We start from the raw sequence: 102,383 nt of genomic DNA on the forward strand, positions 1-102,383 counted from the left end.
GGGTTCAGATGATGCCAAGCATTGCTTGTTCGGCATTGCAAGCCCAGAAAGATGAGTTAATTTTTGAAGGGAATAACATTGAACTTGTATTAAATTCAGCTGCTTTGATTCAGCAAGCCATGATAGTTAAATACAAGGATATCAGGAAATTTTTGGATGGTATCTATGGTTCTGAGAAAAGAACAGTTCAGCAGGCTGATGGATAAGATGTAACTTTTTGAGCTACAGAAACAGCAAGATACTGGTGACTGCTCAGAACTATTTGTGATAAATCTTTAAGACAATAAAAGGCCTCCCTGGTGGTGCCAGGGGCTAAGCACTGCACTATGAAGCAATCCACAGCCTCTGCAGCATGAGTTCGATCCCCGGCCGGCCAGGGAGCAACCCACATGGCGAGGCAGACCTCTGCTGTCTCACCCGCTGCTCCCCTCAGCAGTGTATTTCCGTCTGTCTGCCTGTTCTGTTCCCCACTCTGTCTCTGGTGAATCCTCTCACCCCCCACATCTCTGGCCTGTACCCCAGCTCTTATATGCATAAATAAATAAATCTTAAAAAAAAGTCATTATTGATTTGGGACTTAAAAAAATTGATTATCCTTTCCAACTTTTCAGACAATAAGCAGTTAAAAAGTTAAAAAACAAAAAAAAAAAAAAGGGCCTCCCCTGGTGGCACAGCGGTTGAGCGCTGGACTGTGAAGCTGCCCGCAGCCTCTGCAGCACCAGTTCGATCCCCGGCCACCGGCGAGGGTCCTACATGGCGCGCAGACCTCTCCTACGCCTGCTGCTCCCCTCAGCAGTGTGTTTCGTCAGTCTGCCTGCTCTGTTCCCCCTTCTGGCTCTGGTGAATTCTCTCACCCTCCCGTGCTTCTGACTGTACCCAGTACTTGTATAAATAAATAAATAAATCTTAAAAAAAAAAAAAAGTTAAAAAAAAAACCAACAAAACACTTACTAGGGTTGTTGGCAGAATGTAATTCCTGCCTCTGTAGAGCTGAGGTCCCCTTGCCTTGCTAACTGTGAGTTGGGGGCTGTTGACTGTTCTTAGAAGTTGCCTGGACTCCTTCTCAAGCCTCTCCTGCTTGCTTTATCTATTTATTTATTTTTAAGATTTATTTATTTATACAAGAACTGGGTACAGGCCAGAGGTACAGGAGGGTGAGAGGATTCATCAGAGACAGAGTGGGGAACAGAACAGGCAGATGGACCTAAGACACTGCTGAGGGGAGCAGCAGGCGAGACAGGAGAGGTCTGCTATGTCATGTGGGTAGCTCCCAGGTCGGCTGGGATTGAACCTGCATTGCAGAGGCTGCGGACAGCTTCACAGGGTAGTGCTCAACTGCCTGCGCCACTGGGGAAGCCTCTTCTGCTTTAAAGCTGCATCTTGACAGTGAGTCCTCACACTTCGCATCTCTCTGACTTCTGCCCACCAGCTGGAAGTCTGCTTTTAAAGGGCCCACCTGGACAGTCTTCCTGTGCCAGGGACCATCATTATGGGAACCAGGCCATATCCACATTCAAAGGGAAGGGATTACACAAGGGCAAGGGTCATTGAGGACGCACTGTACCATGTGACCAAATTCTAGTAAAAAGGAAGTGAACGGCAGCTCAGTTCTTCCAGCTGCTCAGGCCGAAACTGTGGGTGTCATCATTGACTTTTTGCTTTTCTTCACACCTCAGAAAATTCTGCCAGCTCAACTTTCCAACCACTTCTATCACCTCGCAGTGGGCCAGCCATCTTCTGCCTTGCAGATGACTGAAGTAACCTCTTGCTTGGTTTGCCCTTGGCAGTCTGTTCTCAACACAGCAGCCAGAGTGATCCAGGCACAGAACATGCCAGACTTTTGCAGGGCTGGGAGAGGGGCACCCCAGAGCTCCCAAATCTGCCCATTCTAAATAGGTTCTGCCATCCGCTGCATCAAGACAAAACATGCTCCAGTGCACAAGACCATTAATGGAATGGAAATTGAATACAGTAGGCGTGCAATACAGAGAAGGGGAAGAATATAGTTTCCCACTCAAGCACCCGACATTACCCATCCCATAGGTGGGTAAATGTCCAGCCAAACAGGGTTGACCCAAAGCAAGACTCAAAAACTTGCCACAAGTCTAAGTCACCTTCTTGTGAGAACCTTAGGAAGGGGAAGACGGGGCCTGGCATGTCTGGAAGGAAAAGAGAAAAATCAAAGTAAAAGCTGCCATTGTTACCTCCCCACAAGTCTCTCTGACATGTTTCAAACAGGCCAGGACCAAGAAGCCAGTGCAGCTCCTTCACTTGTCTCTCTGCCTCATGTGCCTCCTCCAGGCCTCTTTCTGGCTCCATTCTGCTGCCTTCCTACCCAGCTTCTCCTCCTCCCAGCTCAGCTCCACCCTTCGTTGGTGGGGCAGGGAACCTGGCACCTCCCCTTTGCCTGGGGACTACCCTTTTACAAGACCCTGTCATTTCTCTGTTCAGCACCCTTTGACAGGTGCCTGTCTTGGATAAAAGTCAATATCTTAACATGGACTGTAGTCCCTGTTGGTCACTTGGTTTTCCCACTTGGTGCAGGTTCTATTTCGGTCTCCTTAGTAGCCCTGAGACCTCAAATTCTATCATTCTTCCCCTCTTTCACCTCATTATAGCCTCACGGGACTCCCTGCATTTCTCTGATGGGTCAAAAAGTTCTTTTATGACTTTTGTGCTTGCTACTGTCTTTGCCTGGAATGCTATTCCCCAAGATAGCTGATGCCCCCCCCCCCACACACAAGATCTTTATATTCTCCTGCCTTTCTTTATTTCCTGTTCCCCCACTAAAATGTAAGTCTGTTTGAACAGGGATCTCTACCTCTATCTTTTGTTCAGTGCTGTATCAACCTGGCCATGGTAAGTGAGTGAGTGAGTGGTATTGTTGAGTGAATAACATGACAGGAGTTAAGGCACACTGAGGTCCCTCTATTGTTTAGAAGGGAGGTAGTAATAGTTTAACAGGGGTCCTGCAGTGCAGACTGCAGGGCAAGACAAGCATGTTTCCTATAGCTGCTTAAGCAGCAGAACTGTTAGAATAAATGTGGCCTCTGGGCAGCCTCTCCCTTGGGTGCCAGCTGGGTTGAATGGTCCAACCAGGAGGTATCAATCAGGGTGGGGGCCTCTGAAAGAGAACATAAGGCAGTGCAGGTGCTAGCTTGGGATCCCTGCTGAGATGTGCCACATACTCTAAAGACACCCAGACGCTGACTCCCAGACTCCTGCTACTCAGTACCTGGCCTTTGAAGAAGTAGCAGCATCCCTTAGTAGCTGACATCCAAAGACAGAGAAGCCCAAGAGTTTTTGCAGCAGCTAGGAGCCTGCACCCGCCTCAGGCCTTGTCACTGCCATCGCCTGGCAGGAGTACTGAAGGCCCCAGGCTTGGTGTCTCAAACAGCTATTTATCTAGTGCTGTTGCCTCTATGGTTGTCCTGTCCAGCCTCTGGTACTGTTCATCCTGACCTTCAGACTGCGGCTGTGGGCTGCTGCAGCGTCACTGCAATGGCCCAACCTACGAGCGCCTCCAGGTGCTGCCATGAGTTGGGGCCTGGCGGCGTGACACATGCTCTAGGCCTTCATTGGTGGGACAGCACCATCGTGGATGAGGGGCCTTTTGTTTGGGACTTTTGGACACAGTGGACACCATGCAGGGTGAGGGAGCTGGCCACTTGTAGCCTTACTCTTTGCTTCCCGTTTGTTAAATAAACTGTATTATTTTCACTTGAGGCTGAGTGGTTTTGCAATTGTGTGCATGGGTAAGATCCCACAGTCAGTGACTCGCCCATTGGGCACCGTCTTGGGATGGATATAGCACCCGTATCCCCCTGTTTCAATATTAACTTTAGGCCCTGCAATGCTAAAGGTGCATGCTACACTCTTCAGTGTTAATACTAAGAGAACAGAAATAGAACCTCGACTTCACTATCCATGGAAGGGAAGGGCAAAAGAGAAAATTGGATTAAGCCAATGGAAGTCAGGCCCAAAGAAAAAGCAGCAAAGAAAAGTAGATATGATCAAAAGACTGCACAAAGCTTCCTGCTTCCTGAAGAATAATGGCAGATGCTGAAATCCCTTCGTAATCCTCCAAAACCACACAGATCAACAAGAGAGCAGGCAGCACAAACAGCATCCTCAGAGACAGAGAATACCTCCAACTTCAATTTACATGTAAATGGGGAGATAAACATCTGAAACCCCAGAGCCAGCTTCAGAATTCAGTTCTGAAAAGAGGGACTAAGGCAGAAAAGGTGGAAGGGAGGCAAAGAGGCAGAGGGAATGTGTAAGAGGCTAAAGATCAACAGCAGCTAAAATTATGCCCAGAAAGGGAGGCTCCTGACCTGAGAAGGGGTAACTGAGGATAGGTCAGACCTAGTGGGTCAGAACACTGGCTGCAAAGTCATCAAAAGGGGCATTCATGAAAACTGATGCTATTTCGCTGTGGAGCTGTCCGCAGCCTCTGCAGAGCGGGTTTGATTCCCCAGCCTGCCAAGGAGCAAGCCACATGGCACAACAGACCTCTCGTGCCTCGCCTGCTGCTCCCCTCAGCAGTGCTTTCACTGTCTGCCTGTTCTGCTCCCAGCTCTGTCTCTGGTGACTCCTCTCGCCCTCCTGTGCCTCTGGCCTGTACCCCAGTTCTTGTATAAAAATAAGTAAATCTAAAAAAAAAAAAAAAAAAAAACTGATGATATTTTACCTTGCAAAAGAAAATCTCAAGTTCTAAAAAAAATAGCAATAGTATAAGCAATGCTCTCTCATCACAATAAAATTATAAATAAAAAACAAAAGCAAAAAGAACTATCCTGAAATTTTAAAACTCTCTGCTAAGCAACTCTTGGGTCAATAAGGTTACTACAAGCCAAAATTGCATAAATTCTTGAAATAGCAATAATAAAGCTTATCTGAATCTATGAGATATTGTAAAGCAGTTGTTCGAAGAAAATGTGTTACATTGAACACCTGCATCGGTTAAACCAAACGTCAAGTGGAAGTTTTAAAAAGTGAAGTAAGCCAAAAGAAAGCAGAATGAGGAAACTGAGAAATACATACACAGAAGTTAGTGAGTTAGAAAATGGGAAGATCTAAAAAGAATAAGCAAATCCAACTGCTAATTCTGGGGGTAGGAGGAAGCATTCAAATAGAAAAACCACTAGCTAACATTACTAAGCAGGAACAAAAAGGAAAAGACATAAATATTAAGTGCATTTTTTAAATGATAAGGCGGAAATAACTATTGAAACAGAAGAAAATTTAAAAGTCTTAAGAAACTGGGCCTCCCCTGGTGGCGCAGCGGTTGAGCACTGGGCCTCTGCAGCACTGGTTCGATCCCCGGCCGCCGGCGAGGGGCCCACCAAAAAAAAAAAAAAAAAAAAAGTTAAGAAACTACTCTTTATAAATCTAGACAAACACATTTGAAAACCTAGATTAAATAGATAATTGCCTAGGAAAATATTATTTACCAAAATTGACCCTAGTAAACATGAAAAATGCTTGCAAAGGATTACCCATCAAAAAGGTGCAAGGCCTGTTGAGTAAATAGTGACTCTCAAATGAACTCCTCCCACCTCCGTGTCAAAGAGGTCCCAGGTGCTGAGGATTATAACTCTCATCATGCCATGAATCTTTCATGACTCTTGACTTCTTGAAGGGGAAGCAGACCCCGCCTGTGTCGATCAATGTATTTCAGTAGATCTGCCTGTTCTGCTTCCCACCCTGTCTCTGGTGAATCCTCCCACCCCCACCACCAACCCCTCTACACCCCAGCTCTTGTATGCATAAATAAATAAATAAATCTTTAAAAAAAAAATAAAACCGAGCACAGGTGAGCCTGTGCTTTCTTGGTATTGCCTGCCGTCAGTGCGCACCCAGGGTCCCGGCTCAGAGAGCATTCCCAGTAGGACGGATTGACCAATTAATCTCTCTCAGAGAGCATTCCCAGTAGGACGGATTGACCAATTAATCTCTCTCTTCATGTTTCCTTCTCATTTCCCTTGTAAATAAACCTTTTATTAACCTTTCCCTGTGTGCCTGCCTTTGAGTCTTGTCCTGAGTTTTTAAGCATGCGTGCATGAGGACTCACACCCAGGTCATCCCTTTTCTCTTTGGGGTGGCCCAGATGGATCCCCCAGAGAATTTACCAAACCTTTAAAGCTACTTAAAATGTTCCAGAACATAGAAAAGGGAAACACCCACATTATTTTTAAAAGAGCTGCATGCAGTTTAAAAAACCAATAGGAAAGAATAGCCTGCACTTGTTCATATATTGATAGTTGCATGCTTCATTCTTTCCTGAAGTTTTAAGTTCCCAGTTGGTTCCAGGCAGGAAAAGAAGACATCAGTGAAAAGGAGAGAAGAGTAACATCTATAATTAGAAAGCAAAGCTTTTCTAGATATCCTTGGCAGAATTGTGCTGTGTCTCACTGATCAGAACACGGTGGTGTCATTTTTCAGTGGGACACACTGCTTCCCAAAACTTCAGGGTTCTGCTGGTAAAGATGGAGAACGGTTATTGGGTAGAGAACAAGCAGTGACCGCTATAGTTCACCCTTTTGGCACCCTGTCCCATAAGCAGAATATATTCCTTCTCCGATGGAGACAGCTCCAAAGTCTTCCCAGCTCCTGCATCCACAAGCCAGAATTCTGCCCATAGGCAGTTTTCTCTACATAGCCCTGAAGTGAAGCCCCATAGTCCAGGATCCTACCAGCTAGAAGGCAAGTTATCTGCCTCCAACATAGCCCCACATACAATCGCAGAGAAGGGATATAATAAAATTCCTACATGAAAAAGGGGACCATGAGAGACATACCAAAGCTGTTGACAATATCAGATAGAGAGCAGATTCAGCTAGACCCAAGGGTGGCAGGACTGGGGAGATGGGGGGACAGCCTCCCTGACAGTGATCTTTCTCAGCCAACCAGCTCTGGGAGGAATTTCTTTTTTGATTGTGCTCCACGGTTCCATCTTACCCATGAGAATATGATAAGCATCTGTGTGCCAGGTTCCTAATTTTCGTTTCTGATACTCTTATATCTTCAAAGATGTTGTAGTTTTTCTGTCTGTTTGTCTCCTTTTTTATCCTATGTGTGAGTAACCACAACCAATGTTCCACAAAACCTTAATCTTTAAACCTCCTCTACTACCTGTTGGTCTCTGTGCCTTACTGAACCCTCTGGCTTTCTACTTAAAGCTTCCTGACTTGAGGCAATTAGAAAAAAAGTCTGTTGCGGGGAGAGAACACTTTGAAGACCCCACTTCTTCCTCTGTTGAGGGGTGATTCTTAAAGTTTCTTAGGAAAGGCCCTGGATATCAGTATTGCCTTCTTCTAAGCAATTGTGTGGCAGTCGCCACTTCCATTTGGAGAGCAGAAAGAGTGATCTTTTTCAATTCTGCAAATCTCTGAACGATGAACTGTTCAAAGGACATTAGCAGTGTTTTCCTTAGTGAAGTGGTATTTATCCCCGCCTTCCCCTTTTTTTTTTTCAACCTGGCTAACTATAATTCATTGGTCTCTTTCAGGTCGTTGTTTCAGGTCATTGTTGAAAGTGGAATTAAATTGCCAGCATGTGCGAATATTCTGAATGATTCCAGTCATTTCCCCTAACACTCACACTCACACTCACAACTGTGCTTGTCTCCCACAGACCAGTAAATTAATCAAATATTTCATGAGTCCTTGACATTCTAGTCTGCAATGTCTGGACCCTCATGGCCCAAATCCCATTTCTTCCACTCAAAAAGCGCATCTTTTAGCAGATAAGAGACTCTTGGTTGACAGGTGTTTGGTTTTTTTCCAGCATTTTTATTGTATCAGCCCCACTTCCTCCTGGCCTCCAATATTTCTGATAAGAAATCTATTGATAATCTTAGTGAGGATCTCTTCTATGTGATCAGTTACTTCTCTTTTACTGCTTTGAAGATTCCTTTTTATTTGACTTTTGAGAGATTTATTATCAGTCATCCTGGTGGGAATTTCTGAGATAATCTTACTTGGAGTTTGTTGAACTGTGTCGATAGTTATATTTATATATTTAATCAAATTTCAATCTTTGCCGCTATTATATCTTCAACTATTCGCTCTGATCCTGTCTCTTCTCTGGGCCTTCCACAATACATGTGTTGGTCTTTTTCATAGAGTTCACAGGTCCTTTAGGCTCTGTTCACTTTGTTTAAAAAAAAAGATTTATTTATGCATACGAGAACTGGGGTGTAAGCCAGAGGTGCAGGGGGTGAGAGGATTCACCAGAGAGAGTGGGGAGTAGAACAGGCAGATCCACCGAAACACACACTGAGGGGAGCAGAGGGCGAGTCAGGAGAGGTCTGCTACGCCATGTGGGTTGCTCCCTGGCCGGCTGGGGATCTAACTTGTGCTGCAGAGGCTGGCGACAGCTTGATAGCGCTGTCTCCAACCCCTGCTCCCCCAGGGAGGCCCCTCTGTTCACTTTTCTTCAATATTTTTTCTTTCTTTTGCTCAGACTTGATAATTTCCACTGTCCAATCTTCAAGTTTGCTGATTATTTTGCCCTCTCAAATCAACCTTTGACTTCCTCTAGTGAATTTTTGTTATTGTACTTTTTGAGCTCCAGAATTTGTTTTTTGGTTTTACATCTTGTTATTTTTTTATGGTCATAGGTTTTTAAAATTTCTCTACATACTCCTTTAGTCCTTTGAGACTCTTTAGGGCAGTTGTTTTAAAGTCTTTGTCTAGTAGGTCTACCATCAAGATTTTCAGGGATTGTTTGTTGATTTTTTTTCTCCTTTGAAAGGGTCACACTTTGTTGATTCTTTGCATGGTGTATGATTTTTTGGTTGAAAACTGACATTTGAGTTTAATAATGTGTTGTTTTTTCCAATCAAATTCTCTTGCCCAGCATTTACTGCTTTTTGTTATTAATTTTATTCTTGTAGCCTAGCTTTTTGTTGATGAGTAACCTGAGGTATAAAATTAAGGTCTTCTCAGGTCTTTCTGGAGTCTGCTCCTTTCCCTGAACGTATGTAGTCTCCTCATTTTTTTTTAAATTTTTTTTTTAATAGAGGCATGTTATTTATTTATTTATTTATTTATTTGTTTGTTTTGTTTATGCATGCACTGGGCACAGTCAGAAGCGCAGGAGGGTGAGAGAATTCACCAGAGCCAGAGCGGGGAGCAGAGCAGGCAGAAGGAGCGAAGTACACTGCTGAGGGGAGCAGCGGGCGGCAGGAGGGGTCTGCGCGCCATGTGGGACCCACCTCCGGTGGCCGGGGAGCAGCCGGGGATCGAACCAGCGCCGCGGAGGCCGCGGGCAGCTTCACAACCCAGCGCTCAACCGCTGCGCCACCAGGGAGGCCCTGTAGTCTCCTCATTTTCCACATGTATGCAGTCGTGCTTACTGTTGTAGTATCGGGGTCTCGTTCCCAAAAGGAAAAAGAGAGAGAAATTAGGAGGGAGGTAAGAGTTCTGACTTTTAAAATTCTCTGTAAGTCGCTTCAGCCAGAGGTAGAGAGGCTTGCAACAATGAGGTTGGTCTAAGAGTGATGCTGTCCTCTTTTCTGCATCTATGTGAGCAGAAGCAATAACCAGAACACAGATTCCCTTTTCTTTCCTCTGGCTTTTGCAAGTTGTGTTCATAGCTGCTTCCCAAGGGACTGGAGATGGGGGATGGGTATTCCATATGTGTTAAGATCTGAAATTCACTATGAACTACAATTCATTGTCCAAGACTCCCCCTTGAACTTGCAAGCCTTTAATAGATTCACTTCAAAATAGTTACAATGGGCTGATTATGCCAATGCAACTGTCTAGGTGGGAAGATAAGATTCCTGGACCTTCCTGCTCCTCCATCTTCTTGTGATCTGCCATGCATTTTTCAAATTTTATTGATATACCATTTGTTTACATAACTAGTCAGGAATACAGCTTCACACGTTGACATGTGTATTCTTCACTCACCCATCACCAAAGCTTCCACACCAGTACACCATTGCATAATACCGTCCTTTTTTTCTCATCTCTTACCCTCTGGTAATTCCCATATTTTTCACAGAGTCTGTAAGCTGTGATTTATTTTTGCCAACCTGATTTCTTGGTAAGAGCTCAGAAACAGTAAGTTCATGAGAACATGAACAACAGAAAAGAAACAGTGTCAAATCTCTATATGACTGTTCTGTGAAAAGAGAAAATAGGGGCAGAGCTACACTCCTATAGACCACAAAAACATGGCAATAAGACATAAACAAAAACTAAACAGAAACTATCATTGTCTATTTCAAATGAATGGAAAATCTTTAGAAAATGGTATGTCATGAAAACACAACACCAATTAGGACTAGGAAGACTCAGAAACAATGTGACAGACTCAGGAAATAAAATTTTAAATAGCAGGAAAAAAATTAATAAAAAATGAAGTCTAAACCAAAAAGAACAAAAGAAGGAATAAACACATAGCTAATCCTGTAGAAGAAAAAGGAGGACCATCTTAAAAATAAATTAAAGATACAAAAGATGTAGGAAAAAATGACAAATATTGGGGCATCCCTGGTGGCGCAAGGGGTTAAGACGCAACCTATGAAGCTATTCTCAGCCACTGCAGCAGGAGTTCGTGTCTCTCCACTGCTCCCCTCAGCAGTGTACTTTGGTCAGTCTGCCTGTTCTGCTCCCCACTCTGTCTCTGTCTCTCATCGCCCCCTCCTGCCACATCTCTGGCCTGTACCCCAGCTCTTGTATGCATAAATAAATAAATCTTTAAAAAAAAATGACAAATATTAGGGAGACAACAAAGATCCTGCCTATGAATTAGTCCCTTTAAGAAGCAAACCAAACCCCAAAACAGAACTATTATAAAATTTATAAATCAAAAAATATGTTTGCAACTACATTTTGAAAGAGTTTACCCCAAGTCTGAGACTACTGACCTAGGAAACCCATATGAAGATACAGTCTGTTGAAATTATTGGACCTTCTAGAAAAAGGAAAAAACATTTGGGTAACTAGGCAAAAAAAGAGCAAGTAACTTATAAGGGAAGGAAAATCAGGTTTTCCTCCTCAAAAGAAAATGAAATACTTTAAGAAAGTACAAACAGGGCCTCCTCGGTGGCGCAGCGGTTGAGCGCTGGGTTGCGAAGCTGCCCGCAGCCTCTACAGCGCCAGTTCGATCCCCGGCTGCTCCCTGGCCACAGGAGGAGGGTCCCACATGGCGCGCAGACCTCTCCTGCCGCCCGCTGCTCCCCTCAGCAGTGTACTTCGGTCCTTCTGCCTGTTCTGCTCCCGGCTCTGGCTCTGGTGAATCCTCTCACCTTCCCGCACTTCTGACTGTACCCAGTGCTTGTATGTATGTATGTATAAATCAATCAATCAATCAATCAATCTTTTAAAAAAAAGAAAGTACAAACATAGGATTTTATATTTGGAAAAATGAAGTTTCAGGTGTAAAAGTGACCCTGTTATTACGAAAAAGCCGTAGGAATACTGTGGCCTTATCCGAGAAATTGAGCAAAGAATAGGTTTCAATAGTAAATAACTTCATAGAAGTAAGAGAAAGAAGGTAAAAAAATTAATGAGTTTAGATCCACGCAACATGTAATACATCTGTTGATGAAATTTGAATTATCTCTGTGAAAGAAATGGTAGTCCTGTAGTACTATTTCTTGATTCTGATGGATTGAACAGTGATTATGTAGAAAAGTGTGTCCTTGTTTACAGGAATTAGCTGAGGGTGATGGAGTGTCATCTCTGCAACTTGCTTCCAAGTGACGTGGGGGTGTGGTTGGGAGAATAAATATGCATATAGAGAAGATGAGGAAGAATAAGGTAAATGTTATAAAATGTTAACTATGGGGAACTTTGGGTGAGGATTATGAGGGAGTTATTTTGTACTTTTTTTGTAACTTTAAAGTCAACTTGAAATTATTTTAAAACAAAAAGTAAAAATATCACACTCTCAAAGACAATTTGACCATTTGGGAATTTTTTCAAGTTAAGCACGATATGCAGATTACTAAACATATGTGCAGTATCATCTAAATTTTGTTGAATACTTTCATTTAATTCAATAAAATTATACGTTTTAAAACAAAAAAAAAGTTAAGTGCCATCTATTGGTCTTTGGCACAAGGATAGAAAAATATATCATTGGGACAGAACAGTCAGAAATTGGCCCATACGTTAAATGGAAGGAACTTGACGTGATTATTTCTAAGTGAAGTAAGTCAGCAAGTGAAACAAGTTTCTTGAATGGTTTCACTCTTCTGTGTAGTATAAATAACCAAAGAAAACAAAGTAGCAAAGCAAAGCAAAAAAGATGTTTAGACCCTATGGGTTACCGAAGTGGATGGAGGGAGTGGAAAAGGGTTAGGGCATTGGAGCTGGAGATTTCCTGAGGGTCAAGAAAGTGTGTGCAGGGCCTCCCCGGTGGCGCAGCGGTTGAGCGCTGGTTTGCGAAGCTGCCCGCAGCCTCTGCAGCGCCGGTTCGATCCCCGGCCTACCAGGCGAGGGTCCCACATGGCGCGCAGACCCCTCCTGCCGCCCGCTGCTCCCCTCAGCAGTGTACTTCGGTCCTTCTGCCTACTCACCTCTCCCCTCTGGCTCTGGTGAATTCTCTCACCTTCCTGTGCTTCTGACTGTACCCAGTGCTTGCATAAATAAATAAATCTTTAAAAAAAAAAAGTGTGTGCACCTATGGAGTGTGAAGTTTTACCCCAAATCTCATTGCTTATGTAAACAGGTGGAAAAGTCAATAGAATAGGAGAAAAATAAATATATAGTACATATAAAAAAAGAAACTGATCCATACAAAAGTTAGCGCTGACATTCAGTGGGGATGGAATTAAAAAAACAATACTGCTGGAAAATAAATACTTCGATTCCCCACTCACTATAGACATAAAAATTAATTTGAACAAAGGAAAAAGATTAATTTGAACAAAGGAAAGAAATTAATTTGAACAAAAGACAAAGATTTCTTAAGTAGGACACAAAAAGCCATATCCATCAACATAAAATTTTATAAACTGGGTTATTAGGAAATTCTCAAAAAATATCATTAAGAGAATAAAAAAGCAAGTGACCAACTAGGAAAAGATATTCCCAATGTAAAATTTGGGCAAAGATCTGCATCTGTTGAATTCTTTTTTTTTTTTTTAAAGATTTATTTATTTATTTATACAAGCACTGGGTACAGTCAGAAGCGCGGGAGGGCGAGAGAATTCACCAGAGCCAGAGCGGGGAGCAGAGCAGGCAGAAGGACCGAAGTACACTGCTGAGGGGAGCAGCGGGCGGCAGGAGGGGTCTGCGCGCCATGTGGGACCCTCGCCGGTGGCCGGGAAGTGAACCGGCACTGCAGAGGCTGCGGGCAGCTTTGCAAGCCATCGCTTAACTGCTGCGCCACCGGGGAGGCCCTGCATCTGTTGAATTCTTAATTTCAGTCACAATTCTGTTAAGTTCTTGTTCTGTTTTTGTCAAAATATGCTTGTCCTGTTTTCATCATGTCTTAATCTTTCTTAAAGACTTGATACCTTCTTTAATAAATTTTGTCATGCTTACTTTATTTCCTTTTTTAAATTGACCTCCTAATATTTCACATTTTTTTGTGTTGTCACTCATTTCTTCTTCTTCTCTCTTACAATGGTTCATTTCCATAAACGTTTGCTAATTCTGTGTGAAATCTTCAGTTTGGCTCGCTTCTTTCCTGTAGAATGGTTTTACTATTGTTGCTCCAAAGAGAATTTACATTTGCTTTACCAAGTTTAAAACTGTACATTTTATTGTACATTATTTTTTTTAAAGATTTATTTATTTATGCATACAAGAACTGGGGTACAGGTCAGAGGTGTGGTGGGTGAGAGGATTCACCAGAGACAGAATGGAGAGCAAAACAGGCAGATTGACTGAAATACACTGCTGAGGGGAGCAGCGGGTGAGTCAGGAGAGGTCTGCCACGCCATGTGGGTAGCTCCCTGGCCGGGGATTGAACTGGTGCTGCAGTGGCTGCGGATAGCTTCATAGTGCTGTGTCTGAACCCCTTGTGCCACCAGGGAGGCCCCTGTATGTGAATTCTAAATAAAAATGACTCCCCAAAGTTGTATAGACATGTAAATGACTGACAATAAAAGAGGTAACACTTAATCAAGACAAGAATATTTTCTATCATTTTATTTTCATTCTTTAGTGTTTATATCTTCTATTCATACAGATCTGGGTCTCAATGCTTTCTGCAAAGGAATGAACTGATCAAAAAAGTTGAAACCTGTAGACATTCAAATGACATACATGTTATTTTATTTTGCCACTAAATCATGTTCACTCACAAACTCTGCCCAACAAAATCTCCTGCCACTAAATCTTTGATCTCGTAAGGTCTCAATTTTGCCATCTTTTCATTCAACATTATAGATTACTGCTACTGTATGTAATAGTTAACAGGATCAATTCTGGATGTTCTGGAAAGTGTGACTATAAACTTGAACAAAGTGTAGACCTGGGGTTTCAAATTCTCAGGGAAGTCACTCCCTCACCCATCAACTCCCCTCTCACTGCACTGCACTCAGGAAGAACTCATCTTGCTTAACCTTGGGGAGGCATGGATTTGTTGGTTTCTGTTTGTAGCCTGTTCTCTCACTTCAGGAGCAAATCCTATTAGGCTTCAACTTTATACAGTGTTTGGTGTCAAAACAATCTCAAAGTAAGCTTTCCAGAACCACTGATCTCTCTGGAGAGGAACCATTAACTTTCAAACTCACTTCTTAGTTCACTCAGTTCTCTTTTCCTGTGACCACAGTTACCTGATTTTCAATAACTGTATTATTTTACAATTTGCTTGTAGTAATATTTACAGATGATTTTCATTTGCTATCTTGCCAGATCCAGAGATCTTCATATTAATTTTATAAACTATTTAAAAGGTTATTTTAAATGTGCATTCTTTTTATTTATTTATTCATTTTAACATTTACCACTTTTTACATTTTTTAGACATTATTTGCTTCCCCCATCCCCTCAGGTGTAGTCCCCATAGAATTTCCTTCCCCAAGGCACCTGTGCACCATCACCTCAGTCCCCTGTGCTCCTCCCTCCCTCCCTCTGATCCCTCTCCCTCCTCCTCCCCTGCAGGATGTCTGTGGTTTATAATTGTCTGTTTTTGCTTTGTTGTGTTTTGTACTGTCATAATTTTTTTTTACACTGATGTCTTATTGGGTTCCCGTATATTCCTGTTATAAGTGAAACCATCCGATATTTTTCTTTTTCTTTCTGTCTTATTTCACTGACCATAATTCCTCCCAGCTCCATCCAAGTTGCTGCGAATGGCATGAGTTTATCTGTTTTGATTGCTGAATGATATTCCATTGTGTATATATGCCACATCTTCTTGATCTAGTCATCTATTTTGGGGCATTTGGGTTGTTTCAGGTTTTGCCTATTGGAAATAGTGCTGCAATAAACATAGAGGTACAGGCGCTCTTTTGAATCACTGTTTTTGTGTCCTTTGGGTAGATCCTTAGGAATGGAATTGCTGGGTCATATGGTAGCTCCATTTTTAGTAGATTGAGAAACCTCCATACAGCTTTCCACAATGGTTGGACCAGTTTGCACTCCCACCAGCAATGTAGGAAAGTTCCTTTTTCACCACATCCTCTCCAGCATTTGTTGTTGCTTGTTTTTTTGATATGTGCCATTCTTACTGGTGTAAGGTGGTATCTCAGTGTAGTTTTGATATGCATTTCCCTGATGATAAGGGATGTTGAACATTTTTTCATATGCCTGTTGGCATTTCCTCTTTGGAAAATGTCTTTTGAGTTCTTCTGCCCATTTCTTGACTGGATTGTTTATTTTGTTTTTGTTGAGCCGTGTGAGTCTTTGTATATCATTGTGATCAGTCCCTTATTAGTTGGATGGAGTGAAATGTGCATTCTTACAGTCTTCAAATAGTTACTGATTGAGCAGAATAATCTCTTGAAGGTTTAATGAATCACTGTTGATCACTTTCTTGGTGCTGATAAGGGTATCATTATCTTCAAATGTTAATGGGCTGGACACTTTCCTTCATAATGCACACCTGGTAATCAAACTTTGTTTTGTGTCCAGGTTTCTAAATTTTCTTTTCTTTTTTTTAAGATTTATTTATTTATTTATTTTTACAAGCACTGGGTACAGTCAGAAGGGCCGGAGGGTGAGAGAATTCACCAGAGCCAGAGCAGGGAACAGAACAGGCAGACTGACGAAATACACTGCTGAAGGGAGCAGCGGGCGGCAGGAGAGGTCTGCACGCCATGTGGGACCCTCACCTGGTGGCCGGGGATTGAACTGGAGCTTCAGAGGCTGCAGGCAGCTTTGCAACCCAGCGCTCAACCGCTGCGCCACTGGGGAGACCCAAGGTTTCTAAATTTTCTAGAATCTTACCCCGAATTCAAGGCACAGCACCTACTTCATAACTTGGGTCTCTGAGAACCTATTTGGTTATGGATTATGCCATCATTCATTTGCTCATTTACTAATGCATCATTACAATAAACAGAGAGGCTTACTTCCTCTCCTGGGAGCAACAAGTTACAGCAAAAGAGCCACATGTGGTGGATTGCTTTGGCCTATTCAATGAATGAATGAATTATTCATTCAATACTTATTTATTGCTCATTTACTATGTAAATTCGCTCTGGTTCAAATGCTGAAGATAAAATGGAGTACAAGATAGTCATTGGCTATTCCTCTATGGAGATCATAATGAAGATTCATAAACACTTATATATTCAGTTCACTTTGAGGAAAATAAAATGAAAACAGGGCCCCTGGTTTTTTCTGCAGGCAATTAGGGCACGATATTATGCAAAGTCTAACAAAACACTAACTTATGTGGTTTAGGTTCAAGTATCTTAGTAGATAGGGAAGGAACGAGCCTAAAGAGGGTTATATAGTTAAAGATTTCTGAAAGGGTGTATCTGAAAGTGCGTAGGATGAGGGAGAAGGGATGTGAGGAATCTGGACTTCAGCCTGATGTCAGAGTGACAAGTCGTGAAAAATCTCCCAATCTCCCACATAATTCAACTGAAGAGCAGAGGTGTTCATTGGCCTTACACTGTCAAGAGGGGTCGCAATTTGCTCTCTTCCAGCCTAGTTGCTGCCCTAGTGCCTGGACAGACACCAGGATGTTCCCGTTATGCTTTTACATTTTTGCACACGGGATCCACACTTAGCTAGGAGTTCCAATTCCTGCGCTTCGCCCCACTCCTTATAAATAGCTGCTCCAAGGGAGAGGGGAGGGGTGGCTCCAACTCATATTAAATTTTTTTTTTTTTTTATAGAGGCATGCTTTATTTATTTATTTGTTTGTTTGTTTTTTGTTTATACATGCACTGGGTACAGTCAGAAGCGCGGGAGGGTGAGAGAATTCACCAGAGCCAGAGCGGGGAGCAGAGCAGGCAGAAGGACCGAAGTACACTGCTGAGGGGAGCAGCGGGTGGCAGGAGAGGTCTGCGCGCCATGTGGGACCCTCCTGTGGTGGCCGGGGAGCAGCCGGGGATCGAACCGGTGCTGCAGAGGCCGCGGGCAGCTTCGCAACCCAGCGCTCAACCGCTGCGCCACCGGGGAGGCCCCATATTAAATTTTTTTTAAAAGATTTATTTATTTATGCATACAAGAGCTGGGGTGTAAGCCAGAGATGGGGTGGGGGACGGGAATGAGAGGATTCATCAGAGACAGAGTGGGGAGCAGAACAGGTAGATCTACTGAAATACACTGCTGAGGGGAGCAGCCAGGGAGTCAGGAGAGGTCTGCTGCGCCATGTGGGTAGCTCCCAGGCTGCTGGGGTATCAAACTCACGCTGCAGAGTTTTGATAGCGCTGTCCTTAACCCCTGCGCCACCAGGGAAGCCCTCATTTGTGTGTTTTGTTTGCTTTCCTTGAATTGGTTCAAGCCGAGTTCAATTAAGGGGAGACCCACTTTAATGCTAATCCTAAATTTTGCAAAATAAATAAATAAATCCAATTCTAAGCAGGTAGTTAAAACTTGCATTTTCCCTCCTACAGTTCAGAGAAATGCAATTTAGGGAACTCTCCCCTCTCCCTCCAGCCCCGAAGCGATGCTAGGAATGGCTTCAAGTAACCAACTTGGGGCGCACCAGGACCCTTAGTCGCTCCCCTCACTGAACCCAGGTGCAGGGAGCCCTCCTGTAGGTCCCGGGGTGCCCCGTGGGAGGCTCGGGCGAGAGGCCGTGTGAAGCGCGCAGAGGAGGCACGAAGCTGCCTTCACCCCAGGGACCCATCTCCGTGGGATCCGCGAGGGGCCCGGGGCGCGGCGGAGACGCCGCCGGGGCGGGCCCACGGGGAGGAGTCCGTCGCCTAGGGCCGAGGGCGGGCGGCCACCGTCCCCATCTGGGCGCTGCCCGCGGGGCTCCGCCGGCTCCCCAGGCAGCGCGAGGGACCCCCGCGCCGCAACTTATACCCGCCCGACGGCGCCCACACGCCCGCGCGCAAGGCGTTTTAAAGGCCCGGAAGCCACGCCCTCCCCGGAACCGGAAACGTTGCCACAGTGCGCTCCGCGGGCCGGCTATTTATAGGGGGCGGGGCCGTCGCGGGAACTACAACTCCCAGAATGCAGCGCGGAGCTTCCGGCTTCCGGCGAGAAGCCCGGAGTGAGTGTTTACACCGGCGGCTCTGCGGCCGGGTTCCTTCCGCGGGACGGGTGAGGGCGCCGGGCTCCTGTCTCGCGGGCCCCACGACCCCCCGCGCGGCCTCCGCGGGGTCGACTCGTTAGCGGGGCCCAGGGGAGCAGTGGGGTCGCGCCAGAGCGCGTCATTGTGTCGCGCCTCGCTCTCTGTGATCTTGGGCCGGGGACTGCAGCTTTCTGGTCTCAGCCCCGGTGTCCAGTTTGTGGGCGTCGGGGGCGCGCGGGGGGTTAAGTGAGATGTGATGTGTGCAAGGGCGCTCCCTCCCCTGGCGTGAACTGAGGTGGGAGTTCCCTTGAGGATGCCTTAGGGCTCAGTCTGGTGTTTCTCCTCTACCCGAGGCCTTTCGGGAGGACATTCTCTGACCCTCAGAAGTTCCGATGCACTCTCTGGGCCCCCTGTGTGCCACACGTGGGGGCGCTGAAGGCGGACACGTCTGGCCTTTGTTTTCATGGGCCTGTTTCAGAAGGGGATGGGGAGGTTGAAAGTCAATAGGTCTATGTAACCCTTGGCTCAGCAGCAGAGGAGAGGGAGGGGGTGGAATAGGGACAGCAGGGAAAGGGCAGAGGGGATTGTATTTGGTTTGGTTTTGGTGGGAGTTTGCTAAGAGACCACAGAGGGAAGGGGAATGACTTGCAGAGTTAGCAGATGAGCAGAGGTGTTAAGTGGGGGAGAACTTTGTTTTGAATGGAAGTTTAGTGGGGGTGGACTTGAGTGCTGGAGAGGGTGAAACAACAGGGCAGGGCTCTCTGGGGGAGGGGGTTGTAGGCTGGCATAGGGAACAGATGTGAATGTTCTTGTAAGCCAGGCTGTGGGATTTAGAGTTATTCACAGGGGTGGAGGAGTTCTCAGCAGAGGACTTGAGCAGATCTGTGTGTTAAAATGGTGAAATGTGTAGCAGCATGGTATTTGACAGGGAGAGGTGAGAGGCAGGGAACTGTTCAAGCCAGAGTTGATGAAGACAATAAGGAGTGTAAATAAAGAGAGGGGGTTGGGTGATCTCATTAGAACCTCACAACTTTCTTATTAGATGGGATGGTATTTGACAAGGAATAGCAGAGGCCTAGAGAGCTGAAGCTCCTTACTGTCCATCTTTTAGGATGAGTGAAAAGAGAACACCAGATTCTAGTTCTGGCCTCTGGGTGCTACCTTCTGCGCTTTCCCAACAGTGTCATACTGAATTACCTCTCATTCAACCCATTGGTGGGGTGGGGATGGAGTAGGGTGGTGATCTGTCCTTTAACTATTGAGACTCTGTTTCTTTACAGGGAGAAAGAGAGAGCGGGAAAGAGAGAGGATGTCTCTCTCAGATTGGCACTTGGCGGTGAAGTTGGCTGACCAGCCACTTGCCCCAAAGTCTATTCTTCGGTTGCCAGAGACAGAGCTGGGAGAATACTCACTGGGGGGTTATAGTATTTCATTTCTGAAGCAGCTTATTGCTGGCAAATTGCAAGAGTCTGTTCCAGACCCTGAGCTGATTGGTGAGTCTCTGTGGCCTGGGGGTGGTGGTTGCTGCTCTTTTGGGAGAGGATACTTTTGGAATTACAAGGGTAAATTAAGAATTTGGGATTTGTTGCCTCAAAATGATCACACATCAGGGAAGTGAGTGTATTTGGGTGAATAGAACACAGATCATATAATAAAGCTATTGGTTGCTATTTCAGTTGTGCACTACACAGACCTGTTTTACACTAAGTTCCTCAATTATGTCAGTTGAATTCTTTCTCCAAGTGAGCAAGAATTTGGGGTGGTCTAGGGTAGAAGATGCTGGTAAGGAAACCCCAGCACATGGCATTTGATATGAGAATTAAGGAATGATCAGAAGGATTTTTATTTCTTTGTTTGGGGGGACAGCAGTAAAAAAGGAAAAGAAGATAGTAAGGCCATTCTAGGTAAAAGAAGAATTTAAATATTGATATAAACATATATAGCTGGGGATTCAACTGGCAAAAAATTGGTTTATCCTTTTTTGTTGTTGCATTTTCCCATTCATTTAAGTCAAGCAGTCCTCAGTGTTACGCTCTGGAGTTTTTTGTGGTTGATTCTGTATTTTATGAGTTTATATTCATTAACAGTTATTATTAAAATGTTTTAAACAAGAGCATGAAAAGCATGTACCATTCTTTAGCTATCTGTCCAATCCAGATAAGGTTCTTAGGAGACAGAAACCATCTAAATTGTTTTGAGGAACAAAATATAAGTGGACAGTTGTTTTTTTTAAAGACTTGATCTACTGTGGCCGGAAGTTAAAAGATGAACAGACCCTTGACTTCTATGGCATTCAGCCTGGGTCCACAGTCCATGTTCTGCGCAAGTCCTGGCCTGAACCTGATCAGAAACCAGGTGAGTGAGCGTTCACCGCGGAGATGAGCGTCTGTAACATCTGTAAGACTCGAACCCCGGTGAAACATTGGGGTAGTTTACTGAGATAGTGAGAGGGGATAGCTGTGTTACTTACTGGATTCGACCACATTTGATAAACAGGGACGTTTTGATCTTACTACAGACACACATCTGAATGGGTTTCTTTCTCTGCTTTTTAAGTTTGTTACTCACTGTTTTTTAATGGGGCAGGAAGATTGTGTCTCTTTAAACTCTTTTAGGTTAACAGTTTATTTTTCAATGAACTTTTGTCATCTTTTTGTTACTGTTGTTCTCATTAGGGAAAGGCCTGAAATTTCTTGTCCTCCTCTGACACTCTAGTTTGTTCTTTTTTTAGCAAATCTTCCCACAAACTGCCTCAGGCTGGGATTTTGTTCAGTCTGCTCACTCCTCTTGCTTTCCTGCTAATTTATTTTCCTGAAGCTGAAAATATTCTAACAGCATCCAAGTGAAAAAATGTACAGAGCCTCTCGTGTCTTCTTGATTTATTAATAAAAGGTGCTGCTTAGAATTCATAATTTGAATTTTGCATCTGTGTTTAAAAGCCTTGCTGAGGATAAAGCTGAACTGTACAAGGAGAATTAGTTTTTTTAAACTGTTGGATGCATTTTTATAATCTTTGTGATTGCTATGACTGATTCAGTTCTAAACATCATGGACATCCTCCAATAGAACGAGTGATTTCACATATCACCAACATCTACAGGCCGCTCATTGTGAGACTATAATGGATGAAGACAAAAACAAGATCCCTCTCATATCTGAACAGAGACAAAAACCTGAACATGTCCACACCATGACAGTGACCAAATAGCCCTCAAATCTGGCCGTTGTGACTACTCTTCTTTACCAGTTAGAGCTTTCTCTTTGCCCTAGTTTTCCTTCCTTTTAGATAAGATTATTAAGATACCCAATCATAAAATCACCCTGACTTTTTTTTTTTAATTTATTTATTTATGCACATAAGAACTGAGGTACAGGGTGGGGGTGGGGGTGTGAGGATCCACTAGAGACAGAGTGGGGAACAGAACAGGCAGGCTGACTGAAACACACTGCTGAGGGAGCAGTGGGTGAGTCAGGAGAGGTCTGCTGCGCCATATGGGTAGCCCCCTGGCCAGCCAGGGATGGAACATGTGCTGCAGAGAACATGTGCTGCGGATAGCTTCACAGTGCTGTGCTTAACCCCTTGTACCACCAGGGAGGCCGCACCCTGACTTCCTGACAGCATCCAATCCAGAACAAAACCCTACTTCCTAAAACTTCCCCCCAAGACACGCAGCCCAAACCCAAATCCTGTATGTCCTCTCTGATGTGCACTTACTGAGAAGTGGGAGGGGCATTGAGGGAGTGCTCTCTCCTTTCTGAACTTGTTCAACCATGTCCCTCTGGCCTTTGGCTGGAGGGCATTAGCAGAAGGAAAGTAACATTTGTTGCCTCAGGAGCCAGATTGTTTGTTTCTCTTTCATATCTCACTTAATCTTGACTGTGGCCCTGCTGGGTAATAGCATTTAATAGGTAAAGAAATTGATACTTCTTCAAGGTCACTACTTAGAAAATGAAGGGAAGAGCTGGGCTGTGAATTTAGGTTTTTCTGGCTCAAGAGCCCTTGTTCTTTCCACTGGGCTGACTGCCTGCCACTCCAAAGGATGACATTAGCTCAGAGACAACCGTAACTCTTAACTGCTTATCGACTTAATATATTAAGAGATCTTTTCCTCCTTCTACCTGGAAATTTATTTTTCAAACAAATGAACTTTTTACTGAAAGGTGAAAACAAACTTTTAGATCAGAAAAGAGACTGTTTTGTGACAGAATTTAAAATATTTCGTCCTAGAGTGCTCTTCTGAAAGGTAGCACATTGCTTGACCTCCCACTGGATTAGAACCTGTAGGTGGATTACAAATGCCTTCAGGACCCCACTTTGCCTGCTGTTTGGGAAGGGATAAGTACCCCGAGTTCCAGCCAGAAGAAGCGAGTTCTGTTCCTTCCAAGCTTCTTTTTATTCTTCTGTGACTTTGCCTGGAATGCCTTCTCTCCCCAGTATGCATCTGCTCTGCCTTGCATACCTGTCCCAGGTAGTTTCCCTGGAGACAGCATTGAGCCCCAGCCCCGCCTCCCAGAGAGTGCTTTCTGCCCCCGTATCCCTAGCACCCTTGCCGGCCTCCTCAGCATGATGCTCTGTGATTGTGTGTTTGCGTGTTGGATCTAGTTTTGTTTCTATTAATGACCCAAGGATTCTTTTGCGACAGGGACTCTGTTTCTTTGCAGTCCTGTGTCTTGACCCAAACCAAGCATGAAATAAATGCTTATAGATGTTGGTTGGATGAATAAAGTAGGTCATCTGCTGAAAATGAATGTTTTTCAAAAAACACTCCCCTCATGTTAGATGTGTAGGTAGGGATGTGGTTGCCACACTGAGCCCTGAGGGTTCCCCTAGCCTGGGGATGGTCCCTGTGGGGTTGCCAGTCCCCAGTAGCTGTCATAGGGACAGGTAACCACGCTTTTAAAAGTGTGACCCAGGGTGAACTTTCTACCTACTCCCCCTCCTGTTACCCAAATGTCTTCATCTATGAGATGGGCTGATATCCTACATAGTAAAGCAACAAAGCAAAAATGCTAAACTTTCCTGAATATATGAATCGTACTGTCCAAAGATCAAAAAGGAGCATTGGGCCCCAGCAACACACTTGCTGTGAGGCACTTGATGAAAGTTGAAGAGCCTACAAGTAGGTGTTGTCTTGGTCCTTCTTGTACTGAAATACACACACAGACACACACACACACACACACACACACACACACACAAAGGACAGAAGCTGGAAAGAAAATATCAAAGAGAAAACAGCTACCCCTGATTCTGTCACTTCTGAGTGCTGCCCTTTCCTTACCCCTTCCAGCCTCGAAACCCAGGCACACCGCCACCGTTACGCGGCTGTACTAGAGAAGGCACGTACATCTCTGTGTTCCGTTTCTTTCTCAACATACTGTGTCACCATAGCTCCCTGGTGTTCGGATGGCTTGCAGAACTTACTTTAAATCACTGCATAAAAGTCTGTGGAGTTCATTATACTGTCCTCCTTTCAAATGTAAGAAGTCAGAACTCCTGCAGTGGGGTATTGATTAGTGTCTTTCAAGTGGTAAGATTCACCTCTGCTGGACTCTGAATTTGTTTATCTTTTGAAGATGCTTGAAAGAGAGTGCAGTTTTCTTATCTGTGGCATAAATGGGTTTCTCACAAATGGGCACTCAAATTTTTCATGGGGTGATGAGGGCAGGGTACCTGCAGACCAGGCTGGACTTGGACCCATGCTGAAATGGTGTGACTGCACCCACCGCAGAGCCAGGGGTAACGTGTGTTTTGTCCCCAGAGCCTGTGGACAAAGTGGCTGCCCTGAGGGAGTTCCGGGTGCTGCACACCGCCCTGCACAGCAGCTCCTCCTACAGGGAGGCGGTGAGTGTGTCAGGTTGGGTGCTGGAGAGGGTGGGAAGGCTGGCGAGTGGAGGAGAGTGGGGGCTGGAAGCCCGTTGCCATGGCTACCAAGAGTTCCTTGGGGAGCTTTTGCCACGTCTGTGGGTCTCACCAGAGCCCCGTCTTCCCCCAAAGAGGCTCTCTCAGCCAGGTATTGTTGATTCCCTGTAATGCAAGATGCAATACTGGTCCCATGGAATGAATGTGGTAACAGCGAAGGAGCCACGGACTGTTTCTGCTGGGTTGCATCCCTTGACTTCACCTGAACTGCCTGCCCAGTGCTCCTTACCTGGCTTTCCTCGCTGGGAAAATGTGCTGATGCCTTTCTGTAGAAGCAAAATTAATACATACTGTGAATTTCCCAGTACGTCTGAATGGGAGGTGATCATTGTGTGGGGATCAAAAGGCTCTTTTCAGGATCTAGAGAAACGTTTGCTGTTGGACTTGTAATAAGAGCTTTTATTTTGGAAGCGTTGGAACTGTAGATGGGGGGCGAACCAGAGATTGAAGGTTTACTGTAGTCTTGCTCTTTCCTATTGTTTGTTTCCGCTCCAGTCAGCCATGATCTCAGAGAAGAAAGAGGCTCATCTGTTTCCTGGGGCTGTTGCATGGTGGTGGCTTATGTGCGGGCACTTAGAGGGCGGAAGTACTGCAGCAGAGGATGGGTGTCCGCCAGTGCACTGAGCTAGCTGGGGCGCTCAGAGTCCTTCCTCCCTCCATTCTCCCCCCGCTCCCCCCCAATTCTCTTGCAGGTCTTTAAGATGCTCAGCAACAAGGAATCTCTGGATCAGATCATCGTGGCCACCCCAGGCCTCAGCAGTGATCCCATTGCTCTTGGTAAGTGCAGGACCAAACTCGAAGGAATGGGGGTTTTGGAGAAGGCGTTCCCGGGAGAAGACAATGATCCTAAGGAGATGTTGACAGTCTTTTCAGAACCACTGGTCTTGTGGGGAGAGGGGGTAACCGAGATGTATTTCATATACCCAGCCCACCCAGGGCTGTCAGTCCTGCAGGGAAAGCACAGGCTAACCTCAAAAGTGAGGGTGCGAGGCTGCCGGATGAGGGCATGGTTAGCCCAGACCATGGCCCCCGGGGAAGACTTCTGCACACCTTTCAGGATAAGGGAAGCCCCCGGAGACGTGGGGAAAGCCTGGCGTGTCAGCATTCAGTATGCAGCTTAAGTGCAGGGGAGAGGTGGGCAGCAGGGGCAAAGGTGGGGTGCACTTGGGTTGTGCCGTGTGGCACTTGGTTTCCTCCAGTTCTCACGAGTGCCGCGTCCTCGATGAGCTAGTGGCTCTGAGGCTGAACCCTCTTGGGTCTGTGGCCCGCAGCTCCAGCCCTCCCGAGGCTGGCTAGATTTCTGGTCTCTCAGGTAAGCCCCATTCTCCTCCAGGGGTTCTCCAGGACAAGGATCTCTTCTCTGTCTTTGCTGATCCCAACATGCTGGATACGTAAGTGTAGCCATCTTATTTCAGGGTACCCTCCCTCCCCGCCCCCCCCCCTTCGGTTGGGCTGGAAACCTCATTGTTGTCCCGCATTTTCTCTTGGAGCCCCTCTCCCATGTGTCCCCGAGTCTCCCTTCTAAATATATTAGGAGGTGAGAAACAGCAGGGGAGCGATAGCACCCAGGGGCAGGGGCACGTGGAGATGTTCAGATGGAGCAGGGCTCTGAGTGGGTGGCTTTGCGGGCTGGGCTCAGTTTAGCTCTTTTCAGTACCTAGTAGAGAGCCTTTGGAGGATTTTTAGCTTGTTAAGCAGATACATAGGTCCTACGATTTTAGAGCTAGGCTGGAGAGTAGAAATGATGTCCCCTTATTTTGCAAGCTCAGAAAACAGCCCCACCCTGGGAAGAGAGGGTCCTGTCAAAGGTTGTCCAGGGAAGCAGAGATGGAGTGGAGACCAGAGGCTGACCTCTGAGCCTCCCAGATGGTATATGTCCCATCGTGCCTTGAGGAGGGGAAGGTGAGGTATTTGCAGTGGAGGCCAGAACTGAAGGGTGGAGGGCAGAGCAGCAGGAGGACAAAGCCCATTGGAGGGAGGTGCTGGAGACAGATTTCCGTGCAGGCACAGGCATAGTGACGGGTGTGCGGGGGCTCCCCAGAACTCCTGTTGCAGCTGGGGTTCTCTGACCTTCTAGTCACCTAGGTTTCTTCCTGTCTCTGTTGCAGGTTGGTGCCTGCTCACCCGGCTCTGGTCAATGCCATTGTCCTGGTCCTGCACTCGGTGGCAGGGAGCACCCCCTTGCCAGGGGCCGACTCCTCTTCCCGGAGCATGCCCTCCAGCTCGTACCGGGACATGCCAGGTGAGCCCCAAGAGAGCCTCAGCTTTGGCCCCCGAAGGGTGGGCAGAGGCCCAGGGATTTGCTTTACTCAGCAGCTATGTATAGCGCTGGCAGAGGGTGTTCCTTGGGAACTCTCGGTTTGAGTCAGGGAGTGCATCTGTCCTGTAATTTTCCAAGGGGAGAGAGGAAAATAGGAATTTGGAGAGTATTTGAGCTGAGATTCTGGAGCTCCGCCTGTGCCTTTCTGTTCTTCCTGAAATCTGTTCTCCTCCTCCAGGTGGCTTCCTGTTTGAAGGGCTCTCTGATGACGAGGATGACTTTCACCCTGTAAGTGGCCTGGCTGCCTGCCCTTTGAGGGAGATGTGTAGTACCCCCAGGCTGGGAGGTGGTCATAGGCCTTTTGGGGGCCAAGTCTCGCTTGGGAAGTCTCCCCAGAACTGTTCTTATCACAGGGGGTGGGGTTCATCTGAGAACCTCATTGTGTCCCCTCCCTGATTCTGGGCACCTCCTTTCCCCAGAGTGCCAGATCCACACCATCCAGCAGCACTCCCAGCTCCCGTCCAGCTTCCCTGGGGTACAGTGGCGCTGCCGGACCCCGACCCATCACCCAGAGCGAGCTGGCCACCGCTCTGGCCCTGGCCAGCACTCCGGAGAGCAGCTCTCACACCCCGACTCCTGGCACCCAGGTATGGTGAGAGGGCTGGAAGATCGGGGCCTGAAGGTCAGTGAAGACTGGGCCCCAGGGGCAGAGCTCCCCAGGGGTAGAGTGGCTTACCTTGCTGATCTGACTGGAGCGGTCTGGTTGGCGCTGAGCTCTGCCTGGAGCCTTGGGGGGTGTCCCACTGCAGCTCTGACATCCCCCCACTTACCTCTGGGGCTCAGAGCCTGGAGTCTAGCGTGGTCCCGATGACTCCTAGGAGTTCAGAATGTCCCCTCCCCAGTGTGCCCTCACCTCTGAAAGTGACCAGACATTGCAGGTCTAAATGTTCCTGAGGATGGTCAGTCCAGCTTCCAAGGCCATCTCTCCTAGCGCTCGGGTCCTAGGCTGGGTCAGGGGACTCAATTCCATTTCCCTGCAGTGAAGGAGAATGGAATCATCCCTGCATAGAGAGCTTTTAAGTTCTTCTGAATGATTATCTCATGCACACCCCTTGTTGGGAGGCAGTAGTTGGGCACCCCAAGGCATGATGGGGTGATGTGACAGCAGTGGGAGCAGTCTGGGAGAAACGGATGGCTCTGAGGGTGGCGCTGACCACTGGTTTGTCTCTAGGGTCATTCCTCAGGGACCTCACCAATGTCCTCCAGTGTCCAGTCAGGGACACCCATCACTAATGACCTCTTCAGCCAAGCCCTACAACACGCCCTGCAGGCCTCCGGGCAGCCCAGCCTTCAGGTCAGTCTCCCGCTCTCCTGTCCATGCGCCTTGAGTGCCTTTAGATATTGAGCTTTTGTCTGCTCTCTGGAGGGCCTTCCCACATGGCATGCTGCGCTTGAGGAGTCCCCAGAGCCTGGCAGAGTGACAGGAGAGGGTGTTCCCACCAAGGGCAGCTGTCCCTGCAGCAGGGACCATGCTGGATGGCACTGACACCTGGCTTGGGCGCTAACTGAGTTTAGTCAGGAGTCATTTAGTCACTCCATGAGCACCGGCTGAGCATGGAGTAGGCATAACCGGGCCTGGGTCTGGCTGTTGGGGCAGAGATGAGTCTGTTCTTATCCTGCCGTGGAGGGGCACGGGGCGGTTCCTGCTCCAGGGGGAGCAAAGGGCCTTGAGGTAAGGGCCTGGGTCAGACATGACATTCCTAAGGAAGGGCTGTTTGCACTGACTGTCAGAGCCAGCTAGAGGTTGGCCAGGTGAGGAAGGGGCTGTTTAAGGGGGTGTCCACACAGGAAGAACGATCTGTTTAAACAGCTGAGTGGAGTCTATGTGACATACGCAAGACTACAGGCCAGAAAGCAGTGCGTAGCGTCCTGAGGTTGGCTAGAGAAAAGGAGAGCGGGAACTTGAGTGTGAGGGCCTGGAGCCTGGGCCCAGGAGGTTAGACCTGATCTGCCAGTCACCAGGGAGCCAGGGCAGGTTCAGGCAGGAGCTCCGCCATCCACGGTGCTTCATGGAAAGGTCACCCTGGCAGCTGAATACAAGACCCAAGGGCTCAGTGCTTCCTGCTTGTCGCCAGGTACCAGCTGTTTCTCTGCTCTGTCCTTTACTCCTCGCAGTGGGCCGGGGGAGGAGAGGGCACCATTCCAGGAACTTGTCCAGGGCCGTAAAGCCAGCAGTGTTGGAGGCAGGGTTCGAGCTCATGCTCGCGCTAATGGCGTGCTCTCCCCCAAATGGCCCTGGGGCCAGTGAGGGGAACAGGACCCCCAGACAGCTTTCTTTCCATGCCTTCATCTTCCCCAGCTCAGTGCCCGGGCACTGTGCTCCCCAGCCCAGCAGTGTTCGCGCCCTCTACCTGGCCTGTGATGTGAGTCTAGGGTGGTTTGTGTGATTTCTTAAAAACCCTCCCCATCCTACTCTTGCCTGCCTGCCTCTCTGAATTTGCATTTCTTCCCACGGCCTTCTCCTTCCCACATGTGAACGTGCCACTTTTCCTGCATTGTGCATGTCCTCCTTGGTGAGAGAGAGATGCTAGTGAGACTATGAAAGCACTAGAAGAAAACATGGGGAATGTCTTTAAACCCTTACAGTAGAGAAGGCCTTGAAAGGCAACATCTAAGAGCCATTAAATAAAGTAATAAATTTTGAATTCATGAAAGTGACAATTTCTGTTCAGCAAACCAGCCGGCCAGCCAAATACACAGAAATAAGAGGCAAGATCTGTAGCATTCATCGAAGGCCAACATCTCCCTGACACGTAGACGTTCTAGGAACTTAGGACCAACAACTCCAGAGAAAAACAGACTATTTCAGGAAAAGGAAGTTCCGGTGACTCTTAAGGTGGATAATTCCTTGCAGTCCCATTTCTCAGAATTGATCCTAGAGATGTGTGGACATGTAGAACACGACATCTGTGAAGGCAGCGTTATTTGTCATGGCAGGAGATTGGAGGTGCCCCGTTAGGGTCCATTTCAGAACTTCGGCAGCTTGGAATATCACACACTCAGGACTTCATGTACTAGCAGGGAGTGGTCTCCAGGGTGTGTGGATTTTTGTTAAAAAGGGTGGGGCTAGATATAGAGAGGAGTGCAAAAAAAGAGTTCCTGTCAGTTAATCTGAGCAGTCCATGCATGTTTCTATTCCTCGGGGAAATAAAAGCACTTACGTGTGGTGGGGTGAGGGGTGAGAGTCAGGCTTCCACTCTCTAGTATGGTCATTGCCAGAACTAATTTGAAAATTTGTCCCCCTCCGGGGAGAGGGTGGTGGTGGTGGTGGTGGTGGGGTGTGTGTGTGTGTGTGTGTGTGTGTGTGTCCCCACATAGGCGCAGGAAGTAATTTAATTGTTTGAAATTTAGGTAAGTCATTTGTGCTTTCTCTTTGATCTTTCTGTTAAAGTTTTTCCTTTTTTAATGAGAAACTTTTATTCTCTGAACCCTTGAGCTTTCTCGTTTTTCTGGAGGCCCCTTGTTTGGGGGTGTTTTCACAGCTTTGCCGTGGGAACTCGGCTTCCTCACACTCTGAAAGGACAGACCTAACCAAAGGAGTCTCCGTTGGGGCCCAGCTAACAGTGTCTGCCTGGTCCTGTCTTTCTACAGAGCCAGTGGCAACCCCAGCTGCAGCAGCTGCGTGACATGGGCATCCAGGACGATGAGCTGAGTCTGCGGGCCCTGCAGGCCACCGGTGGGGACATCCAGGCGGCCCTGGAGCTCATCTTTGCTGGAGGAGCCCCATGAACTCTATGCTCCTCCTGCGCTCCCAGCTAACTGCCAGGCAGCTGCCCATGCGGGGGCACTCCTAAAGGTGCCCCCATCTCTCCTCTCCCCAATACATCTTGTGATCGACTGCTTTGTCCATGCCTGGCTCTCTGGCTGGTCTGAGTTGGCGGGGAAGTATGGTGTGTGGGCTTTGCTGTCAAAGGGGCGCTGTGGCATCATGGAGCAGGCCTGGGCCCCAGGCAGAGAATTTTAGAACCACTTCACGGCTGCTGTGTGACACCCACATTCACTTTCTGGAGACTCTTTTTCCCGTCATAGCCCTGGCCTTTTGGTGCTCTGGGTGGTGGCCTCCTCAGGACGTGCCCTGCAGCAGGGCTATTGCCAGGTCTTCAGGGTGGTGCTGGGTTAGAGCTCAGGCCATAAGAGGCTTGTGCTTCTGAGATGACCACAGTCTGGGGAGTGGCCAGGTGCACTTTGTGGGGGTGCAGGGAGGGCAGCTTGCCTTCATCATTCCCTCTCTCGAAGGTTTCCGGAAGATTCCCTGTGCCTCCCTGGCCTAGCCCCACCTGGTGTTCCTTGATGCCTACTCTGTAGTCATGCCAGAATCCAGGCCTCAGCGCTACGCCAGGAGGCAGGGCCCTCTTCTCAGTCCCAGAGGCATGGATTCAAGAGCAGTTAAGTAATAATATCAAAACACCACCACCTGAACAGGGCCCAGTTTTCATATGGAAGAGAGGGCACCAGCCCCAGGCTGCTGCTCCATCTGCCCGAGCCTCGTTTCCCCTGGCACAGCGCTCCCTGCCATGCTGCCATGTAGACATGGCCAAGTTCAGCAGTGGATTTCGTGTGCTTTAAATACTTTGTCAGAGGAAAAAACCCTTCCCGTCAGATGGTGTTGCAGCAGAAAGGCATTCTGAGGTGACCCTGTGCCCTGAGCTCCTGGTGGACGTTCAGTGCAGCATCTGCCGGTGCAGTCATTTGGCTTCACTTGTCACCTCCTGGGCCTAGAGGCTTACCGGTGCTGAGCACAGCCTTCTCTGTCCGATGGTGCGCTCACACGGTTCCCCGTGACTCCTTTCTGCCTGAGGGACTGCCCAGAGCAGGCCTCCCCCTCTGCTCCATTAGGGCTCCAGAGACTTGAGGAGAGTAGTTTTGCTTTGCCCTTTGACCTGGCCTGGCTTTGGTCCCCAGCATGTCCTGTCCTTCAGAATGACCTCCAGTTCATCAGCTATCCTCAAGGGAGGTGCTCGGGGAGGGAGCCCACCCTTCCAGAGAGGGCCCAAGCAGCACATTGTTCTTTCCTTCCAGAGAACGAAAAGTCTCTGCATAGCCTCAATCCCAGAATTAATGTCGGGAGGTGTTTGCCTTGGCAGCAAAGACTCGGCCCTCACCAGACCTCTTGGTGCCTTGGGGGCCTGCTGGAGCCCAGCTGCCTGCTGTGGTTCAGGGCAAAGACCAGCAAACTCTGTCTTCGAACCCCTGTGTCTTGCTTGTTTGCGGTGTAGACAAAGGCCAGTTCCATCCTCATGGGCCTGCCTTGGCCAAATGGGGCTGACGCAGCCTTTCCTGTCCCCAGGATCCCGCCTGCCTAGAGCTGGTTTCCATTCTGTGGCAACTCGTACCCTGCCCCTGGGGACTACCTTCAAAGGCATTTGGGTTACCCTGCCTATCCCTGGAACTGACCCCCAAATACCAGTTCCACTGCTTCCCAGAATCGAGCCACCCCCCGGTTTCCTTTTCCCTTCTTTGTCAGCTCTTTCCTCCAGGGGCTTGGCAAGCTGACTTTGCTTCCTGTGACCCTGTGTTAAATACTAGTGCGTTGCGTCTAATGGGTGCCCCCACTGCGCCTGGGGCTTTCCATGGGCCAAGGACTCCTTTCTCACCATTCTCCCCTTCTCCCTTTCAAAAATGCCCACTCAGTCTCGGCTCCGTGCCAGGACAGACTGTGGGAGCCTGGTTCCCACAGGGCCCTGGCCCTGGGAAGACAGACGGATGTGTTTGCACCAAAGCCTTAGGAGGCAGGGCAAGTGCAGTGGGCTTGGCGCTCACGGGACGGGGTGCTGTGGGCTGGGGTTAGGTGTGCGTGTCGCACTTGTGAGATCTTGGAGACGACAGCATCTAAACTGAGGCGTGAAGGGTGGGAGGTGGGCAGGATGGGGTACATGCCAGGGGGCTGGAGTCGGAGAGCAGGGCTCCTGCAGCCTGTGTGTCAGGGTGGATTTTGAGGTAGGCAGGGGCTAGATCATGTCAAGGCGTGAAAGGAGTTTGGCGTGGCCCTAGAGACAGGGTAGTCTGGGGAATTGGAATCAGGAGAGGGGCAGGTGTGTGACTAGATGGGAAAACGGGGCGTGTGAGGAAGGCCGTGAAGAAACTGATCCCCTTGGAACGAATAGAGGTGGCAGGGGAAGAGGAGTGGTAGGCAGAGGGGTCACATCTTGGGGTTACATCTTGGGAAAGGTGATGGAGGAACCTCAAGCTTCAGAGAGGTGAAGTCGGCAGCCGGCGGTCTCGGTCAGGCAATGGACACGTTGGTCTTAGAAGCTCAGGTTTGTCTCATGGCAAAGCTGGCATCCTTCCCAGCGTTCCCGTGGCCTTCGAGCGTGGAATGGGCTGATCAGGCCAGGAGCTTGGACCTTATCCTGAGGGCAGAGAGCTCCCCTTGGATGGCTTGACAGGGCAGCGGGGGACGAGCTTCACGTGTGACCATCCTCTGACAGCTGCGTGGAGGCTGCGTTTGTGGGAAGTGAGACTGGGTGTGGGAGGCCAGCTAGGGGGCTCGCTGCCTCCAGATGGGACGCGGTGGGGGCCCGGGCTGGAGCTGCAGCAGGGGGCTGGGTGGAGGGAGGATGCGAGATGTGAAAGACAAACCAGATCTGGGGGGCGAGCAAGCAGGCAGGATGTGCGTGGGTTGATGGCGGTTAGGACTGGGAATGCAACACCAGTTTTGGGCAACTTGAGCTGGAGGTGCCGTGGACGGTGGGGGTGGGGGGAGGGGCATCTCGTTCATGAATTTGGTTTGGATAGTTCTAGACTGTAGATAATGAGCAGGAAGTTTTAAGTTGGCTATTAGGCCTGTGTCCTGTGAGAGGGAAATTTAACTTTTTAGGGAACGGTGGAGGAGAGGGGACACCCACTAAGAAGTTCAACTTTATAGGACATGAGGACTGAGTGGTGTGGAACACGGAAAGGGGGGGCTCTGCTGCTTCTGGGAAGGCCAGAGCAAGAGTGGTCCAAACTGACGGAGTGGAGGAGTGGAAGAAACTGACAAAGGGGATGTGGTGAGCCTTGTGATATCCCACAGAGAAGCCCAGAACAATGGCTGACCTTGAACTTAACCAGTTTGAGCCACGGTGACTTGGGGGAGATGTTGCTTTGGAACCAGAGCCCAATCACAGAGGTTGAGACCTGAATAGGTGGGGGGCAGTGGAGGCAGGGAGGGCAGAGAGCTCTGGAGAACCTTGCGGGAGAGGAGTTGGAAAGAGGTGGTGGTGGTGGAAGGGAGATGGGATTGAGAATGAGCTTTTGCAGTTCAGCAGAGGTGAAGTTGGAATTGATCACGAGAACTTTTCTAGGAAGCTCGGGGGGAAAAATAGGAAGAGACCCCAAAATAGAATATGCAAATATGCAGAGATGGGTGAGTTCTGAACAGATCCCTTCTCCTGATATAACTCAGATTTGGCTGGGGTGGCATGGGCTGGGCTGGCACAGCTTGCTGGGCACATGGGCCCGGGTTCTGCTCCTCGCCTCAGTCCCATCTGGCCTGGGCCCCAGACCAAGCTTGCAGAGCCCTACCCTGAGGTGGCCTCTTGTTGCCTCTGCCACAGGCCTTGGCAGTGAATGTCTGGGGAAGATGTTTGGGTTTTTTTGGGGGGCCTCCCTCATTTGTTTACCCAGTGCCCCAGGCCCTGTCTCGCTCCACAATCACTACTGACAGGATTCAGCTTTTTCTGCTAGAAATGCCTTCTTCAGAGACCCAGGCACTGCCCTGCTCTGTCTTGGCAAAATTAGCTAACAGCAATGCAGTACAGTAGTGCTCATTTATCAAGCACCCTCTGTGCCAGTGATGGAGCTCGGCACTCACATATGCCACCTCAGTTGATCCTCTTAACAACCCTGAAAGTAGATATTATTATCCTCTTTTACAGATGAGTGCTTCCTGTTAACAGGATGTGCCTGTGCTGGGAAACTGGCCTTTCCAGGGCTTCGGTGGGACAGGATCAGCACGAGTCCATCACTGTACCCACCTGGGGCCTAGCTCCCTCTCAGGGGGGCTGAAGCGTCTGCTTACCGCTCGTCCTTCCAGGAAGTGGCTGCTCTTGGAAAGTCTTAGAGGGGAATCGGGCTTCTAAGTCAGACTGACCACGGTTTAGGGATTTTTTCCCCAGACAACCTAACCTTTTGGAAAATGTCCTGTTTCCCCCTCAATTTATGTAGTGAATACATCACAAGGTGTGCATCAGAGATGCCAGGGCACTCAGAGTTGAACTGGTGGGTATTCTAGATGACTGACAGCATCCTAACAATGAGGCAACCATAACAAAAAAAGGATAGGAACGGGGACAGTCCTGTAGTGGGCACTAGACAATAAATTGCTCTCGTGGGATGGAGCCACATCTTCCCCTCCTAGACTCAGATAGAAACTCCTAATATTTCTCAACACAGCGGCCCAGAAAGCCATTGTTGATGGTGGAGATTTGGCCCAAGCATGACCCCGGGCTGAGACCAATAGGAATTGACAGCCTGATGTCTCAGCCCAGTGCAGCCAGGCCTTTGGAGGAGCTGGAATCAGGAGCAAGAGGCCAGCCTTTCCAGCCCTTTACTGCTCAGCCACTCCTCCAGGTGTTAGTTCTCCAGGTTCAAGGTCCCATCTCTCACGCAGAGGGACAAAACCTGACTCCTGAGCACTTGGGGGGGTCTCAGTGAAAGTTCATTAAATGTCTGACTGATGACATTTAGGACTCAGCGAGGATGAGGGACTGAGTCTCATGAAGGACCTAGCTAGAACTGAGGTTATTTACCCAGGAAAAAAGTAGATTTAGAAGGGCATGACTTCCATGTTGAAATCCCGTAGGGCCCCATTTCAAGAAGAGGGATTACCTGTGTCTGTGTTTCCTGGGAGGGGAGATCTAGGGCCTTTGGGTAGGAGTCTTCCAATGGGGAAGAAAGAAGGCTTTGTGCCAGAGCTAAGCAAGACAGGCAGGGCCGCCTTGGGGATGAGCTCATATCACTAGAGTTATGTGAGGAGCCGAGGCCTCATGACTTTGTGGGGGCTGTAGTGTAGTTGGACTGAATGATTTCTGAGAGTTACTTCTGTTCCTAAGAATTAGGGTTCTTGGATCACTGTATCCATGAAAAAAAATGGATGGCAGGGGACTACCTGTCTGCACGTGCTTCTCTTCCTCACTCAGGCAGGCCCCGCAGGCTCACATCAGAGCTGGGAGGGTCTTGGGACACGAATCCTGTAGAGACAGTTTTATTTTTATTATTTTTTTAAAAGATTTTATTTATTTATGCATATAAGAACTGGGGTGCAGGCCAGAGGTGTGGGTGGGGGTGAGAGGACTCACCAGAGACAGAGCGGGGAGCAGAACAGGCAGACTGATTGAAATACACTGCTGAGGGGAGCAGCAGGCGAGTCAGGAGAGGTCTGCTGTGCCGTGTGGGTAGCTCCCTGGCCGGCCGGGGATCGAACTAGTACTGCAGAAGGTGCGGATTGCTACGTAGTGCGGTGCTTAACCCCTCGTGCCACCAGGGAGGCCCATGTGGAGACAGTTTTAAAAGCATATTACTTCAAATCACAAAGAAGAAGGAAATGAAAAAGGTTGCATGAAGATAGCATGAAAAAGCTTCGTCTATCTCTGGTCTAGATAGGAGGTAGTCCAGAAGCAGCACTGATGTTTTAGCTCCTGTTTCTCATTTTGTAAACAAAGAAGCAAGGTCTGAGCTGGGGCAGAGCCTTTCTTAGCTGGGTCAGTGGCCAAGCAGGCACCCGCAGCCTCCTAGCCGTGACTGATCAGGAGGCTCTGTTGCTGTAGATGGGGTCCACATGACTCACACAAGCTCCTGCTCAGCCTCAGGGCTTGGGCGCTGAAAAGGGAGATGGCTTTACAGGGATGGGGCGGGAGGCTAGAGTGGGGTAGCGGGAGGAGTCCTCCAGATGGGCTTGGGAGTGATAGAAAGCTCCTAGGCACGTCTCCGCTAAGGTCCTGCTCTACTCCAGCGTGGCCGCCAGGTGGCACTCCTGCCACAAGCCCAGAGCCGTGGCCGTCCAGAGCAGTTGGAGGTGCGTGGAGGGAGCTAGGAAGGAGAAAGGGTCTCCCCTTCTCTGCCAAATCTGTTCAGCACCAATTATCTGCACCCTTTGGACTTTTGCTTTTTTTGTCTCAGCTTTGCTGGCCAGACCCAGTTGTGATATGCCCAATAAAAATGTATCCACAATGATGGTGGACTGGAGGAGAAGGAGATGCAAGAATGGGAGGCTGCTGGAAAGAGTTGCCCCCCTGGGCTAAGAAGGGTGGTGGCAACGCTGAGGCCTCTCTGTTCAGGGTGGGCCTAGCAGATGTCCATGTGGCTCTGAGCAGCAGAGAAGGAAGAGCGGCCTAATAGGTGGGAATGGCAGCGCTGGGGACTGTCTAGGGGCACACAGAGTATGGAGGGAAGCGAAGAGGTGGGCCCAGGGCCCAGGGGTTCCTTGCCGAGCCTAGGCTTAAGTTCTGGTATGGGTTTCTGAGAGCTGAGTCAAATAGATGCAAAGGTCAGTGCTGTGAGATAGTCCATGGGCCTGACCACAGTGAATACACCCAAAGCAGGAATTCCCGGATGTAGCCCACAGACCTATTATTAACCATAAATATCCCCTTACTTTTGAATTATTTGCCAATATTTTATTTTATTTATTTAAAAGAAATTATGCATACAAGAGCTGGGGTGCAGGCCAGAGATGGGGGGGCGGAGTGGTGGTGGAGAGGATTCACCAGAGACAGCGTGGGGAGCAAAACAGGCCAATCCACTGAAACACACTGCTGAGGGGAGCAGGAGAAGAGGTCTGCTGCTCCATGTGGGTCAGCTCCCTGGCCAGACGTGGAACTCATGCTGCAGTGGCTGGCGATAGTGCTCAGACTTTAACCCCGTGCCACCTGAAACTCCCAGTTTTAAAATACTGGCACTATGAAGCTATCCACAGCCTCTGCAGCACGAGTTCGATCCCCAGCCCACCAGGTAGCAACCCACATGGCGCAGCAGACCTCTCCTGTCTCACCCGCTGCTCCCCTCAGCAGTGTGTTTCAGTAGATCTGCCTGTTCTGCTCCCCACTCTGTCTCCTGTGAATCCTCTCACCACCATCCCCCCTTCCCGCCTAATAGTAATATGCTCCTGACCAATTCCCTTCCAGTCTTTCCCCTCCAGCACCAAAAAAAGAAAAAATAAAAAGAAGACAAAATACTTAGCTTAACACTGTGGTCATCAAGCAACCAGTCATTTCCTAATATGGACAGTTCACCCTCCAGCTGCACTTCCTGAATTCAAGCGCCAGGAGAATGGCATTTGCATTTGTGTACATTTTGTATAACCTCTGTTTGCTTTAACATGAAGTATGGCATCTGCAGTGACCTTCAGTATAGAATTCGTGCTGACAAAATATAACTCTAAGAGTTTGATATAAAGTTCAAATGAGGGGCCTCCCTGGTGGCGCAGGGGTTAAAGACAGCTCGCCAGCCACTGCAGCAGGACTTCCATCCTCGGCCTGCCAGGGAGCTACCCACATGGCGCAGCAGACCTCTCTTGTCTCGCCCGCTGCTCCCCTTAGCAGTGTACTTCAGTAGCTCTGCCTGTTCTGCTCCCCATTCTGTCTCCCATGAATTCTCTCACCAAGGGCCTCCACCTCTGGCCTACACCCCAGCTCTTCTATGCGTGAATAATCTTTAAAAAAAAAAAAAGTTCAAATGAACAGTCATGAGATTTGAGGACTCTTCCCCAAAATTGTTATAACAGAAAGAGCCATTGCATTTCTATGGATATGGGAGATGTCAGTGGTAGAATTTAAGGAGAAATTATCAAGTTTAAGAAAGTGTAAAATAAATTCATTTTGAAAAAGAAAAACTTGGGCCCCCCTGGTGGCGCAAGGGGTTAAGTCTCAGCACTATGAAGCAATCCTCCGCAGTCACTGCAGCAGGAATTCAATCCCCAGCCAGGGAGCTACCCACATGGTGGGGCAGACCTCTCCTGTCTCACCCGCTGCTCCCCTCAGCCGTGTATTTCAATAGATTCGCCTGTTCTGCTCCCCACTCTGTCTCTGGTGAATCCTCTCACCGCCCCCCCCACCTCTGGCCTGTACCCCAGTTCTTATATGCATAAATAAATACAATAAATCTTTAAAAAAAACCCAAACAACTGGGAGTTTCAACAAAGACTCAGTTTGCATCATCTCTGGAAATCAGGCTGTGTCACAGCGGGTGTGCCATCCCATGGCCCCAGGGCTGGAGCTGAGAAGGTTCTGTGTCTCCACTCCCCTCCTCCCCAGAGTTTCTGAGCCCCTCCTGGCCCAGTTCACTGTTCTCAGGACCTGTCTGGTCTTTCTGCCCCCGGTGGGTGGTGGTGGTGGGGGGACAGCAGGGGTTGCTGTTGGCACAGCCAGCAGGCCTGGGTGCGCGCCAGATGCAAGCAGGTGTGGGGCTACATGAAGAAGCTGTTGTGGGCTTGGGCTCCATCCTGACACCTCCCACAGGCCTCTAATTAGTGGGGGGGGGGGTCACTCCCATGAAGGCCAAGTCCAGCCCAGCACTTGACTCCCCAGCCAGGCTTGGGGGATGGAGGAGCACTCTGAGTGGGGCTCTGAAAGGCTTGGGAACCTGGGGGTGGGAACTCTCAGCGCCTCTGCTGCTGTTTCTGGGTATGGACCTCAGGCCCTTGTGTGTCTATCTCTTGAATTCCCCCAGGGGCCTTCTTGAATTTGGCTGTGCCCCAGCTGCCCACGGGGCTCAAGAAGCGACCCCTCAAGTTACCTTTCTCCTACTAGGAGCCCTCTTACCCCACTCATTTCCCCCAGCCTCCCCTCCTCTCTCTCCCACTCGTGGAGTCCTGGGGTAAGGGAGCAGGGCAGGAATGTGCCTCCCCTCAGACCTGTCAGCATTCACATGTGTTGCTTCCTCCCATTACTGGCAGTGGTGGGCATCGTGCCCCAGTCCTTGGTCCAGGCCCAAGAGCCAGCATGACCTCCAGCGAGGCAGACAGCCTCCTCTCACCACCGAGGCATTCTAGTGTGATTTCCCTGCGTTGGGAGGTGGGGAAATCCATGCCCAAACACTGGTCCAGTGTTCCCTCCACCCGGCTCCCCGCTCCCCTTTAGGGTACCCCGTCAGCTGCCCTGTCCTCCTATATGGCTACAGCTCCAAACCGGGGGCCCAGTTCTTACTTCCCCTGTCTGCCATCTGGCCCTGGCCCTTCGCCCCTCGATGGGCTGGCGGAGCCTGCTGACGGCGAAGCAGGTGTGGAGCTGGATGTGGACAGGCCGAGTTCGAGGCCACCCTGGGACATGAGGCGGGATGGACTCCAGCCTCCTCCTCACTCCCAGCCCAGCCAGGAAAGAACAGGTTCCCTGGCATCAGCTGCTGCAGTTTCCATCTGCCGTCCCTTGGCTCGGGAGGCCGAGCCCCGTCCCTGGTCTGCACCGCCCCCTGTGACCTGGGCCTCTGTGGGTCTTTCTGGCCTCATGAGGACTCTGACTCCAGCCACACACGGGAGGTGGCAGAGACAGGGTGCACTCATGGAGGAGACTATGACAGAGGAGATGAGCGTGGGCCCTCGGGAGACTGCCCGAGTGTACCCCTGCCCCTCTCTCTCTCTCTGACCTTGGGCTGACATTCTTTCAGAACTTTGGTTTACTTATGTGGAAAAGGAGTCAAATAACAACTACTTCTTCGGGCTGTAAAAATGAGATGAGTAAAAAGGAGACTGAAATGTGCACAGCACAAAGTAACAGCCCTCGCTACTGCTGCTCTGGTCACGAAACCTGTTCGCATCTTGGCTCCACCAGCTGACCTCGGGCAAGTCCCTCCCTCTCAAAAATAGTTTTCTCTTTCCTCAGGGAAGGGGAGGAGAAGATGCAGGGCTGGTGGGGAGAATGTAGGTAGAAGTGGCCTGTGAGTTGCTCTGCTCCCGGGGTTACTATTAATCCTCACTTCTGCAAGGCAGGGCAGGCCCTCCCTTCCTTTGCCTTACATCTGCAGGGAGGGCTGACCCTGGAGATCACGGACTGGAAGGAAATGTCAGGGAGGCAGGGCTGAGCTTGCCTTCAGGGCTTACAGACTTAGGTGTAGGCCTGGGGAGGGGCCTTGCCTTCAGGTGCCTACAGGTGCCTTCACCTTGCCTTCACCTTGCCTTCAGGTGCCTACAGACTTAGGTGTAGGCCTGGGGAGGGGCCCTCCCACTGCCCACGGCCTCCCTCTTTTTGGGGCTGTACCTCTCAGCGTCGGGCGCTATCCAGTTGGGGGAACCTAGCTCTGTACTGTCACTATTTCTTGATGCATTGATGCATCTTCATTTTACTTTCTTGGGCAGCTGGGTTTCTTGGGGAAGATGGAACAGACAGCTGGAAACAAAATATGAAATGGTAAAGCAAAACTTCCTGGCAAGAAAACTTACCTGGCTGTGGCAGAGGCCGGGGGTGGGGGCTGGGGTCTGCAGTGTGTGGTTCCCAGAGGCCCACTGGCACTTCTGTTCCTTCCTCCTAGGTTCAGTGCTGCTCACCTTGGCATAGGTATCCCGCCAGCCCCGGAAGTGTGTTATATTACCCATCCGTGGTGTCCATGGGCACAACGGAGGTGGCGGGTCTGCATCCTCTCTAGTCTGCGGAAGAAGAGACCCCTTTGCAAAGCTCCAGCTGTGGCTCTGGGAGGGTGAGCCCAGGGTAGCTGCCTGGGCTGCTCAGGAGGCTGCAGAGGCTGGATGCGCACCCTGCAGAGTGTCACCAGGGATTCTCAGGTCTGCAGAGCTGAGCCCCGAACATCTGTGGGCAGAGATCCCCTAAAGCTGACCCTGCCTCCTGGGCACACAGGATGCTGCCCTCTCTTTCTGCTTGAGGAAGGGGCCTCCTTAATTATATCCCCCTCCACTCACATGGAAATGAGTTTGGATTTTCTGAGCGTACACCAGCTGGCTGGGGGGGAGGCAGCCCAGAAGGCTGGGGATGGGGGGAGAAGGGAGGGAGCCAGCCCAGGAAGAAAATTCCCAGTGTTCTCACTGCTAGAGCAGTCATGGGGCTCCGGGGCGCGCCGCACACCCCAGACCCCCTGCGGCCCGCCTCCCCACGGGCAAGCACCTTGCTCCTGCTCGCAGGCTCGGCGCGAGCCACGTGCACTCGGGGCCGCGCGGCCTCCGGGGACCACAGCCCTCGGCTCTGAGCCCCTCGGCGGGCATCAGCGAGGCTGCGGGTGTGGGACCCGCCGGGCCCGCCGCGAGTGCTCCCGACTTCTGGCCCGTCCTTCCCTGCGTCTGGGCGAGTGGAACTGGGGCCCAGAGAGGGGGCGCCGCCCGCGGCTGCAGACGCCCGCGGCCCGCCCCCCCAGCCACCGTCTCCCCCGGGAGCGCCGGGGCGGGCCGCGAGGGCTCCGCGGAGCTGGCACTTGCGCCCCCCACGGGCGGGCCGCGGCGAGGGCGGGGGAGGGGCGGGGTGGGGTCAGGCCTGGCTCCTCCCCGCGCGGTGTCGGGCTGCGGTCTGCCGGGCGCTGGCTCAGTCCCGGCTGCTCGGCGCGGTGGCTGCCCGGCCGCGGCATGACACCGCCTCCGCCGGGATGCGCCGCCCTCGGCGCCCGGCGCGCCCGCGCCTCCTGCTCGCCGGCCGGCGGGGCGCTCCCGCTGCGGCTGCTGCTGCTGCTGCTGCTCGGGGCGGCCGCCGCCACCCGGGGCCACCCGCGGAGCGCACCGCGCATCGCCGCCGTCTGGAGAGGTAGGGGCGGGCGGGCGGCGCGCGCGGGGCGGGCGCGGGGGGTGCGCCCCGGGGGAGCGGGCGCGCGGCGCTGGGGTCCCGGCCGGCCGCGGGCGCGGGGTCGGGAGTGCGGGGCGCGCGGGCGCGGGGCCGGCTGGAGCGCCGCCGAGAGCGCGCGGCGGGGCCCGGAGCCCCGGCTAAGTCGCTCCAAGTCCGCCCGCAGCCCCCGCCGCAGCGCCGCGCGCCAGGGGAGGGAGCGGGGCCCCCTCGGCCGGAGCCGCCGCCGGCCCCCGGCTCCAGGCCCTCGCGGCAGGTCCCCCTCGGGCTGGCCCCCCGCCCGGGTCGGCTGCTCCGGAGCTGCGGGCTCCCGGGCGCGCGGGGCGCAGGCGGGGCGGCGAGGGGGGCGCGGACCTCTCGCCGCCGCGGCGGAGCTCGGGCTGCGGGAACAAAGACCCCGCTGGCTGCCCCCGCCCCCGCCCCGGCCCGGAGCGCCGGCGGGGAGAGGAGCGGGCACCCCCTGTGCAGCTGGGGCACGGTGCGTGCGGAGGCTCGGGGTGCCCCTCCGCAGTGCTGGGGCCGGCCTCTCCCCCCGGCCCGCACGTGGCAGTTGTCACCAGGTATCGGCGCTCGCGCGGGGGGCAGTGCCCGCTGGGTGGGGCGCGGCCGATGGGACCCTCAGGTGGCGGCGGATCGAAGCCGGGGTACAGTCTTTAAGTGGAGGTGAAATTACGCACCGGGGGGACCAGAGGCTCCCCGGGGGTTCCGCATTTTGGGCCCCTGTGCAGTGGGACAGAAAGCCTGCTAGGTGAGGGGTTGGGGCTTTCTGCCTGGAGGAACCGCGCTCCCCTCCCTGCATTGCACACAAATGCTTCCCCGCCCCCAGGCCGACTGAGCTCCGTCCCCAAATTTGGCTGTACTGCGGCCCCCCTGTGGCGGTGGTGCTGGTGGACGCACCGCGAGGGGACCGGTCAGGTCTGGCCCCTTGGGGGCCCTTTGATGCCTGAGGCGGCTGGCAGGGCTTGCGGAGCCCGAGCGGTATCTGGGGCAGGTATTCTTAGCATAGTGGGAAAAAACCCACACACAAAATGAGCGGCTGCAACTGCGGCTGCAGTGAGGGAATGTGACTCGCCCAAGGTCACTCGGCAGCATGTGAGCTAATAGTGCGGGCACGGGCCTCGGACCTGGCACAGGACCATTGTTCCTGCTGGGTCAGGGAGGGGAGAGGATTTAGGCAATTCTCTGGCCATGGAGAAGGGTCTTTGGTGGTCAGTTCTGCCACTCAGCCAGGAGGTGTGCCTGGCGGGAGCGGAGCTGGGCAGCTGGATCTCGTGGTAGAGCCCCACGGCTCGACATTCCCGCTCCAGCCCAGACCTCCCCTGCCCTCCCAGCATCTTTGCCTTGCTTCAGTCCTCTGGGCTGGCTTGGACGGCAAGGCATTTGGGCACTCTGAAGGGACCACATCTGAGTGTTCTGGAAACTCACCCGATACCAAAGCCCTCATATTTGGCTGTTTGTCTCCCCCCCGCCCAGCCCCCTACTCCCGTCTTTTTTAAGATTCCCCCTCATACATTTATACATTCTCATAGTTAAGACACACCCACTTCTTAGCACTTAATGCACCCCCCCCCCATCTTGGACACTTAGTCCCCACTCTGAGGCTATTTAAAGCTGCTTTTAGTCCTCTTACCCACTTTCAAAGCTCCCATCCCAGCTCCATCCCGACTGTAGCCACACTGGCTGTGCCCTCTACTTGCTAATGCACTATTGACCCCCCTGGGGTCTGCCAGTCCCTCACCTATCAAGTCTCAGGGATGGCTGCGGTCTTTTTTACAGTGCCAGGTGCCACAGTGGCCAGGCAGACCCTGCCTGTCCCCCAGGACCACCAGATGGTGATGGTGTGCCCAGCTGACAGCGGCCTTCTATTTCTTTTGTGGGGTGACACATGGCAATCGGAGAGGAACGGGCTTGGACAGCCCAAACCCAGGGATCGGGTGAGAGAGGCCCCTCCCAGACTTGCTGCAGACCTAGGTCCCTGCCTGTCTCTACCAGGGGCTCAGGAGACAGGGTGGTGACCTCCTCCAGGAATGAGTAGATCAAGACTACTTGTGATTCTGAGCCACCTGTCCTTGGACAGAAATTAGGAGTTGGGTTTCCAACCAGGATGGGTGTGAGGACTCATCTCTGTTGAGTATTTTTTGCTACTTTGACCCCAAAGCACCAGGGAGATTAGCTCAGGACTTCTGGAAGGGTCCCAGCCTACACTTGATGGGGAGGTTGATGCTGCTGCAGCCTGATGAGACCTGGCACAGAGCAGCTGTAGGCAGAGGGATGTGCCAGTCCTGACCTGAGGCGTGCCCTTGAACTCTGCACCTGTCTCTGACCCTTAGAGCTCACCAGAGCAGAAGGACTCTGGAGTTGGTCGCTGACATGGGGACCAGTCAAGGATGTGACTGTGGGCCTGACCTCTTTGCTGATAGGAGCCATGGGGCGTGGGCTGCGGGTCGGGGCAGGAGGTAGGCATGCCTGTGTAACTGCATCCTTCTCCTATTCCACCCCTGGTTGGAGGAGGTGGAGAACCCGGGAGGTCTTGACCCCTAAGGTCAAAGGGGAACCAGCCTCTGCAGATGGAGAGTCAGCCTCTACCGGCCCAGCTGGTTCTGCCCTATCCCTTGTCCAATTAAACAACAGGATGTTATTGTTGACTTTGGTGGCTGCTGGGGGAGCCATTACGTGCCACTCCCCAGGGCAGGGGGTTGTTGTCACCTCCTCCAGGGGATGAGGTCACAGCTGGGGCTCTCCAAGCATCAGCATTTCCAGTGGAAATCCTTGCCCCCTTGGGAACTTAGATGTTCTCATCACCTTCAAGGTGAACTCCCCCTGCAGACCAGAGGGGCGGGGCAACTCCCTGGAGGAGAGGGGGGTTTCCTAAGCTGGAAGGGGTAGAGAGAGGCTTTGTGATGTCATGGGGAGCTTCTGGCTTCAAGCTCTGGGGCCTCTCTCTCCTGGGGTGGGGTGGATGCTGGCACAGGACCAAGGTGACCGTGGTGTGGGAGAGAGAGACGCAGGTCAGGGGCCCTGTGCTGGTGTCAGGTCTAGCCTCATTTTCTGCGTGACAAGCTCTCTGCCTTTTGCTGAGCCTCAGTTTCCTCAAATGTCCAAAGCAGATAGAAGGAGGAGCTTATACTTATCAGTACCCTAATGCCCCAGATGTCTGCCTCTCTGGGGTGGAAAGGGCTAGACTGGCTGTGGTGAGTTCTTCCAAACTGTAGCCGTGAGGAGAAATTGTAACCTGGAAAGTCAGGGGAAATCCTCAAGTTTTCTGTTCTTTCCTGTCTTTTTGTCTCAGAGTCAAAGGCTGAAGGAAGTAGATCATTCATTTGTGGCCTCAAGGGTGGATAGTAATGCAGCAGACATTTGCTGGGGCCAGTTTTATGGTGGCTTCAGGGCCGGGCTTGAGGATCGCAGGAAGAGAAACTGGAGTCTGTGCCTGTGTAGCCTCTTTAGTTTAGGCAGGTCAGCTTGCAGTAAAATGTGAAATGTGGTAGAGCCTATAACAGCTCTGCGGTCCGAGGAAGCATTTACCCTCTCCACCCAATCAGGGAGGGCTTCCTGGAAGAGGTGGTAAGCTGAAGTGGCAGCGAGTAGGAACCAGCTGGAGGAGGGGCGAGACAGGATTTCAGATCCCAAAACTTACAACAAGGGGCCCTGTGGGGTCCCTTATAGCCTGGAGGCTCCAGGAAGGTTTCTTGCAGCAGATAACATCCAGCTGGTCTAGTTGATCTTCTGCAGCCAGCCCAGCAGTGCCCCCCCCTGCTTCCAGTCACAGCTCTCTGATGGGAAGCTGGGGCTAGACTGGGTAGACCAGGGCTTTCTACCCTGCTCCATAGCAGCAGCATCTCTGGGTGAGGTCCTTGCCTGCTTTCATGCTCTCCTTGGGGAGGAGCTCCTCCAGCACCAGTGAGGCCTTGCCATCTTGCCTCCTCAAGAGAGGCGGATTTCCTTCCTCTGATCAGCTTCCCCTTCCAGGAACCTTCCTTTTCTTGGTGGGGGTGGGTCACTCCAGGATGGGAGTGGGATTCTGGGGTCTCAGAAGAGACAGAACTGGGCACCCTGCCTTGAGGAGGGCCAGCCCAGGGGCCCTTACGTGCAGGTGGGATGCTGAGGGGGTGGCCTGTGGTCTGCAGGGGGCAGTGGCAGGTGTGGGGTGACCTGTCCCTGACCCAGTCCTGCAGGGCCACTCACTGTGTCACAAGAGACTGACCGCACTTCTGCTCTGGCACTTCCCCTTCTCTTGATTTCCTATTTTGGTCAGCCTGGCTGCCCCAGAAGCTTCTTCTCTTCTAAGGCGGAGGAGAAAGAGGTCCTCTCAGGGCATGGAGACTGTAGTCTCTTGTCAACCTCAGAGAACGTGGGTTGCTTTCTTTCCTAGCCAGTCCAGGCCACTAGCTTCGAGAACTGTCCCTTCCCTGCCCGCATGCCCTGGCCCCATTTCTCCCCCCCAACCCCTGGTGCTGACATAGCCATAGAGTGGCTGTCCAGTTCCGCGGCCCTGGTGCTGTCCCTCCCTGTATCCTACTCGTCCTCCTCCTTTCTGTTGTTCTAGCTCATTTCCTCGAGCAAGCTTGAGGATGACTTGGATGACTTCAGCCCACATAGCCTGACACCTGGCGGGACAGAGCTTAGGATATCAGACAACACATGTCAGAGATCAGCTGCACCAACCACATGTTCCACAGAGGGGAAGCTGAGGCAGGGCCTGGCCCAAGTTCACCCAGTGAGACAAGCAGAGCTGGGACCTTCTCCTGGCCTCAGCTTTTGCCCGACTGCCTTCATGCTCTGTCCCAGCCTTGGAGTTCCCCAAGTCCATCTCCTCCTGGGCTGGCCTCCCTCAGTCCACTCTTCCTGCCCTGGCTCCATCTGCTCCCCCTGAATCTTATATGTGGGCCAGCTCAGTGCACCTCTTGTCTTTTCAAGCTGGGCCGGGGTCCTGAGGGCAGCTTGATCTGTGTCATGGCCTGGGCTAATCTGGGTTTAGCCAGTCACAGCAGCCTGGGATAAGGCTGATCCTACTGTGCACCCCCTGCTTCCAGTCAGGGGCTCAAACTGAGAGCTTGCACCCGGGACACCCTTCATTGTGGAGGGCAGCTAGCTCCCAGCCCACACTTAAGTCTCTGCTCAACTCCACAGAGGTAGAGAGGAGGGAAAACCCTGGTTTATTTTTGGGGAGCACAAATGTGCCCAGAGAATTGGGCCTGCTGGGGAGGTCAGGAAGAACCGGTAAGTACAGCTGAGGACTGGGACAAGAGGTGAGTGCAGGAAAGGTCAGTGTGGGGTGGTGGGAAGGCTTCCTGGAGGAGGGTAGGAGCCAGGCTAGAGTGTGGGGCAGGTAGGTGAGGTAGGGGCCAGGTGTGGCACAGAGAACCCCTTAGGCTATGTTTGTCCTCTAGACTTGGGGCTCTGGGCCGGCCCAGTGAGAAAGGAAGGTCGTGGTGATCAGGTTGTCACCCCGTCAGTGGCCTGGGAGACTGTTCTAGGTTCCTCTGACCTGAGGTTTGGCCTCCCTACTCTCTGAGCTGCTTCCCCTGGCCCAGAGCTGACCTTGACTGAGCCAGGGGCCCATGGAGTAAGGAGAGGAGGCCTGTCCTTCACCTTCAGGACCCACAGGCCAGGTGAACCCCCACCAGACTGAGATATGAGATGACTGTGCCAGATGGTGTGCGGCACAAGGTCAGGGGGAGGGCGGAGCAGCGAGGGCTGGAGCAGACTGGAGCACTTCCTGGAGCCGGGCTGGGGGTGTGGGGAGAATTGAGGCTAGATCTTCAAGGACAGGTCCATGCACAGAGCAAAGGGGAGCAGGGAATCCAGGGAAAGGGAGAGCAGAGCAAAGGTTTGGAGGTGGGAAGGGGACCTTGGCGGAGATGAGCAGAGATGGCTGCGTCTTCACTGCCTGGGAGGGCTTGGGCCCGGCTGGGAATGGCAGTTGGGAGCCATGGTAGGTTCCTGAGCTGAGGAGCCAGGGGTGGAGGTGGCCAGTGCTGACTGGCTGGGAACCTGCTGGGCAGATAGTAAAGAAGAATTTGTGAGTACACCCCACTGTGCTGTGCCTTGCCCCAGACCACACAGTGCTTTCTATTCTGGGCAGAGATCTTGGGAGATTTATCTTCCCCATTAGTCACGCTGGTCAGTACTCAGCGCCCTGCTGCACCCCCAGATCCCTACCCGCCTGTTCAGGCCTGCACACCCACGCTGGCTTACACATGCTCATCAGGACCTCACGGGAGAGGGTCCGGCCTGTGACCAGGCTCTGCCCTCTCTGGCCGCACTCTTGTTTGTGTGGGAGGAGCTGACCTGGACTCTCCCAGGTGCCCATCTATGGAGCATGAAGGTGTACGCACAGATTCCAGCCAGCCTCCACTCTCTCACTTCGAGGCTGTGTGATCCTGAGCAAGTTACTCTACTTGTCTGTGTCTCGCTACCCTCATGTGTAAAAGGGGAACAGTAAGAAAACCCACATCCTCAGCATTCAGTGATGATTAAATGAGCTAATGTACCTAAAAATCACTTGGAATAGTGGCTGGCACGTAGCAAATGCTAGGGAGGGGCTAGGTCCTAGGGCTGTCGTCATCACATCCTCTTGCTTCGGCCTCTGATTCCTGAGGAGAGGCAGCCCGGCCCGCTGGCCCTCCCTGGCTGGCTACGCCGACTGGCGCTTGTCCCGTGCCGCCTCTCACTGCCCACTAGCCGAGGCTCAGACTGAGCTAGGCCTCCTGAGACCTTCTGCTTGCCGACAGTCTCTCCCTCCACTTGGGGTGGCCTAGCTGTGCTCCCTCCTCTCCCCCACCCCTGCCCTGGCTCCATGCCTCTTCCCTGCACCTCTGCCCATCCTCTCCTTTGAAGGAGCCGCTGGCTGACCTTGGCCTCTTGCTGCAGCTTTTGGAAACTGCTAGAGTGAAAAGCGGGCGGGAGGTGGGCAGGACGTGGTGTTCAGCCTGGGCTTCCTGCCTTCCCTGGCCTAGGAGCCCCACTTGCTCGTTCCCTTCCCTCTGGCTTGCCCTCGCCACCCCCCTGCTTGCTCTCCACACCTCCCCACTCCCCCAAGTCTTTGCCTCAGCTGGTGCCCACACCATCAAGTCTTCTGGTTCGCGGAGCACTGGGTGCTGTCAGAGAGCATGCACCCCTTGGTGCCTGGCGTGGCCTGTCTTCCCGGCCACAAAGGACGGAGCCATTCTATGCGGCGGAGGGGTGGGTGGGGGAGGCTTGGCCGGCCAGTCAGTGGGGACAGGTGAAGATGCAGATGCCGTCTCTGATTCTCCAGCACTCACAGGCCCACCCTTCCCCCAAATGACCCGTGAACTGAGCACTGATAGTTTGGGGATTTGTCTCGAGAATCATGGTGGGTCATGAAACCTAGACCTTAGCGAGTACCAGTCCCTCCAAGCCACACGGGAAGAAACCCAGCTCAGGCAGCCTGGGCCCTGGTCACGGTCAGGGCCGAGCCCCTGCCACTGCCAAAGGGAACGCGGGACTTCTTGGAGTCGGGGTTCAGCCCACACTTGAGACCTGCTCCCTTCCCGCACCCGGCTGGCCTTGGTGGGTGGGGCCTGCTCCTCCTGGGGCCAGCGCAGTGCACTCCAGGGCTGACGCAGCCAGGCGGACCTCTCACTCCCCCGTGAGCTGAGAGCTGTGTCGGGGGCCGCCACCTGCCCAGCACGGTGGCCCCGACCCTGCCAGGCATCTCTCTGAATGTCATCAGTACCCCAATGGCAGCTCCAGGCTTCCTCAGCACAGGCCGCTGCACCCTGCAGCCCAGGCTTCTGTGTATGCGGAGTGACACATCCCTCATCCCTGGCTGCACCGGGAGAGACAAAATCAATGAAGCATTTGTTCCTTTGCCCCCAGCCTAGGGGAAAGGTTTGGTTTCCTTCCACTGCCCTCACTCAGCACCGAGGTCCTGCGCTGTCCTCCCTTTGAGTTTGAGGCCTTGACTATTGGAGATCAAGGATCCGCCTGGAAGGGGGTGGGTGACTGAGCCCTTCAGTTGTCAGGTTAGTGGCCTGTCACCTCGTGGGCGAAGGAGGGAAGATAGGAGATTACACAGGAAAGTGGCAAGGAGTGAGATATACAGCTTCTCACAAATCCAGAGACTCAAGAAGCCCAAGATGTGTCCTGGAGGCTGGGACCGGGCGCCGGGCATGTGTATTGGCCCTGCCCCTGCCTCCCTCGCTCAGTGCCCTTGGACCGGTGGTGCAGCCTCTCTGGTTCTTGGCCCGCTCACGCCAGTTCCCTTCTACCTTGACTCGCAAAAGCTGGAGAGGTATGGCAGACGCATTCCTGGGCCCGTTGTGCCTTCCCCCTTCCCTCCCTGCCAGGTGTGTGGTAGGTGAGTGTGGGAGGAAGCCACAATGCAGGGTGGAGCACAGTCGTGGGAGGCTCTGCCCGATATGGCCAGGTCCTCAGAGCTTGGCCTGGCTCATGCCCCGGGGCCTCCATGCTGCCCGACTTAGGCCTTTCCTGCTGGTGCCCGCATTCCTGCCATGCTCAGAGCCGATCTCCATGCCCACTTCCAAAGGGCTCCCTGAGGTCAACATTCCAGGCCTCTCGGGGCAGTGGGTCAGGTCGGAAGGCTGTCCCTGCCCAGCCCAGGCCATGGGGCCTGTTCCTTGTTCCCTTCATGGACAACAAGCTCTGCCCCCCACCACATCCCTCCCTCTCCCCTCCCTGCCCCTCAGGCTGCCCTGCTGTCTCTCAAGCCACGAGCATATGGGGACTGTGGGGACAAGATGGCGCTAGCACCCAGCCTGAGTGAGAGGAGGGCGATGTGCCACCAGGCAGACCTGTGCCTGGAACCCCACCCTACTGCAGTCCAGACTCTCACGCCCCCCCCCCCCCGCCCCGTGGCGCTGGCACCTGTGGGAGGGCGGGTAGAAAGGAATGAGGTCTGATTCATTCCGATAGGATCAGGGCCCAGTGGGCAGCCTGACCTGGGGACGTGACTCGAGGAGGCTGCCCCCACACCCACCACCCTCTTGAGCCTCCCTCAGCTGGGGCAGGGGCTGGTGAGGCCCGCGACTGTGGGGAGTTGGGACTTGGGCCATGGTGCGCTTTTTCTCTGCTCAGAAGAGCTGGGATTGGCTCAGAATCACCTGGGGGCAGGGGGAGTCTTGTGCCCAGCCCTCCTCTGGGGCCAGTCCTGCTCCGTGTGCCCCTGGCCCCCTCCCCTGCCCGAACCCCTGGTTATTCTGGGAGCTTTTAGCTACCACTTAGTCAGCCACTAATGCGTCAGGCCGGGGAGCGAGGGGGGGGGACACGGTGCCAGACGGTGCTCCTTTTAGACATCCAGGACGGGAGGCGGAGGGGCTGGTCAGGCAGGGGGGTGGGGAGCTGGGGGATGCTGGCAGAGGCGTTCCTGTCCTGGAGGGCGGGAGACTGCGGGTGACTGCCGGCTACCCAAGGGAGGGGAGCCACACAGGAGACTGAGGCCATGCGGAGACTGAGAGAGGCTTGGGCAGGGGCTGCTGCCCCCGCACCCCATCACACTGGCCCCAGCCCACCTTCCTGATTCTTTTCTCATTAGGCCTCTCCGACCCACCCTCCAGTCAGCTTCCCCACCTTTCTGGGGTGTTTCCCTGCCTGGAATTCTCTTCCTGCTGGGCTCTTGACCCTTCTAGCTTTGATCTGCCTCCCCATTCCTCTGAACTCCTAAGGAAGCAGAGACACCTCAGGGATGCAGCACTTGCTTCCTTGGCTCCGCTGTGCTCGGCCCTGCATGGGCCCAGGCTCCAGGGCTCTCGCTGGCCCAGCTCTCTGGGTGTCGGTCAGGAGGGGCCACGGGTCCTGGCTGGGAAGCCTGTGTGCCTTCACTTCCAGGCAGCCCTCCTGCCCCTCAGCCCCCAGCCCCCTCACTCCTGTGACCTGAACAAAGCTCTCTTTCATGTATTCATGGAGCTGCTGCCGCTCAGACACTTCCCCGGCACAATCAGGCCCTTTGAGGGCCTCGGGCGGTGCGGGAGCCGCGCCGGGGTTGGGGTGGAGAATGGGCCAAGGCTTGGTCCTGGGGCCGAGCCGGTGCCATCCCCCCCCATACACATCACCAGGCTCGGAGCCGGGAGGGACAGGAGCCTGAGGGTCACGGGAGGTAAAGCTCCTGGGTTCCTGTTTGTTCTTCTGCAAAATGGGGCGAGCAGTCCCTGCCTCCCCCACACCATGGCCAGCCGCTGGGCTGGCAATTCTGTGCAGGGCTGCCCTGGCACTACAGCCCTGTCCGTTGCTTCCAGCATCCGGCAGCCCTCACTCTCCCTTTGTGTCCTCAGAAATATTGTGTGAGCAGCCCTGGGGTCTGCACCAAGACTGTTTGGCTTGAGCCTGGTGGAGGTTCTTTGCCTGTCCTCTGACTGGATCCCACTTTAGGGCCAGCTCTCCCGCTCACACCGGGCTGTCCAGGGTCGTCGAGCTTGACTCCCAGGGCATGACTATACCACCTTCTCCCTTTGACAGCCCTATTGCCCCCCACAGCTCCCTCAGAGCCCCCTGGGGTCTGTTTCTCGCGACTAGAGCTGTGCGTGGGCCCCTTGCCGGCCCCTCTTCGGCTGGGGCTGTGGCCTTGGTGCTGGGCCAACTGAGGTGACGGGTGGAGGTGGCCGGCATGGCCTGAGGGCTGGGGCTCCTTCCCCTTTGGCTTTCTGGGAAGCTGAAGGGCTCAGGACCCCACTCAACATCTCTAGACAAAGATTCACCTTTTCCTGGCCTCTGGGATGGCTGGAGGTGAAGGAGGGGAGCTGCGGCAGCAGATTATCTGGATCCTGGCTGTCAGGGCCAGGCTGCGGGTGCAAGGGGAGCCCTGGGAGCTGAGTCAGGAAAGCTGAGTGCCGCAGCTGCTGACCCCAGCGCTCTAATTCTACCCAGGCGAGAGGAGGGTGAGGCTGGGCCAGCACCCCACCAACCAGCTGCCCAGAGCTGGGCTCTTGGGGCTAATGGGACTTGAACCTTGGGGTGCTTGCATCTCCCAACATGCCTGAGAACTCTGCCTGCCCATCTCCTAGTATGACCTTGGACTAGCCTACTTGCAGGGGCCTTAGGTTCCAGTCCCAAACAGTGAGCCAGGCCACAACTAGGTGAAAGGGACAATCTTCCTTCTGGGGAGGACTTGGCCCTGTGGGATGTATCCTAAGGAGAAGGAGGGAGGGTGTGGGTGGCAAGGTGTGCCGTGCTCCTTGGCCCAGTTGGATGCGGGGTCCATGGGAATGACTCAGGTGGCAGCCGGAGGGACTGGGGCGGAAATGGCAGCTCTTTTCCCTGCCAACTACAGTCATGTCCCACTTGGATGTCCCTGCCAGGCTGGCTGTTCCTGATGTCGCTGCAGCTGAATAAACGGTGGTCAGGGGGCCTCCCTGGTGGCACAAGGGGTTAATCACTGCACTATCAAGCGATCTGAAGCCTCTGCAGCACAAGTTCGATCCCCAGTCAGCCAGGGAGCAACCCACATGGCGCAGCAGACTTGTCCTGACTCGCCCGCTGCTCCCCTCATCAGTGTATTTCAGTCAGTCTGCCTGTTCTGTTCCCTGCTCTGTCTCTGGTGAATCCTGTCACCCCCCCCCCCCACACACACACACCTCTGGCCTGTACCCCAGCTCTTATATGCATAAATAAATAAATCTTAAAAAAAAAAAAAACAGTGGTCAGAGATCCTGGGTGAGACCCCAGGCTGCTCAGAGGTGGGAAGAGGCTGGCTTGGCTGATCGCTGTGGCCACAGCCACAGTTGTCCTGTCTCTGTAATTTAGTCCTGCAACCACGATGGCCTCAGCAATGTAACTGTAGATGACATCTCCCTGGGAGCGGTGGTATAGACAGTTTCCTTTTTGGGCAAAATTGCCCCAGCCAACCCTCTGCTTACAAGCCCACACTGTGTGCTCTGTGAAGGTCCGCAGACCAGACCTCTATGGTGGGAGGTCTGATCTTTACCTCTGAGGCGAGCTGACATCTCTGTGAAACCAGCCCAGTGCAGGCCATGCAGGGCTCAGTGGGGGCCCTGCTTCAGGGCCTGCTACTGGCTTCGTGACCCTGAGCAGCTGCTCTTTGGACCTGTTTTCCATCTGTAAAATGGGAGGGGTTGGACATGTAGATTCCTTTCTGGCTCTGAAGTAAGCTGATGTGCTCACCAGGGGCCGGAGTGGTGGGGAGGGGTTGGAGAAGGCTTCCTGAAGGAGGGCATGGGGTTCTGAGGAAATAGATTCCTGGGAGCCTGGACTCTAAGTGGAGCTCTCAGAAGCCCTGCTACTTCCAGGAAGTAGAGATGGCTGCCTGCTCTGTCCTGCAAGAGCCAGTCCGTGTACTGCTTGTCTCCTGCCGGCCTCCCGGCCCCAGCGCAGCAGACTGTGGCCTCTCTGTGTATATGTGTGGGGCTGTCTCTTCTACCTAGGGGCCCCTAAATGCTGCCTCCACCCCGAGGTCACACATCTTGTAGGAGAGAGGGCTGTCCTCTTAGGTGAGGACAGCTCACATGGACCCCATCAGGGGCCCTCCTTTCTTCTTCCCACCTGTGACTGCGCCCTGCCCAGGCCTGAGCTGTCAGGTAGGAGCCAGGAAAGACCCAGGCTCCCCCACTCAGGGCCCAGCCTCAATGCTTCTGCCTATTGTCTCCTCCTCAGGCCGAGCAGGACAGGACCGGGTCGACTTTGGCCTGACTGAACCGCACACGGTGCTTTTCCACGAGCCAGGCAGCTCCTCCGTGCTGGTGGGTGGACACGGCAAGGTCTACCTCTTCGACTTCCAGGAGGGCAAGAATGCTTCTGTGCGCACGGTGAGCCCGGGCCCCTCTGCCGGCCTCAGGGACACAGCAGAGACCCTCCACCCCTATTTCCCGTCATCCCTCTGCTTACTCCCCTCTGGCCTTGGTGAGGGGCTTTTGGAGTCCAGAGGAGGGAGCTGGCTCCTTTCTAAACTGGTCCACCCCCTACCCCCCATTACATCCCATGAATGTGCCCCCCCCCCAGGATACTTCCTGTGGGTAGTGCAGATTGGCAAGGGTGTTGGGTGGTACACCGGGCCTGGCCAGGTGGGCTGTGCTGATGGGGAAGGCCAAGCAGGAAATGACTCCAGGACCCCTGGCTTCTACCTCTCACATCTCTGAGCTGTCTGTGAGTTCTGGCTTTTTGGCTTTGTTGCCTGCCAAGCAGCCTGTGTGATCTTGGGTGATTCGCTCACCCTCATTGCTTCTCTGGAAGATGTGCTGGCCCTGAGGAGGCATGGAAAGCACTTGGGGCATCTCACCCCTGGCACAGTGGGCTAATGCTTCTCCCCTTCCTCCAGGTGAACATTACCTCCACCAAAGGGTCCTGCCTGGACAAGCGGGTGAGTGGGGGAGAGGAGTGAGTAGGGAGGCCGAGCCCCTGGGGACTGGGACAGTAGACACCAAGGATCTGAGGGAGGAGGCCTGGCTCCGCCTTGGGAGCTCTTGTCTGAGGGGAAGCTGTGGTCCTGCTCCAGAGGCCTCGTCCTGTGTTCTTCGGGGGTGGAGTCAGCACATGAGGTGCCTCCTTTCCCAAGACTGAGGGTCCTCGCGGCAGATCTGCCAGGTCTCACCCACCTCTCTCCTGGGCAGGACTGCGAGAACTACATCACACTCCTGGAGAGGCAGGGGGAGGGACTGCTGGTCTGCGGGACCAACAACCGGCATCCCAGCTGCTGGAGCCTGGTGAGCAGGTCCCCTCCCTGCGTGCCCGGTCCACTCACCCATGGGCTTTTGCCAGAGATCCCGGGAGGGCGGTGATCCTGGCTGGGAAGCTGGCCCCCTGGGACGCCATTCTGACCCCCGGTCTCCTCCAGGTGAATGGCACCGCGGAGCCACTCGGTGAGCGGAGAGGCTTTGCCCCCTTCAGCCCAGATGAGAACTCCCTGGTTCTGTTTGATGGTGAGGTTGCAGCTGGAGCGGGAGGGTGGCCGTCTGGGACTAGGGGAGGGTGGTCAGCTCCGCGTTGGGATCCAGGCCCGGGGCGGGGACTTTCAGGAACTGGGTGTCCTTACCCGCGCCCCTCCCATGCACCCAGGGGACGAGGTGTACTCCACGATCCGGAAGCAGGAATACAATGGGAAGATCCCACGGTTCCGCCGCATCCAGGGCGAAATTGAGCTGTACACCAGCGACACGGTCATGCAGAGTGAGTCAGGACGGGCTGGGGGGCAGGTAGGGGCGGGGTATGATGTCCGTGCAGCAGATGGGATCCTCATCTTCCCTGAGGGGCTCCCCGAGGGCTGCTGGGGCAGGAGCTCAGGACAGGGCTGAGCAGCCAGAGGCAGGGAGGCTGGCCTAGCAGGTAGCAGGGGAACAGCAGAGGCAAAGGTGCAGAGAGAGGCAGGATGGGCCTAACTCACTCTGGGAACCAAACAGAGGGAGCCCCAGGCCCAGGGTGGGGTCCCCAGGAGTCAGAGTATAACTCTCTGCTGAGCTCATGTGGGGGCAACACCCCTCCCTTCTCATTAGGACTCTGCCAATTAGGCAGCAATGACATCGGGGTCCCCAGGGGCCTCCCCCCAGTCCCCAGGCATGAAGTCATTGCTCTTGGGTGGATGACATCTTTAAAGGAGGAGGGCAAAACAGGGGTGGGGTGGGGACATGGGCTGGGCCCCCTAGAGTTTTGGATCTGGTGTTCTGGGTTCAATTCCGAGTCTGATTTTGTGGAGACTCAGAGCGTGCAAGACGGGAATGGGTCCTCCGAGCAGGCCTCCCCGCCTCACACTTATTTGTCACTGTCCCTGGCAGACCCGCAGTTCATCAAGGCCACCATTGTGCACCAAGACCAGTCCTACGATGACAAGATCTACTACTTCTTCCGGGAAGACAACCCTGACAAGAATCCCGAGGCCCCTCTCAACGTGTCCCGCGTGGCCCAGCTGTGCAGGGTGAGCTGAGTGGGCAAGAGCGCCTGAGTGTGTGGGTGCTCGTGTGCAAGCGTGAGTGCACATGTGTGAGGAGTGTGCCAGCGCCTGTGTGTGTTGTGGGAGTACGTGTGTGTGTATCTGAGCGGGTGAAGATGCTTGGGTAGGTGTGCCTGTCTGACGTGGGAGGGTGTACCCGTGTGAGGGTTTGTGTGAGTTTGTGCTTACGGTGGGTGTCACTTGTGTGAAGGACCATCGATGCGTGTGTGTTTGTGTTGTGTGTGCGTGTGTGAATGTGTGTGTAAGGTGAGCAAATGTGTATCTGAGCCCATTTACATTATAGGGCCCCCGCACCCTGACACTGAACGTCTGTCCCATTCTCTGACCATGTGCCCAGCAGGAGCCTCACCCCAGAACCTGGCCTGAGATGTGGACACCTGTGCCTCATCCCTGGCAGGTCCCAGCTCAGCCTCCCTTCCTCCCCAGAAGCCTGGGTGCTGACCTGGGTGCTGGGTGCAGCAGAGGCCTTGGCCAGGGACAGTCTGGGTGGGTGCTGAGAGGCTCCTCTCCCCTCCACTTTCAGGGGGACCAGGGTGGGGAGAGCTCGCTGTCGGTCTCCAAGTGGAACACCTTTCTGAAAGCCATGCTGGTGTGCAGCGACGCCACCTCCAACAAGAACTTCAACAGGCTGCAGGACGTGTTTCTGCTCCCTGACCCCAGCGGCCTGTGGCGGGACACCAGGGTCTATGGCGTTTTCTCCAACCCCTGGTGAGTGCCCCTCATCCTGGGGCGGGGCTGGCTAAGGGGCCAGGAGGGCTTGGAGGGCGTGGGTCCTGCTGAGGGCACAGCAGCGCGGCACGAGCAGGGCTTCCAGGCTCAACCACAGGGCTGCTGCTGGTGCTGGGGTGGGGACGGCGCTCTGGGAAAGGATGTGCTGGTGTTGGCGAGGCTGTACACACGAGTGTGAGTGTGAGTGTCACATGCATCCTCGTGGCTGCACATGCCTGTGTGTCTGCCAGCTGTGTGCTCAGAGCCGGCTCTGGGCTCCGGAAAAAGGCTACCAGGCCTTTTTCAGGGGTGCTGGGTGCTATCGCACCTGCTGAGGCACTGCCTCGCCTGATAATTCACACCTCTTAATCGCTCTCATTGATTGAAAACAAGACAGGCAAAAGTGTTGGGTTGTGTGGGGAGGGGTGGGGGTCAAGGTGGGACAGCCATGACCTTGCCCTGTGCCTCCCATGGGTGGGCCTGGCCAGACTGGGTGGGGGCAGGTGTCTGGACTTGTTCCTTTCCCTCCTCCCTCCTTCATTGGTGTTTGGTAATAACTCTTTTTTTTCTTAAGATGCATTTATTTATGCATGCAAGAGCTAGGGCACAGGCCAGAAATGTGGGGGGTGAGAGGATTCACTGGAGACAGAGCAGGGAACAGAACAGGCAGATTGACCGAAGTACACTGCTGAGGGGAGCAGTGGGCGAGTCAGGAGAGGTCTGCTGCGCCATGTGGGTAGCTCTCTGGCCGGGGATCGAACTCATGCTACAGAGGCTGCGGATTGCTTCATAGTGCGATGCTCTAACCCCTTGCACCACCAGGGAGGCCCCTCTTTGGTAATAACTCTTGGGGCTCTAGGGGTGCCCCTGGCACAGTTCTGAGCTCGTAGGCCAGAGAGCTCGGTTGGAAGGCTGTGGTTGGGGCTGTTTGGGGCTGGGCTGGCCTGGGTGAGCAGGCTCGTGCATCCTGGCTCTCCACTGAGGGGTCTTTGTGTCCCTGCAGGAACTACTCGGCTGTCTGCGTGTACTCCCTCGGTGACATAGACCAGGTCTTCCGCACCTCCTCCCTCAAGGGGTACCACTCGAGCCTTCCCAACCCTCGGCCTGGCCAGGTGAGCAACCATCCTGTAGCTTGGCCCCAGCCCTCCCTAGCCCGCCACCCTGCCACCTCTCTGACCTGGGCCTGCTCTCCTTGTCCAGTGCCTCCCAAACCGGCAGCCAATACCCACGGAGACCTTCCAGGTGGCCGACAGGCACCCCGAGGTGGCCCAAAGGGTGGAGCCCTTGGGGCCTCTGAAGACACCACTATTCCACTCCAAATACCACTACCAGAAAGTGGTTGTCCACCGCATGCATGCCAGCAATGGGGAGACCTTCCATGTGCTGTACCTAACCACAGGTAAGGGGCTACCCTGAGACCCCCTGCTTTGCTTTGTAACAATGACTTTGAAAGCTGTAAAGAATTATGTGGTTAAATTGGGTTGGATCTTTATACCTAGAAGGAAGAATTGAGTAACTAAGAATTGTCAGGGGTAAGACTGTGTGGATAAGTCAGGCTGGAAGGGCTTCCTGGAGGAGGTGGCAACAGACGGAAGCGTGGAAGGCATCCTAGGAGAGCAGGCAGCAGGAATCAGAGGCAGAATTGGGGCAAGACTGAGCAAAGTGGTGTGGGGTGTTGGTCCCGATGTCTGACTTATGAAGGTGATGGAAAGATGTGGATAGTCAGAAGGAAAAACCTGACCCCTGGTATGCTATAGCCTCTGCCAGATGGAATGAAGACATTTGCCTCTCCCTGTCTTTGGAATTATGCAAGTGAGAGAAAATGCTTGATTTGGAATGTAGAGAATTCAGGGTGATATGGGGAGAGCCTGCAGTCTTCAGAGGTCTGCAGCAACACAGCCCCTCTCTGCACCTGGCTGGGGATTCCCCACGGGGAGGTCTTGCTGAAAGTTGAGTGAAATGCCCCAGGAGGCCTTTGAGACTATGTGGTAACCCCATCATAAAGGGCAGTGTCTCCCCCAGGTGTCTAGCACCTCTGGGCGCATGCAGTCTAGACCACAAGCACTCTTTCTCAAGAGTTCTTGGCTCCCACATCACTTCCTGCTTCACTGTGGACTTTCTCAATCCTGGTGCGTTATCAGTTGTTGGGTTCCTGGGAACTGCTGAAAGAGGAATTTCTCTTAGGGCAGGGCCTGATTTTGGGGTGCTAAGACCCTGCTTTTGACCTCTTCTGTTTATCTGACTGCACCCATGGGCCTCTGTCTTTGCTAGACTCCAACAGGTGCTGTCCTGAGCAGCCTGGGTCTGGCAGGTGTTGGGATGATGGAGGGGAGTGGTCACACCTTCGGGACTAGCAGCAGGAGTTAGGACAGGAAGGCTACCCCTTCCTGCAGGCCTGGAGCAGATGTCCTGGGTACTGGGCTGTCTCTCAGTCCCCTGAGGGCCATTTTGGAGAGAGACCATCTGGAACCTGCAGCAGGAAGGGTTGGGCCAGATGAGAAACAGAACTTTCTGAGCCTCTGCGGAGAATGGAGGCTGTCAGAGCAGGGAGAAGCTGTGGGAGGCTGTTTCTTGGGCCACTGCTGAGAGGTGAAGAGCATGTGTCCGGGGGGCGGGGGCAGTGACTAGACTGGGCAGGGGCTTGTTAGGCCAAGGACATCTGTCTACATCTCAGAGCCTGCAGAGAAGGGTCGCAGACTTGCCGAGGGAATGTCCTAGGCAGGTTATTGTCCCATCATCTGACTGCTTTTGGGAACACTTGCTTTGGGAGATTGAGAAGGAGCGGGAGGGATGGGCTATTCTAGAAACTGGGACAGCAGGTGAGGTGGGATTGGGAGGACCCGGCAGTCGGCATGCCCATTTGTCCCTGATATGTTCTCTGTGTGACTGGAGAGAACACTGGCGGAGAGGCGGCCAGCCTGGCTGGGTGACCTTGGGAATTGTTACGTGGAATCTCGGGCCCTCAAATCTAACTAAGGTTTTATAAAAAGTTAAAAAATCCCCGAAGACTAAATGGGCTGTGGAGTCCTGGATGGGCTCCTGAAACTAAGGACGTTAGTGGAAAAACCCGTGCAGTCTGGATACAGTCTGCAGTGCCCGGTGATGTACCAGTGTCCATTGCTGAGCTGTGACAAATATACCGCAGTTACATAAGGCGGTGGCGTTAGGGGACACTGGGTGAAGGGTAGATGGGAACTCTCTGTACTATCTTTGCAACTTTTCTGGAAAGGTGAAATTATCCCAACAGAGAAAGTTTATTTAAAGAAAGCCTGTCCCCGGAGTCCAGGGGACCGAGGGATCACAGGGGAGGCGGAGGAGGGCTGGGTTCTGAAGGCTCTGGGCCCGGTGGCCAGCCGCGTGACCTTGAGCAGATGGCCCAGCCTTCCCGAGTCTCTTGTCCTTATCTGCAAAGTGGGAGAGACAGCCCGCATCTCCGAGGGGCGGCGTAGTGCCCGGGTGCGTGGGGCTGCTGGTTCTGTTCTTCACCTCCGCGCTCTCGGTGCAGCCTTGGAGACCCTGGGCTCTCCGCGGCCCCTGTGCAGCCCTTCTTGCCCCGTGCAGCTCAGTCCTCCCTCCGGTGGCCCTTGCCTGACCACGCCTTCCAGCCCGCCCTAGCCGGGCCTGGTGGGGTGGGGTGGGGGGGCTGCCCGGCTCTGAGGTGGGGCTCCTGCCCGCTGACCCTGTGCCCACTGCCTCAGACAGGGGCACCATCCACAAGGTGGTGGAGTCAGGGGAGGGAGAGAGCAGCCTCGTCTTCAACATCATGGAGATCCAGCCCTTCCGCCGCGCGGCCGCCATCCAGGCCATCTCTCTGGACCCCGACCGGGTGAGCCCCCATCCCCCTATCTCTGCCCGGCGGGGCTGCCCAGTGATGGCCAGCTGAGGACAGAGCTGCTTAGTGTGGGCCTTGCGTGTCCGATTGCGATTCGCCTTTCCTCCTGAGCCTACGGTCCTAGGGCTCAGTGTCGGGAGGGGCCCGGCCTGACTGAGTCCTGCTCTCCTTCCAGCGGAAGCTGTATGTGAGCTCCCAGTGGGAGGTGAGCCAGGTGCCCCTGGACCTGTGTGAGGTCTACCGGGGGGGCTGCCACGGCTGCCTCATGGCCCGAGACCCCTACTGTGGCTGGGACCAGGGCCGCTGCGTCTCCATCTACAGCGCCCAAGGGTACGTTGGCTGGGCTCCCTGCTCCCCGGGAGGTCATGCACCAGGAGTGGGGGTTGCGTTGCTGGGCTTTGGGAGGTGCGGGGTCACTCTGCCAGCCACTCCTTCTAGGTGGGCACCGCTACCGCTTTTGGGGGTGACGATGGGAAAGGGGCCAGACCTGGGGCCTCCTGTCTGCTTCACCGCTCTTCTCCTTCTAGCTCCAGGTCATTGCTGCAGGCCATTAACCCCGAGGAGCCACACAGAGAGTGCCCCAACCCAAAGCCAGGTACCGGAGCTGGTCCTGCCTGGGGGCCCTGTGCAGAGGGGGTCCAGCTGGCCCCTGATTGCCCTGTCTAAGATAGAATGTGACCTGATCTGGGGGCCCCGGCTGTGGGAGCTTCTTGGGCATGGGGCCTGGGATGCAGGAAGTGGGAGAGCCTGGAGGGACCGGGGCCAGTTCTATTCATTTAGAAGCCTGGCCCCTGGGGGCCCTCCCTGGGGGCAGACACAGCCTGCCCCGCAGCCCCCCGCCCTGCTCACCACATCCTCTTGCTCCCTGCCTAGACGCGGCCCCCCTGCAGAAGGTGTCCCTGGCCAGGAACTCCCGCTACTACCTGAGCTGCCCCATGGAGTCCCGCCACGCCACCTACTCGTGGCGCCATGAGGAGAACGTGGAACAGAGCTGTGAGCCCGGCCACCAGAGCCCCAACTGCATTCTGTTCATCGAGAACCTCACGGCCCGCCAGTACGGCCACTACCGCTGCGAGGCCAAGGAAGGCTCCTACCTCCAAGAGGCTCAGCACTGGGAGCTGCTGCCCGAGGACAGTGCCCTGGCCGAGCACCTGCTGGGCCGTGCCCATGCCACGGCCATCTCCCTCTGGCTGGGTGTCCTGCCCACGCTCCTGCTTGGCCTGTTGGTCCACTAGGGCCTCCTGGGTGCGGTCTGCCATGGGCTTCTGCAGCCCCAGGGGTATGAGATGGGTCTCATGGCAGAGCCTGCCATGCCAGGAGCTCCTTGCTCACCACTTCTTCCAGAGGGACTGCAAAACACGATGGGGGACACCCGGCTTAGAGCTGGCCAGCCGCAGGCGGCTGCTGGGCCCCGATGGGGTGGGGGCAGTGGGCACCGGAGGATGAAGGCGCTGACTGTGAAGCTGGGGCCTTAGTGACCCAAGACTTTATCTTTGGAGACTATTTTTCAAAAATTCCTCAAACTTGACTAAATGCAATGATGTTCCCAGCCCAAGAGCCCGTGGGCCAGAGAGTGGGGTGTGCAAAGGGGAGCTGGACCTCTCTGGGCCTAGGGGCGGGGCCCTGAGTCCTCTGGACTCTGTGCCCAAATTGCCCCTCGTCCTCCCACCTGCCATCACTGGGGTGGGGTGTTCCTGAGGCCCCAGGCGGCCCTGGCCCTCTGCAGCCCTCGCCAGCCCTGGCCCCACCGGGCAGCCGCCTTGCATGTTTATTGAAGGATGTTTGCTTTCCCAACAGGACGGAAAAAGCTCTATTTTTACGTTAGGCTTATTTCATGTATAGCTACTTCCGACTGCATCTGTATGAAAATACCAAATCTACATGCCGGGGTGGGGTGGGCGAGGGAGGGGCCGGGGAAGGGGTGGGGTGTGGGGCTTCCCAGTCTGAGGCTCCCAGGGATGAGATAAGCGTCCAGGGGCGGATATGAGTTCTGGGAGAGTGGCATGAGCTGGCTCTGCCCTGGGAGCCCAGTCTGAGGGGGTGCGGTCCACTCGCCCCATGGGGGTGGGGGTGGGGGCGATCTGGGGGGGTCGGGATGAGGGAGTCAGGGGAGAATGAAAGGAAACTGAGCCCTAGATTCACCACATTCATTTCGAAGGAGGAGCCGGGTCCTCAGGGGGAGGTTCCAGGACTCTGCCCTTGGCATTGGGGGTTGGGGGGTGGGGGGACCCCTCCCCTCCCCTCAGCCCCCTTCCCCAGGGGCTGTGCTTCCATGCTCCTAGCCTCCCGCCTTCAGCTCAGGACATGTTATAACTTAGGCTAAACTGTGAATTCCGGTGGGGACAGCCTGGGCCAAACACCCAGGTGGTGGCTCTGCCCCCAGCCCTGTCCATGGATTTCAGCAGAGAGCTCTGGCTGGGTCTTGCCACCAGGGCCTGGGGCCGATGAACTTCCAGCTTTGGCCCCTGCATCTCTTCTCAATGCACTTTAATAATGTAACATATTACTAATAAAGCTATTTATTTACCTGTGCCTGCTCCTTGCCTGCAAAGCTGTCCCGGTCTGGGAGTGAAGGTGGAGGCTCCTGTGTAGGACCCTGCGGCGCCTCTGCCTATGTGAGCATCGCACACGCTCTTGCCTGTCCCTCTCCTGAGAGCCCAGGAGATGCTCACCCCACTCCCGGCTAGTGAGAGGCAGTGCTGGGGTGTGAACCCCCAGCTCCTGAGCATTGTGCCGCCTGCCAAAGCCCGACTCCGGGACCCAGGCAGCGCCTGTCCTCACACCCCAGAGTCGTCCGCTCCCCCTCCCCAGCCTCACCTGCAGCTTCTCCTGGGAGACATTGCGCAGCCATCCTAGAAATGACCTTGGGGGAGGAAGAGCAGATCAAATAAGACCCTGTGGGATGAACGTGCAATGATAGACGTGTGCGGGGGAGGCGTGGGAGGTGGGGGTATCTCAGAAGGTGAGGCCTGAGGGGGACCCACCCGGCAGGGCATGAGTCAGGGAGTTTGAGGGAGTCGAGGAGCACTGGGCTGGGGACAGCCGTCGGACCCCATCTCCGTCCATGATGGCGGGTGGACCTTGCCTTCTCTGAGCCTTATTTTCCTCGGGTGCTCACAGGAAGGGTCTTGCCCCGGGCTGCTGCGGAGCCCCTTCTTTCCTTCTTCCATGCTCTTCTGCGTCCTGACACCAATTTACTTTGTCTTGGCGGGAGTTCAGAGCCTGGGTCTTGGCCGTGTCTGTCTGTCTTCCCGGTCACACCGAGCAGCAGCCCCACCTGCGCGTCTCAGGCTCACCCAGTGAGGGCGGGGCAGTGGGTTCCAGTCGTGTGTGAGCCTCCCAGCTCGTGGAGAGAGTGGATTGCTGGGCCACCTCCAGCTCCCTGCCCTCTCTGGACCTCAGCAGGCTCCCTCTTTGCTGTGGGGGTGCTCTTAGTGCCCTGAGGGGCCTTGGGACCGAGGGGACTTGAGAGACAAAACAGACTCCTTTGTCTCTAAGGAGGCCCCAGGAGAGGCCAGGCAGGCGGGAAGCTGTGTGCAGTGAGGCATGAAATGAGCCCGTGTAAATCCCATGTAAATGAGCTGGCAGGGAGGGGGCAATCGGGCACATCTCCTGCCCTGCTTTCCTCTGATGGGCAAGCGACACGGTGGCAATGAGTGAAGGGTCACGAGGCTGGGCTCCGGGAGCGCTGAGATATCATGATGCCGGGGTGGGCTTCCCGAGTGCCAGGCTGGAGACAGGAACCTGGCCATCCTCTGCCCTCTGTCCTGGGCATCCCCTGACGGGGAGGAGGAGAAGGGAGAGGAGGGGCAGGACTGAAAGGCCACAGAGCTCAGCTCCTGATGTCTCCCTCCCTCCCCTTCATAAATCTAAATGGCCGCTAAGGTTTCCCTGGGTGGGTCTGCACCTGCCGCCCCGTGTCCCTTTGGGGGAAGGTCCTCATCTCTGTGTGTGTGACACCCTTTGACAGTCCTTCACCTGCACACAGGTCTGTCCTGATGTCCTGACCCAGAATTCACAGCCCTCCCAGCCCCTGACTTCTCTATGCTCAGCTCCCCCCAGTCCTCACCTACCACCGCTGGACACACTTCGTGTCTTTGCTCCTGTAAGTCTTTCCCCAGAATGCAAGGAGGAAGATCACAGGTGGAGGTTCCAGAGTGACCTTGACTTTTCAGAGTTCTCTGTGCATGTGTGAGCATGCATGCACGCACGCGCGCACACACACATACACACACACACACGTGTGCTTGTGCGCCTCTGTCTGCTGAGTCTTCAGCAGGTGGGGCCTTGGGGGTGCACCTGGAGTCAGGCCTGAACCCTCTGGACCCTCACAGCCTGGGAGGGGAGGCACATGTGCAGCTGGTGGTGACCACGCATGTGGCGATCCCAGATGGGAGGGTACAGATCTGTTTGGGGGGGTCAGAGAAAGCTTTGGTGTGCCCTGAGTCCCCAAGTAGGGAAGTCACTGAAGCATCAAAGAGGGGGCTGGGCGTGTGAGGGCTTGACTGCAGTCGTGTGGGAGACAGGAAGGCACAGAGGATCTTGTCCATTTTATTCACAGCTGCGTCTGTAGCCCCTAAAACAGTGCCTGCAACGCCATCATGTTGAGAAAATGAATGAGGTGGAAGGGAGACTATAAAAGTGGAGCTGACGACAGTCAGAACTGGCTCCCGGGACCTGAGGCCCCAGATCTTTACCCTGCAGATTCTAGGAAGCCCTTGAGGATTTGAACAGCTGGAGGGGGCCTGATGATGAAGATAAAGACAACAGGGACATGAGAGCCAGTTTTTCTCACCCCTCTTCCCTGCCTGCCTCATTCCAAGCTCACATTCATTCCTCAAATAATTTTTGAGCACCCACTATGTGCCAGACACCATGCTAGGTGCTATGAACAAAAAGGACAAAACTCCCTTTCCTCACAGGGAGGTTCTGTCCAATGGAAGTATAATGTGAGCCACAGATAATTTTTTAAATTTTTTTGTGATCACATTAAATAGAAGTTACAAGAAACAGGTGGGGTTTCCAGCATTTCCAGCTGCCTCCGTGGCTCAATTTTAGCCTCTCCTTGTCTGGAAAAACAAGTGCATGGTCCAAGATCCCAAACAGGGTTGCGGCTCAGAGGTTTGCAATCATGGGCTCAGAGGTTGCAATCATGGATTGAGGATGAAATAGCTAACTCAGACTCAGAAAACACTCTCCTGTTGGTGTTGGCTAGCTGTGGGAGGAAGAGGCCTTGGGAAAAAACAAAAACAAAACCCACATCCTCAGGTCACCATTGGCCTGCAACTTTATCCAGCTCGCTGTCGGGGCCCGCCCCGCCCGCTGCAGACATCACTAAGCAATTGAGGCATTCCTTTCTCCTGAGTTCAGATGAGAGATTTTCTCTAGAACTGCATTCTCCAAAGGTTCGGAGCACTTGAACGTGGCTCATCTGAGTGGGAGATGAGCTGGAAGGACAAAGAACATACTGGATTTCGAAGATGGAATATGAAAACCAAAAGTATTTGTCATATCGGTAGATTGTAACATTGATGATACGGAAATAAAAGTGCCTGGGATAATAGATTAAGTAAAATATACAAAAAGTTAATTCCACCTGTTTCTTGTAACTTCTATTTAATGTGGCTCCAAAAAAAATAAGAACTATCTGTGGCTCACATTATATTTCTCTTGGATAGCACCTCTCTGTGAGGGAGGGGAGTTTTGTCTTTTTTGCTCACAGCATATAGCATGGTGTCTGGCACATCGTAGGTGGTCAGAAATTATTTGAGGAATGAATGAATGAATCCTCATCAATACTGCTTTTCAGGGATCCACCACTCACTGGTTGCATGGAACACATTTGCCACCCTAAGCTTCTAGTAGCTCTGGCAGGGTGCTAAAATTGGCACCCCTCCCCCATCTGTGCTCTCCAACTTCAGAGCTTGTGTCATCTTCTCCCAATCTCCAGATCCCCTGGAGGGGCCTGGAGGTGGACTGGGGTGGGGTGAGGGAGTGCTGAGAGGGGGCTTCTACCTTCTTGTGGTGAGGAAGCAAGACAGCATGCGAAAGATATGGACATCACCTCCATTGGGCGTTTGCATATCTGGGGGACCTGGGATGCTTCCAGCTCACTTCCTGGCTCCAGCTCCTGGTCTGTCGGGACAAAAGTGGAAGCTCTGGAGACCTTGACTTCCACAGGGAACGGGGCTTCCTCAGTCTTTCCCCAGTGAGCAAGGGCTGTAGCCCCAAGCATCCTTGTCTCTGCAATCCAGGAGAAGCCTAAAAATAGTCTGCTGTTCCAGCCTCCCCCACAGTCACCCGCGCCAAGCCAGGCCCTGCGCCTGCCAGCTCCGCAGCCCAGACAGTCTGCGTGGTCTGCTCCAGCCAGCGACCCCCTTCTTCTCGGCCCCGGTCCCATCCGGGCCCCTGGGGACCTGAGCTCAGTGCTTTCTGCTGTCAGCTATGAAGGAGCTGCTTACTGCTCTGCCCTCTGTAGCAGGCTGGCCCTGACCCCTGAACCTCCAAACACCACGCTTTGTCCAGTCTCCCGTGATCAGGATGTGGGGATGCTAGCCAGACACAGAGGCGAGGCGGCGTGAGGGTATTCTAGGCAGTGGCGCCAGTGCATGCAAAACCAGTGGTATGAGATGCAAAGCATGGAACAGGACGAGCTGAGTAGATGGGCTGAAGGCACAAGACGGAGCTGCATGCCAGGCCCAGGGGAGGAGGCAGTAGGGCGGGTCTGCCGGCTCCCATCCCAGGCATGGGTCCTCTAAGTGTCTGTCCTGCTCCACAGGAGCCCCAGGCCTTGCCACTCTGCCCAGAGCTTGTGTAGAACCTGGGGACACTCTCAGTCAGTCTGGGTCTTCTGCATTTCTGATTTGTGGGAGGCCCTGGTGCCTTCCTGGTCTGAGCTCTGGGCTTCCTTCCTGCACCCCCCTGAGCCCCAGAGAGAGGTGGTCCTCCAGGCAGCATGAAGGGCCTGGTCTAGCTGGGACCAGAATTTGCATATCCTGCTGCCCAGTGGGGAGCCAGCCCCTCACGTTGAGGTTGGGAGATCACCATTGGGGATGCATCTCGGTCTGCATGTGAAGGTACGGTTGGGAGGCCCCCTCTGTGGAGGGCCTTCGTAGTGGTACAAATGAGTGTGCAGGTGATACCGTTACACCATGACGGTTCCCCGTCATGACTCAGATGAGCCCCGTCCCAGCTGCAGGAAGTGGGGGTAGCAGAAGGTATGTTTTCCTTTTCTGGGGGACAACTTTGGGGGAAATGCTGAGTTCATGAAGTAGTCTTCCACCAGCCAGTGCTGGCAATCCTAAGCCCCTCTTGTCCCAACTTTCCTGGTAGCCTTGCCAAAGTCCTTGGAGGCAGAGTGCCCGCCCGGGCATTGCTGGCCCCAGGAGACTGAAGGAGGATGAGGCAGGGAGTGGGACTTTCTTGCCCAGAACCATCTGGCCCACCAGAGTCTGGCCTAGAACCCAGAACACTTTCTTCTACCCACCTACCCACAGCGCTGGGCCCCAAGGGAGCAGGATGTGAGCAGTGGTTGTGCACGAGATGCTTCTTGGCCAAGGTGAAGGTGCTGGGGAGATATTTAGAATCCTTGAGGTTTTCTCACTCTTGCATTCTCGCTGTCTCATTTCCCGGCAGGTGGGAACCTTCCTCAGGGTATACATCGGCCACCAAGAAATGTCAAGTGGTCTCAGGATGTTTGTGCCTGGTTCTGCTGTCTGTTGGAGGTGCTCGCCTCTCTCAGATGCCTCAAGAGCCCCGAGTTGCCTGGAGCTCTTCTGCACCCTGGTAGCACCCTTGGGACTCTAAACCCATCTCTTAGCTTGAGGAAACAACCCTGGGAGAAGGCCCAGTCTGGCCCTGTGGGGGGACATGGGCAGCCTCCTAGTTCTGATTTAGTCCTTTTTGAACTCCACCTGCTGCCTACTCTCCTCTTCAGGGACCCACCCCAATCATAGGCAAAGCGCCCCTGCAATGATAGAATTGTGGGCTTCTCCACCTCTCTGTCTTTTAGTTGTTCTCTGTGTTTCCATCTCTTTCTTCCTGTGGGTTTCTCTGTCTCTCCACGTCACTGACATGGGACAAGCATACCTGTAATGCAGGCACAAAGGGCCATGCACGTTGCCTGCTCACATGGAGAGCAGGAAGATGTGCACATCTGCACACGTGTATCCATCCGTAGAGCCCCCCCTCGGGTCCTGGCTACACACTCAGAGAAGGAGAGGCACGAAGCTCTCCTCCTGAGCCTGCAATCTCAGGGCAAACCTACGTCCCATGTCAGTCTGGTGCGGGCCCCTGGGCTCTGGTGACTGAGAGATTGAACCAGAGAGGGGTCCTGGCCTAGGACCTCCCTCTGATACTCGGGAATCTAGTGGGGATTACTAGGGCAACATGACCTTCAGGGGGTGGAGGGGGGAGGGAAGGGTGGAGGAAAGAGGAGGGACGTGGAAGGAGAGGACGGGAGAGAGGACAGAGCTCTCTGGAGGTGAGCAGGGGAGGGTGGAAGGAGGAGATTCAACATATCGTCAAAGGTGCGCTGGCCCAGAGGGCTCCCCACCCCCTGCCCCCCTTCATTGCCCTCCCTGTGGTCCTACTGAGATGTCAGATGAGTCACCTGGGAGCTGGGGACAGAGGACAATGGACCACAGGAAGCCCAAGGCCCAGCTGGCCTCAGGGAGGAAGGCCGGAGAGCTGGGACTCAGCAGTCCCTGGGCTTGGGGAGATGACGTGATGACGGCCCTGACGGCCCTGCTCCCCTCCCTTCAGAACAATGGGCCGAATGAGGCCCTGCCAGGTACGTGGGCTTCCTGGGAGGGGCAGGGCTTTCCTGAACCGGTCAACTTTCCTGGTTTCCTGGGGTCAAAGCGATCACACAGAAGTGGAGTTGGTGGGGGCAGGTTGTGCAGACAGGAAGCCTCTGAAGTCCCCAAAGCCCTGCCCTTCCCGGCATCTGGGTTCAGACGGTGCCCAGAGCCTGCCTCCATGCTGCCCCCAACCCCCGCACGTGGCCTGCCCTGTCCTGAGCTTACTGACGGTAGGGGGGGGGGGGACAACGCGAGGGGCAGGAGGAGCCGGGCCTGGGCATCTAGGAACGGGCACCTGGAGAGCCTCTCACCTGGGGGGCAGGAGCTAAGCCCTCTGCAGGGATTGGGGCTGACCCAGCAGGAACCCAGGGGTCTTCCTAAAAGTTGTCACTTATGTTTGGCCTCTTTGCCCAAGGGACGCTGGTCAGCAGCCGCCTGCCTCACTTCCCTGGGCGGGACCGGCAGGCCGGGGTTGGGAGCAATGAGTGGAGACTGTACTCCATGTGTTACGCATGTGCCCGGCATTCTAGACGCTTGACATGACTCATCCTAGCTCATCTTTTCACCAGTCCTTTTCACCAGTCTTTTCACCAGAACTTTATAAAGTTCATCTTTGCTGGGCTTGTGGTAGACTTGGTGTTATACTCAGCGAGGTGAGCAACAGGTGGGGGGTCATTGTGGGCTTGTGGTGGACTTGGTGTTATACTCACAGCAGCGGTGAGCAGACAGGTGGGGAGGTCATGCTGGCAAGATGAGAAAAAGTCAGCCCTGGGGCCAGGGCTCGTCACACACCTTTTATGGAAAGTGAAGCTGGGAGCTCAGAGGAGGAGGGTGGGGTGAGCCCTCCAAGAGGCCCAGTGTGGAGAGTGGACCTGCCAGCCTGTCTTCCAAGGGGTCAGAGGCAGGCGATGGTGGGGTGGGCAGGCCCTCTGCTCAGACAGGGGGGCTGCCATTAGGGGTGGAGAGGGGATCAGCTTCTCATTTGGCTGGCTCCCACCAGAACCATCTCAGGAAGCAGCTGCTTTGGGGGCTGGAGGGAACCCACATCCTGCTCCATCACCATGACGTGTGCAATCAGGGGCGAGGACCACCACGGAGGTCCAAAGCTGAGCAAGACTGACTCAATGGAAACCTCTTCCCACTGCTGCCTCTCAGTGGGCTACCACAGTCAGACCAAAGGAAGGACTTCCCAGAAACGGCCCATAGACTGTGGGAACGCCTGCAGAGGGGAGACCCTGGCATCCTCATCCATCTTGCTGCCCTGGGAGGCAGAATGCTACTGGAAGCTGAAGGAGGCGTGGAGCCTGGGCCAGAGCCAGGGCCAAGTCAGTGGTCAGGTCCCCTTGGGGGAGGGACACAAAGAGGGTGCTTCCTCCCCTACAAGCCCACTGGGTCTCCGAGGGCCCCCTGCCTCCCTGCTACTCATCACAGGCCAAGTCTGGGGGTGAAGGTGGGGGTGGGGTGGGGCCTTCCCAGGGCACTGAAGGGCTTCTATGAGATGGTGCTTTCAGAGACAGACAGAAGCGCTGACCAGCCGGCCAGACAGGTTCGACCTTCCAGCTCTCCCTAGGGAAGCTGTTTGTCTTTATTTGTGTGTGTGTGTTCTCAATTAAGATGAATGCACCATTTTACATTGCACAATCTGATGGTTTTTAGTCTGTTCACAGTGTGGTGTGGCCATCACCATTATCTAGTTACAGAAGATTCTATCGCCCCCAAAAGAAACTACATCTGTTAGTAGTCGCCCTGCCCCCACTAACCTACTTCCTATCTCTTTTGTCCATTCTGGACATTTCATAAAATTGGAATCACGCAGTGTGTGGCCTTTTGTGTCTGGCTTTTTCATTTTCCAGAATGTTTTCAAGGTCCCTCTAGGTCGTAGTGAAGCATGGTGACCTGAGATAAGCAGCCTGGGGACCTTAGTAGCAACCTTTGCGCAATTCCTGGTATGCAACTTAGCCCCTGATATGAGTCTTGCTTCAGGGTGGACTATATACTGCCATGAGGCAGAATGTACCTGGGGACGGTCCCATGACTACTGACCATTTATGCAACTACATAACTCACGTCTTGGTATGTAGCCATATACAGCTGCCAGTGCAAACCCACCTGGAACCTTGTAGAAACTGACAGTGGATATAGGCCCCTGACTTTCTACAAAGGGATCTCAGCCTTGGGATACGAATCCGCTGAGTCAGCACTGGTGCATCAAACCTGCTTCTTGTTAGCCCTGGTGTCCGCGTTTCCTCTGTGCCATGTAACAGCAGTGTGTGTCAGGACTTCATATTTCTCTCTTGCCAAATCATATCGCGTTGCTTGGGGAAACCATATTTGTTTATCCATTAATCAGTTCCTGATGGCGACTATGAATAATGCTGTCTGGACCCTTGTGTACAATTTCAGTGTGGACATATGTTTTCAATTCTACCTGGGAGTGGAATTGTGGAATAATAGGAGAATTCTCATTTAACTTTTTTTTTTAAAGATTTATTTATTTATGCATACAAAAGCTGGGGCACAGGCCAGAGGCACCGGGGGGCGGGGTGGGTGAGAGGATCCACCAGAGACAGAGTGGGGAGCAGAACAGGCAGACTGACTGAAACACACTGCTGTGGGGAGCAGCGGGTGAGACAGGAGAGGTCTGCTGTGCCATGTGGGTGTCTCCCTGGCCGGTTGGGGATTGAACTCCTGCTGCAGAGGCTGTGGATTGCTTCATAGTGCGGTGCTTAACCCCTTGCACCACCAGGGAGGCCCTCATTTAACTCATTTAACCTGCCAAACTGCTTTCCATAGAAGTGGTTTCATATTAAGGCCCCCACCAGCCTTGTGCGGTTCCAGTTTCTCCACCTCCTCACCAGCACTTGTTATTTTTGTACCTTTTTTTCTTCACCGCCTAATGTGGTGGACAATGAACTTGGCGTCAGGCCTGCACTCGGGGTGGGGGCTGCGGGGACTGACCCAGTCTGCTATCCCTGAGCCAAGGGGACACGGACACAGAATGGGGAGGCTGGTGATGGATTGAAGGAGGAGTCTAGGTAATTAGGGCTCAGGCTTAAGCGGAGGCCTCGTTTACGCCTGGTCACCAGCCCCTGCCCTCGCCCCGTTCTCAGCACCGTGTCCCTGAGAGGGGTGGTGGCCGGGTATCAAGTGGCTTGCTGTGGGAAAAGTCCCTTCCTTGCCTGAAACCCACTGATTGGAGCCCCTTCCTTTGTGTTAGGTCCTCATCTTGAGCTCATTTGTCAGCATCCCAAGCCAGACAGGAAAATGAGGCTAAGGGAGGGGTGGCTTGCCAAGGCCACCCTAGAAGGTGGTGGCCTCTAGGCAGAGGAAAGACCAGAATCCTGGCTGTTCCGCAGACCCCAGGCTGGAGTTGTCTTATTGCTGGGGATGGGGAGCAATAAGTGGGAGTGGGGAGTCCTAGGGGAGGGGAGGGGAGGTGCAGGAGGCTGAAATAAGGGCCCAGGCCGAAGGAAGCCAAGCTTCAAAGATTTTCCCAGGCTGAGGGAGTGGGGCCCCGGCAGACTGTGTGTGGGTGAGTGGTGAGCAATGGAGGCCCCTGGGGCCTGCTCAGACTGGTTTCTCCTCCACTGGTTTCAGTTCTTGTTCCCTGAGACCCCAGAGCTGAGGGTGGGCTGGGACAAGGTAACTCAGTCATGTCCATCTTGGCCCCTAGAGTGTGAGGGGCCTCCTCTTCAGGCTGTCTTCCCATCCCCGCGAGCTCCGGAAGTCCAAGGAAGGAAGCTAGGGGCCTGTCTGGACATTCTTCGTGGTAGGGGTGAGGTGAGCAGGGCCTGGCCAGATGACAATGTCGGTGGCCTCTCGTGCTTTCATATCTCAGAGCCTGAAGTCCTCGGTGCGTGGCGACTGGCCCCCAGTGCGAGGACTGGACGGGAATGTTTGCCAAATGAACTCATACTTTATGGCATCAAGTGAAATTCGCTCACCCTATTACCCACTCAGTGACTCACAGGGCCCCAGGGAGAGTCCCAGGCCATACCAGGTGTGGTGGGGCTAGGATAAGGGGCAGACTGCTGTCTTCCCAGACACCAGCCTGCTCAGGGCACTGGAAGAGGCAGCAGTGGTGCCAATGGGGTGCCGACAGGTGGGGCCAGCCTGACCTGGGTGCTGGGATGGTCTGCTGGGCGCCCGGGCTCTGTCTGAGTCTGGAGGGACACACCAAACACCCCAGTGACAAGGATTCAGAGGCCATGCCCCAATTTGCCAAAGATAGTCTCCATTCAAGGACTTGGGCTCCACTGGGGCTTGTCAGGGCCTTTGGGGTCCTGTGCAGATGTCTGGGGCTGCTTCCGTGCCTTTGATTTGCTGGGTCCCTCCAGTTCGGGGTGCATCTGGGCCCTTCTCTCCCATGCCCAGGAGGATCCTTTGGAGGCTTCAGCAGGCAGCGGACCCCCGTGTCTCTCACCCTTGCCTCCTCCCTCCAGGTCGTCATTTCCTCATCTTTGGGCTCAGTTCGCTCAGGCTGACACTATCTTTAGACCTTGTTCTCTGCAGCCCCCATGCCCAACCTGTGGCTGCTGAGGAAGACATTTGAATAGTGGGGGAAATCCAGCTGATGTCCCTGAAGGGCATCCTGCCACCCTGGCCACCCCAAGTCCTCACTTCCCCATCACGGAGCTCCCTCGGGACTTGAGAGCAATTTCTGAATCTTTAGCAAAGGGCCTCTGAGGGACTGGCTTTCCCTTGGGGCTGCCCTGGGGCTGAGGCACTGTGGGGTGGGGGATTTTTGGCAACACCAAGGTTTGGGCAATGCTGAAACCCCCTAGGACAGCTTCACTGCCTGAGGACAAGCCCCTAAATTTGTGACCTTGTGAGGATAGACATCGCGACACCATGCATGCCTTTGGACACGCAGTCTAGTGGGTGCTGCGCTGGCGGGGATCCCTGGTGGGAGGCATTTAAAGCAAAGGAGATGCAATGTTAGTTCAGAAGGTCCTGCCTTAGGCTGTGCCCTGTCTTCCTTCACAGAAAGAGAGGCCCTGGTCCTCCCCCCCAAAGTAATTCTTGAATTCTTTCTTTCTGGAAAAGTAGGAGTTAGCTGGCCAAAGAAGGAGCCGAAGGGAACTGCGTGGTCAGAAGCATGGAGATAAGAAACAGAAGGAACTAGAAGGGAACTGTGTGTTTCCCTATGACTAGCCGATGTGGAGTGGGTGTGTGGGTACAGGAAGACAGTGGCAGGGTGGGGTGGGGGGGATGCAGGGAGGCTCAGGAAGGAGCCCAGGGCTCAGCTAAGGAGCAGGAACTTTCTATGAAACCAGTAGGGTGGAGAGCTGGGACCTTCCCTAGCCCTTCACTTCTGAATCGGGGGGGCTTCCTGTGTAAAGCTGGTAGTGCAGCCCCCCACCTCATGGTAGCTGGGCCAGCTCTGCAGCTGCCCTCTGTGAGGGCCAGTGGGAGGTTCTCTGACAGAGCTGTGCGTGGCCTGGCCTAGGGCTGGCTTCTCTGTGCTGCCTTTGACCCAGTATGTCAGGGGTCTACCATTCCTTCTTATAAGGGTCTGACCTCCAAGGCCCAGCTGAAACCTAGCCCTGCAGCCAGGAAACTGGCTGGGGTACTGGGGTTACTGGAAGTGCAGGTATGTGCAAATGAGGGGGCCAGGGCCAGTAGCCAGGAGAGAAGAGACCCAGGTAGAGAGAAGCTGCCCAGAAGTCTAGACCCCTCACTTGGTGTGCCTGCAGGCCCAAAATGCCCTGCAGGAATCTGTAAGCCATCTTCCCCAACAACTGCCAGCTGGACCTAGAGCCACACATGGAGGTTCAAGTAGGCCAACCATGGCTGAGGCAGAAGCAGGCTGGCCTTCGGTCCCACCATAGGCTTAGCCCTACTCTGAGAGAGGTGGTTTGGTACAGAGGGGAGGGCGTGGGTTATGACTTCCCTGCCCTGGGTCCAGATCCTGGCACTGCTAGGGTGAAGCCACAGGAAGGCACAGCCTACCTTACACCTTCTCTTGGACCCAGCAGCCACAGTTACGGAGACTCCCGCCTGCCTATGACAAAGATTGGAAACACCCTCTGTATCATCGAGATCAGGCTGGCTCAGATAAGGTTATGTCCCAGACTGGAATACTATGCAGCTGTAAAAAAAGAATATGGAAACTTTCTATGTATGAATGTGCAAAAAAATCTCTGGGATTTTTGTCGAGTCAAAGAGCAAGTTCACGTCAGTGAAGAGTAGAGAAAATAGCTCACACCCTGGGGCAGAGGGGTGGGGGCCGAAAGCAGGAGGAGGTACTCTGGGGACTGTGGGGAGTTCAGTGGGACTGGCATGAAGAGACAGCGCCAGGCAAGTAAGACTGAGACCAGTTTGGGAGGGTTCCTACGCTCAGAGAAGGAACTGGAAATTACCAGAAGCCACCAGATAGCTTCCAGCAAGTGCTGATCTGCTTTGTCCAGTCACTGCAAAGCAATAACCCTCATTTATAATGTACTTCGTGTAGATTGTTTTACTTAAACCTCTCAACAACTCCAAACCCCAGGAGAGAGGAGCTATCATCCTCCCTATTTCACAAACACGGGAATGGAGCACAGGTTGGTTAGGGACCAGCTCAAAGTCACACAGCTGATAATGGCAGAGACAGAGAGAAACCAGCCAACCTAACTCCTGAGCCCAAGTCACTGCCTCTCGCGCAGAGGGGGCAGCTGGAGGTGAGAATAAGCCAGATCAGGGAGCGGGGAGGGGCAACAGTGGCTTTGGGGATGACGACTCAGGGGCAGGCTTGAAAGCTTTTAAGGAGGTGGGAACAGCTGGCGGAGAGTGTATAAGGCTACCGCAAGCGGAGAGATGTCTGCAACGCTTTTATTTATTCACTTAAGAGCCAAATCAGGAGTGCCCATGGGTGCCAGGCTCTGGGCTCACCCAGTCACCAGAACAGACAAGTATCTCTGCTCTTAAGGAGCTTTCATTCCAGCTGGCGGGTATAGATGATCATGAGCGTAATGGACTTGTAAATCATGTCATTCGTTAAAAGGGGGAAAACATAAAACAGAGGTCAGGTGATGGGCGGTTCTGGGCAAGGAGGCATCCAGATTTTGACGTGGGTGGTCAAGGTAAGCCTCCCTGAGAGGTGACACATGAAGACAATAGGCAGGTGAGGGGTGAGGCTTGACACCTCTGGGGGCCGAGCGCAGATACGAGGAGGTTGTTAGATATCAGGTGGAGTGACGATGGGGCAGCTAGGGAGAGAGCTGGATGGAGGATGGCAGAGGGTGCATTTGGGTGTTTGGGTGTTGGCAACAGGGATGGCATTTAAAGTCTGGAGACTGAATAAGTTCAGGGGATGAGCGGGGAAGGGCAGTGCTTGCAGATTTGGGGGAGGTGACATGTTGGATGCCGTGGGACATCCCAGAGGCGAGGTGGTGTCCTGCAAGCGCTTGGGTTGTTTGCTCTGCAGCCTAGGAGAGGAGGTAGTGAGAGAGGGGCTGCCTCGAGGATGCAGGGGGAGTCAGAGGAAAGCAGGGTGCTCATTTGAAGGTGGCGTCAGAGGAGAGGGAGCTCAGAAGGCAAGAAGAAGAAGTGGTTAGGGACGTGGGAGGAATCAGAGGCGAGTGGTCAGCAGGGTGAAGCTTCCCGGGAATCACAGAGGCAGGTGGCCTTGCTGGCGTGTTAGGGTGGGGGTCAGGTCTTGGAGGTTAAGGAGGCGGGAAGTGGGCGGTGATGAGGGGTGAGTGGAGATGAACTCAAGACTTGCTGGGCCACGGGGGGCTGCTGGGTGAGGGTTCCTACAGGTGGGAGGACTCCAGAGCAGGTCTGATGCCAGGAGGCGGCAGCGGGAGGTGGGGAGAGCCTGGGAGGCAGGTGAGACCAGGCAGGAGTCGGCAAGTTCCCACCGGGACTCCACCTCACTCTGGCTGATGAGTCCCGCGGGGGAGGAGGAGGATGACCAGGGCTTCTGGGAGGGGAAAATGGTCACAGACGAGAGCGAAGAGAGTACTAGACAGACGTGGTGGTAAGAAGACTGCAGAGGCAAGCCATGAAAACGGGGTGTCTTGAAAAACTTCCTGATTGCGCACATGCAGGCCCCCACTGCAGCCTGGCCTGGCCCACGGGCCTCTGCTTGGACACGGGTGGAAGGTGCGTGGGCAGTGTGGGAGGGTGGCCTTGGCAGGGACTTGGAGGCAGGGAGCCTGGTGGGCACTGGGGAGGCAGGAGTGGAGGGACCGGTGGGGAGAGAGGCTTGAGCCCGGACTGGAGACCAGTCTGCCCGCTTAGGCCTCGTGCCACTGGAGCCGTTGCTGAGCACAACCTACCACGGGTGCCCACGGGCCAGGGCCCATCTCCTGCCCCACCTGGAGGGCCTCCGGGGCTCACCACTCTCTGCAGCCCCCGAGTCCAGGTCCTGGAAGGGGGTGGCTGTCTGGTGCAGGGCTGGGAAGAGGGAACTCCGGGGAGAGGTCCTGATTTTGATAGCTCATGTCCAGTCACCCTTCCGCTCCTGGGCACACCTGAACCCCACCCGCTTAATCATCAGAGCTAGACGCTCTATGGGGTGGAACTTCCCCCTCTGAGAAGGATCCACCTACTTCCTCTTTCCTGAAAATATGAACTTCCTCTGCTAACTTCAGGGAAAAGAAACTAACCTTTGTTAGTTAAACTCCTTTGTTGATAAACTCCTCCCCTTACACACACGCTCACACACGCACTCATGCGCACACGGACACATGGACTGTCCCAAGCCAGTTCTCGCCGTCCTGCTGTGCTCCCCATAAAGCCCACACAGAGAGACAATACTATTCTCCCCACTTGACAGGTGGGAAAACTGAGGCCGTGGGAGGCCCAGTGAGCCACCAAGGCCACACTGTGTAGTGAGTGTAGTGAGAGCAGACATGGACATGGAGCTGAGCATAGAGTGGCCTGGTCAGGGCATCTTCTGACCCCTCCCATAGCTAGCCCGATGCTCCCCTTGCACCTGTGCTGCGTTCTCTGATACCCGGGTTCCTGTGGCTCTCACAGATAGGAGAGGATCCCTTCCCCTCTGGTGACAGGCATTTGGAGCGAGGCACTGAGAGGACACCTAGCACAGGTCTGCTTCACAGACACCCCTCAGTCCCAAGGGCATCCCACTAAGGACTCTGGTCCCTGAGGAGGTTGGAGCCTGAGCGTGGGGCTTATCCAGAGTAGCTGTGTTACAGGGCAGGGAGAGGGCCACCCCAGACCCCACAAACCTGCCTGCTTTAAATGGGTTCTGCCATCTACTGCATCAACATAAAACATATGAGACTTTAGTGGGAAGGAACTTTAATACAATTAGTGAACAATACAGGAAAGGCAAAGAATCTAGTTTCTAGATAAAGCACCCAAAGTTACCCATCCCCTCATGGGTAAAAGTCCACCCAAGCAGGATTGGCCAGAGCAAGGCCCCAAAGCCTGTCCCAAGCCTGTCCCACTGGGGATCCACAGAAAAGGGTCAGAAACAACCAGACAAGTCTGGGAGGAGAAGAGCAAAATCAAGACAAAAACCGCCATTGTTACCTCGCCCCGGGTCTCCCCCACATCTGTGTCACCCAGTCCACCACCAAAAGGCAAGAGCAGTTTCCTCATGTGTCTCTCTGCTCCATGTGCCTCCTCCGGAGCTCCTTCTGGCTCCATCCTGCTTCCTTCCTTCTGTTAGGCACCCCGTTTTGTATCGGGGCTGCCCTATAACACTTCCTCAGTCTCCTCTGCAGCTTCTTCTGTCTCTGCTCAGCTCCACCTTCCTTGGGTGGGGCAGGAAACCTGGAACCTCCCCCCTTCCCCTGTTACGGCTGGACAGGGCTCCCCTGTTGTGACTCATAGAGACCTGCTCTATGCTCATGCCCCACTTCCCACAAATGCCCCAACTGGAAAGACCCCATACTTTTCCTCCCTGCTACAGAGCAAGGAGCTCAGGCGCTGTGCTCAGATATGGGGTCTTGAAGCTGCCAGAGTGGCTGTGGGTCCGTGTGTGAGGCCTCTGAACCTTCCTTTTCTCACCTGCAAAAGAGGCTGCTAACAACACTGTTCGAGAATTAGGGCGATTGCTCCAAAATCTGACTCTGTGTTCTTTCCCCCAGGGGTACCAGCCTGCAGGGACCACCCCCCATGGCAGCCTCTGGTCCTGGAGAGGAACTGGAGAAGGAGTTAGGACTAGCCCTGCTTCAGGGAGCAAGTGGTCAGGGCTGCGTTTGAGATTCATGACTTTTCCTGAGCCTCCCTGGAGAAAGGAGGCCATGAGTTTCAAGGCAAAAATGAGGAAGCACTTACTTGCTAGTGACATGGGACCTGCACAAAGTGCCTCTGATAGGCTCTGAGGGGCATGGAACAGGATTCTGGGCTTGTGGACAGGGGATTTTGAGTCCTGCATTCGGAAGAGGGGCTGGGCGCAACATTTGTGGGGCTCAGGGCAGAAGTGGCAATGGAGTAGCCCATATACCACCTGTCTAGATATTTAAAAGTTATAAATCAAGCTGACAAACTGCTAAGTAGTATATATTCTAGCCTCCTGCATTGACAAATGCATCTTCATAACAACCTGGAAGGCCAGGTGGCTTTTAGAATTCTTGGACTTCTGGTCCGGTGCCCTAACGTGACATCTAGGGGGAGCAAGTGCCCAAATTCTGCCCAGTCCCAACTTGGACAGCACATGTAGTGGCCCAGGGTCCTTCCATGGCCTGGCCACATACCAGCACCTGCTGTCCTTGGCCAACCCTAGGCCAGGGGTTGTGTGTCCAGCTGAAGGTCCAGTCTCTGGAGGACACACCCAAGGAAAGGGCTATGCAGGGCGTGGAACAGGATTCCGGGCTTGTGGACGGGGAATTTTGAGTCCTGCATTTGGAGGAGGGGCTGGGCCTCAGGTGGGCATGTCCTTTTGGCTCTCGGGTTTTTGCTCCCCAATTCAAGCATGGGGGGATTGAGACCAGAGGAGGAGGGTCAGAGTGGGTTGCCCTAGAATGTGGGGTCCAGGGCAGGAGCCCTTACTGCCTGGGTCTGAGTCTGAAGCAGCCCTCAGGGCACCGGGGGCCTGCAGGAAGCCTGCCTGCTGCATCCTGGAGTACCCCCGGATGTGCTCACCATCCGGAGGGCTGGGCCTCCTTCTTGCCTGGACAGTGAGCTCCACCCTTTGTACCCTGTCCTCAGGCAGCAAGGGGTGGGTGTCTGCTGTGACCTGCCCCCCACCTACCTGGAGCTCTGCTCTCCCTCTGCCTCCTCTGTCTCTGCAGACTGCTCAGCACCAGCCCTCCCACGCTGACTCAGAGCCCCGGTGGTGGGGGGCAGCCCTCCTTGGCTTGTGCCAGGAAAGTGGGCCACCAAGTCTACTTTGGCCAACGTTCTCGCTCACTCCGCTGAAAATCCATAGCTTCCCTGAGGCGCCTCTCCTCACAAGGCGCTGGCAGCTCCTTCCCGCTCCTGGGCCTTTGTCAGGCACTCCCCCTGCCCTGTTGCCCTGCTGCTGGGTGCCTGGGGTGGGGGCACGACACGTGTGCACAGGGCCATCAGCGGCTACCCCCTCCCCCTGCCTGTGCTCTCCTGTCATTGTGCACGCCCCTCCCACTCTGGAGCGGGTGCTTGGGAGAGGGCACGGGCAGTGAGTGATGAACAGAGCTGCTCTCTGGTGAGAGGCAATTCAGAGGCCTCTCCCCCTGGGATGGGAGGGTCCAGGGCCCTGGGTCCTTGGGGTGAGGTGGGTAGGGATTTCCCTGGAAGCCTGAAGCCGGTGCTGAGCTGTGGTGTGGGGGGCCGGACTAGCCTGCTTCCAAGTGTGTGAGCAAGAGCACGCTGGCTGAACGCTCCGGAGAGACCACCCGCCCCCCCTCAGCCGTGCAGCCCACCGTGCCGGCACCACCTCAGGAATGGATGCCGCAGACACAGCCCCCTTCCCTTCTCTCTTTGTTCGCTGATGGCCTCGTTCTTGCTGAGTCAGCATCGCTGCTGTCCCTGCCAGGTGTGGCCGCGCTGTCCTGCAGCTAACCAGCTCCCTGGGGAGGGGGGAGGGGAATCTATTCTGGGGCTTCCTCCTGCCAGGTAACGAGGGAGGGTGTGGCACCCTGTCCCCCTGGGCAGCTGTGGCCCAGCCTGGGAGCCTCCCCACCCATCTCACGGGATGGCCCTTGTCTCCTCCTGTAGGCTGCCCACCCTCCCTGCTGCCCAGGGGCCAGCAGCCTGACACGTCTGTCAGGAAGAGACTCGGGAATGGGGGGCATTCCCACATGTGGGGCCCATGTGCCCTGAACTTACATGAGTTACAGATCCAGTTTCCTCCCTTGCTAGCCAGCCTGCCGCGGGCCGGAGCATTAATCTGAGGGGGAATTGCAAGCTCATCCTCTCCACATCTTTGCACCTGTCTCGGAACCACCCCCCCCCAACTGCCACTCCAGAGCTCCCAGCCCTGGTCTGGGTGAGGGGCCTATTGCTGTGTGCTTGTTCGGTGAGCGGACACTTGCACGCCAGACTCCAGGCGCCCTTGTCTCCACAACTCCCTCTTTGTGGTTGCTGGGTCCTGGGGCTCCAGGGAGGCTCTTGTTAGAGGGGAGGGGGCCCAGGATGGTCACAGCGCACTAGTTGTGTGTCCCCAGCTCATCTGAGCTATGGGCCTCCCACACACCCTCGGCCAGACAGCTTCCACCCTCCAGCCTGGCGCCATTTCACATGCATCCTGATGGGAAACTCTTCCTTGTGGGGAAGGACTCAGGAAGCAATTGAGATCTGTGCTCATGTCTGCGTCCCTCCTGCTCTGTCTGCTGCCAACAGATGTCATCGGAGTTCCTGCAAGGTGGTGCGTGGGGGAGGGCGGGGAGGGGGAGAGAAGCAGCTGGGACTGTGGAATGAGGGCTGGACTGTCCCCAGCCCCACTTGGGGTGTCCTCCCTCCCAGCGGGGGCCCTGAGTTGAGGGGCAGCTGGTGTTAAACATCTAAGCGGCTCCTGTCACCTGTCCACACTGTCCCTCGCATGGGCTGGGCTGCAGCTCTGTAGGGGAAAAGGCATCAGCGGATGCCAGGCTTTGAGGCTGCCAAGGCCCAGGGGCTGGGAAAAAGCAGGTGTGGGGCTGGAGCCAGACTCAGGGGAGGGCTGCTGCCAGGGGCACAGTGGGACAGGAGGCTGACTGCTGTTGGGTGAGCGGGGCAGCGAGGCCCTGGGAGGGCCCTGGGGAACGGGGCAGGAAGCTGGCTGAGTGTGAAGCCCTGACCCAGGCCCGGTGCCGGGGGAGCCTCAGAATACTGCCCCCTCCAGAGCAACACTGAGCCCCAGTGGCAGGACGGGTTACTTTGCAGGAGGACCAGTTGCTTCCTCTTCTGGGCTACACCTTCTTAATGAGCTCACCACCTGCTTCGCTGCCCGGCCCACTTGGCTGTTGAGGAGCAAATGAGGTGAAGAGACTCTGAAAGCATAAAGGTGGTATTATTATTAGCAGGAGTCATATTTGACTTGCTAATTAGCTTGCTAAAAATAGTCCCGTTTATTATAGTTCGGGGAGAACCCTAAGCTGGAGTCCATGCCCTGGATTCTTGGTGAGGCTCTGTGCAGTCTGGAGCTGTGTGACCTTGGGAAGGGCCTGACCCTCTCTGGGCATGTGATTCCAGGTGGAGGTTGGACAGTCTGTGAGGGCCACAGGCCCTGAGTCTGAAAGAGTAGGCAGATGCAAGTTCAGGAAGGAGGACTCTTCCATTCGCGGTCATGTTCTGGAGAACTGGCTTCCTCTGAGTCACTTGGTCAGTCATTGGCAGCTTGAGGTGATCCTTGCACCTGCTGGGAAATTTACAGTGGTCTTGAGTGTAGCCTTGATCATGGAGACTTGGAGCAGGCTGCCCAGTCCCGTCCAGAGAGCCCAAACGTTAGGAGGCTCTGGGGACTACAGCTGAGAAGGGCCACAGTGAGCTGCGACTTGGTGGGACGGGGTTGGGAGGTGGGAAGGGAGGGACTGCAGTCTCATGTGGGATATCCACGGGGATTCCATTCATTCAGTGCATGTTTGCAGAGTGCCTCTCTGTGCCTGGCTCTGTGCCGCATGCTAAGGAGACAATGGGGGGCAAACTAGACCCAGTTCCCAGCTGGGAACATAAGGCAGATGTGCATCACTAACCATACAAATGAATTTCACAAAACAAAGGCAGCTCTGACAAGGGCTATAAAGCAGAGTGCATGGTGCCAGGGATGCATGTAATTGGGGGTTTGGCTTAGTTGGTAGGCCAGGGAAGACTTCCTGGAGGAGGTGATGTGGGTTGGAATCTGAAAGATGAATAGGTACTAACTAGGTAAAGTGGGGGGTTGGAGGGAAATTCTAGGCAGAGGGAATGGAGGCGCAAAGACTCATGAGCAGGTGAGTAGAAGCGGTGAGGAGGAGCCGGGATGGATAGAGCAAAGGTGGGAGGGAATTCAGGAGGCCTGCCCTACCAGCAACATGAGGAAGTCCCAGAGAAGATTTGCAATTTAAAGAAGCCTTCCTTGGGCCTCCCCTGGTGGCACAGCAGTTGAGCGCTGGGCTGCAAGCCTGCCCGCAGCCTCTGCAGCGCTGGTTTGATCCCTGGCCGCTGGCGAGGGTCCCACATGGCGCAGCAGACCTCTCCTGCCGCGCCCGCTGCTCCCCTCAGCAGTGTACTTCATCAGTCTCCCTGTTCTGTTCCCCGCTCTGGCTCTGGTGAATTCTCTCACCCTCCTGTGCTTCTGACTGTACCCAGTGCTTGTATAAATAAATAAATAAATCTTAAAAAAAAAAAATCAAGTACAGTGTTGTCAACCAACAATACCACAATAAAAAAAAAATAAAGAAGACTTCCTTGACTCAGGAGGGCCATGATGAGCACTGACGCAGAGTGAAGGTGGTAATAGGGAAGGGTGGGGCATTCGGAACGTAAAACTGAGAATGCTGGGCCCAGACTTCCTGACTCAGGGTGAGACAGTGGGAGGGACCACCCTGAGGCATCTGAGGCCACTGATTCACAGAGATGCCACCTGAAAGCCTTCCTAGGTGGAGTGGGCTCCTCCCTCCTATGCTTCCAGGTCTGGTTTCAGCTCTGAGAGCCCCCTGGTTTCAGCTCTGGGTCGGCCTGAGTCAGGATGTACCGCTCCAGGATGTGCCCCGTGTGTCCCCTCTGTTTCCCATTCCTCTCTCTCCCCAGGGTGCCCATGTGATCGCTTCCTGGCCCCTGCCCTACCCAGGCTGCTCACTGGATAAGGAGCCAATCAGCCTGTCAGAAGCGGCTCTCAAGGGGGTTCCCACAGACAGCCCTCGTTGTTGGTATACCACTAGCCCTTGAACAATGTGGGGTTAGGGGTTTCCCTTGCTTCCCTGTGTAGCCAAAACCCACATATAATGTAGCTGGGCCCCTGCACCCACAGGTTCTGCCTCTAGGGAGTCACTGGGATGACATCTGCAGTTGGTCTGCCTGGGGAATGTGGAGCCCCTGTGCGAGTGCCCCCCGCAGTTCAGGCTCGCATCCACAGCATGAGAGTCCAAGGCCACCTGGAGACCCCCTGGTCTGTCCCCAGCAGGTGGGCGCTGAGGACCAGCACAGCACGGCACGACCGGAAGACCAGCAAAGCCTCCTGAGTGAGCGAAATCTCAGGGTCGTCCAGCTGCAGGGTCTCTCTGGCCTTGGGCCTCCAATGTCCTCAGTGCCTTGGCTCTTCCATGGCCTCCAACCCTGGGACTTCTGTCCCTAGAAGCTGGACATCTGGGACTGCAAATAGAGACCTTGGGGAGAGCAGGCTCTATCAGAGCAGGGCTTTTTGCCGGGACCAGGTTCTAGAAGGACCCAAATGTCAGCTGTGCGAGGGGCCACCTGGATGCCCACTCACCTTGGGGAACTCGTCTCCTGGTCCAGGCTCTCTCCTGGCCTGGAGCAGCTCATTGCCCCAGCCTGGCCCTCCTGCCTTGACTATCTTGGGACAAATTCTCCTCCCTCTCACCAAGGGAGGCCTGGGAAGGCAGCAGGACATCTCGCTCTCTGGACTTTGCTCTGAGACTGGCCTCCTTGTCAAAGAAGCTGGGCCCCGAGGGAGGAGGGACTGGCATCAGGACAGGGTCAGAAATCCTGATGTTCATCCCTACGTGCTCTTCCCACCCCTGGAATCCCTGTTCCTTCTCTCCCCCTCCCTCTCCCAGTCACAGGAGGTGTGTGAAGCAGGGCTGGGTGGGCCTCTGCAGGGTGGGGGCTGTAGCTGAGGGGATTTTTGCAGGGGGTGGTGATAGAGATGACGCCAGAACACCTGCTTCTCATGGGGGGAGGGCAGTGCTTCCTAACCGTTGAGCAGCCCCTTTGGGCTGCAAACCTGGCCTTTGCTGTGGGGGCCCGGCGTTCTGTGCACCTGTGGTGTAAAAGGGGGTCTCTGTATCCCCTGCCTGGGACCTTAGGTTGGCTCCCTGAGGAGGTGGCTGGGAGTCTGGGAGTGTTTCCTCCCGGTGCGGTACCGCCCCCTGCTGGCCACCCAGAGAGGCCAAGCAGGCTGGACATTTCATCAGATCCCTGCTGGTCAGTCCAGTGAGATATTGGGGTGCCAGAGGGGCTGGGCCCTTGGTGCTCCCCGAGGCCAGAAGGGTGCACTCTGGGCTTCAGTCTCAGCCTGGCCTGCCTTTCCACCAGAACCAGGGCTGGCTCAAGACACACTTGAGAATGGAGCCTCGGGACAGGTCCCGGGTTGGCCTCTGGCAGACTGAGTGACCCTCAGCAAGTTTCTGCTCTGGTCTGTGCCTCACTTCAGCCTACCTCCCCAACCTCACCGCCCCTCTCTTGGTGTCTGACAGTCCTGGGAGCTCCGCTAGACACACACCCATGCCTCCCTCACTTCTCTGCGACCCCTACCCTGCCTGATCAACCGCCACCCTTGGTCCCCATTCTGCCCTGGGCCTGGCTGAGCTGAGAGCAGCCCTTCATCTTCCCGCCACTCAGTCACTCACCATTCCGAGAAGACTCCTGACAGGTGTATAATGGAGCCATAACATTATTCCATTTGCCAGTGGTAAAGTGGGATAATAACACCAGACTCCTGGAGCATATGAGGATTAAACAAGCTAATACTGTGTTTGTGCAGAGCTTTGTGGGGGGTGGGCCTGTGTCAGAGGAGGGCATGTGTGCCTCGGGGGACGCAGCGCCCATAGTGCTGGGCCAGCACAAGTAGCACCCGCTGGCCCTGGGCCTGCCTCCCGAATTTAGGTCGGTCCCCAGAGAATCCAGTCCTGGCCCTGTGGTGAGAGAGGTTTGAGCCTGTGAGGAAGGGACTGACTGTGTCCGGCATGGTTGTGAGGCCAGTACTAGAGCAGACCTGGGCGTCTGCAGGAGGAGGCAGGACACCCCTGGGCACCCTCTAAGAGACAGAAGTGATTGGCAACTGTGCTGAAGGCTCACCGCTCATCTTGGGGGAAGGTTCACAGCTCTTTGTTGCACACTGGGGGTCTCAGGGACTCGGAATCCCTTGGGAGCTGTATGATCATGGCGACCCTAGGGGACAGGCACTATATGAGAATTTGGAAGCCGGAGGTCCTGTAGCTTGTTAGGGCCCATGTGCTTCACTGTGAGGGAGGAGCTGGGGCTGGGCCCCTTGGAGCCATGTGTTGAGGTCCAGGCTCTGCTGCCTATCGGGACTGTGGGGGAGGGGGACAGCTAGGGGGCTGTGCAGAATCTTGGGGGCTGGAGGTGAGGCGAAATCAGGTCCTGGAAGCCACCTGGATACAACTGGGAGAAGGAGGAGGAAGAGCTGGATGAAGAGGGGGTTGGGTTGAGCATGCTTGGGAGTTGAGCAGGCTGGGGCTGCACAGGATGACTGGGAGGTGGGAGGCCAGGAGGCCATGGTTTGGGCCTCAGGAGTGGAACCACTTGGAAGCCACCTGCTTGGTGCTGTGGTGTTGGATGTGTCACGGGGACATGTGAACTGGGAGAAACTTGTGGAGCTAAAATCAAGGTGGTCTCAGAAACTGGTGGGGGACCAGGCAGCATCCATCAGTATTCCCGGGACAGGGGAACTTAGCCCCAGAGGGCTGAGACCGGGCCTGTGGGAAGGATTTATAGAAGAGACTTCTCTTGATTTGAGGAAAAGCTTTGTCATAAATGGAGTTGCACAGCTAAGCTGGGATTCCCCTTGGGGTCCTGAATCCCCAGTCACAGAATGTGTGTGAAGCAGGGCTGGGTGGGCCTCTGCAGGGTGGGGGCTGTAGCTGAGGGGATTTTTGCAGGGGGTAGTGATAGAGAGGACGCCAGAACACCTGCTTCTCATAGGGGGAGGGCAGTGCTTCCTAACCGTTGAGCAGCCCCTTTGGGCTGCAAATCTGACCTTTGCTATGAGGACCCGGCGCTCTGTGCAACTGTGGTATAAAAGGAGGTCTCTTGGATCGTGAGCAAGAGCCCCCCACCCTTTCCAGGTCTCAAGTCCCTCTTATGGGGATGCTCCCTCTGCTTCCCTTCACCCTACACCCACTTCAGGGAAGGCCCCTGAACCAAGATTTCCTGCTTGGCTTGACACCAAAGGACACACCAGGGAGGCCCCACCAAAGCGCCCCCCTCCATTTTCTGGTTGGTCTTGGGGCTACTGTTGACAGGCTGGCCCTGGCCCTTGGATGTTTCCTGAGATGTTTCCTTAGACATATAATTGGAATTGCGCAGCTTGTAATTAGAGGCAGCGCACTGTTCTATAAATGACTGTAATTATAGTTACTTTCTGCAGCCAAGCCAGGAGTTTCGGGATCACCTGGGGGAACCGGGTGAAGAGGGGGAGGGAAGGAAGCGAAGACTTGGATGTGGAGGGTCTGCTCCCCTCACCATGAGCTTTACGACACTCAGAATCTCCCTCCACAGGGGGTACTTGGTGGCCCACAGGCCTGGAGGCCAGATGGCTCCAGCCAGGCTGAGGCACTCCTGTTTGTCCATGCCAAGCACTCTTTCCTCTGGTCTCCCTGCACCTCCTTCACTCTGGCACGCTCCCCTACCCCTGTTTCTATGAGACACCAGCACCTTCAGGAAGCCTTCTTTGAACTCCTGGGTAGGGTCTATGTCTCCATGACCTAGTGTGTCCCTCTTCCCCCTACTGATGACCCTCCCCATGGCAGCCTGTCTTCCTCAGAGCATGGCCTTGAGGGCATGGACCCTATTCATTTCTCAGTGGGGGGCTGAGCTGATTTGTACTTTCTGGCGCTGGTGGCTAAAATTTTAGGAATTTTGTTTATCTGGTCTTTAAATGCAGTCTTTGTTAACAATTAAACTATAGAAACTTCAAATAATACTGTTTAATATTTTTTGGTTAAAAGCAAAAGTCATGCTAAAACCACATCGCTAACTATTCTACTGCTTTCTATGCTCATAAGATTGGGTCTACCTTATCTGGTAGTGGGGACACCCTCTATAATGCAGGGAAACAACTCAGCATTCAGTGACATCACCTTGGTGGTGCGAGACCTGCCATGGTAGGACATGTTGCACTGCAGAAATGGGCATTGCTGCAAATCTTTCCTGCACCCCAAAGAGCTGGTGGTTAAAGAGTTTTCAACTCACCCCTGAGTTCACCTCCCACCTTGTGGCCCTTTACCAGCGCTTGGCATACGTGCTCAAAGAGGCCCGCCAAAGCTGAGAAGAGAAAGAATGCAGGGCCCGAGTGGGCAGGTGTGGGCGGCCTTGGCGGGTGCACAAGGAGCTGGGCCCTGAGGAGGTCCCGCCGCTTCCGCTCCCAAACTGTCCATGGCAGTGTGCCACCCCTGCCCACCACAGCCTGGCCACAGCAGGGCGGCTGGCTTCAAAGAGGGTGCGTGAAGTCCCCCCTCCCTTAGAGCACTGGGTAATAATTAGCCCTTTCAGTTTCTTCCTTAAAAGTGATACCCCCATTTCTTTGCATAGCAAAAAATCACGGAGGGTCAAGAGTGAGCAAGAGGGGAGGCTGAGACTTTCTACACAAAGCCTCATTTAACAGTTTCCACTCAGGGGCCTCCTTGGTGGTGCAAGGGTTTAAGCACAGCGCTGTGAAGCTGTCTGCAGCCTCTGCAGCATGAGTTCGATTCCCGGCCGGCCAGGGAGCTACCCACATGGTACAGCAGACCTCTCCTGTCTCTCCCGCTGCTCCCCTCAGCAGTGTCTGTCACTGGTGAATGCTCTCACCCCCCCCCCCACAATTCTGGTCTGTACCCCACTTCTTGTATGCATAAATAAATAAATCTTGAAAAAAAAAACAAAACAGTCTTCACTCATAAGAACTTGGTTGGCCTGGCCCAGGGCTTTCTGTAAGTCCCTTACAGTGGTTCTCAACTGGGGGCAATTTGCCCCTCAGGGCATATTTGGCAATGTCTCCAGACATTATTTTATTGTCACAACTGGTAGGGGTTGCTACTGGTATGTAGTGGGTAAAGGCCGGGGATGCTGTTAAACATCCCACGATACACAGGACAGGCCCCCATAAGACTGATCCAGACAAAAACATTACCAGTGCCAATGTTGAGAAACCCTGACCCAGAAATCAAGCACAAGCAATTTCAGAGGGTTCTCCAGCCCCCAGTTAATAACACCTGGTTTCCAACCTCTTCATTTACCGCAGGAGAACTAGCTGAGGGCAGGCTGGTAAAGGGCTTGTTGAAGGTCACACAGCAGGTTTCCTGGCAACCTGGGCCATCAGCAAGCACCTCGCCTGCACGAAGCAGCAGCTCAGAAAATGGTTGTTGAGGAGAAAACCAGACAAGGGAGTGGACGCTCAGCCCCTCCTCCCCCATGGTCCAGGCAGAGAAGCTAGGCATTGCCGGTACCTGGCCCTGGTGCCACCCATTGGGAGCCAGAGGGCTGGATCCAGGTGTCCTGTTTCCAGGCCAGGAAAGGACTCTTGAGACCCTTTGATCAAGATCGAAGTCTCCATAGACCCTGGTGAGGGCAGGCACAGAATCAGAGTTGATAGATTAGATTAGGGGACGAGCAAGGAAAGAGCACCTGGGGAGACCTCCCTGGGCATGAGGGACTCCCTGAGGTGCTGGACTAGTGGTCTGTATAGGTTTTAGGACTGGGGTTGGAGAAAAAAGGAATTAAACATTTTTGGCTGAGAAAGCAAGGACACTGGACTTGGCTAAAATCCATTTAGTTGCTGATCGTGAGCGCCCAGCAGCTGCAGCTGTGGGGGATACAGGGCTCTTGGACAGTAACCGCGTCAAGAGGAACATCTCATGGAGGCCGTGTGCCGCAGCTCTGGTTTGAACTGGCTTGATCTCAAGGTCTGTGAGTCCTTTTTCTTCTGGGTCTACAACTCCCTTTTCTTCTCATTGCAGCCAACTTAATAAATTGTGGAAAGATAGCTCAGAAATGGTAAAAAACAAAAACAAAATACAAACCAAAAAGCCAAGATAATTTATGGCAACAGGTGTCTGAGCCTAGAAGCATCAGGTTTTTAACCTCTTGTTTACCAGCCCATGGGAACAGCAAAATTCTTGCAAAATTTTTGTCCTTGAGCCCTGTACTATCCTTGTTCCGGGATTCTTCCTGTCACAAAAGGATTGGGCTCTGAAACGTCCGTCCCTCAAGGACAGGATCCCTACAAATGTCCTTACTGTATCCCATTGGACTATTGATCCTACTGGATCACCATGCTAGACTAGACACTTCTGGCCTGCAGAGTGGCGGCCTGAGCCACCATGGTGGTGGGGGTGGGGAGGCTGCAGGAAGAGCATGGTCAAAGTGACACCTGGGGCCAGACATAGAGAGCCAGACATGGAGAGATACACCATGTAGAGGGCACCCAGCTAAGGGACTGGGGCCAGTTGTGGGTGGTGATGGGGCAGGCTGGTGCCTACTCCCCACGATTATATCCTCACGAGGCTAGTGGAGGGTACATGGAGGGAAGCTAAGATTTTCTGACCTTCCTTGACAGATGACCCAAGGTCCTTTATGAGCTAAAAACTGCTGACCAATGCCTGCTTCTGGAACCGGCCTTGGGGGGCCCACTGGGGTTATGTCTGTGGAGACCTCAGCCGTCTCCTCCGTTCTCTGTTTTCCATGCTCGCCGTCCTCTGCTCAGGAGGGAGAATTGCAATGTTAGGTGTGCAGACCTTACAGCTCCACCCCAGGAGTCATGTCTTGGATCTCCTCCTCAATGGCTGTGTGACCTTAGGCAAGTTATTCAACCTTTCTCTACCTCTGTGTACTCCTCTGCAAAATGGAGCTAACACCCCGCAGGTGGGCAGACCAAGTGAGGCAATTTTTAATAAAGCACTTAGAAGGATGCTCAGCCTACAGGAACCGTGCAATAAATGGGAATTATCTTTGGTATTGTTTTTATTGGGCTCCTCACACCCTCTGGGGTAGGTAGGAACTTCGGGGGCAGGTGATAGTCCCTGCAGCATCTCCATCTCTCTGCTGCCCTCTAGCGGACTCTGGCTACGCTGTCCTGAGAGGACAGAGCGAAATCGGTGTGTCCAGAAGGTAATTCTTCTCCTTCCTCCCAAACAGGATTCGCTTGTGTCTTGGGATTTGCCTATTGGTTTGCTTGATGTGGGAGAAAGTTTTCTTGACATTGAGTGTAATTGGCTGTTTTCAGTTTCGGGGGATCACTTGTTAGTTTCCCTCATTGCCCTACAGTTTGGTGTGAAAACGGGGTAACAGCAGACTGCCTATTCTGCTCACAGTGCTACCCCCGCGGCCCATCGCTGGATCTGGCTCGCAGTAAGTGCTCAGCTCCCGTCTGGAATGAACAACGCACTGCAGCAAGTAGGAGGCCAAGTGACTCCCCAACTCTCCCTTCCCCGCTGCAGACGATTTGAGGCGTGAAAGGGCACCCACAGGAGTGTGGGCAGAGGGAGTTCTGTGCTGAACGCTGGTTGTGTAAAGCTAAGTATGATGTCACCTTGACCCTGGGAGAGACTTAAAGAGAAAGATGATGGCGGGGCCTCCCTGGTGGCGCAAGGTGTTAAGCACCCCGCTGTGACGCAATCCGCAGCCTTTGCAGCACGAGTTCGATCCCCGGCTGGCCAGGGAGCTACCCACATGGCGCGGCGGACCTCTCCTGTCTCACCCGCTGCTCCCCTCCTCAGTGTATTTCAGTCAGTCTGCCTGTTCTGCTCCCCGCTCTGTCTCTGGTGGATCCTCTCACCCCCCCATCTCTGGCCTGTATCCCAGCTCGTGTATGCATAAATAAATCTTTAAAACAAAAATAAAAGAAAGATGATGGCAGAGGAGGACATGACTGCTGGTAATTGGGCGGGGGGGAGGGGTTGGAGAAGGTCTAGACACCTCCCCAATTCTGCCCGTGGGAGCTCGGTGACACCACAGGGAGGGGCAGACCTGGGTCCCGGATCCAGGTTGTTGGGGGAGGCGGGGAGGAAAGGCCCATCTGGGGAAACTGGGTTCTGGAAGCGACGAGGCCAACCGAGGGAGCCCGAGCCTGGTGCCCGCGGCACACCCGCGCCTGGGGACGAGCCGCCGCAGCTGCGCGCCCAGGCCCGGCCCCGAGGGCCCGCGGCGCCTGCCCGCGCCCGCGCCCGCGCTCCGCCCGCAGCCTCCGCTCCCGGGTCTCGGGTTCGCTCGGCCCCGCCCCCCGCCAATCCGCGAGCCCCAGCAACCCCCGCCTCCAATAGAGCCTCAGCCCGGCCCGCCCACCGCCCGCACCTGCCGGGCGCGCGCCCGCCTCGGGCTCCGGGCACCTGCGCGGGGGCGCAGAGACCGGCCTCCGCCTGCGCCCCGCCCCGCTCGCCGCCGGGCGAGGCGGTTGGGGTGCGCGGCCCCGTCGCGCCGGGGTCCGGCGTGTGCCCGCTGCGGGGGCCCCCGTGGAGGCGGCGCCTTCTCGGGGCGCTCCCTTCCCACGGGCCAGGCCGGCGTGCCCGGGGCGTGCTGGGGAGGAGCTGCGCGGCCCTGGGCTCAGCCGGCCCGGCCCCCCACCCTCTCAGGACCCCGTCTGATAAGGGGGGCTTCCGCTGCCGGGTGCGCCGGGGGCCTTGTAGCCGGCACTGCTGGGGCGCGCGCAGCCGACGGGGGAGGCCGTGCAGGCACCCCGGGGCGGGCTCGCCTCCCCTCCCCGGGCGCCCCGGGGCCTCCAAGTCCTCCGTCTCCAGCGGGCCGGGAGCGTCCAGCCGCGCCGCCCGGGCTTGGGCCCCACCTCGCGGGGCAAGGCCGAGCTCAGCCCGCCGCGCCCCGGGCCACGCGGCCGGACCTGGGCGCCTCTGGGGACGGTGCGGGGACGCAGGGGCCGGTCCCGGCCGCAGCCCAGCCCCTCCCTCGGTCCTAGGCGGGGGCTGGGCTCTGGGGGTTCTCACCAAGCACAGCGCCCCCCCCCATCCCTCTGCCTCCCCGGGCGGAGGCCACGTACTGCCCCCAGCCCCCGCTCTCCACCCACTCCTGGGCGGGCCGGGACGCCCCCCGCTGCTGCCCAGGGCCGCGGCGCCCCGGGTCCGTGCCCCTTCACGCGGGCTGCACGCAAACCAGCCGTCTCTCCAGCTCCGCGCTGCGCTCCTCTTTCCTCGTCAGCCTTTTGCGTTCTCCACCCTCCCTCTCCTGTCCTCTGCCCCGGGTCTTCCAGCTGGGGCCCTGCCTGTGCCCCCAAGAAACCTCTCACCAGCTCCCATGTGCACCTGCCTGGAAGGCAGAGGCACCTGCTTTGTGGCTGACTGTGGAAATGTGGGGGGGCGGGTGAGCGCTTCCTCTCCTGCCCCCAACACCGCTTTTCTGGGGAGGAAAGAGGCGTCTGTGCCAAGCTCCAAAGCTGGCGCGTCTCCGTGCCCTTCGCAGCTCCAGGCGTGGGCTGGGCAAGGAAGCGCTTTCTGACACGACACGACACGACACGACACTGCTCCTGTCCTTGTGTTAGCTGGTCCGATCTGTCCCCAGCCAGCCAAGGCCACGTGCATGAGAGGCAGAGAGAGAGAGAGAGATGCATTTCATGCGAAGAAAGGGCAGACCTAGCAGCCCCTGGCACTCTGTGCCACCCACCAGAGACGTCTGTGGCTCGCCCCTGTGTCACTTGAATATCTGACAGCAGAAAAAAGATTATTGGCTCTAAAATAAGAACGCTGCAAAATTGAAATCAATAAATTCTTAATCAAGTGTCCAACTGTAACATTATATCAACCTCATTAATTGTTAAGTTTGGTATTCATGAAAATTTCATTGTATTAGAAAGACTGTGTGGGCTAGAGGTTTTTTTTTTCTCATTTTGGAACAGGGTGGTCCCCAGGAAAGGGGGAAGTTCCAGGTTCCCTGCCCCACCCAAGGGAGGGTGGAGCTGAGCAGGGAGAGAAGAAGCTGCAGAAGAGACTGAGGAAGGAAGCAGGATGGAGCCAGGAGACCTGGAGGAGGCGCATGGAGCCTAGAGACACGTGAAGAAACTGCGCTTGTCTTTTGGTCGTGGACTGGGTGACACAGATGTGGGTGAGACCCGTGGGGAGGTGACAATGGCAGCTTTTATCTTGATGTTGATTTTGCTCTTTTCCTTCCGGGCTCATCTGGTTATTTCTGACCCTTTTCTGTGGGTCCCCACTGGAGGATGCTTTAGACTTGTGGCAGGCTTTGGGGCCTTGATGTGGGCCGATCCCATATGGATGGACTTTTACCCACAAGGGGACAGGTAACTCTGGGTGCTTCATTTAGAAACTAGGAAACAATACAGATAAGGCAAAGAGTCTAGTTTCTAAATGAAGCACCCAGAGTTACCCGTCCCCTCGTGGGTAAAAGTCCATCCATATGGGATCGGCCCACATCAAGGCCCCAAAGCCTGCCACAAGTCTAAAGCATCTTCCAGTGGGGACCCACAGAAAAGGGTCACAAACAACCGGACAAGCCCGGAAGGAAAAGAGCAAAATCAACATCAAGATAAAAGCTGCCATTGTCACCTCCCCACGGGTCTCACCCACATCTGTGTCACCCAGTCCACGACCAAAAGACAAGCGCAGTTTCTTCACGTGTCTCTAGGCTCCATGCGCCTCCTCCAGGTCTCCTGGCTCCATCCAGCTTCCTTCCTCAGTCTCTTCTGCAGCTTCTCCTCTCCCTGCTCAGCTCCACCCTCCCTTGGGTGGGGCAGGGAACCTGGAACTCCCCCCTTTCCTGGGGACCACCCTGTTACAATTTTAGAAGAATTCCCAATTGTAATTTAAATCAGCTACTCCTAGCCAAATGGTTTCACGAACAAAATTATAAATATCCTTTCAAAAATTTTACGGCAGATTTTTAGTATTTTAGTATGTTTGCACTGATGTGGGGCGACACTGTCAAAAATAAAAGTGCCAGGGCTTACAGAGATCCTTAAACAGTGCTTTGTCTTGGGGTGAGGCAGGAGGCAGGAGTGGGTGAGGTTGCCCGTGGGGGACATGGGAAGGCCTCGCGAGACAGGGTGGGCACAGTGGTGGTGATGGGGAGCATAGTGAGGGCGATGTGGCGTCCCATTCTGCACTGCAGCTCTGGGCTACCCTCGAGGTGGGTACCCTCAAGTCTCTTCTGGACTCAGGGGTCATGGGGTCTTATGGTCACAGAGAGGAGCCCACTCAGGGCAGCTGAGTGAAAACTAAGGCTCAGGCTTGTGCTCCCCCATGGGAACCCCGCGAGGGGGCTTGGCCAATGGGGAATAGTTTTTCCTTGTACAGCTGTGATGGCTGGGCAATAGGACTGGCCCTCAGTGGGGCCCTTTGCGGTGACCCCCTTGCTGGGAGTGCACTGGTCCCTTGACTGCCAGACCCTGACTTTTCCTCTTCTCCACTCTGTTTTACCCCTGCCCCCCAAATTCTGCCCACTTGGTCCCATTTTTTTTTAAAGATTTATTTTATTTATTTGTGCATACAAGAGCTGGGTGTGGGCCAGAGGTGCAGGGGGTGAGAGGACTCACCAGAGACAGAGTGGGGAGCAGAACAGGCTGATCCACTGAAATGCACTGCTGAGGGGAGCAGCGGGCGAGACAGGAGAGGTCTGCTGCTGTGCCATGTGGGTAGCTCCCTGGCTGGGGATTGAACTCATGGTGCAGTGGCTGCTGCTAGCTTCATAGTGCTAAGACTTAACCCCTTGTGCCACCAGGGAGGCCCCTCAGTCCCATATTTTCCTTTATTTCATTCTTTGTGGCCAGAAGAACTGGACTAGGACACCTGAAAAGAAACAGTTCCCAAAGTGAGGTCTCCTTCCCTCCAGGGCATGCAACACCCCACCCCATCTCCTGAGGCCTTCCTGTGTCCCCCACAGGCAGCCTCACCCACTTCTCCACCCTTTATAAACGCTTGCTATGTCACTGCCAGCCTGGATAGGGAGGGCGGATGTCATTCCTTCCTGGGAAGGTCCCCTAACCCCAAAATGGCCATATGCGATCTCCTGGGGCCCCCCAAAAGAAAGAATAGTGAATAGCAAAAGAAATTTAATGTTAACTAATAAAAAAAAATCTTTAAAATCATATTCTGCTACTGGGGCCTCCCTGGTGGCACAAGGGGTTAAGACATAACCTATGAAGCTGTCTGTAGCCTCTGCAGCACGAGTTTGATCCCCAGCTAGGGAGCTACCCACATGGCGCAGCAGACCTCTCCTGCCTCGCCTGCTGCTCCCCTCAGCAGTGGGTTTCAGTCAATCTGCCTGTTCTGCTCCCTTCCCTACTCTGTCTCTGGTGAATCCTCTCACCCCTCACACCTCTGGCCTATACCCCGGTTCTTGTATGCATAAATAAATAAATCTTAAAAAAAAACATTAAAAACCAATATTTAAAAAAAAATCATATTCTGCTACTTAAGATCAGACAACATTGAGTCCAGGTTGGTTTCTTTCCAACCATCTCTAAATCCATGTGACCCGCACCTCCCCCACTCCCACCAGACCCTGGACTCTTAAATCATTAGCGTGGGGCTGGGAGGAGAACATAGAAGAACGTCTCTCTGAGGAGGGGACAGGGCAGGGTGCAGTGTGACCCAGCCTGGAGTCGTGTGTGGAGCAACAGGAACGCATTTTTATGCATCCTGCCACGTCGTGAGGGGGTGGATTTAGTGTGATGAAGTTAGTGGAGAATCTAGGAATTTTCTGAGTGATTTATTTTCTTAATTAATCCTGAAAATAAGAAAAGCCTGTATGATTATCCTCATTTTAAAGATGAAAAAATGAAGGCTCCAGCAGCTGGCCCAAGGCCACACGACAGCTCAGACCACGGAGTCTGGCGTCCTTCCTGCCATGAGCTGATGCCTGTGGGAGGACAGGGTCACAGAAGACAGGAGCACCCAGAAGCAGGGGTAGAGGTTCAAGCAGGGAGAGAAGCGACCCTGCTTCTCCCCGACTCTTCAAGTTTATGTCAGTGCGTTTTATTTATTTGTGTATTTATTTTGTTTGAACCAATTTGAGCTGGGTTTCTGCCATTGCAACAGAAAGGATTCTGACGGGTACTAGTCTATAATGAAATGTGTTATGAACATGGAAGTAGGCAAAGGTAACCGGAGGAGTCACAGTTCTTGGTGGCAAGTGGCAGAAACCCAGCCAGAATTGGGGGGAAGGCTGGAGATTTACCAGGACAGAGGTGGAGAGGTCTGTAGGGCCCCAGAAGCCGGAATCACGGTCTGATCTTGCCCAGTGTGCTTTGTGGGGCTTTTTGAGTTTCCGTCCCTGGCTTTGTTCTTGTCATTGGTTTTCACCTCCCAGGTGGGCGGGAACATAGCCTGGTACCCCATCACTTGGCCACCAGGGAAGGACTGATGCTCTCTCCTCACAAGAACTTCAGAAAATTCTAGAAGGGACCACAAATGACCCAGTCTGGGTCAGCTGACCTTCAAGTGAAACTGTCATCTATGTGGGGCGGGGGGAGGGCCTCTTGCTTGGGACTCTGTGTTTTGGGGGTCTTTCCCAGAGAAGAGGGAGTTAAAGAGAGTTGGGCTCAGTGGGGAGAACCTCCCTGTTTTACCTCTTTAGTTTCTCCTCCTTCCCCTGTGGCATTTTGGACCATCACGTGGCCGCAGGGATGCAAACCAAGCACTAACATGCATGGAGCAGAAAGTTGAGCCTGGGTTTTTGATAAGACCAGCGACACACTAGCTCTGGACCGCCCAGCTCTGGGCTCCCTTTGTGTGAGCGGGAACGCATGTCTATCTTGCCTAAGTGTGTGATTTGGGTTTTCTGTTTATCCATCAAGTCTGACCCCAATTAATATAATCGCCATTCTGGCCGCCGGCAACATTTTCGCTGGGTCTGAATGTGAACTCCCTCTGCTCTCAGGGCAGCTGCGGTGCGCAGGAAGCAGGGGGAGGTGAGAGCACCACGTTGTATGCCTGCAGCCCTCCTGAGCACAGGCTGCTCCCTGGCCCAGCCTCGCCATCAGAGAATTCACTTCCCATCGTGAAGGACTTGGTGAGGAAGGACGCTACTGCCTATCATGTTTGAGAAGGAAAAGTGTCAGATTGGGCACTGGCAGGAACAGAGAGAAAGGAAGGAAAAAAATGACATAATATATACATGTGTGTATAGTACAGGCACACCTCATTTTATTGCATTTTGCAGATATTGTTTATGTCACAAGATCCTCTACCAGCAAGAATACTATGATTTGCTGAAGGCTCTGATGATGCTTAGCGTATTTACGTAATAAAGTATTTTTAAAATACATAATGCTATTGCACACGTAATAGATGGCAGTAAAAATGACTTTTACATGCATTGGGAAGCCGAAAAACTTGTGTGACTCACTTTACTGCAATATTTGCATTCTTGTGGTGGTCTGGAACTGAATTCATAATATTTCTGTGGTGTGTCTGTGTATATATATATATATAGCTTCATTACTCATTGCAATGCTCCAGTGAGGTGGGTATAAATTTTTCCATGAGCAGATAAGGAAACTGAGCATTTGCCAAGACCCCCAAGTTGGGAGGAATCTTGGCTTATATAACTGGAAAGTCTCAAAGTAGGCAGTTTAGGATGGTTTAATCCAACATCTCCCTACAGTGGCATCAACGATGGGGTTTCTTTACATCTTTCTAAAAACTGGCTCTCCTTTGTTATTGTAAGATGGCTGTCAAAAGCCCCGGGTGTTGCAGGCTTCCTCAGCACAGTTTAAAACATGTCCAGGGCCTCCCTGGTGGCTCAAGGGGTTGGGTGCAACACTAAGAAGCTATCCGCAGCCACAGCAGCACGAGTTCGATCCCTGGCTGGCCAGGGAGCAACCCACATGGCCCAGCAGACCTCTCCTGTCTCGCCCTCTACTCCCCTCAGCAGTGTATTTTGTCAGTCTGCCTGTTCTGTTCCCCACTCTGTCTCTGGTGAATCCTCTCACCCTCCTGCGTGTCTGACCTGTATCCCAGTTCTTATATGTATGAATAAATAAATCTTTAAAAAAAAAGATTAAAAATATATAAAAGTAAAAAAAAGTAAAATATGTCCACAGATTTCTAACATTTCCTTTAAAAGGTAGAGCCCAGTCCCTTCGCTTGTATGGGCTAGAATTAGTGACTCTCTTCTAATGAATAACAGGTGGAAGTGACCACCTGAGAACATCAGAGACCAGAGCTGAGGCCTGCAGGGTCTTGCTCACCCTCCTGTGCTTTGGTAAAATTCAACTGCCACATTATGAGGACACCCAAGCAACGCTGGAAGAGACCCATGAGGTGAACGCCTCAGATCCTGCCGACAGTCACTAAGAAGCCAGGAGTTTAATGCAGAGGGTTGAAAGCTGACCAAACCTTGATGACAACAGTCCGTCATGAAAAACCCTGAACTACAGCCATCTGCTCAGCTGTGCCCAGATTTCTGGCTCGTGGACACTGTGAGATAACATTTGTTGTTTTAAGTCACTAAGCTCTGTGGTAATTTGTTAAGCCTCATGCAGGGAGAATGATGTGCTTTTTTTAGAAAAGGGAATAAACTCTCCCAAAGCCTCAGCAAATCCCTTTTTACATCTCCTTGGCCCACTAATTCAATGACCAGCTGATGGGTAGGATGAGGCTGTCCTGCCCCACGCCCGGGTAGGTGCTGGTACACATGACTGGGGGGAGGTACTGACCAAAACTGGGAGGCTGCCAAGAAGAGGACCACGGGATTTCCGATGCCATGCCAATCAGGGCTCTTTTCAGGGAGACATGTGAGGTGGTTTAAAGCGAGGGGATTGGCTTTTATTTACTAATTTTGCCATAGATCTGAGAGTCTATGGAGAAAAAGCAAGCTAACTGCTTCTCTTTGCGAAAGCTTGCTGCTCCTCTGCTGTGAGACGTGGCCTTCCAGACTGATGTCATTCCAGGCTCGAGGTCACCAGTGAGGCAAACAAGCTCCTGCCAAAGTGTTTTTATCAGAAATTCTTCCCCGGATGTGGCAGCGGTTACTCTTCCAGGGAGAACAGCAACTATTCTTGATAAGTGCAAATGTTTTCAGTTTTTTTGGTGCTAAGAAGCGGATGCTCTAAGTTTGTTGGAAGTGGCTCATTGAAATTCTGAGTCAAGTGACTGTGGAGGCACAACTCTCACTGACCTAGGTGATCGAGTGACGGTTGATAAACACAATGGATATGTTGGGAGGGTGGCAGCCAGTGTGCACAGACTGCGTGTGTGTGTCTCTGGGTGTATGTGTGTGTGGGGGGTAGCAGTTTTATAGAGGTATAACTCACATAGCATACAATCCACCAATTTAATAGTTTTGGTATAGTCACAGAGGTGTACAACTATCACCACAATCAATGATAACATTTTGATGTTCATTACCCCCAAATGAGACTCCATGCCCTTTATTTTTTATTAAAAGATTTATTTATTTATGCATACAACAACTAGGGTACAGGCC

At 54.0% G+C, this 102,383-nt stretch overlaps 2 protein-coding genes and 1 long non-coding RNA gene across 5 annotated transcripts; 2 read left to right on the forward strand and 1 right to left on the reverse strand.

Annotated features, from left to right (window-relative positions):
* The first annotated feature begins 18,547 nt into the window (after positions 1-18,547).
* On the forward strand, positions 18,548-30,694 carry UBL7 (ubiquitin like 7). 3 transcript variants are annotated; one of them, XM_037502115.2, is made up of 11 exons: positions 18,548-18,591; positions 19,893-20,105; positions 20,848-20,967; positions 24,375-24,457; positions 25,228-25,312; positions 25,869-25,926; positions 26,644-26,777; positions 27,034-27,083; positions 27,275-27,442; positions 28,027-28,149; positions 30,447-30,694. In XM_037502115.2, exons 1-11 carry the CDS (start codon positions 18,552-18,554, stop codon positions 30,582-30,584), a joined length of 1,212 nt encoding a protein of 403 aa, XP_037358012.2. In that variant the 5' UTR covers positions 18,548-18,551; the 3' UTR covers positions 30,585-30,694. The 3 variants fall into 3 exon arrangements, with proteins under 3 accessions (XP_037358012.2, XP_037358013.1, XP_037358010.2); XM_037502116.2 differs by lacking the exon at positions 18,548-18,591 and adding an exon at positions 18,598-18,641; XM_037502113.2 differs by lacking the exon at positions 18,548-18,591 and adding an exon at positions 18,714-18,907.
* Positions 29,481-45,376, reverse strand: LOC129146670 (uncharacterized). The gene is made up of 4 exons (XR_008553692.1): positions 45,251-45,376; positions 41,206-41,409; positions 35,944-36,025; positions 29,481-33,294 (listed from the first exon to the last, which is right to left on the reverse strand). It is a non-coding gene; the product is annotated as an uncharacterized LOC129146670 (long non-coding RNA).
* On the forward strand, positions 42,334-63,861 carry SEMA7A (semaphorin 7A (John Milton Hagen blood group)). Its single transcript, XM_037502112.1, has 14 exons — positions 42,334-42,508; positions 55,133-55,284; positions 55,794-55,835; positions 56,086-56,178; positions 56,310-56,394; positions 56,531-56,641; positions 57,244-57,383; positions 57,943-58,127; positions 59,131-59,239; positions 59,328-59,526; positions 61,826-61,953; positions 62,135-62,289; positions 62,487-62,554; positions 62,833-63,861. The coding sequence occupies exons 1-14, from the start codon at positions 42,334-42,336 to the stop codon at positions 63,192-63,194; spliced, it is 2,004 nt and encodes a 667-aa protein (XP_037358009.1). The 3' UTR covers positions 63,195-63,861.
* Positions 63,862-102,383: the final 38,522 nt, after the last annotated feature.

Source organism: Talpa occidentalis, unplaced genomic scaffold (assembly GCF_014898055.3).
Source record: "Talpa occidentalis isolate TD23 unplaced genomic scaffold, MPIMG_talOcc4v2.1 talOcc4.11, whole genome shotgun sequence".
Lineage (NCBI taxonomy): Eukaryota > Metazoa > Chordata > Mammalia > Eulipotyphla > Talpidae > Talpa > Talpa occidentalis.

Excerpts from the sequence above, each read along its gene's own strand:
- SEMA7A (XM_037502112.1), top strand. The coding sequence starts at position 42,334 with ATGACACCGCCTCCGCCGGGATGCGCCGCCCTCGGCGCCCGGCGCGCC. Across the intron at positions 56,395-56,530 it reads CTCCCTGGTTCTGTTTGATG|GGGACGAGGTGTACTCCACG; the intron begins GTGAGGTTGCAG and ends CCATGCACCCAG. Across the intron at positions 56,642-57,243 it reads CAGCGACACGGTCATGCAGA|ACCCGCAGTTCATCAAGGCC; the intron begins GTGAGTCAGGAC and ends TGTCCCTGGCAG.
- UBL7 (XM_037502115.2), top strand. The coding sequence starts at position 18,552 with ATGCAGCGCGGAGCTTCCGGCTTCCGGCGAGAAGCCCGGA. Across the intron at positions 18,592-19,892 it reads CTTCCGGCGAGAAGCCCGGA|GGAGAAAGAGAGAGCGGGAA; the intron begins GTGAGTGTTTAC and ends GTTTCTTTACAG. Across the intron at positions 20,106-20,847 it reads TCCAGACCCTGAGCTGATTG|ACTTGATCTACTGTGGCCGG; the intron begins GTGAGTCTCTGT and ends TTTTTTTTAAAG.